The sequence below is a fragment of the Schistocerca cancellata genome, chromosome 4, assembly GCF_023864275.1.
Source record: "Schistocerca cancellata isolate TAMUIC-IGC-003103 chromosome 4, iqSchCanc2.1, whole genome shotgun sequence".
Taxonomy (NCBI): Eukaryota; Metazoa; Arthropoda; class Insecta; order Orthoptera; family Acrididae; genus Schistocerca; species Schistocerca cancellata.
The window spans coordinates 65113979-65258157 of record NC_064629.1 but is presented as its reverse complement, the minus strand read 5'-3'; the positions used below and the strand labels follow the sequence as shown (position 1 = coordinate 65258157).

At 42.5% G+C, this 144179-nt stretch overlaps 1 protein-coding gene across 1 annotated transcript; it reads left to right on the top strand.

Annotated features, from left to right (window-relative positions):
• The first annotated feature begins 29969 nt into the window (after nt 1-29969).
• Nucleotides 29970-139016, top strand: LOC126183878 (ras-related protein Rab-4B). Its single transcript, XM_049926177.1, has 6 exons — nt 29970-30213; nt 30832-30912; nt 54077-54191; nt 66749-66966; nt 104242-104337; nt 136907-139016. Exons 1-6 carry the CDS (start codon nt 30198-30200, stop codon nt 137017-137019), a joined length of 639 nt encoding a protein of 212 aa, XP_049782134.1. The 5' UTR covers nt 29970-30197; the 3' UTR covers nt 137020-139016.
• Nucleotides 139017-144179: the final 5163 nt, after the last annotated feature.

Sequence of the window (144179 nt, the reverse complement as noted above, 5' to 3'; positions counted from 1 at the left end):
AAATAAAAAGTTGCAAAAAAATGTTGTGAATTAACATTACAATTGAAAAAAAATCATCTTTAATAACTGAACTAAAATTTTGTAAAATCCCTGTGTTAAGTTGTAGCCCATATTCCAATAAATAATCTGTAAAAAGTTCAACTTCCTACCTCAAATACTTTGTGAGGAAAGATGTAATTTATAAGCGTTATTTTAACATTGCAAGTATAGGGCGTTCCGGAACCCCTTAAGTTTACATTTGTCCTGTGTCAACGTCAGCACGTGGATGTGTTCCATTACCCCGAGTACCTACACTAAACGCTGGGAGCGTCAACGTCAATATTTTGTTATGTAATTAATAACGTTGTGTTTCAGTGAATGGCACACTGTGATACATTTTTGAATAGGTCTTTAGGAGAGGAAACGAATTACCGAATAAAAAATACAAGGTACCATTTTAAAACGTCATACCGCTGTTCATATCTTTGTAAAAAAAAAAAAAAACTACAACGAAGGAAATCATGCTGATTGATGTCTCCCTGACGGCTAAAGAACATTTGCTTGAAACATATTGTAATTTGCATCTGAACACACAGTTATTTAGGGTGGTCAAGATAAATGGGACACCCTATATATCAACATTAATTAAAATCTGTCGCTGGTATCTCTGATATTCACTTAAATGTGGGATCGACGACGGTGTGCTTATTTGCCTTAGGCCCTTATGGATCTCAGTGCTTCATTTGTATTCTAGTCAAGTGAACATGTTGGTAGACGTTACTACTCAAGCTTAACCATTTCCGTAAACGGCAGTTTGTGTTTGTTTTGGTTGTTTACTGTGCGGGAATCGGCTTTCGTGTGCAGCTTAAACATGAACTCTATTGAACCTATTTTAAATGCTAACAGAAAAGTAAAGCTGAGAGTAGCAGTCCTGAGTCGTGCTTGGGTAGGTCAGTCGCTGGAGTACTAGCACGGTAAAGGTCCAGGGTTCGAGGCTAGGTCTGGCACACAGTTTTAATCTGGCAGGAAGTTTCAAGTCAGTGCACACTCCACTGCAAAGTGAAAATCTCCTTCTGGAAAACAGAAAAGTAAATTACCAGGAAAAATTAGCCGCAAAGGAAGTATGGCCTCCGAGACCAGATCCATTGGGTGAAAGAGTGACGAATTCAAATGAGCATGACTACAAACGAACATTTAATAAGGAAGTGTACAATCAGCATAAGTTGTTGTGTGAGTGCAACGTAAGAATATCTGATTTTCAGGCTGGGAGTGAATTCGTGGACTAATGCATCTGTTAGGGATCTTGTACATTCGTCTGGAAAAATGGAAATGCATGAAAACTCCCTCTTACACGGAAATGTGAAAAGGATGGTTGCAAAAGTTTGCACATTGTTTCAGTCTTGCTCTAAATTGTACTTAATTATGTACAAAACAACAGAACTCCACAAAAAATTCTTTCTTTTGTCAGATAAGTTATGCATATTATTATTATTACTATTATTATTATTGTTATTATTGGCAGTGACTGTAGTTGTGTAAAGTTGTTGATAAGTATAACTGTTATGCAACTGATGCTACTAGTTTCACACTCTAAAATTTATCTGAAATTGTGAACACCCAGAATGTATACTCACGAGCTGCCGCTGCGACACACAAACACACACACACACACACACACATACACACACACACACACACACACACACACACACACACACACACACACACACATCACTTGGCTGCAATGTTGCACGTCAGCAGTGAAGGGCAACATGAGCTCCTCATAGCAGTTGTACACCACTAACAGTTCTCCAAAGCGACCACTGTTCTCTTTTAAGGGGGATCACAAATACACTGCTGGACACCCAAAAGGAAACACCCTCAATGAACCAATCATGGCTCTGAACACTATGGGACTCAACATCTTAGGTCATAAGTCCCCTAGAACTTAGAACTACTTAAACCTAACTAACCTAAGGACATCACACACACCCATGCCCAAGGCAGGATTCGAACCTGTGACCGTAGCAGTCCCGCAGTTCTGGACTGCAGTGCCAGAACCGCTAGACCACCACGGCCAGCAAATGAACCTATCAAATGAAGTGAAATTTGCAACATGCATTTGCGGCGACGAGAGCTGCACATGAGCAGCATTTCAGCACAAAGGCACGTCATTGGCGTCAGTAGCGCCACCTGCAAGCTCTATGCGAAGGGAACAGGTGACCGTGTGGACGTACTGGAATTGTTCTTTTGTGCGGTTGTTCCGTGTAAGCAGCTTCAGTATGCCTCGTAGAAGACAGCAAGCATCTTTCGAGCACGTTTCGGAATTCGACCAAGGAAGAACTATAGGGATTGTGGATGTTTCTTCAAATAAATCGGTGATTGTGTCGGACGGAACTAAGCAACTGTGAAGTGGATCTGTGATTTTTGGATGCATGAGGGAATGATGGACCAACAGGACTGATTGCACCCACATCGTTGCACCACTACATGTGATGACAGACATATTGTCCGCATGGCAGTGATGGATCCCTCTGCAACGTCACCAGCCGTATCACAACAAAAGTAGTGGAACAAAGAGAGAGCGAGCACATTTTGTTAGTGTGGGTTGCCTACATTAGGGGCAGGTATACGCCAGAGTGCATACCTGCCCCTGATGTAGGCAGCCCACACTAACAAAATGCACTCGCTCTCTCTTTGTCCCACTACTAAAAAATTCAGTCTGTTGTGCAACAAGTAGTCACCGCGCATATCACTCGATATTGTTTGCTGCAGAGTAGACTGTCTGACAGGCGTCCATTGGTGTGATTACAACTGAGTCAACGCCACAGGTGTTTGCGCCGGCAATGGTATGATGAACAAAGGACATTGATAAGGGAATGGAGCGACATTGTTTTTACCAATGAATTCCGGTTCTGCTTGCACCAACACAATGGTCACATTAGAGTCTGGAGACAATACTGGTCCTGCCCCCATTATTATGATTTGAGGTGGTATTGGATCCTACTCCCATATCCCCCTAGTATGCACTGCCAGTGCACAACCAGCCACCTTACATCTCTGACATGTTGGAGCCTGTTGTCATCGCATAACTTTGGAGCTTGCCGATGGCCACATTGAAACAGGATAATGTGCAATGACACGTGGCATGCAATGTTCAAGTCTTCTTCGTTGCCTATCAGATTGCATTGCTGCCTTGGCCTTCCTGTTCTCCCATCTCTCGCCTATTGAAAACGTCTGGCCGATGATTGTGGAATGACTGACTGGGGATACACCACTCACTACTACACCAGATCACCTTTGGCTATATGTGGAAGCAGTATGGACATCCATAGCCTGTTTGATGGCTCTGAGCACTATGCGACTTAATGTCTGAGATCATCAGTCGCCTAGAACTTAGAACTAAGTAAATCTAACTAACCTAAGGACATCAGAAACATCCATGCCCGAGGCAGGATTCGAACCTCCGACTGTAGCGGCCGCTCGGTTCCAGACTGTAGAGCCTAGAACCGCACGGCCACTACGGCCAACTATAGCCTGTTTGACTCAACGCCATTTCGTGTAGCAGCGATTACAACCAGCAATGGCGGCAACACTCAGTACTGATTTCATCATCTTCCTCACTTCACATAATGCTGTACAATCGTGTGATCTTTGTGCAACATGTCATCTCCTAAACCTGTTGTGGATTGGCAAGAGAGCCAACCCACTATGAGAGGAAGCCGAAAGGCACGCGTTTTAGCTCACGCAGGCCAGCGTGAGGTCTGGAACAGGTCAAGGAAATTAGACTAGCAAAAAAGGACGTAGCTGTGGAATACTTAACTTTAATCCATAAATGGTGAACATCGCTCTTGACGGTACATGTTTTACAGCATCAATAGTAACTGGTAATGGCGCCTTGCTAGGTCGTAGCAAATGACGTAGCTGAAGGCTATGCTAACTATCGTCTCGGTAAATGAGAGCGTAATTTGTCAGTGAACCATCGCTAGCAAAGTCGGCTGTACAACTGGAGCGAGTGCTAGGAAGTCTCTCTAGACCTGCCGTGTGGCGGCGCTCGGTCTGCAATCACTGATAGTGGCGACACGCGGGTCCAACGCATACTAACGGACCGCGGCCGATTTAAAGGCTACCACCTAGCAAGTGTGGTGTCTGGCGGTGACACCACAAAACCCATTCAGCTGTGATTTCCCCGGTCCTTCTTGGTATTGCATTTTTGATGGTCAGCATTGAATCTGGTCCGGTGAGTTTAATGTCGTCTACATCTAACATTCATGCCTCTTGCAGCACTTGCAGTCAGCCTGTTCTCCACTTTGTCAATATGTGATAGTACTCAACTCTTCCCAATCTGTCTTATTTTGTGTCTAAGCTGCAGGAATTCCAGTTCCGGCTATGAGGGCCAGTGGCGTTTTAACGACAATAATTTTTAAAAGCTGTGTGGCTTATGTCAGAAAAATATCCAGGACTGATTTACAAAAGATTAGTTTGTTACACTCCAGCGAGAAAATATCCAAATTCTTAACATAAGTAACAATCAATATTTTTCACGAGAGAAAACTTCTCAGTTCCTTAAATCGAAACAAACAACAATAGAAAAGCAATAACTGGAAAGGTAACGCTTACTTGTGCTGGTGTTGTAGGTAACAAGTTACCTTGTCTTATACTTACAACTCCATAACGGAAACGAGTAGAGATAGATCATTGTAAGACTTGACAATAGGTACAAATTCAGCGCTTTAGTATGTGTGTGCGCATTGGGCAGCGCCCTGCTAGACCTATTTGCACAGGACTCCATATATCAGGGGAAAGTCACAAGAAAAGGAACCACATAGAGATATTGACATGGAATTAAAGCGCGCAATCGGTTTTCTGACTGGTTTGGTGCAGAGGGCAACCAACTCCTGTCCTGCCCCTACCTTTTCATTTCAGAGTAGCACTTGCGACCTACGGCTTTAATTATTTGCTGGCTGCATTCTAATCTCTGTCTTCCTCTACAGTTTTTATTCTCTACATCTCCTTCTAGCATCATCGAAGTTATTCCCTGATGTCTTAATAAATGTCTTATCATCCTGACGCTTCTTCTTGTCAGTGTTTTCAATATATTCCTATCGTCGCCGATTCTGCGGAGAACCTCCTCATTCCTTACCTTATCAGTACATATAATTTCAACGTTCTTCCATAACACCATATCTCAAATGCTTCGATTCTTTTCTGTTCCGGTTTTCCCACAGTCCATGTTTAACTACCATACACTACTGTGGTCCAAAAGCACGTTCTCAGAAATTTCTTCCTAAAAAAAAATGGTTCAAATGGCTCTGAGCACTATGGGACTTAACTTCTGAGGTCATCAGTCCCCCCTATAACTTAGAACTACTTAAACCTAACTAACCTAAGGACGTCACACACATCCATGCCCGATGCAGGATTCGAACCTGCGCCCGTAGCGGTCGCGCGATTCCAGACTGTAGCGCCTAGAACCGCTCGGTCACGCAGGCCGGCTTTCTTCCTCAAATTAGGGCCTATGATTAATACTAGCACACTTCTCTTGGACAGGAATGGTCTTTTTTTCCTGTACTACTTTGCTTTAATGCCGTCCTTGCTCCGTCCATGATGGGTTATTTTGCTGCCTAGGCAGCAGAATTAATTAACATCTTCTACTTCACGATCACCAAGTGTGATGTTAAGTTTCTCGCTTTCCTTATTTCTGCTACTTCTCTTTACTTTCGTCTTTCTTCGATTTATTCTCAGTCCATATTCCATACTCATTAGACTGTTCATTCCATTCAACAGATCGTGTAATTTTTCTTCGCTTTCACCAAGGATAGCAATCTAAACAGCAAATCTTTTCATTGATTTCCTTTTACCTTGAGTTTTAATCCCATTCTCGAACCTTTTTTTTTATTTCCGTCATTGCTTCTTCGATGTATAAATGTATGGTTGTAAGAATAGCCAATTAGGGCGAATAGCTTAAAAGCATCATTAACAAAAAGAACTGGATATAAGAGCTTGTAGACGGTTCAAACTCACACCTAGGAGAAAGGAGGATGAAAGTCAACGACCGTGCCGAGGTGGATAGACCGGTTCCCATCAGATCACCGTCAGGGGTCGCCATTGCTTGGAAGGGTGACCGTCTGGGTATGCAGCGAGCTGTTGACAATTTTCCCTTTCCCTTTGCCTTTACGGCAGAGGTGACAGGAGTGTTGGTGACGTACAATTTCTCATCACCAGTCTTTGCGCCGATGTCCTGAATTCAATTCCATACCTCTCCGCAGTGCCTTACGAAGAGAGGGCATACGATATTACTGATGGTGATCTGTCCGACGGATGGGAACGTTAAACTCGGCGGCCCCCTTGGTGCTATTCGAAAGGAATAGGCTATGTGCCAGCACTGGGTTTCACCCTCACTTTTCTCTCGTCATCTCTAATGCGAACACGACCCTGCACTACACACATACCCATTACAGTCACCTACACTTAACAGATACACTTACACACATAGGTCTCATACTTGGGGAAGAAAAGGTGCCTGCAGGCACGAAGGATATGGCAAATCTTTACAATCGGGACGCAGAAGCTGCCCTCCGGGATCCCCCCGCCATTTGTGCCATAGGATTTCACTTACGATAGAGGAGAAAATATTCGTCCCCTAGTATTGTCCATAGACTATGGTAACAATTTATTGCCACAGATTTGTCGTCCTGAAGGTTTAATAAAGGCGAGCCAAGGCTTCTTAAGACTTTTATCCACCGGTATGCACTCGAAGAAATCAGTGGCAGATACAGAAAAACCTCAAGGAGGGGTCGCTAAAGATATCTTGAGCTACCTTTACTTTTAATGCAATAAAAAGTAATAATGTCACATGCAAAGTTTAAGAAAGTTTTATTTAAACTGATTGTACACATATACAAGATAATGCCATCTTATGATATAAAAAAAAGTTACAGTTGTGGTCCTCTTCCTTAAACGATCAATTCTTTGCGCCTATCCTTCCTGACAATTAGGTTAATTACATCGTCAATAGGACAATCAATGTCAGGGTGAGTGTTCAACAGAGCTAAGCCATGAAGTCGATCCTCCTTCATTGCTGACCTCAGCCATGTCTTTGTATGCCACAATGTTGAAAAACATCTTTCTACTGTAGCAATAGATACAGGTTGACAAGCAAATATTTTGTACAGCGTGTGCAAATTAGGTTACTAGGATAGTCAGATCTAGGACAAACAGACAGTGCTTGCATAACAGAATCGCAATCATTAAGAGCGTTTATGCTCGTTTGCTTGTATTGAAGAATCTCTCCCATTAGCCTCTTTTTAATCAGAAACAGTGATTTTTCTTCAAAGAACGATAGTTCAGTCAAGCACTGATTTGTGCCAGATCGTTACCGTCATGTTGCAGTAGTTGTGAGGGCAAAAGTATGTTGAATTTTAAACGATAAATATGTACTTCAGCAAAACATTCTTCATGTCAGTCGTAACATGGTCTAGTGTTGGAATAAAAACAGTTCTTTTCCAATATGTCATAGCAACATCATTATGATTATAGTTTTCCCTGTGTCTTCGTCTGCCTGTAAGACGAGGAACACTCATCTCCACGACTAACTCTTCTATAACTGCCTTCGCCTCTTCAGCAATACGAGCAAAGTGGCTATCAACATTAGCTCTCATGCCGTCGTACACCTTGGGCGTCGAATCTAATTTTGCTTTTGCCATCGCGACGTCCAAGTTAGGGTCTAGTAAGATTGTGCTGACTGGATATATTATGCTCATAATGTCACTCAGTGTAAACAGAGTGATAATAAACTCGCAATTAGAGAGAGCTCGAAGGAGAATATTTGCTTTGGCAGCCGTTGTTCTGTCCCCTTCAACGCTGTATTTCTTTAATAACTTCGCAAATTGTTCCGAGATCAGCTGCGAATTGAATAACAGCATCATGTCGCTCAACCCATATTGTTTGACAATATGACTGCAGTGTTTTAGGTGACTCTTCAATGTTGTGAACCACTTGCTAGACGCTGCAAAGAATGATACTACTTCTTCAATAATACCAAGTGAGTTTTTCACATTTGTAACTTAACTGCAAGAAACAGCAAGGCTGAGCTGATGACTTCGACACAGTGCTATTTTCGCATTGATAGCTTCCTTTTTTATTGTAGCCACAGCTCCTTCAAATTCTGACATATTAACTGAGCAACCATCATAGCCTATATCCACACAGTTCTCCAGTGACAGTGAAAGGCTTTCCATTCTCCTCAGAATCATAGTAGCTAATACTTCACCCGTAACGCTAAGTAGTAGGATCTGGCCATTTGTAGCGCATTTTGTTACTGCGGGTTGCCTACATCAGGGGCAGGTATGCATTCAGGGGCAAACCTATTGTTCTCCTTTGATTGACAGGTACTTAACCTCTTGCTGTCCTTGACAGGTTCTTAACCATTGTTCTGCTAAAAGGATCCTTCCTTTAGATTGACAGGCACTTAACCTATTGTTCTCCCACCCCCCACCCCTCCCCATCAACAGCCCCCCACTCCCCACACTGATACAGGTACACTTTCAGGTCTGAGTTATTGGAGTAGCTCCTCTCACTCTTAACAATTTGATTGACTGCTTAATTAACCTCTCCTCCTCTGATAAATCCCCTTCCCCTCTCCTAGAAAATCGCAGGAAGATCTAATTCCATCAGGACAATGCAAAATACCATGGCTACCTCCACTAACCTAGGAAAATGGCGGGAAAAGGGCACTTGGGCTACCTTCACTAACCTAAGTCATCTGACCGCCACCTCTTCCTAGGAATTGGCAGGAAAAGGACTCAGCCTGTGCTGGACATAAGTCTTTATTTTCAGTCTTTATCTAAACGATTAGAGGCAGTACCACCATCAAGTGTGTTCGCCATGAGGACCAGAGTACAACTGACCTAGTACACAGTACTGCCAACAGAGGGCGCTGTCGGCCTTTCCGTGATGTGGTGGTGGAGAAGAAGGATCTCATAATAGAAAATTCAAGGATATATTGTTTATTTATAAAAAAATTCAGTTTGTGGAGGTTGGATTTCTCCTGCTCATCATTCTCTGCTGTTTGGATATATGTAGGTCTTGTAAGAAGTAATGACATGGGGAAAACATGTAGCATAACATAATGTTCGGCACTGTACCCTGGGTATCTTAACCTAATGTTTAGTCCTTTGTCGGCACTTAACCTATTGTTCTGTTAAGTGGTTTCCCGTGTCACCCCCATTTCCTCAAACTATTGTACCACCTTTGATACCAAATTAAGTAATTAGTTATGTCCTCCCACCATTTTCTGGTACACTTTTCGAATGTCACATGCTTTTGAACGCCATTTCAGGCGCATTCTTCTTTGTCACCTACCCCCTTGAACTATTGCACTGCGTTTTACATAAAAATTATGCAAATTAACCTAGTGTTCTGCACTTAACCTGCTGTTCTGCTCCATGTCATCCAATCACACACACCCTCCCCGTAACTATTGTACTGCTAACACCCCCTCGATATAAAATATTTATGCAAATTAATTAAATCGAGATTCTTCACAAGTATGGAGTAGTTTTTTTTAGTTTGCAGCATCCTATTGGTTGGTGAAATCGATGGAATATATTTTGAACAACAGATCACTAATAAAAAAACACATTCCAACACTCAACACTCAACACTCGATGCCAATGCCACCGACTCTGCACACGTCACCCAGGAGTCGGGATGCACCGGCAGTCCCCGCGAAGTGATGACCAGGTTGTCACCTGCCAAGTGACACGTAGGTGTCAGTTGGGCTCCTGCAAGGATGAGGTGGCGGCATCTCTTTCATACTTGACACCTGAGGAACTCCTGCTGCAATACATGTTCACCCAGGCACCATCGCTGGTGCAATGAGATATAGCTGTAGTGCGGGTCCATCACTGAGAGAGATGTTCCAGTGCTTCCCAGAATAGCACAGGGTGCATTTTTCCTAGCGATCCTAATGGTATAACCTGTTCATCACCGAATTTACCCATCAAACTGCTGCTGCTCCCAGTGTGGGAGCACCGCCCGCCATTGTTTTCTGCAGACGAGACTTTCAGCGGCAAAATTATTTTGTATAGGTCGCTCCATTCCACTGACAGTTAAACCCCGCAAAAGGTCTCTAGAGACCATCAAATACACGCAAGACTCACAAGAATATTGGGAGCCAGGAACATATTTACCAGTGTAACTGCCATTAAATATTACGATTGCTACTGCAGTCTAACACCGACCAATGTACAGGTAATGTCTCCTCTTGACGGCTATGGTTCTGGAACGAATCTCAGTATCTATTAAGCACATAATTTTCCACGTAAAAATCTCTCTCACGCCATCACAGTTATGTATGTGCCGAATCTATACATCCCTCACGATAGGACACACACTCATCTTCTCTGGTCATGCCATAACATAAGCCACAGTAACATTAGACTGCAAAATACACACATTTTACACAAACAGTGCAGTTATCTTTTATATCTGTACAGCACCCAAAAAAATTATGGTATGCCTACACTCACACCGGCTATATGTGTTGTGGACTGGCAAGACAGCCAGTCCACTATGGAGGAAGCCGAAAGGCACGCGTTTAAGCTCACGCAGGCTGGCGTGATGACTGGAACAGGACAAGGAATTTATAGAAGCAAAGAACGTACGTAGCTGCTGCAATACTTAACTTTTATCCATAATTGGTGAACATCGCTCTTGACGGTACATGTTCTCCAGCATCAATAGTAACTGGTAATGGCGCCTTGCTAGGTCGTAGCAAATGACGTAGCTGAAGGCTATGCTAACTATCGTCTCGGCAAATGAGAGCGTAATTTGTCAGTGAACCATCGCTAGCAAAGTCGGCTGTACAACTGGGGCGAGTGCTAGGAAGTCTCTCTAGACCTGCCGTGTGGCGGCGCTCGGTCTGCAATCACTGATAGTGGCGACACGCGGGTCCGACGTATACTAACGGACCGCGACCGATTTAAAGGCTACCACCTAGCAAGTGTGGTGTCTGGTTGTGACACCACAATATGTCTCGATTCTCCTCAGTCCTAGGAAATTATCTGGCAAAGTCTTCGAATCAGCGCTTCTGGAATGTTCTGCATCCTGCCAAGATTCTCTCAAAAACGTGTTATGACGGACAGGCGTCCGGCACTATGTGTGATAATTAATGCCGCACGCGCGGATGTAATGCTTGGAAAGACATCACCGATGCGGGTTGGTGTACTGTAATCAACATTACTATCGATAGAACAACAAGGAAAATGAGAGGGTACGCTTAGGAGTGCCAATGAGGGGATGTCCTACAAAGTGGCCTACAGATTGTCAATTATACTGCTGTGCCACTGAGGGCGGAAGCTTGAATATTCGGGTTTGAAACCAATCTCCAAACTGGCAATATACCACTGTGAATCGTGTCAATGTAGTAAACATTTAATTAATATCCTACACCATACAAAATCGTCCCTTTTACGTCATTCATATAGCTATCGACCGGCAGACACTAGTACATATACCACGAAGGCAGACAGCATACACCCATGCACTGTAGGTATACTCCTCGCTGCAGTAGATATTTCCCGTGATGTCATCCACTCCCAACGCGTAACCAGAGCCCTCTCAGTGGACCGAAGTAGCTCTCAGAACTGTTCCACAAATTCGGGGTCGCCACAAACGCGTTACTGTTTCTGGTCTGGATCTGCTTGCTTGCTTTTCTACACCCATCTACAGACTCTGGGATTGCAAGAACATATGTATTTTCGCATGGTTTGCCATAATATTATACCATTTACTCGATACATCTCGATATCAAGCACATAGCAGTAGCCTACCGATCGCACGTGCAACATAACTCTGAAGATATTGACTGGAAATTATTTCTCTGCAAACTCGAAACTTTAGTGAGGTGGAGCGTGCTGTAACCATTTAGTAACTAGAAACTTATTCCACTTGCGGAGAGCTTTACGTGAGAACTCGAAAAAATAGAGGAAACTGATATTTCCTCTCGCAAATACCGATGTCGGTGATTTAACAGATTCCAAATCACCCCCTATAATTTACAAAGTCAAATAAGGTCTTTTTCATATCTAGAGAACTGGCAAACGTGTCTTCCACCTGCTAGAGGCACACACCTCAATCGATGTTCCTCAAGTAAATGAAGGTGCAAAATGTGCAGAAGCAGTCAACCGGACTATTTACATGGGAGGGAATAATGGTCCAGCACAAACACATGTTCATATTGAATCTTCTCAAATTTCCACGCTATCACGATAGCTATCCAACACATACTAAGTATTAGTTCGCTATTCGGTCATCTAGGGATCAACACGATTAAGTCACATACGTTCCTACACTCCAACAGGTCTCTCCATTCGGACGACACCTACCGTTAACAGGAAACGTGAATCATTCCCGTCACAGGTGCATCTTCGTAATAAACTTGCCGAATTTTGAAAGTGATTCGGCTAAGGAGCGTGGAATGAAATCGGTATCTGCAAACTCCCTCACGCCGCCGCCACTAGATATTTCTCCAGTATTTGTAACGCTTTCTGTCTCGATGCCATGTCAGAGGTTCTGCAATATATCTACTGAATTATGGGCGATGATTGATTGAGAAGGATCACAAACAGTATTAGATGGTGTGATGATTGAGGACATAAGAAACGTACACTAGCTTCTCAGATATCTAGTGCTACGCTTTCGGTAGAAACGATGTCTATGATATGGAATCAAGTCTTTCCATTCAACCACATAGCTGCGTTGGATCCTACGGAGAAATCCTTTAATGATTACAGCCTCTAGTGAATCATATTTCTGGCACTCTCATATCTCGAAACGAGCCACCTTTCTCTAACCTATCTGCTACAGTAAAATTCCAACATGGTTTTAGGTAGCCCCTATGCATCTTGCCACTATCCCTCAGAAACTGCACTACCGTCCCTGCGGCTTTGCGCATGTGATTGTTCCAATGTTAAGTCGGAACTGAGTAGAAGTCGCAAAAAGCTATGTCTACCACCTTCTGCAACCAGTGTAGAAACAGGCGAAGCTGAGTTACTGCATCAGAATTGTGTTTTGACCATTCGACGGAAACGAAGCCTGCTGCTGCAACACGAGGTAGTATAAAAGACAGTATGGTGACTGGGGGAAGGACGTGGATTTTGCTACTGCATTGTGGTGCTTCTCAAAACTACGAGCAGGTACTACAGATCCACGTCCCTCAGGGCCCATTCACGCTATTACCCCAACATTCTGTCATCGTTATTCTGTACCATCCACCGGAGAAAAATTAAGAACTATAAAAGCTCCATTAACTTCATCCAATAGAGAACTCGGTAACATTTTTCCCGCATCTCTCTCGTCCCATATATCGCATACAAATACAGCATGCGCGCCGGCATCGAGCACATGTGAGGATTGTATTAAATATACAGGTATTGATCCACTGCACAGACCAGTTTAAAGTTTCATCACCTGTACTGTAGGGGCATCACCGTATCCCACAGACTATACTGTTAAGTCGCAAGAGACGCTCCCTGTGTCCGTGTGTCATTGTTTGAAACATTGTTTTTTTCTGCTGTAACAAGCTTTGCACACTGACATACATTTTGTTTTTCCGCCACGACTTCTATGTCTGTGCCAGGTTCTAAACTGACATTAACACATTGTGATCCATTACTCTCGCAGAGAACTAGACGTCGTAGGGTGTAAATCATGATGTTACTGCGGCTACCATAACATGCCACACACACTGGATGATTTTAAATAAAAGACAGTTACAACATAAGGAAACTGGAAGTGTTTGGCGACGTTGTGGAGAGTTTCCAAACTGCTGTCCGAAAGTGCTTGACGACCTCTACATTTAAACTCATCTGTCACAGTGACGGAAAATCTGATGGCTCTGCATTCCATTTCGACTGATTCCTCATATTGCAGTTATGTACGTGATCACTGTTTTGGCACTATCCATGCCCAGAAGGTGGAAATGGCTCTGAGCACTATGGGACTCAACATCTTAGGTCATAAGTCCCCTAGAACTTAGAACTACTTAAACCTAACTAACCTAAGGACATCACACACACCCATGCCCGAGGCAGGATTCGAACCTGCGACCGTAGCAGTCCCGCGGCTCCGGACTGCAGCGCCAGAACCGCTAGACCACCGCGGCCGGCCACCCAGAAGGTGTTGTCCCTCAACCAAAACACTTTCTCTAACTCAAACAAGTGATGTCATTCAGTCATTATGTGGTAACCAACAGTGTACTAGTGGACGGATGGGATGGGAAAGACAACATCGATGTACTCTAATAATAAGCATCACAGTTGATAGTGTGAATAATTTTAGCAATTTTAGAGTAATTTCAACACTGAGCAATGATGCATGATGCATGTTTCACAATTTCAGTATCATAGCTAAACCGCCCCCTCTCTACTTTGCTAGTATCATTGCCAATGTAGATAGATGACTGTGCAGTACGTCCATTCATTGTTAATCGTCGAACACATACGTCATCAAAGTATACCAGACAGCGCTCTACATACGAGGGTTGGAACTTTAATAGTGGCAACTATTTATTTACAGCTCGTACAAAATAGATACGTGTTCAAAGTTTTACTAACCTTCAAAGTAGTCACCAGCAATGTCTAGAACCCGTTGCCAGCGATGTGGAAGCCGTAGGATACTCTTAGCAGTGCCAGTTGTGTTGTCAGGTCGAGCGGCGCGGTCTATTGCCCGACGAATTGGTAGCCGTTCTTAAGCGTATGCCGTGAAGTGTTTGCTTCAGTTTAGAAATCGAATTGAACTCGCGAGGGCTTAAGTCAGGGGAGTGCAGTAGATGGTATAGCACTTAGCAGCCCCATCAGTCAAACAAATCAGTAACAGCTTTCACTGTATGTGCTTGAGCGTTGTCCTGCAAAATGATGGTCAGGTCCTGCAGAAAATGTCATCACTTCTGCCGCTATGCTGTTCATTTTTGGAACACAACCTACGATCAGCTTAGAGACAGAAGTGATGACACTTTCTGCAGAACCTAACCATCATTTTGCAGGAGAATGCTCAAGCACATACAGTGCAAGCTGTCACTCTAAATGGCTCAAATGGCTCAAATGGCTCCAACCACTGTGGGACTTAACATCTGAGGTCATCAGTCCCCTAGACTTAGAACTACTTAAACCTGACTAACCTAAGGACATCACACACATCCATGCACGAGGCAGGATTCGAACCTGCGACCGTAGCAGCCGCGTGGTTCCGGACTGAAGCACCTAGAACCGCTCGACGACAGTGCCCAGCCAAGCTGTTACTGATTTGTTTGATTGATGGGGCTGCTAAGTGCTATACCACCTACTGCACAGCCTTCATGAGTTCAACTCGATTTCTAAACTGAAGGAAATACTTCACGGCATTCGCTTCAGAACTGCTACAAATTCGTCGGGCAATAGACTGTGCCGCTCGAATGTCAACACAATTGGCACTGCTAGAGTATCCTACAACTTCCACATCGTTGGCAACGAGTTATACACAATACTGGTGACTACTTTGAAGGTGTAGTAAAACTTTGAAACACGTATCTATTTTGTACAAGCTGTAAATAAATAGTTGCCGCTATTAAAGTTCCAACCTCGTATTCCTAGCGCCTCTAACATAGTGCATAATTTACGATCTGTCTCTATGCGGATGGGAGTCACAGAGCATTCTCGCAGTCTTAGGATAAAATTAGAGACTGAAAGACCCTCCGCACTGTCTTTGATCGGACCGCCCTGCAACACCGTTACCGATTTAATCTGCAGCTGACCAGAAGTAGACCGCTACATTCCACGTCTCGTGAATGAATGGAACGAGGCGAGTCCTCACCCATCCAAGCACACAAGATTTCTCCAGATACTCCCATTTCCCCTTATCGGTGTATAGTAACAAATTTGAAAGTGTTGTGATATAATAGCAGACGGTTGAGAAGAACAAGAAACGGGTGATTTTTATGCATGATGGAGCTCGAGACTGATGCAGTTCGAACCATTTTACGCAAATCAACTACGCTATCAATTCTGAAGTATTGTCGTAGAGTCTAGGATCAGTACCTGGAACGTACTGGTAAGAGAGCACATAAACACACGCACTCCTACGGCTACAATGTTCCGCACTTAAAACAGGCTATAATGTTAGATCGCTTGAGTTCCCGACCTATCAGTTGTGTGGAATACAGCGCTGTTAATACTCCACTGTAAGAAATATATTTCCAGCACATGACAAACATCCATCTTGAAGGTTTCTCTACGATAAACTATGGTACTGAACAGTAAAACGAGAAAACTACTTCCTTAAAGCAGTGGCTTACTGTGACACATGCACAATAGAGGAAACAGATAAACGCATAGAAGCGGTATTCGATATGTGAAACTACAAGTCACGCCGCCACTAACTCTGTAAACAGGACAACTGTCAAGCAGATGTATACACAGGAGATTGCAGTGTCATTGCAGTGTCTCACAAACACCTATCGCTAACTTAGTTATGAAACCGAAATATCGATTTTACACTTAAGATGCGACAGGAGAATGGAATACATTGCATAAATCTTCGTTCGTTTGGAGGAATGTATCATGTTTCATCACATGTGAGATGGAAGTCCTCTGATGACCGAGAGGTTTGCTGTTAACGATCGCAAGTAAACACTGCTCTTAGACCCACGCAGAACAAGTGGTTGTATACGAGTCGAACGTAGGCCATGTCACCCAACTGATGCATCCTGACAGAACATCAGGAAAAAAATGGTCAAATGACCTGCAGCAACTTCTCCCCCCCCCCTCTCTCTCTCTATAATGCATCATCAGTCTACCATTAAATCGTACCTCGTTACAACTCCATCTCAACCGACCAATCCATCCACTCAATGTCATCCATTAACGCAGATGCAAGTAAGTTTAGAGGCAGATGGTTCTCTGTCTTCCTGAAAAGCGTAAAATACAATAGTCAACTCGCGTGTATCACTGTTACCTCAGTTACCCGCAGTAGAATGGTGCATCGACGGAAAAAAGTGACGGTTTCCCTGGTTCCCATCACTTCCATGTCGATGTTTTCTCGGATACCTCTTCCTGTCGCATGCTTCTTCCCATGTACAAATTGTTCTGCGCCAGGCATAAGACACGCAAGTACTTGCTCAATTTCCCCGCATTTCGGTGTATCTTCCATCAATATATACGTTATTTTCCGCAATTCGATCGATTTTTTATGTCAGTTCTACCCATGCGATCATGACATAACTTCTCGTTCCGTGTTCTAAAATTGCTTGTAAATGTAGTACAGCTGGATACAATCGAGTACAGTGCTATACTCTACCTCCCGATCAGAGCATTTGCGGTAGGTGTTGGCAGCTGTACTACATTGACTAAAATTGGGAAATATGCTGTCGCATCATTGCTCGGTGTTGAAATTACTCTAAAAATGCTAAAATTGTTCGCACTATCAACTGTGATGATTATTATCAGAGTACATCGATGGGGTCTTTTCCACCCTATCCTGGTACGCTGTTGGTTACCACATAATGATTGAATGACATCACTTGTTTGAGTTGGAGAAAGAGTTTTGGTGGAGGGACAACACCTTCTGGGTATGGATAGCACCGGAACAGTGACCACGTACATAACTACAATATGAGGAATCAGTCGAAATGGAATGCAGAGCCATCAGCTTTTCCGTCACTGTGACAGATGAGTTTAAATGTAGAGGTCGTCAAGCACTTTCGGACAGCATTTTGGAAACTCTCCACAACGTCGCCAAACACTTCCAGTTTCCTTATGTTGTAACTGTCTTTTATTTAAAATCATCCAGTGTGTGTGGCATGTTACGGTAGCCGCAGTAACATCATGATTTACACCCTACGACGTCTAGTTCTCTGCGAGAGCAATGGATCACAATGTGTTAATGTCAGTTTAGAACATGGCACAGACATCGAAGTCGTGGCGGAAAAACAAAATGTATGTCAGTGTGCAAAGCTTGTTACAGCAGAAAAAAACAATGTTTCAAACAATGACACACGGAAACAGGGAGCGTCTCTTGCGACTTAACAGTATAGTCTGTGGGATACGGTGATGCTCCTACAGTACAGGTGATGAAACTTTAAACTGGTCTGTGCAGTGGATCAATACCTGTATATTTAATACAATCCTCACATGTGCTCTATGCCGGCACGCATGCGGCATTTGCTTCCGATATATGGGACGAGAGAGATGCGGGAAAAATGTTATCGAGTTCTCTATTGGACGAAGTTACTGGAGGTTTTATAGTTCGTAATTTTTCTCCGGTGGATGGTACAGAATAACGATGATAGAATGTTGGGGTAATAGCGTGAATGGGCCCTGAGGAACGTGGATCTGTAATACCTGCTTGTAATTTTGAGAAGCACCACAATGCAGTAGCAAAATCCACGTCCTTCCCCCAGTTCCCGTACTGTCTTTTATACTACCTCGTGTTGCAGCAGCAGGCTTCGTTTCTGTCGAATGGTCAAAACACAGTTCTGACGCAGTAACTCAGCTTCGCCTGTTTCTACACTGGTTGCAGTAGGTGGTAGATATAGCTTTTTGCGACTTCTACTCAGTCCCAACTTACATTGGAACAATTACATTGCAAAGCTCCAGGGATGGTAGTGCTGTGTCTGAGGGGTAGTTGCAAGATGCATAGGGGCTACCTAAAACCACGTTGGAATTTTACTATAGCAGATAGGTTAGAGAAAGGTGGCTCGTTTCGAGATATGAGAGTGCCAGAAATATGATTCACTAGAGGCTGTAATCATTAAAGGATTTCTCCATAGGATCCAACGCAGCTATGTGGTTGAATGGAAAGACTTGATTCCATATCGTAGACATCATTTCTACCGAAAGCGTAGCACTAGATATCTGAAAAGCTAGTGTACGTTTCTTACGTCCTCAATCATCACACTATCTAATACTGTTTGTGATCCTTCTCAATCAATCATCGCCCATAACTCGGTAGATACATTGCAGAACCTCTGACATGGCATCGAGACACAATGCGTTACAGATACTGGAGAAAAATCTAGTGGCGGCGGCGTCAGGGAGTTTGCAGATACCGGTTTCATGCCACGCTCCTTAGCTGAATAACTTTCAAAATTCGGTAATTTTATTACGAAGGTGCACCATCGGCGACGTGTAACTGCACTGTTGGGCTGATACAATACACTCCGGCGATCACCGTCTATATTAGTGTCATGGTATTTGTCTGGAAAAACCACGTAATTCGTAGGTAATGCCATACGTGGATTTATAAAGCCGGTGTAGCTTTTAACATGGATATTTATGTACACCTGTAGAACCAAGACCGCTTGTGATGGTAATATTGTTATGTTTTTTTTAACATATTACGTTTGTAAGACGATTACGTCATAGTAGTAGGAGGTGTGTGATAGTTTCACTTCGAGCATCAGGCTCAGTATGTGTCTGTGTTATGACATGTGCAAAGAACATCACTATGTCTAGTCGTAAGGAGGGTATGGATTTGACGTGGAGTACTGTGATAGCAAAGGGAAGAGTATGTCAAGTCATAAGAATGGTATGGATATTTCTATTTCCAGAGCCACGGTCGTCAGCAGGGTGTACTTCCGATACTTCGCTCATTGTCGAATGCCATTCAGCTGAGACTGCAATTGTAACATTTAGTTGTAAGTACAGTGATAAAATATATATGAGGCCAGTTTCTTTCTTAGGACGATTCTGTCTACGTGTGCTTGACGTGCAGCGCCGGTGACCTGTGACGGGAATGATTCATGTTTCCTGTTAACGGTAGGAGCCATCCGAATGGAGAGACATGTTGGAGTGTAGGAATGTAGGTGACTTAACCGCGTTGTCCCCTAGATGGCCGAATAGCGAACTAATACTTAGTATGTGTTGGATAGCTATCGTGATCGCGTGGAAATTTGAGAAGATTCAATATGAACATGTGTTTGTGCTGGACCATTATTCCCTCCCATGTAAATTGTCCAGTTGACTGCTTCTGCACATTTTGCACCTTCATTTACTTGAGGAACATCGATTGTGGTGTGTGCCTCTAGCAGGTGGAAGACACGTTTGCCAGTTCTCTAGATATGAAAAAGACCTTATTTGACTTTGTAAATTATAGGGGGTGATTTGGAATCTGTTAAATCACCGACATCGGTATTTGCGAGAGGAAATATCAGTTTCCTCTATTTTTTCGAGTTCTCATGTAAAGCTCTCCGCAGGTGGAATAAGTTTCTAGTTACTAAATGGTTACAGCACGCTCCACCTCACTAAAGTTTCGGGTTTGTAGAGAAATAATTTCCAGTCTATATCTTCGGAGTTACGTTTCGCAAGCGATCGGTAGGATAGTGCTATGTGCTTGATATCAAGATGTATCGAGTAAATGGTATAATATTATGGCAAACCATGCGAAAATACATATGTTCTTGTAATCCCAGAGTCTGTAGATGGGTGTAGAAAAGCAAGCAAGCAGGTCCGGACCAGAAACAGTAACGCGTTTGTGCCAACCCCGAATTTGTGGAACAGTTCTGAGAGCTACTTCGGTCCACTGAGAGGCCTCTGGTTACGCGTTGGGAGTGGATGACATCGCAGGAAATATCTAGTGCAACGAGGAGTATACATACGGCGCATGTGCGTATGCTGTCTGTGTTTGCAGCATATGTATGAGTATCTGGCGGTCGATAGCTATATGAAGGATTTAAAATAGGCGATGTTGTAAGGTGTATGAGACGAATTATATATGTTTACTACAGTGACAAGGTATGTGGTGGTATATTGTCATGTTTCACGCTCTAATATTCAAACTCCTGCCCTCAGTGGCAGAGCGGTGTAGTTGAGTAAGAGTCCTTCCGTATTTGACGATCTGTAGGCCACTTTGCAGGATGTCCCCTCATCGGCACACCTAAGTGTACCCTCTCATTTTCCTTGTTGTTCTATTGATAGTGATGTTGATTACAGTACACCAACCCGCATCGGTGATGTCTTTCCAAGCATTACGTCTGCACATGTGGCATTCATTATCACACGTAGTGCCAGACGCCTGTCCATCATAACACGTTTTTGAGATAATCTTGTCAGGATGCAGAACATTCCAGAAGCGCTGATTCGGAGACTATGCTAGATAATTTCCTAGGACTGAGGAGAATTAAGACATATAGCTGGTGTGAGAGTAGGCATACCATACTTTTTTAGGTGCTATACAGATATAGAATATAACTGCACTTTTTGTGTAAAATGTGTATATATTGCAGTGTAATGTTACTGTGGCTTATTTTGTGGCATGACCAGAGAAGATGAGTGTGTGTCCTATTGTGAGGGATGTATAGGTTCAGCACATCAATAACTGTGAGGGTATGAGAGAGATTTTTACATGGAAATATATGTGCTTAATAGATACAGAGATTCATTCCAGAAACATAACCGTCAAGAGGAGACATTACCTGTACATTGGTTGGTGTCAGACTGGAGCAGCAATCGTAATATTTAATAGTAGTTACACTGGTAAATATGTTCCTGGCTCCTAATAGTCTTGTGAGCTTTGTACATACTTGATGATCTGTAGCGAGGCGTCATCGTGCCAGCAGTGGTGCCTAGGTAAACACGTGTTTCGACAGGAATTTCTCAGGTGTCAAGTATGAAAGAGATCCTGCCACCTCATCCTTGTGGGACCAAAACTGACACCTACACATTGCTTGGCAGGTGACAATCTCGTCATCACTTCGCGGGGACCACCGGTGCATCCCAACTCCTGGGGGACGTGTGTGGAGTCAGTGGCATCGGCGATGGGCGTTGAGTCGTGGGATGTGTTTTTTATTATTGTTCTTTAGTTTAAACTATATTCCATCGATTTCACCAACCAATACGGCGCTTGCAAATTAAAAAACACTACTCCATATTTGTGAAGAATCTCGATTTAATTAATTTGCATAAATTTTTTATCTCAAGGCGGTGTTAGCAGTACAATAGTTATGGGGAGGATGTGCGTGATTGGATGACATGGAGCAGAACAGCAGGTTACGTGCAGAACACTAGGTTAATTTGTATAATTTTTATGAAAAACGCAGTACAATAGTTCAAGGTGGTAGGTGACAAAGAAGAATGCGCCTGAAATGGCGTTCAAAAGCATGTGACATTCGAAAAGTGTACCAGAAAGTAGTGGGAGGACATAACTAATTACTTAATTTGGTATCAAAGGCGGTACAATAGTTTGAGGAAATGGAGGTGACATGGGAAACCACTTAACAGAACAACAGGTTAAGTGCCGACAAAGGGCTAAACATTAGGTTAAGATACCCAGGGTACAGTGCCGAACATTATGTTATGCTACATGTTTTCCCCATGTAATTACTTCCTACAAGACCTACATGTTTTCAAACGGCAGAGTATGATGAGCAGGAGAAATCCAACCTCCACAAACTGAATTTTTTTATAAATAAACAATATACCCTTGAATTTTCTATTATGAGATCCTTCTTCCCCACCACCACATCACGGAAGGGACGACAGCGGTCTCTGTTGGCAGTACGGTGTACTAGGTCAGCTGTACTCTGTACCTCTTGTCAAACACACTTGATGGTGGTACTGCCTCTAATTGTTTAGATAAAGACTGAAAATAAAGACTTATGTCCAGCACAGGCCAAGTCCATTTCCTGCCAATTCCTAGGAAGAGGTGGCGGTCAGATGACTTAGGTTAGTGAAGGTAGCCCAAGTGCCCTTTTTTCCCGCCTTTTCCTAGGTTAGTGGAGGTAGCCATGGTATGTTGCATTGTCCTGATGGAATTTGAACTTCCTGCCATTTTTGGGTGAGGGGGAGAGGATTTACCAGAGGGGTGAGATTAATTAAGTCGTCAATCAAACTGAAACAAGTGAGAGGGGCTGTTCCAATTACTCAGACCTGAAAGTGTACCTTAGCAGCGAGGGAAGACGGATGGGGTGGGAGAACAATAGGTTAAGTGCCTATTAGTCAAAAGGAAGGATCCTCTTAGCAGAACAATGGTTAAGGACCTGTCAATCAAAGGAGAACAATAGGTTAAGTACCCGTCAATCAAAGGAGAACAATAGGTTTGCCCCTGAATGCATACCTGCCCCTGATGTAGGTAACCTGCAGTAACAAAATGCTCTACAAACAGCCCGGCCCTACTGCTATGCTACACTTTTCATCTTGATTCTCTTGAGGTTCGCCATCAATGTTTCCACTACAATCATTTTCTTTGTGGATGTCAACGAAACCCAAAAATCTTTCGTGTAATTTGCTGTCACCATCAACATATCTTGTAGCTAAACTCAGTTGAGTGATGTGCACTATATCCATAGTCTCATCGAAGATTATGCTGTAATAACGAGAAACTTTTTTTTCCTCCAGTACTCTCGATGACATCACTGTTTCACAGCATGAAATATGTTCGTTCCACGTTGTTTTACTTTTGTAAGTGTCGTTCTCTTTAGTGGTCTCCAGGTGATGTTTTAGTTGCAGGTCTCCAGCATCAATTCTAAATCTTGGAAGGGCTCTAAAGCTTCCCTCATTACTCACTATACTTTCACGTTCATTTTCGTTTTCTAATAGACTCCCATCATCTCTATGCCCCTGTAGAGGAATATTTTGCTTTCCATGAAATATGATTGTTTTTATTATAAGTACAAGACGCTCTCTGTTTTCCTTAATACTTTCCATTCTCTGTCTTGACAATTGATTTATGACCTGAAGTTCGCGGTTGTCTCGTGTAGCCAAAAATAATTTTACATCTGTTGACGCTTCAACGTGGTGCTTGGGCTGAGAGTGGGTCTCAAGGTAAGTTTGGCAAACTTTGTTAGTGGGTCAGTCACAAGTTTCTTGGCGATGATGGATTTGTCTCCTCCAACCATTTTATTATTCACAAAAATTGAACAGTTAATGCAAAGAAGTCCCTTTTTAACATGTGAGGACACCAGCCACGGTTACTGTTCAAAGTGATTGTCGGGCACTTGTCTGTGTTCAATCCGTCCCCTCTTGTTGTGCTCAGAACTAGAAAAGATATAACCTTTTTCAAGTTTCCTTGGAGCTGTGAGAAGTTTGTGTTTTATAGCATCACTAATATTTCCTGACGCCAATATAGCCAAATAATTGCCAATATCTGTGGAATTAAAGGAACCAGTCGATGAACTTTGTTGTGGAAGTTTCGACGAAGTGCTGGGCTCTGCCTGTACATCTGGTGGTGTTTTTGCGGCTCAGTGGTGACCGGAATCTTCAGATGTTTCTACTTTTCTTTTTCTTATTGCATAACGATCCATTATATTATATTGTTACGCCGTAGGCAAATTAGATGCCAATTATTCAAGAATAAACACTTTATTCGCACTGAAAAATGCAACACTAGTACAATTTGCAGTAAAACACACACGGTCACACTCCGCACACTAAGCACATCAATGACTGACGTCCGTGGTAATAGCCAATAATCACAGTTCGAACAGTCCACGGGTCTATTGCCGGCCCATACTGTCCAACGGGCACCGTACACCCGTGGACTGTTCAAGCAAGAAATACGCCGGGAGAAACTGAAGAATCACATAAATAATCGCAGTTGTTCCCTTTTTATCACTTCCAAGTTATCGCGACGATTGTAGCTTTCAAACTGACTACCTGGCAGCGACTCTGCTTCTCTCACATATGTGGCTCGCTTGTTTCGAGAACATTCGTTGCCAGAATGTTCGCTTCCATACTTTTATGGAGTGTGAACAAATACCTACTGTGAAAGCGACAAGCCAATATGTAGCTTACAAAGTATAATATAAGGGCGAGTTTCCAATGATGACGTCATCCGGCAATTTTTGTGTGAGGAAATTTGATTGTCGATTCTGTTCCTTTCTGGTGCATTCGATAGAGGGCCTATATACACTCCTGGAAGTGGAAAAAAGAACACATTGACACCGGTGTGTCAGACCCACCATACTTGCTCCGGACACTGCGAGAGGGCTGTACAAGCAATGATCACACGCACGGCACAGTGGACACACCAGGAACCGCGGTGTTGGCCGTCGAATGGCGCTAGCTGCGCAGCATTTGTGCACCGCCGCCGTCAGTGTCAGCCAGTTTGCCGTGGCATACGGAGCTCCATCGCAGTCTTTAACACTGGTAGCATGCCGCGACAGCGTGGACGTGAACCGTATGTGCAGTTGACGGACTTTGAGCGAGGGCGTATAGTGGGCATGCGGGAGGCCGGGTGGACGTACCGCCGAATTGTTCAACACGTGGGGCGTGAGGTCTCCACAGTACATCGATGTTGTCGCCAGTGGTCGGCGGAAGGTGCACGTGCCCGTCGACCTGGGACCGGACCGCAGCGACGCACGGATGCACGCCAAGACCGTAGGATCCTACGCAGTGCCGTAGGGGACCGCACCGCCACTTCCCAGCAAATTAGGGACACTGTTGCTCCTGGGGTATCGGCGAGGACCATTCGCAACCGTCTCCATGAAGCTGGGCTACGGTCCCGCACACCGTTAGGCCGTCTTCCGCTCACGCCCCAACATCATGCAGCCCGCCTCCAGTGGTGTCGCGACAGGCGTGAATGGAGGGACGAATGGAGACGTGTCGTCTTCAGCGATGAGAGTCGCTTCTGCCTTGGTGCCAATGATGGTCGTATGCGTGTTTGGCGCCGTGCAGGTGAGCGCCACAATCAGGACTGCATACGACCGAGGCACACAGGGCCAACACCCGGCATCATGGTGTGGGGAGCGATCTCCTACACTGGCCGTACACCACTGGTGATCGTCGAGGGGACACTGAATAGTGCACGGTACATCCAAACCGTCATCGAACCCATCGTTCTACCATTCCTAGACCGGCAAGGGAACTTGCTGTTCCAACAGGACAATGCACGTCCGCATGTATCCCGTGCCACCCAACGTGCTCTAGAAGGTGTAAGTCAACTACCCTGGCCAGCAAGATCTCCGGATCTGTCCCCCATTGAGCATGTTTGGGACTGGATGAAGCGTCGTCTCACGCGGTCTGCACGTCCAGCACGAACGCTGGTCCAACTGAGGCGCCAGGTGGAAATGGCATGGCAAGCCGTTCCACAGGACTACATCCAGCATCTCTACGATCGTCTCCATGGGAGAATAGCAGCCTGCATTGCTGCGAAAGGTGGATATACACTGTACTAGTGCCGACATTGTGCATGCTCTGTTGCCTGTGTCTATGTGCCTGTGGTTCTGTCAGTGTGATCATGTGATGTATCTGACCCCAGGAATGTGTCAATAAAGTTTCCCCTTCCTGGGACAATGAATTCACGGTGTTCTTATTTCAATTTCCAGGAGTGTATATCCTCCCTACTTCGACCATTATCAGTTATTTTGCTCCCCTAATAGCAGAACTCCTTTAATACTTTAAGTGTCTCATTTCCTAATCTAATTCCCTCAGCATCGCCCGATTTAATTCGACTACATGCCATTATCCTCGTTTTGTTTTTGTTGATGTCATTGGCAAACCTCAAAGTTTTTATTTCTTCTCCATGGATTTTAATCCCTACTCAGAATTTTTCTGTTGTTTGCTTTACTGCTTGCTCAATATACAGATTGAATAACATCAGGTATAGGCTACAACCCTGTCTCACCCCCTTCCCAATCACTGCTTCCCTTTCGTGTCCTTCGACTCTTATAACTGCCATCTGGTTTCTGTACAAATTGTAAATAGCCTTTCACTCCCTGTCTTTTACCCCTGCCACCTTCAGAAATTGAATGAGAGTATTCCAGTCAACATTGTCAAAAGCTTTCTCTAAGTCTACAAATGCTAGAAATGTAGGTTTGCCTTTCCTTAATCTAGCTTCTAAGATAAGTCGTAAGGTCAGTATTGCCTCATGTGTTCCAGTATTTCTACGGAATCCAAACTGATCTTCCCCGAGGTCGGATTCTACTAGTTTTTCCATTTGTCTGTAAATAATTCGCGTTAGTATTTTGCAGCTGTGGCTTATTAAACTGATAGTTCGGTAATTTTCATGACTGTCAACACCTGCTTTCTTTGGGATTGGAATTATTATATTTTCCTTGAAGTCTGAGGGTATTATGTAGAATGAGGACATTTTGAGACTATCAAAAGAAGGTAGCATTTTCCACCTTTGCTATATTAATTTCATTTGTTCACAACTTTATTGTCGAGTCACATTAACGTGACCACCTGTCAAAAGCCTAAATAACTATCTTCTGCAGTGCGAACTGCTTCGAGACGTGCAGAAAGAGGGTAGTGAGGTTCTGGAAAGTACCGACAGGGATGTGCAGCCACGCCAACTTCAGTGCCATGGCCAGTTGCGCTAGGCTAGGTTTCTCGGCTGGGAATCCGTGGCACGGACAGCCCATTCGACACAAACTGCATGTAGGGGTGGACCTGCTCCCCAAGGATAGATGCATACCTGTGTTAATACTTTGTGCCTTCAGAATGGCGAGACACCCAATGAATGCCATGAAAATGTACCCCTGGCCAACACAACTCCCAGTCCCTAAGTGGAGAAAATCTCCGACACAGCCGGGAATCGAACCTGGGCCGTTAGGTATGACATTCCATTGCGCTGACCACTCAGCTACCAGAAACGGTCTTTCAGTGAATGGTACACCGTGATACATTTTTGAATAGGTCTTTAGGAGAGGAAATGAATTACCATATAAGAAATACAGGGTGCCATTTAAAAAAGTCATACCAATGTTCATATTGTTGTAAAAAACAAATTTACAACGAAGACAACCATGCTGATTGATGTCCCCCTGACGGCTAAAGAACATTTGTTTGAAACATTTTGTAATTTGCATCTGGACAAACAGTTATTTAGGGTGGTCAATATATATATATATTTGGCAGATATTTGCAATCTCGTTTTTGCAGTGTGTAGCTGGAATCAGTCCAAACAAATAACACTCATCACATATTTCATGCATTGCACAGTATCGACAGGTACCGCAGGTTCATTTCTACTGCAAACAAAATGATTTTTGAAGTGGAATTTTACTTTCCTCTTCGATAGAGTGGTCCCAAATTAGTCTAGTGTGATATTTGATTTATTGGAATGTACTAACAGTGACTGTAAAATATGGGCAGTTGTAGACAGCATGGACATTAGACAGAGGAAGTTCTTTATGTTTTCTGCTCCTTTTAATGCCGATCTCTAAAGTGAATATCTCACCAGACTAATTTGGAAGCACTCTATTGATTGTGCACACCAAATTGCACATTAAAAATCTTTTTGTTTGTAACGAGAAAAAAACCGAGTTGGTCTGTTGACACTGGGAAACGCTTCAAAGACATGATTAGCTGTATTTATTTAGGCTGACTCCAGCTACAGTTTGCAAAAACGACATTGAAAATATCAGCTGAAACATCCCTATATATGTATTTTCTAACTCTAGTTTCTAAATGTTTAGGATTCATGTTATCTATAGTATTTTAAAAATATTTTTTGTTGACTCGCATGCTCTATGTCAAGCTGAAGTCTTGTGTATATAAATTTCATTTTCTCAAACTAGGCTGTTCTTTCATTTTGTTGCCATCATTGCGCTTAACTTTATATTTCACCCATTACTTCAAAATTTTAATTCCTGCACATCTTGGTGTTCCCATACCAAGCGCACTGATTTCATAACAAAAACGACATCCTAGAAATTTTGTTTTTCACTTAAAGCCATGAATTTTACATTTGTGCTAATCTTTCTTGTAACAACTAGAAAAACCTGATGTTTCACAAGTCACCACATGTGGATCACTTTCATTATTGTTAGTCACGCCTACTGAACACTGATTTTCGATAACACATGCACTGTTTTCACCTGTTTCTTCTCTGGCTGGTGTTCTGTCCAGCCAGTTCATCAAACCCATGATGCAAAATAAAAACACAATATAAAAGTAAAGTTACTTATTCTTTAATCATCACATGTATCACTTTGCAAATGAAAGTATTAATGCCACTTCTGGCCGCCAATGAAAGTGGAATTAACACTTGTGCCGCTAGTGTCGCTTTAGTGTTTCTCTAATACCGATCGAATACCATTTGTGTGTCCAATGAAAATGGAGTTAACACTTGGGCTGCAAGTTTAGCTCCAGTGTAGCTGTAGGCTGCAGTCACTCGGAAACTCATGTTACCTTGCACTCAGCTAATTTCGTGATGGTTGATTGCAATTAAATTTGTATAGACATGGTTTGGGATGACTATTTCCAGTAAGTCGTTCCCACCTATTTCCATCTAACTAAAGCATTGGGAGTAATATTATGTTCAGAATGGGGAAACTTATAGTATCGAGTACCGCAGGACTTGACTTTTGGACCACTCACCTTTTTCCTTTACATTGATAACCTGCTACTGTCTTTAAATAATAAGGTAAAAAAAGTAACATTAGCTTTCGATACGAGTAACTTGATCAAGGGGTTTAGCTCCACCACCTGTTTACATCTGAAACAACAAATGTTCCGCACTAAATCAAAGATTTTGTTGGACTGAAACGATGCCTACCAATGCTGAAAACTTAATAGTAAGTAAATGCACGTTATAAGACCTGTTGAGCTGCAGGTTGTACGCAACTTTTGGACCTACACAATATCTTCCTCTAGTCTTATTTTTTACACAGTTGACTACGCCCAAAAGTGATATAAAATCTCCATCAATCAAAAGACTATAACTGCTGTTCATACTACAAATAAATAGAGAAAGCGAACGGTATCAGAACACCGATAATGAAACAAAACACTATGTTTTCATGTGTTCACCTTAAAAAAGGACTATTTTACGAATAGTTTTGAATCCGTCCATCGATCGAGATGATTCTAATTTATGTTTGTTCTAAATAATAAAATCTCGACACTATGCTGAGGCAGAAGCTACAAAAACGTTTAGATGTTTGGGTACAATGTCCTTCAATTTCTTTTTTTTTTTTTTTTTTGTAGTATTGATGAAAAATTTCTGATGTGAATAATGTAACCGAATGTAGCCACGATCAACGATGAAGTTCTATGGAAATTCGGGGAAGCTTCTGTTTTGTAGTATCTTTGTATTGTTTCCGTGTGTTTGTAATTATTGAAAGTTGTTGATTGGTGCTTAGTTTGAGTGTAGCGTGTGACGTATGCGAAGTGTTGTTGGAGGAGAAATCGAACGCAGTTCTGGAGAAATAAATGTGTCGGAGTAAATTTTGCGGCAAAGGCGTAATAAATATGTGATCTACAAAAGTTTGAAATTAAATGTAGTCACGTCAATGTTGAACGATGTCAGAGTCGTACGGTAATTATTACATTAATTATACTGTAACACAGAAATGTCATTACTTCGTGTGATTAGGCGATGTTTTTCATTTGTCATGACTCCGCATGGTTGGATAAGGGAAACAGATAGCGTTGTTTCTATGTTTACTGACAACATTTTACCTTTTTCATTTCTGTGTGAATGTTAATACGAAAAATAAAAATTACTTTCTTTTGTTAGATTCAGCACGCAATACTTATGGATTTTTTTTTAAAATTGTGTTATAAACGAACGTTGGCGGTGTTTACGTTTCAGCCTTAGAGTTAAGTAGCATCGGGCTTGCCTGTATGAGATAATGCACAACTGTCGCAATTTATTTGTTTGGTCATTATTGTATTTGTTTGATGAATGTTTATATTGTCTGAGGGGAAAACATTCGTCACGTAAAGTAAGACTGACAGCTGTATAACAATGCTAATGTTTTACACTTGCATATGTTTTGCCTGATACTAAGTTCTGGAAAAAATTTTACTGCCACTATGCTTTCAAAATGAATGAGACATTTTCACCTGTAGGTGATCTAGTATTTCAGTGTTGCATATTCCATTAATATACCCCTAAGCCCTCATTACTTATTAAAATTGATTTTTATTTCAGATTTCCTGTTTAAATTTTTAGTTATTGGCAGTGCTGGTTCAGGAAAATCGTGTTTATTGCACCAGTTCATAGAATGTAAATGTAAGTATTCATAAATAACTATACTAATGTGTGTGTGTTTTAGAGAAAATTTTACTGTCACATATCTTTTTTAAAATCATGTTTGTAGAAAACCTACTAGTCCACGTACAACTAAATTATAAGTAGCTCTATTTCTAAAGCACATTATTTTGTGTATATAATGGATAAAGTGACAAATGCAGACAATAAATATTCATTTCCCCAGTATAAAATTTCCATGTCGTGCTACTGATGAATCTTTTTCTTTTAAGTACATTGTCAGGATGCCTCTTACATTCTCCCAGGCCAACCATTTCGCTCGAATGAGTGTGTGTACCCCACCTCTCTCCTATAAATGTTGATTGTGATGACAGACTGATCTGTTGTGTAGCTGGAGATCTGGGTTAGAGTGGAATGTGGCAATTTCATTGAGAGCTAATGAAGTGAAATAATCTGAATATGAAATATAGGTTGTGGTAATAGATGGAGCTGCACCATGGTCAGAGGTGTATGTTTGTTCCCTAGAAAACAAATTTTCATCACAAGAATGTAACACTGCAATTCATAAAATTTGTGTTACATGGTAGGCAAATCTTCAGGTACTGTTTTGGTGCATATTGTGGGGGAGGGGAGGGGGACCTCACTATATAGGCCTAACTCTTACTCTTAATTTCTGTTCAATGTAGGATGTTTCATACAGCTAACACACAAACGCTGCCATCAAAATGACCGATACCTAGATATTATTTAGGATTAAAAAATGCTTGCAGGTTTTGTTAGAGAGTTGTCAGGCCTTCTAGTGTCTAGTCGTAAATGGATCTAATACACTGGTGTAGAAATATTTAATTATCTTAACAATTTGTTGATATTAATATGTCCTTTATAAATATCAATTTATATATCAGAAAGTATAGCATGAATATTATCATTGTAATGTTCACAGTTTTTCAATTAAAAAGTTTTTTTTCGGTGTGGTCATTGAAAACTTTTTTTAATAAATTGTCTTGTTTCCTTTAACATATAATATCATACGTCTGCTTTAAGTCATGGTCAAAAGGCAGACCACTCATCAGAATCCAATATGCACATAATATCCTCCACAGCACGAATTTTAGTTATTCTCATGACATCACATTTGTTGGCTTTGCCAACTTCTAATGAAAATGTCACTTTTCAGTGTAATCTACAACTCAAGTTGCACTACAGATCACACTGTCACAGCAAACTGCAGTGCAAAGAAATGATATAGAAGCAAAATAAATATGGTTAGTGGTATCTTCTGGCTATTTGTGCACGTTACCACATGCCACATTAACAAGGCAGTGCTTGGTATCAGTAGGTTCAACCCACACATTTTTACGTTGCATAACAAAACTGTCTTTTAAACCGATATGTAACCCACCAATGCTGTCTCTTATTTTCTGGTGTCAAGTAACTTCAAAGAGCCAGTCACCACCACTTGGCATTCTCCGTCCCCTCTGTGCCACCCTCCTCCATGTTTTCAGGTGCATAAAAGAACTTTTTTAAAGTATCTGCAAAAGCAACCAAATGAAAACAGTGGGGCATAGGATATATATCTGGGAGAAGTGAAATTCAAATGCCAATCTAATTTTAATATGAATTTTTGTTGTCACCAAAATAAACAAATTCCACGACAGTTCTTAATGCAGGACAGTATTCAGTTCAGTTGTTCATCTTCATTATTCAAAACAATTCCACTGGTCTTTATTCAACTCACCACTTTAAAAACATGTTGGTCACTTTGGACCAGCACAGATGGTGCAGTACTGGTACCAGGCAATTATTTAACCCACCACCCCAGACGTAAGTCATATCAGTGAAATGGTTTGTATGTGCCAGTCTGTTGTATGCAATCAGCTCTGTAAGGTGGAGACACGACATATCAGTAAAGAGGACTATCAAGTTTTCCCTGTAGGACTCAACATTGGTTCTGAAAACAACAGCTGTGTGAAACTCATCTCGCTCTGTTTGTCCACGAGACCCAGGAGGCAGTAGATACCAGCACCCAGGTGGATGCTTGACTTCTGTAAGGTATTGGATACAGTCCCGCACTGCCTAATGAACAAAATACAAGTGTACTGACTACCAGACCAAATATGTGATTGGACTGAAGAGTTTCTAGCAAACAGAACCCAGCATGCCATTCTCCAGGGAGAGGTGACTTCAGGCGTATCCCAGGGGGGGGGGGGGGGGGGTTTATAGGTCCATAATTTCCACAATAAAATATGTATGAGGCGACATCAGAAATTCCAGGAGGCTCTTCTCAGATGATGCTGTTATGTACAGAACAATGATAAGGCTAGAAAATTGTAGTAAAATTCAGGAAGACCCGCAGAGGAATGTAAGTTATTGCATATACATAGACAGTAAGACCTATTACTGTATGATAATGCAATTGCAGATCAATTGCTGGAAGCAGTTATGTATATAAAATGTCCAGGAGTATGCATATGGAGCGATTTAAAGTGGGACAACTACTTAAAAATTAAAACTTCCTGGCAGATTAAAACTGTGCTCATTCTGGGCACTTAAAAATTATTGAGGAAAGGCAGATGCCAGACTGAAACTCGTTGGAAGAATCTTCATGAAAATGTAGTCTACCAGCAAAGAAGGTAGTTTACAAAACCATCATTTAACCAGTACTTGAATAATACTCGTCAGTATTAGGATCCGTACCAAATAGGATTGATAGAGGAAATACAAAAGATCTGAAGAAGTACAGTGTGTCTCATGACAGATTAATTTAGTGAGCATGAAAGTACCATGAAGATGATCAACCAGCTCCAGTGGCAGATGCTAAGAGAGAGTCAATGTATGGTTTGCTAGTTCCAAGAGCATACATTCTTAAAAGAGCCAACAAATATAATGCTTCCTCTTACGTATATCTCGCAAAAAGACCATGAAAATAAGAGATTGGAGCCCAGATGAAGGCATACCAACAATCATTCTTCCAGCTAACCATTCTCGAATGGAACAAGAATGGGGGGGGGGGGGGGGGATGACAGTGGTATACAAAGTACCCTTGGCCACACACTGCAAGGTGGCTTACAGACTATAGATGTAGACATGACCTTGACACACCTTGAATGAAGTTGTCTTATTTGTTGGTTATTAGCCATAAATTCATTCATTCACACCTTGTGTTCTGTAATAATGGGATGTGAATGAATCGTGTTGTACATTGACAGAAGCAACCATGGCTGGCTACTTCTGTAAAGCATACTGACAACAAATTTTAAATAATGTACTCAAACTGATGATGCTGAATTCATCCTAAATTCATTGTTGTTATTAACCACAAACAACATTATAATATACGTGTGTTGGCATGTAAGTGTAAGAATCCTTGGGTAGCTCAGTTGGTGGAGCACTTGCCCACAAAAGGCAAAGGTCCCTAGTTCGAGTCTCGGTCCGGCACACAGTTTTAATCTGCCAGGAAGTTTCATATCAGCGGACACTCCACTGTAGAGTGAAAATTTCATTCTAGAATCCTTAGGTCCCTCAAGAGGCTTCTATCAATCTTAATCTGTTCACATTTTGACTGCTTGGTTTTGAAATGCATCATGTGAGTCTTAGATATGTTTAGTTCAACCCATTTAGCTGAAACAAAGTTTCTAAGGTACTGATCACAGATTTGAGAATTTTTTCCGAATCCTGATCCTCAACTAAGACGAAAACAGATAGTGGGAAAAGCAGACACCAGACTCGGATTCACTGGAAAAATCTTGAGGAAATGTAACTCGGCCATGAAAGAAGTTGCTTACAAGGCAATTGTTCACCCGATTTTTTAGTATTGTTCATCTACCTTGGATCCCTATCGAGTATGACTGAAAGAGGAGATAGAGAAGATCCAATGAAGAGTAGCGCGTTTCTTCACAGGATCATTTAGCTGGTGACAGAGCATTACAGAGATGCTAAACAAACTCCACTGGCAGACGTTACAAGAGAGGCATTGTGCATCACGGTGAGAGTTACTGTTGAAACTTTGGGACAGCACTTTTCAAGAGGAGACTGACAGCATATTGCTTCCCCCCATATACGTCTCGTGTATTGGTCACGAGGAGAAAATTCGAGAAATTAGAGCCAATACAGAGGCTTACCGACAATCATTCTTCCCACGCACTATTCACGAGTGGAACAGGGTTGGATAGATCAGATAGTCGTACCGAAAGTACCCTCCGCCACACACCATTAGGTGGCTTGCGGAGTATGATGTAGATGTAGATGTCTTGATTGGGCCAGACAGTACAAAAATTGGGAAGTTGCTGACTGGAGGAATATAATGGGATCCTACCAGTCACAATTTTGTGCCTTGTAAAATGCTGGAAGATTTTGAGTGCACTGACAGCCCAATGATACATTTAACCAGCGGTGCATGAATTGTGTTATGGTTATTCCTCAACTGATGACTAGGTTGGTGACAGTGTTGTGCTTTCTATAACATCTTCACAATGAGTATGCTGCAGATATTTCTGTCTTCCAAGATAACTACTAGGGCCACAGGGCTGCACAAATAGCTTCCTGGTTTGACAAACATTCAGGTACTGTGTTGTACCTCGACTGGCCCACTAAATCTTCCGATCCTAATCCTGTCGAAAATGTTTGGTACTATTTGGAACAACAAGTGAAACATAGAAACCAACATCCGTGCAATGTGGTAGCTCTGTGGGATGTAATCATCAATGACCGGATTCAGTTAGATATTCCATACTCGAGTATACTTGAGAACTCTTTTCTTCCCCAAATTAAGGCTAGAGGTGATGCTACATGGCATTAGTGTGATTTCTCTTGTGGGGTGACCAATTTTTGGTCTGGTTTGCTTATTTCATTAATGTCTAGCAGCGGGCTATTAAACTTTCAGAAAATTTTAAATACAGTAAACATGTGCAATTGAGCCCATATCTCCCACAAGTGCTGCAGACACATACTGTACTGAAAAGTGAGAAGTATGTTAAGATCAGTAAGAAAGTTCTGCACTTCCCATCTATTATTATTATTATTATTGTTATTCAAAATAATTCATTACTGTAAGCACTACTCATTAAATCTCTCACTTTTTGTTTGTTTCTTTCTTTTCCTTGTTTATACCTGCTTGCAGATAGGCACATGCATCACCACAAGACACTTCATGTGTCTGAAATTAGGTGCTTTCAGCTGATGACTCGTCACTCGTGAGATTTGGTTCGGAGAGGAGGGGAAGGGGGGAGCAGAGCATCAGGGAGAGTAGTCAAGAACTGTGAAGCTTATTGTTCCTAAATAAGTCGATACAAATGTTTGACAGAGGCTATGAGAGAACTATGTGTTGAAGCTGAATCTTTAGAAAATGTTAAGTGTCTCAGCATCTTGAAGCACGAATGTCTTTACTTGCCATTCTGTCAAAACTGGCTGTAATAGTCAGTGACATTTATTGATAACATTTTAACAAATTATGTATTTGAAGATGTTTATAAATTTTGCATAGATTTAGGCATGTGGGTTCACTCTGCATTATTCATTGAACTACCAAAAATTAGCAAAGAAATTTCATGTAACAAAAGCTGTCTGAAAAAGAACTTTGCTGAAAAAAATTCAGCTACATTTATTAATAAGTTAAGAGAGAATGAATTGCCTTACAACAGCTGTGTTTCAAGTTGTAATACCTTTGCAAATTTTTAAGTAGCTGTCTTGAAAGCTTTAATGATACTTACTTCTCCACTTAGAACTACATGTAACAAAATTAACTGGATAATTTAGGGTTTAATAATTTCTGTTACCAGGAAGAGGCAATTCCACAATGAACTAAAATATAATAAAAACAGACATTTTACGGAATATGTTTGACATTTTAATCCCATATTTTAAAAAAGTTATTAAGGTAGCCAAACAAATAGCAAACAGTAACTTCATTGTATAATATAAAAATAAGACAAAAGCAGTGTGGTCTGTTGTCAGATCTTAGTTAGGTGTAATGAAATATAAAGTATTAAAGCAGATGGTAGCCTTAGTGTAAACCCAGCTCAAATATCAGAGTGTGAATTCTTCGTAAAGGTGGCAAGTCAGAGGCTGATGCATCAGAGTAAAGTAAATCCCTTTGTACTCCACCAAGAAGCTAAGTATCTCACGGATTATTAAAAAAGTCACAATAAAGGACGTGAAAAATGTTATGTTATCATTAAAAAATAAAAACTCTTCTGGGTGGGCTGGAATACCCACTAAAGTGATTAAAACAGCGTATGACATACCAGCACCTCTTCAAACTAAAATAATCAATCTTTTTGAGCAGGGATGCTTTCCTGACTTGATGAAGTATGCCAAAGACAGACCTCTGTTCAAGAAAGGGTTGCGGGAAGACATGAGAAACTGTTACCCTATTTGTACTCTTCCAGTCCTATCGAACATGTTAAAGTAGTTGCAAACCAGATCAAAAATTTTACTGTAAAAAAATATAATTATAAGTAAGTAACTTGGATTTCAATCAGGAAAAAACACTATGGATGCAGTGAATAACTTTTCTGAAAAGTTATGCAAGTGATTGGATCGGGGGAGTAAAGTTGCTGGTATCTTATGTGATCTTACAAAAGTGTTTGACTCTGTGAACCATGCCATGCCTATATCCAAATTAGATAAATATGGGATTAAGGGCAACTTGCACAACAGAAAACTAAAGGTAGCTATCACTTCAAATGCAGTGAATTATTATTCTAAATTGTGTACAGTATCACAAAATGTGCCTCAATGCCCCATTTTGGGCAATCCTGTTCCTATTCTGTGTAAACATTTTATCCAAATAGGTAAATACCCCATCAGTTCTGTTTGAAGATAATATTTCTGTTTTAATTGATGACGACGGTGCAGAAAAAAGTTCTGAGCTGCATCGTAACCGCCCTGGATACATTAGGAAACTGGTTCCAGTTAAATGGGTTGAAACTGAACATTGCAAAAACCCATTTAGTACATTTCAAAACCAAACATTTGAATTGTGTCAAACTTAAAATGCGACATAACAATCATCTTGTGGAAGTAGTTGACACGATCAGATTTCTTGGACTAAATGTGGACAAGAACTTAAGCTGGAATACACATATTGACTTCCTCTCAAATAAATGAAGCAGTTTTGCATTTGCGATGCAAATACTAGTGAATTCCATTGACTTGAGTACACGAAAAATAGCATGTCATAGTTATTTTGAATCTGTCATTAGATATGGTATAATTTTCTGGAGAAGTTCAAATAGCATACCTCAAGTACTGAAACTGCAAAAGACAATTATCAGATACATGTGTACTGCACAACAAATAAAATCTTGTCGCCCACTATTTCGGAAACTACAAATCGTAACTGTTTCCATGGTATACATGTATGAAATTGTAATCTTCCTACACATCGGACAAAAATTATTGCGTACGTGGTGTGTGTTGTGGGATGCAACATTTCATAACACTTCTATCATTGTGCACAGGAGTGTCATTTAAACACTTTGTCTTAGCTTTTTTTCACTGTTTCTATGAGCCTTCATAATACACATTTTCCATTTGCTGGGTTGTCTGTCCTATGCTTCTCCTTCATATTTATTATGTTCTGCAAGAGCTAAAATAATACTTTTCTGATGTAGGTCTACAGCATGTGTGGTAATCATCAATAAGAGGAGGTAAATAGAAAACGTTACACTTTTCATTAGAGCCACACTGAAAAGTCACCATCACTGGTATTTGACTCGTGTGAACTTCTGTCAACAATCCATCATCTCACTCAATATGGTACATTGTGTCACTGCACATAACTGTAGGGTTGCTGTGCATGAGGGATATCATTAAGAATGATGATGCCCTTCACTTTCTCCACATAAACAACTGTGATATTCTGCGTGATTTGCCATTGCAGACTGCAAATGTTTATATGAGGGTAAGTCAATTATTGTCTGCAAAGTAGTTATAAAATTTTATTGTAATTAAATAGGAAACTTCCAAGAACATCATTTTTCGACATAGTCTCCTTGCATTTCAACGCACTTGGTCCATCATTGTACAAGCTTTCTGATGCCCCCATAAAAGAAGATTCTCGGTTGAGCTGCAAGCCAGGAATGCACCACTTCTTTCACTGCTTTGTCCGAGGCAAACTGACTGTACCTTAATGCCTCTTTGAGGGGACAAAACAAGTGATATTCAGAAGGAGCAAGATCAGGATTATATGGAGGATGATCCAGTATTTCAAATTTGAGTTTCTGGAGCGTTTCAGCAGTGTGGGCAGCAGTATGTGGACGGGCATTGTCATATAACAACACAACACCTTTTGACAGCAATCCTCGGCATTTGCTTTAATTGCAAGCTTTGCCTGGCAGTAAGCATCTCACTGTAATGTACACTGTTTATTGTTATGCCCCTTTCCCCATAACATTCCAGTACTGGACCTTGTGCATCCCAAAAAACCGTAAGAATCGGTTTTCCTGTGGATGATTGGATCTTGAACTTTTACTTGCATGGCAAATTTGGATGTTTCCATTCCATATTCTACCGTTTACTTTCCGGCTCGTAATGATGGATCCATGTTTCGTCACCAGTAATGATCCTGTCTAAGAAGTTGTCCCCTTCATTACCATAGTGATCCAAATGTTTTTTGCAGATGTCCAAGTGTGTTTGCTTATGCAACTGTGTGAGTTGTTTTGGGACCCATCTTGCACAAACTTTATGAAACCCAAGTCTGTTGGGAATGATTTCAAGGCAGAACTGTGACTAATTTGCAGACGATGTGCCACTTTGTCAATAGTTAATCATCTGTCTAAGAGAATCATTTCACGTGAACACTGGTTTCTTCATTTATGGTGGAAAATGGTCATCTGGCTCCTTCATTGTGCGTAACACTTGTGTGACCATTTCAGATTTTTTGAATCCATTTGTAGTCACTCCGTTGTGGCAAAACACTGTTCCTGTACTGTACCTAAAGTCTTAGATGAATTTAGGCCCCTGATACACCTTCCGACCACAAAAAGTGGATCACTGAACGTTGCTCTTCATTGGTGCAAATAGTCAGCGGAGCAGCCATGATTAACAGCACGACAGCAATAACGAAACTAACGTAGCTGCTCGAAAATTGCAAAGATATAACAACAAATAAACAAAGCATGTGTCATCAATGTAAAATGACAGTACTACCAAAATAAACAAAAATATAACTAAATTGTGGATAATAATTGACTTACCCTCGTATGTATAGTACATTTAGGGTAGCATGCAGCTCTCCATACAGTCTTCACTCTCCTAACAAAAAGACTACCTAAAAGTCCAAAAGGTGGCAATGTAGTGTCTGCTTTTCATTTGTGCTACAGTCGACCATGCTTCGTTTGCATATATTTCAACATTCAACAGAAATACACATTTTCTGATCCACAAAGTGTTCACATTATCATTGTTCAGGAGAAAAGTCTGTAATTTAATCATGAGTGCCATAAATAATGATTAACACATACATTACTTTCATTATTTACTATATCTGCAAACAAAGGATTCATATTTATAAACACGTTATATAAGTTTTATCTGAATGCTGTTTGTAGATTTTAAGCAGTTCTTTACATGCCATAGATGAAGTTGAGACAATGAATATTTTGCCAGTTCAATATTGTGTGTATTATTTCCGTCCTTTTATTATATGCTTGTTTGTCTTCTTCATGCCAGCATTTTATTTTTATGGTTATATTGTGGCACATGGTCATTAAACTGGACATCATTGAGGCATGGATAACTAATAACCGAGTAGATCTAAAAACAAAGATGATGAGACTTACCAAACAAAAGCACTGGCAGGTCGATAGACACACAAACAAACACAAACATACACACAAAATTCAAGCTTTCGCAACAAACTGTTGCTTCGTCAGGAAAGAGGGAACGAGAGGGAAAGACGAAAGGATGTGGGTTTTAAGGGAGAGGGTAAGGAGTCATTCCAATCCCGAGAGCGGAAAGACTTACCTTGGGGGGAAAAAAAGGACAGGTATACACTCGCGCGCACACACACATATCCATCCGCACATACACAGACACAAGCAGACATTTGTAAAGGCAAAAAACTCTTTGCCTTTACAAATGTCTGCTCGTGTCTGTGTATGTGCGGATGGATATGTGTGTGTGCGCGCGAGTGTATACCTGTCCTTTTTTTCCCCCCAAGGTAAGTCTTTCCGCTCTCGGGATTGGAATGACTCCTTACCCTCTCCCTTAAAACCCACATCCTTTCGTCTTTCCCTCTCGTTCCCTCTTTCCTGACAAAGCAACAGTTTGTTGCGAAAGCTTGAATTTTGTGTGTACGTTTGTGTTTGTTTGTTTGTGTGTCTATCGACCTGCCAGCGCTTTTGTTTGGTAAGTCTCATCATCTTTGTTTTTAGATATATTTTTCCCATGTGAGATGTTTCCCTCTATTATATTAATAACCAAGTAGGACATTTACATCAATGAGTATTTCGTAAATACACAAGATTATGATGAAAACAGCACAATTTGGACAGATCATCACTGTTCTTTCTCCGATCAGTACTGGTGCTGGAGCTGATAGAAATGTTCATCTCGTACATCTTCCAGCAATCCTTCGTGGATTGATGTTTTCTCAACCACCTTCTTAGTATGTTCACAGTTTGAGATGAGTCACGTGGGGTGACATTACCAATAGCTTCTTTTGTCAGCATTTCTGTTTCATTAAGAATAAACATTTTATTGTTCCTTGCCACTATTTTTCTCCTCAGCCCATTGAAGTTCAATTCAACTGAAATAGGCATGTTATGGATGAAGTCTGATTATGCTCCAAACTTTCATTGTATCTAGTTTCCATTTGCTTCATAAGTCATTTCAATTTTTTTTGAAAATGAATAAAAATTATTCAAGACCACATTAGCTGTGTATAGGTTCTTTTTTAGGCAACACAACCGGTTTTGCACCATTATTGGTGCAGCTTCAGGTGATAATCTGTACTGAATATATGGCCAAAAGTGTAGGGCAGAAAGACAGCATGAAACAAAGGATTCTGAATGTAGGAACTATGGGTAGCAGCTGGATATTTTCGGTGCCACAGGAATGTAATGGAAATCTGACATATAGACATCTTTACACAAAATGAAATAAACTCACAGAAAATATGTACATAGGTGAAATTTTTGGACTAACCAATGATCACAGTGAGAACATGAAAACTGTAATGCATCACATACACGTTTTGTACTTAGCTGACACACCCTATAACACTTCTTTAGAAATGAAAGCAATCATATGTCCATGTTTGATGTTTAATTATGTCCCAAAAAGGTTGAAGTAAATAAAAAATGAGTATGCTCGTGTACATGGACTTCCCACCACTCAATTAACATAAGTATGTCATAGCAAATGATCAGACTGACCACCATTTTCATACTGGCGCAGAGCCGTAAATATCCAGCTGTGACCCCTAGATCCTATACTCAAATTCCTCCACTTGATGCCGTCTTTCTGCCCTACACTTTGGGACAGTGTGTATACACACTGATAGAAAAAATCTCGGCACCAAAAAATAATGTAGAGTAATTTCAGAAATTAATTAGTGTAGGTAACAAATTTAAGTGATTAACATTGTAAGATCACAGGTTAATTTAAGTGCAAAGTAAGCCATTGCAAATGTGAAATGCTGTTACATTAATAACTGGTGAAACTGCCAGACTGTTGAATGCGAATGTGCATGCATTGTGCTGTATAGGTGCCGGATGTCAGTAGTTCGTGGGATAGAGTTCCATGCCTGTTGCATTTGGTTGGTCAATACAAGGATGGTTAGTGCCGTTCATGGATGATGCCGGAGATGTCATCTAATGATGTTCTATGTGTTCTTGACTGGAGACAGATCTGGTGATCAAGCAGGCTAAGGCAGCATGTCAACACTCTGTAGAGCATGTTAGGCTCCAACAGCAGCATGTGGGCAAGTGTTATCCTATTGGAAAGCACCCCTTGGAAAGCTGTTCATGAATGGCTCCATGACAGGTCGAATTACCAGATTGACGTACAGTTTTGCAGTTAGGGTGTTTGGGATAACCACAAGAGTGCTCCAGTTGTCATACAAAACCACACCACAGACGATAACTCCAAGTTTATGTCCAGTGTGTCTAGCATGCAGACAGGTTGGTTGCAGGCTCTCAAGTAGTCTCCCAGTTGTTAATGCAAAAATATAGTTGGATGCCAATCTGAAAAAATACTGTCAACATCCATATTTACTATAAAAATGGTTGGATGTATGTGTGTGTTCCACATATCCTCCTAAACCACAGGATCAGTTTCAACCCAACCCTTACTATCAGGCAACAATAGATGTTGGGGTAAGAACCACCAACCTAACATGGTTCAGGAGATATGACTTCGTAAACAATGAGATGTGTGGAAAACTGTTTCATCATGCTTAACGTTTAAATTTATTACTTCTTTGCTACTAACAATATTTGTAATATATTTCACAGACAGTATCCACACATGCCACTGAATGTACCTATATAAATATATTGTTGTACAACAGATAGTTCAAAAGATTTGACATCATAAACACTGAGATGCATGAAAAAATGCCTCATGGTGCATGAAGTTTTAATACATGTATTCTTTACTACCACGACACTCCCACAGTTTAGCCAGTTTAAGGAAATCCCAGAAACATGGCACCACTTTTGACAGCTTTCAACTGCAAAGTGCAAATGGCTTTAGGCAAAAATAATAGCTATCTATAGAGGTATGAAGAGGTGTTGCCATAGCGACATTTACAAAATTGTGTTGCAGACACATGAAACAGCTGCACCCAGCATACAGAAACTGTACACTACCAATACAGTTTCATTTTTTGTTTTCATTTCTTTTAGAAAATTGTCAAAATGAATTCCTGGGCAGTGCTGTTTGTCAGGCAGCATTTAAATAAATACAACAAACGTCCTATCCAATATACAACCTGCAATAGGTAGCATTTAATTTCTAATCGGTCACAGATATCTATTCCTACAAGTACCAGTGTGATTTCTCTCAATATCAAAAACATGTACTCTAACATTCTGACCAACCAAGTTTGCGAAATCATATCTAGTAATTTACAGACTTGTGGTAGATGCCCTCATGATGAAATACGAGGGTAATCCCAAAAGTAAGGTCTCCTATTTTTTTATAAGTACATAGACCTGTTTATTTCTACAATGGTGTACATCAGTTTACAGCTTGAAAATTTAGCGTTTTTTCGACATAATCACCATTTCTGTCGATGCATTTTTGTAGACGCTGTGGCAGTTTTGTATGCCCATGTCATACCAGCTTGCCGCCATGCTGTTCAGAAAGTTATGAACCTCTTCTTTCACCTCATCGTCGGAGCTGAGTTGCTTTCCAGCCAAATGTTCTTTTAACCTAGGGAACAGGTGATAGTCACTGGGCGCCAAGTCAGGACTATAGGATGGGTGGGTGATTGTTCCACTGAAACTGTTGCAGGAGAGCAACAGTGTGCTGAGTGATGTGTGGGCAAGCATTGTCATGGAGAATGTGTACGCCCTTGCTCAACATTCCTCTTCTCCGGTTCTGAATTGCCCATTTGAGTTTTTTCAGAGTCTCACAGTACCTATCAGCATTAATTGTGGCCCCAGTTGGCATAAAGTCGACCAACAATACCCCTTTCCGATCCCAAAAAATGGTTGTCATGACTTTACCACCAGACTGTGTTTGTTTGAATTCCCGTGGCTTTGGCGAAGAAGGATGCCGCTACTGGCATGATTGTTGCTTGGTCTCAGGTGTAAAGTGGTATGCCCAGGTTTCGTCACCCATGAAAACTGAGTCCAGAAAGTTGTCCTGTTCGGCTGCAAGGCGGTGAAGAAATGCGTGGGAAGCATCAACTCGTTGCCGCATGTGATCCTCAGTCAGCATATCAGGCACCCATCTTGTGCACACCTTCCAGTAGTTCAATGTTTCCGTTAAAATTCTGTGAGCAGTGCTTCGGGAAACCTCAGGAACTAGCATGCAGAGATCATCCAGGGATCTGCTGATATTCACGCATGCTTTGCTCAACCTTCAACACTGTCTCCTCAGAAATTGGTGTTCTCCCACTCCTTTGTTTGTTGTGAATTTCGGTCCGACCAGCTGCTAACTCTCTACACCACTTACAAACATTTTTGACATCCATGCACGACTCACCATACACTTCCATCAATTGGCAATGGATTTCAATCAGCGCAGTGCCCTTTGTGTTCAAAAACCAAATAACTGCACGCAATTCGCACTTGGCGGCAACATCCTATGAGAGCTCCATTCTTAACAGCTGCCAAGCCAAGACTGAGCACCTCAGCACGGTGTGGGCGTGTTTACACACAGCGCGTTCATAACAGTGTGACCAACTGCTACGCAAACAGAGTTCTGCACTTATAAAAAAATAGGAGACCTTACTTTTGGGATTACCCTCGTAGATGAGGTGTTACAACTGCCTGACCTAGTCTTAAAGCATAATTGTTTCAAATTTGGAAGTCCATCTTTTCTCCAAGAAAGGGATAAGGGACTCACTGTACACTTACCCCTGGCATACTGTCTTGATAATATTTATATGACTGACGTCAAATGTGGATATGTACAACAGTCCCCTCTGTGTACAGGAAAGATTATGGCATGGTACCGTTATGTAGGTGACTCTTTTATGTTGTATAATGGTTCATACGTGAATTGTGACACTTTTGTTAACCAGTTATGTTCCTATCAGGAAAATATCCAATTTACCGTTGCACATAATGTGGAGGGTACGCTCTCGTACCTCAGTTTACTCATTACCTTAAAGGACTTTCTTTTCGATACTGTCTGCAAACCATTCACTAACAACACACTACACCAGACATTTAATCATCTGGGGAAATATAAAAAGGCCGCATTTGGGTTGCTCTTGTACCAATTCAATAGCGTAGTGCTTTTGCAGGAAGCCTTTAAACGGGAATACCAATTAGTCAGAATAAGTTCCTAATTAATTTGTACCATTTCAAGTAACTAGTTTTGCTAAAGATCAGTTCAGTTAACGAACAGTAATTATTTCTTATTCTAGTTGCATTGTTTACATGTAAACAGATGTAATTACTATATTGCTAATAAAGTAAAACCCATAGAAATTATTAAAGTATTCATGTAGCTAATTTTCAAAACCTGGTAGGAACATCAGCACTTAATTGGTTTCTGGGTAATTAACACTTTTATGTATGGTACTGTTTATTTAGCTATTTTTGAAGTTTTTGTCATCAAAAAGGCTTATTTTGGTCGACACTCTTATTCTAACATGATGTTCAGACCAAAACCAGTTTCTCTGCAATATACAATTAATTTGAGATGTAAAATTCAGATTGTAAATTATCAAAATTATGTGTTTAACAATCTGAAACTTTGGTAGTCATTTTTGAAGCTATATAAGCACTGAGCCTGAAGGCATTTTAAAGTCAGTCTGTTCCAAGATTTAATGGTGCAATGATTTAGTTTTGTGAATAAGAAAATGGACTGTGAAGTAAGACAATTAACAATGATTGCTGATTAACTTTTTATTAAAGTGCCACATGTATCGTTTCATGTGTGTCAGACTGTTGTAGGTTAGTTATGCTATATTGCACAGTGACTATCATAATATAATTAGAAGGTGCAGAATGTGCATATCTAGCAAAGGAGACTTAATTACTTAATTAAGAGATGGACTGTTCATAACTAATTCAGTGAGGGGTGCCTGGCAGTTACAGAAATAAAACCTGTGACACCAAATGTATGTGTCAACCACATTATTGGAAGTAGATAGTGCTGTACCCACCCATATTTATGACCAATTTTTTGCCATGGCCGCTGGCACCCAGGAACTACAAGCTGATACACAACACGGTGTCACAGTTTGGCCAACTCCAAAGTCTGCCATCGCTTCGCATTTGCACAAAACAGGACACACAATTTCTGGTATGGAGAATAATTTAAAAGTTTTACATAAAGAGGATGTAAGATGAAAATCAACAAAAGCAAAATGACGATAATGAAATGTAGTTGAATTAAATTGGGTGGTGCCGAGGGAATTGGATGAGGAAATGGAGACACTTAAAGTAGCTGAAGAGTTTTTATATTTGGGAAGCAAAATAACTGATGATGGTCAAAGTAGGGAGGATATAAAATGTAGACCGGCAATGGCAAGAAAAGCATTTCTGGAGATGAGAAATTTGTTAACATTGAGTATAGTTTTAGATCTCAGGAAGTCCTTTCAGAAAGTATTTGTATTGAGTGTGAAACATACATGATGAATAGTTTAGACAAGAAGAGAAAAGAAGCTTTTGAAATGTGGTGCTACAGAAGAATGCTGAAGATTAGATGGGTAGATCACATAACAAATAAGAAGGAACTGAATAGAATTGGGGAGAAGAGAAATTTGTGGTTCAACGTGACTAAAAGAAGGGATCGGTTGGAAGGGCACATTTTGAGGCATCAAGGGATCACCAATTTAGTTCTGGATGGAAGTGTGGGGGGAGGGAGGTGGGGGGGGGGGGGGGTTAAAAATCATGCAGAGAGACCAAGAGATGAATGCAGTAAGCAGATTCAGAAGGATGTAGGTTGCAGTAGTCACTCGGAGATGCGGCTTTTACAGGATGTAGTAGCATGGGGAGCTGCACCAAAGCTGTCTTTGGACTGAAGATGCAACAACAACTACAACATTTAAAGAAAACAAAGGGAACACCTTAAACATTTTAGAAGTGCAGATTATGAGATCTTTGAAGCAGTCACCCACCCACACCTTGAAAAACCAAACTAAGTTGAAACACCATAGCATTTTGACTAATTTTGATTGCCCGAACCCCCATCGCTTGCCCATCTTCAGATCTTGCATATCAGATATGTATTGATGTTTTAAAGCCTGCTTAATATAGGAACATTAAATATTTTTCAAAATTAAAAAAAGAATGTTCATACTGTTTATACTTTCAAATTCATTCAATCACCACAGTGCTTTTGCTTTGTGTACTTATCATTTAATCCTGTAATATGATTCTCAGTTTTCAGTTATTCACAGAGTAAATGGCATTCTGTTCTCTGTGCCATGTCACGTCATGCTCGTGCTTAGTTTTACTTCACGTCATGCCTGCTCAGCCTGTGTTCAGTTCGTATTAGTGCCTCTCTGTGACCTCTTCTACCGCGGGACTGTCACAATAGCCCACTGTAATGGATACCATACTAGATGGACTCTCAATAGCCTGGTGCAAGAACCTATCATTAGATGACCACTTTAAACTTTCATAGCTCCTTCATCTCTGTCTTAAAGCTGTTGTCGCAGGGGATGAGGCAGCTAACGTTGACTTGCATGCAAACGCGATATCCAGTGTAATGAGACACAGTGCCATCGGCACAGGGAAGAAACTGGCTAACATGGTTTTGTGGTCTCCAGCAGCAGTTGTCGGCTTTATTTGGCTCACAAACTATGCAGTTTGTTCATGATAATCAATGTGTGTAGAATTCCAATGTTAGCTCTATTAAAACGCACATTTCCTTTCTTGACAACATGCTAGTTATGTTGTTCTGTCTGTAACATACATAAATAAAAACTTAAATATCTGTGAATAGACAAAAATAAAAGATATACCGGGTGATCAAAAAGTCAGTATAAATTTGAAAACTGAATAAATCATGGAATAATGTAGATAGAGAGGTACAAATTGACACACATGCTTGGAATGACATGGGGTTTTATTATAACAAAAAAAAAAAGAGAACAAAGTTCACAAAATGTCCGACAAATGGCGCTGGACAGCAAAACGTCAGTGGCTGCGCATGACAATCGCCACTTTCGTCATGCTTGGCCTCCCAGCTCCCCAGACCTCAGTTCGTGTGATTATTGGCTTTGGGGTTACCTGAAGTCGTAAGTGTATCGTGATCAACCGACGTCTCTAGGGATGCTGCAAGACAACATCCGGCGCCAGTCCCTCACCATAACTCCGGACATGCTTTACAGTGCTGTTCACAATATTATTCCTTGACTACAGCTATTGTTGAGGAATGATGGTGGACATATTGAGCATTTCCTGTAAAGAACATCATCTTTGCTTTGTCTGACTTTGTTATGCTAATTATTGCTATTCTGATCAGATGAAGCGCCATCTGTCGGACATTTTTTGAACTTTTGTATTTTTTTGGTTCTAATAAAACCCCATGTCATTCCAAGCATGTGTGTCAATTTACACCTCTCTATCTACATTTTTCCGTGATTTATTCAGTTTTCAAATTTATACTGACTTTTTGGTCACCCGGTATATCCATATCAGCCTATAAAAGTTCACCAAATCGAATGAACTCGTGCCTGACAGAGTGTGCACTTACATGTACATAACATCAAATATTACACAAATCATTTCTATTAATTTCATAGGAAAGTCCCACAACCTTTTAGAAAATGTGAAGAGGAGGGATTGTATGCAGGATGATGTGAACTGTTCCACCATCAGTTCCATGCCGTGATGCCTCAACCAACTACACTATGATGAAACTCAGCTTTCAGTGACCTCGAATTTTATAACTGTTTCCTACATGCTTTGTTCATTGAAATGTTATTGACATTTAATTATAACAAATCTTTAAAGAACAACAAATTTTCATGAGTCTTCAGTGGGTCATGATACACTAGTTACAAAGCGAAAATAACTAAATATGAAAGTCCTTTAACCATCAACATGACCTTTCCAGTCATTTTATTACAGCAAATTGTACAAATGGTGACTCATTCTAGTGACATTCAAAGTGCTGGTGGTTAGAAACAGCACATATTCATAGGGAGTAACATATAACGTAATACCGACCGAATATGGACATCTACTCAATATGGCACCTTGCTTTCTGCTTGTGGTGTTGGGAGCCATTCTTGCTTCCTGTTGGTTCTACTTTATGTTGGCGTACTATTGCAGAAATTTTGTGTTTCACATGACAAAATGGCTCCTCAACTAGAAATAGCAGGAAGTTACGTCATAAAATTTGTAGAGCGCCACATCGGTATTAGCTAACATGTTCCGTGTGCTGAGAGGTTTAGCACAGTTTAATTGGTAACTTTCTGAAAAGTTTTTTCTTATCAATTCTTCCTGGTTAATGTGTGTTTACTTGCTGCCCCATTTTCTTTCTGTTTGTGCTGGACTACAGTCGGTTAAAAAAAATTCCAGTTCATTTTTGTCTGTAGATCATCTATGTAAACTGTTTGTATCCACCTGGCAGAGATCTTGTATGTGCTAGCTGCAATCCTCTTTCACTAAGGCTACGTTTAATAATGAGTCAACTTTTTAGACCTTGAATCAGTGGTATCTTTCACTACACAGTGTCTGTTACCACTATTTCTCATTCCCTAAGCCTTTTATTGGAGCAGGAGTATCAATTACCACTGTTTCTGCCCTGTATATTCTAATTTGCAGGGATTTGCTCTTGTTTCCAAGGTATTGTATTTGAGCGTGGGTAGTGACACTTTCACCATTCGCCTTATGGTGTATAATTTCAGAGTTTAGCCATTCAGTGATCCACCTTTTAAGAGCTAATGCACTTAATCTGTTCACAACTCGAACATTGGGACATCGTACATTCTCTCTAGCCTTATGAAGCAAAAATTGGTGAGTAAAAACCTGTACCTATTTGTTGCTGTTATATACTATGTATTAACAGCCTTTCATTTAAAAGAAGTATTCAGTACAGATTCTCAAAAATGGTTCAAATGACTCTAAGTACTGTGGGACTTAACATCTGAGGTCATCAGTCCCCTAGACTTAGAACTACTTAAACCTAACTAACCTAAGGACATCACACACATCCATGCCCAAGGCAGGTTTCAAACCTGCGACCGTAGCAGCTGCGTGGTTCTGGACTGAAGCGCCTAGAACCACTCGGCCACTGCAGCTGGCGCAGATTCTCACCTGAATATGCTCTCATAATGGTGCATTGCCTAATAAAAGATCCCGTATACAACTAATGTGACCATGAATAAATTTCATTCGTTTTCACAATTTTTTTCAAACGATTTATTAAGATTATTTTGCAGAATTTTTGAAAATTTCTGTACAGTAATAATGTATAATCTAAACTTTGGTTGCCCTAACTACAAAATAGCCTTTCATTGATGCCGGAGGGGGGGGGGGGGATATTTTGGAACAGAAAATGAAAAAGCCAGTCTGTAAAAGACTGTGGTATTCATTTTCTCACAATACTCATTTCATTTCCCAGAACAGAACCCTAATAAACAGTTTGGAATGAAGCCATGAGCTGAGGTAGCGTAAAGCCCAATTATCATGCCATGCTTTCCTAACAGTGCTTTGGTTGTTGCTTTTGCTGTGCTTTCTGTCAAGTTACATGATGTCTTTGAACAAAATGCTCCTCACAGCATGCAGATACAGGTATCACCAGGCCTGTCTGTCAGTTTTCTTGATGGTACTCTTTTTATTCTAAGAACCAAGCCAGTGAACACATTTTTGAAGAGACAAGTTTAATTTCATTAAACAACTATGTTTCTTTTAGGCTAAAAAGAAGTTTGTTTAATGTAGGGTACTTCTTGCGATGATGATGATGATGATGATGATGATGATGATGATGATAATTATAAGTGTATGCATGTCTTCATGTTGCATCGTGCTGAATGTGTTCCTCTTGGTTACCCATCTGTTTTATCCTTTTTTTTCTTTTTCTGTGCTTCCAGGAGAGCCTTTTCCCGTGCTTCCAGGAGAGAATGGTCTGATGATGCTTCATCATTCTCGTCTTTCTTCCTTCCCTGATTATTTCCTCTTCTCAGCACTGTAGAGTTTTGAATGTTATGTGCAGTTACTGTTCTGTCCAGTACTCTTGTAACTTATAACACTGAACACCCCACTGTTGTATTCCAGTTGGCAGTGCTCAGTCTAAAAGCACACAAATTCACAGCCTTTTTTGTGGAAAGGGACTCCCCTCAATACCTGTAGAAGCTGGTGAATGTGTTCTCAGATAATCTTTTTTATGACAAAACTTGGTGTTGGGACTTGACAAAATTACTGTTAAAACAGTGCTAATATAAAAACACTAGGCCACAGCAACAGCTGATGAATTCACAATATGGTACGTTTCACGAGAGCTGAGGAGCACGAAAACGCCTGATACTCAACCCTACATACTACTGTTTAATAGTGGCATGCAATACACTGAGGTGAGATGACAAGTCATGGAACACTGATATGCACATATACAGATGATGATAGTATCGTGCACACAATGTATAAAAGGGGACCATGGACAGAGCTGTCATTTGCACTTGGGTGATTCATGTGAAAAGGTTTCTGACATGATTATGGCCACACAATGGGAACTGACAGACTTTGAACATGGAATGGTAGTTGGCGCTAGGCAATTGTTGGGAAATTTATATTCCAAGGTGTGCCGGGAATACCACATTTCAGGCATTACGTCTTACTGTGGATAACAAAGTGGTTGATGGCCTTCACTTAATAACCAAGGGCAGCAGTGTTTGTGTGGAGTCATCAGTGCTAACAGGAAAAAAAAAAGAAAATGCTGCGTAAAATAACCACAGAAATCAGTGTGTGGCATATGATGAACCTATCAGTTAGGGCAGTGTGGCAAAATTTGGCTTTAATAGGTTGTGGCAGCAGACGACCGATGCAAGTGCCTTTGTTAACAGCACTACATTGCCTGCAGCACCTCTCTTGGGCTTGTGACCATATCAGTTGGACACTAGATGACTGTAAAACTGTGAGCTGATCAGATGAGTCCCAATTTCAGTTGATAAGAGCTGACGGTAAGGGTCAGGTGTGGCACAGTCCCTACGAGGCCATGGACCCAAGTTGTCAACGAGGCACTGTGTAAGCAGTTTGTGGGTCTATAATGGTGTGGACTGTGTTTATATGGATTGGACTGTGGCCTCTGGTTCAAGTGAACCTATCATTGATCGGTAATGGTTATGTTTGGCTACTTAGAGACCATTTTCAGCCATTCAGGACTTTGTGTCCCCAAACAACAATGGAATTTTTAAGGATGAGAGTGCAGCATGTCAGAACATTCTGGACAATTCGAGTGAATGATTTGACCACCCAGACATAAACCCCATTGAACATTTATGACACATAATCAAGAGGTCAGTTCCTGCACAAAATCCTGCTCCAGCGGTACTTTTATGATTATGGATGGCTATAGAGACAGCATGGCTCAATATTTCTGCAGGGGTCTTCCAACAACTTGTGAGTAGATGCCATGTCGATTTGGTGCATTACGCCAGGCAAAAGGAAGTCAGGCAAGATGTTAGGAGATATCCCATGACTTTAATCACCCCAGTGTAGTGTGTGCATAACTTCCTGATTTGTCAGGTGGGGATGCTGGGTCATTGTTGGTGTTCTGTCAGCAATAACTTCCTGTCCTGTCCACCAGGCTGTAAAGTCAAAAGTTGCAAGTTGTTATAATTGCACTGTAGGGTCATTTTAAGTCCTTGTAGAACTAATAATTCCTACACCTACAGTGATGAATTTTATTTCAATAACAATTTGAGTAAAAGTAAATCCAGCAAGTTAGATATCTGTTTTGTTGTTGCTGCTGCTGCATGATAAGTGTTCACTACTGACATCATTTCCAGTGGAAGTGGGTAGTGATAATTGTACAAGTATTCTTGAAAAAGGAGATAGCAGTCTGTTCATGATTTCAATGGTGATTATTAATGGTAGCCAATTTCCTAGTTGAAGCACTGTTTGACTACTAAGAACAGAAAAAATAAACATTGAAACAGTGGTGTTTAATCTTTGGCCCAGAGCACCATGTACACTCGTTTTCATTATCGTTTTCTGTTGAAAAGTTGTGTCAGTCATGTTCCCAGAAAAGCATTAGAATTGAAAGTTATGTTGAATTTTTTCTATCATTCATGGCGCACTGTAATTTGTAAGAAGTTACAAAAATTTTGTGATTACCTATGCATACCACATTCTTTTTCCTCTTATGGTATTTCCTGCAAAAAGAAGTGTTTATTTCAGTTTTCTTATTTGGGGAAACTATGGAAATTGTTTCTGGTTGGACTGTCTAAATCGTATATTTCATGATCTCCCCTTTCAGAGTGTCTTTAAAAAAAATCAATAAACAAATACAAGTGTTACTATAGTGTGACTGCAATAAACATCACATACAGAAATGTTTGAGATTTAATTTCTGTTTCAGAATATAATTATAAAATTTGTTTCAGTTAAGGATGAAAGTAGTCACACGATCGGTGTTGAGTTTGGATCTAAAATAGTGAATGTTGGAGGAAAATCTGTGAAGCTACAAATATGGGACACTGCAGGTCAAGAAAGATTCAGGTGAAATAATTATCTGAATTTCTGCACAAACATAGCATTTAAGTATTATTTTTGTAACAGTTCTTCAGTTTTCTAGCTCTACTTGTCTAGTTTCTGTAAATCAGATATTATACAATACTCTAAGAATATTTCGGTAACACTAACTGTTTGCATAGTATGTATCCTCAACAGTAGAAATAAACATTATTCGTAATGTATTTTATTCCATTATTCATTATTTATGTATAAAAATGCCATAACATCGGAGCTACTCACTTTTTATGGCAGATAGTTTGTAACACAATCCAAAGTCAACAGGATTCTACATTAAAATACAACTTCAATACTATTCTACGAATGCATGGGAAATTGCTTGTCTCTCTCACGTTTCTACCCCCTTCCTCAGTGATCATATGCATGGAAAGTTGAACATGATTGAAACAAAAATTATTTTCAGTTTAATTTTTACACATGGGACTTTGTGAGACTATTGCTACTCTTTTGTAATTAAAATTAAATTATTTAACTGAAGAAGAAAAAAAAATTCATCACACAAGTGAAATATTACCTTTCATTGAACTATGCATAAAAATCTAAATCTAAATGTATAACTGATGATCTGGATGGTATGTCATCAAAAGAGAAGTATTTCTGAGGTTTCCCTAAACCAGTAATATGAGAACATAAAATCCAGGTGGTTTGAGGTAACAGAATATTGGCTAGAGAAGCACAGTGAAATGATGACAGTGTGCAAGACAGGAGGGGGGCAAGTGTCTTTACAGTTAGTTAATTCGCACACAAATCCCATCATGAAGCAAAGCCTTCAGGGTTGTGGAACAAGTAAACAATGACAAGTTACTTCCTCTTGCACTACTCACTTGGTGTTTCACTACTACTTCATGCAGACATTACTGATTACAGACAGTCTATATACTTGATAATTTAAAAATCTGTATAATACAAATGTTAGTATTAGCTGGAATTTGCAACCTCAGGTACAAATATACTAATAAGTCATACAAGTCATTAATAAGGTACTCTTTTACTCGACTTTGGTTTTCTGGTGATTTGTAATTTCCTGTCTACTTGCCACAGAATTTAAATGCCATTCTGAACATTACGGGTACACACAATCTAGTGGAAATTAATTTCACTTCTAGTATTGTGGCTGTGATTTTCATAGTTCATGATAAATTATCATGTTATTAACCACAAATACAGTTGACCATTGGGGAGTAAGTGCATTAACACATGAATGTAAGAATCCCAACAGCCTTCTGCAAGATGTTCGGTTATCAACTTTAAACAATATTCTAATTACACACTTCTGTAGCGTACATACTGCCTTTTTACTTTAGTTGCATTGCTTCAGGACATTGTACCATCACATAGTATTGCGTGAAAGTGTGCTAGGAAATCCCATCTGCGAGTCAACACGATCGGAGAGATTTCTAAGTGTAAAGCAGACATAACCAAGTTTCTTGGTTAACTTACCTACTTACTGGTGCTATTTCAGTTTCTTATCCATCTCGATGGATAGCATTTAATTTTATGTGTGCGCATTTACCTCTACCAATACTTCCTTATAAGCCATTTTCATTTGTTTGAATATTATTCTGAATGCTTCAGCAAATTAGTAATGCAAGTAACATTCAGCTGCAGTCTGTGCTGCAGTGTTTGGTGCAACATTGAGAGGTAACGGGTCACTCACACGCACTTGTTGTTACACATTCAACAGAACACGTCATCAAAATTTCAGCATCTCTCTCTCTCTCTCTCTCTCTCTCTCTCTCTCTCTCTGCTTCACATGAGAATGCAGAGCATTTTCAGTAATCTGCTTGACATCGTCCTCAGTTGTGTAGTTGAGGTTATGAACAAAACTGTTACTGCTGCTCCTCTCACCGTCCCCCCTCCCATGATTTTCTGTACCAAACTCTTTCCCCAGAGAGCCTAAAACACAGGGGAAATCACAGAGCCCTGCACTTGTCTTATAAATACTTGTTACATGCAGGGAGTCCTGTGCTGATTCTGGTATTCACTTCCCATGACTGTTTTATTGTGGAAGGATGACAGATAGGAAAAAAAAATTGAAGGGTGAAAGGAAAGGCAAAGAGGAAAACAAGAAAGAGAAAAATTGGGAGAGTAGAAAAGGGATAACAGTGTGTAGTACAGGATAAAACAGATCGTGATGACAGGTGGATTCCTTGAATTTAGGTGTTAGTGTAAGAACACAAAGTCAGTCAGTATTCTGCATGCTGACTCGCTGCTCTGTCGAGTGCAGTTATACGCTCCTACGGTTGTACACAGAGAAGGCTGGTTAGCCTGAGAGTCAAGGTGCAGCATTGCCATTATGAGTAGAAAGGTGCACATACTCGGGTAGCTCTGCAGTCTCTCTTACACAATTTTACAGCAACTATTTGGTAAAAAATAATTTTTATGTTATTTACAGCTTTATATGTTGGCTTCATGGTGAAGTGCCCGTCATTTCATTAATGGTCGTAGTTATTGTGATATTTCCCATTTAAGTAAGACACTGCATGAATTTCTAAAAGTTTACAATGAAAAATAGGGATTGCTATAATTTTGCACTTGGTGCATATTACATCATATGTTACTGCATATGAAATTTAGCTGACACATTGAAAATATTTCTTTAGACTTGGGATGAGGTGTCTGTCTCCAATATTGAGATAATTGATTTTGTCACGCACTCAGTTTAGAGTGCACATGCACATGCCAGTGATAAAGCCAGAATGAAATATTCATAATATCCCTTGTATCACATAATGTGTGAGGTATTGAAACAAAATTGTGGAAAATGATAGTATACAAAGAGGAGAGTATTTTTCTAAAATTTCGTTATCTGCCTCATTATTCAAATAACTATAGATTTTTTCAATTAAACAATGTTATTTTTAAGGGCTATTGATAGCTGGTGAAACAAAAATTGCTGTGGTGTGTGCAGTAACTTAAGTGAAGAAATGATATGTTTGGTTTTTTATGTAAAGAATGGGTTTTTTCATAAACTACTGACCTGTCTGCCCCCCTGTCACTTTTGTCCCAATTTCAAATACATTAGATTGCTAGTGTGATGAATATTTGTAAACACTGCTGTGTTTTGGCAAAATAAGAAAATTTTAACATGGCAGCAAGAAAAGAAAAATGTAGATGTTACTCAAAATTCACCACTAATGCCACTTCCCTCAAGTAAAAAAGGTTAACAAGTCACGCAAAAACAAATCACTGCTTTTGTTGCATTTTTAGAAGTTTGTAACCAGTGTGTTTTTAATAATGAACAGCTGGTACTGAAATTTACCAAGGTATTTTCTTTCTGCACATCTGTGCTCTGAGAAAAATGAAAAGAATTCACCGTACATGGTGCACAATCATTTTGTTCGTATCCCCATTGAAAGTGATTGCTGAGCTGTTTCATCTCAAATATCTTTTGATATGTTAAGGATATAATCTATTCTCATGTTGATGAGTAGTTGCACATGGCTCATAAAATAAATTAACCATGTTTTTATGAATATCACTATTCTCCTTTTGGCTCTGGAATAGTAGTTTTTGTTAATATAATACATTTATAACTCTGAAGTTGTGGTCACTCTGATGACCTGTAGAATCCTGTTCACTACTTGTCAAGCGGAAAATAGATTATCAGTATCTTTGATGAACTAAAAGATATTCGAGATGAATATGTTTAATCCTTTACTCTTAGGATCAAAACAGTTGTTGAATACTGCCTCCTTGTCGAATATGGGGTGTCCAGGAAACCTGCTTTCTCAGATCAAGACAACTTTCAAAAAAATTGTATTCATGAATTTTATTATCTGTTAAACAGATTTGTTGCAAGCAAAGGGCGACAAACAAAATAAGAAATCTCTTCAGTACAATAATTCCAAGTGTACGCTACATAAAATGTACGAGCAAAGTAATGAGCTTTGATGCTTCTGTCCTAGTTGCAAGCCTTGACGCTGCTGTAGAACTGGGTCGTGGCCAGTCAGGTGCGGTGCTTATGTTCTCTTCTCATAGAAGTCACTGCTGTCGCATTGTTGTCCTTCACAGCCCTTTCCGCTCTATTGTTCCCAACTGGTGAGCTGGCACTTGACTTTGCACCGTAACAACAATGGTGTGCTATTTGATGTGAATTTTGTTATTCTCTTATTTCTCAGATCATTGAAGTGCAGAAAGAAAATTCTTTGAGTTTCCGCACCAGCTATTCATTACAAAAAACACACCGGGCTACAGGATTCCACTGAAATTGCAACAGGAGTGGTTTAATTGCCCCAGACTTCTTACCAGTTTTCTCCTTCTGAGCGATGTCATCAGTAGTGAGTTTTGACTAAAAACCTACGTTTTTCTTGTTCGCATGTTAAAATTTACTTCTTGAGCCAAAATACAGTGGAGTTTACACACCACCACCTCACTGACATGCTAGTGCAGATGCAATTGTGACAGAATCCTGAAACAGCGGTTTATTAAGTGAGGAACTAAGGCCATACCTGGTCAACAGCTTATGAAAAAGCACATCCTTGGTATAAAAATAAACGTGTAATTTCTTCACTTATGTTTCACCAGTTATCGATGGTCCTTAAAAATTAAATTATTTCATTGAAAAAATCTATAGTTACTTCAGTACACCAACAGATAATGAACTCTCACATATTAACCATATGACATGCTCTCATTTCCATATCTCAGATCATTTGTGAGATATGAGGGATGTTATCAATATTTCATTCTGGTTTATCACTGGCGCATGTCGCCCTGCAGGTCCAGAGGTTAGAATAGGCCTGAGGTATTCCTATCTGTCGTAAGAGGTGACTAAAAGGAATCTCACGTTTTGGCCTTTATGTGATGGTCCCCTGGAGGGTTTGACCTCCATTTTTCAAAATTTTCCCGAAGAGCGAGCCAATTAGGGAAGGGCACCTTACATGTGCATCGTGTCAATCATGCACCGAGACTTTCTGCATCCTTCGTCCACGTGGGTCTGCATTTCTGCTCATTATCCAACTGTTGGATGAGGTCACCCTCCTGGGTGCGTATTTTTCCATCAAATGTGCAGAATCGTTTTCTACGCTAACGATGATAATGGACTTGTTTGCATAGTTGCACGTGATATCCAGCACAGTAGCCAGTCCGTTGTGGTGGGGCCGCCATGTAACCTTGTGTTGTAGCCCCCTGACAACGCAGCCTGCGCCATTAACTCATTACGTATGCCAAGGGGTAAATGCCCATCAATTCAACGCACAGAAGTAGGACTCAAAATCGTTCCCCTCCCTGGCCACACCATTGGAGGAACGTCAGGCTAAAGATGGCAGCAGCTCTTATTCGCCCCGGTACCTTGTATGTTCAAGAGCTGACGATGAAGCCTCAGTTTTTTATTTAACGTTTAGAGGACAAGTTTGGGGAGGTGGAGGGCTTGTCCAAAATTAGATCTGGGTCAGTTTCAATCAAAACAGCATGCTCTGCCCAGTCACAGGCATTCCTCACTTGTGACAAGCTGGGGGATGTTCCTGTAACCATCACGCCCCATAAGAGCTTAAACATGGTCCAGGGTATTAGATTTCACAGGGACCTTCTTTTGCAGTCGGACGATGAGCTGCGCGCCAATTTGGAGCGGCGAGGTGGAGATTCTGGCGTCCGCTGAGGACCTAAATCTCACCAGACCCTCAGACACAATGGATATAAACTGCTCAGGCAATAAGTTGGTGGCAGCAGGTAAACCTAAGGTGTAAACTGCCTCATTGAATGTTTCGTGCCTTCCCAGTCACACGATGACGTCACCCTCCAGCAGTTTTTTCCACCGCCTGGCTGAGGTACGGCAACTGTTAAGCTTTCCACCTGCTTTCTGCATTGCTCCAGGAAACCTGATTCCTGACAATGCGGACCTCTGCCCTCTGCGGCTATAAGGGATATTACAGGAACCATAGTGACTATAATCGAGTGCCAGGTGGAGTTTGCATTTATGTCCTAAACGCAGTCTGTAGTGAAACTGTGCCTCTTCAAACCCCTCTTGAAGCTGTGGCTGTCAGAATAAGAACGACACAGGAAATAACTGTCTGCAATGTATATCTTCCTCCAGATGGTGCAGTACCCCTGAATGTATTAGCTGCACTGAATGATCAACTCCCTAAACCTTTCCTACTTTTGGGAGATTTTAATGCCCATAACCCCTTGTGGGGTGGCACTGTGCTTACTGGCCGAGGCAGAGATGTCAGAACTTAACTGTCTAAGTTTGACCTCTGCCTCTTAAATACTGGGGCCGCTACACATTTGAGTGTGGCTCATGGTGGTTACTCGGCCATTGATTTATCAATTTGCAGCCCAGGACTTCTCCCATCTATCCACTGGAGAGCACATGACAACCTGTGTGGTAGTGACCACTTTCCCATCTTCCTGTCACTGCCCCTCAGGCCCATGGATGCCTGTCCAGATGGGCTTTAAACAAGGTGGACTGAGAAACTTCATTTCTGATGTCACCGTTGAATCTCCCCCATACGGCAACATGGATGTGATGGTTGAACAAGTGACTACAACAATCGTTTCTGTGACAGAAAACGCGATCCCTCACTCTTTAGGGTGCCCCCAGCGAAAGGCAGTCCCTTGATGGTTGCTGTAAGTTGCTGAAGCAATTAAGGGGTGTCAGTGAGCTTTACAGCAGTGTAAGTGGCACCCTTCCCTGGAGCACCTCATAACCTTTAAACGGTTCCATGCCCCCATTTGCCAACGTATCAAACAAGGAAGCAGGTGTGCTGGGAAAGATAAGTCTCGCCCGTTGGGTGCCTTACGTCACCTTCCCTAGTCTGGGCAAGGATCAAACGTGTTTTCGGGTACCAGACCTCAGTAGGTGTTTCTGGTTTTAATATAAATGGTGTATTATTTACCGACACCATTGCGATTGCCGAGCACTTTGCTGAGCACTATGCTCGAGCCTCTGCGTCGGAGAATTACCCTCCAGCCTTTCGCACTGTCAAACAGCAGCTGGAAGGGAAAGTCCTCTCGTTCACTACACGCCACAGTAAATCCTCTTAATTCCCCATTTACAGAGTGGGGGCTCCTCAGTGCCCTTGCACATAGCCCTGACACAGCTCGTGTCCCAGATCGGATCCACAGTCAGATGATGAAACATCTCACATATGACAACAAGCGACATCTCCTCGTCATCTTCAACCGGATCTGGTGCGATGGCATCTTTGCATCGCAATGGCGGGAGAGCACCATCATTTCGGTGCTCAATTCCGGTAAAACCATGCTTGATGTGGATACCTATTGGCCCATAAGCCTCACCATCATTTGTAAACTGCTGGAATGTATGGTGTGTCGGTGGTTGGGTTGGGTCCTGGAATCTCGTGGCCTACTGGCCCCATGTTGGGGCGGGTTCCTACAGGGTCGCTCTACCACTGATAATCTTGTGTCACTCAAGTCTGCCATTCAAACAGCCTTTTCCAGACGCCTACACCTGGATGCCATCTTTTTGATTTACAAAAAGCATATGACATGCTGTGGCGACATAATATCCTTGCCACATTATACGAGTAGGGTCTCCGAGGCCCGCTTCTGATTTGTATACAAAATTTCCTGTCGCTTCGTACCTTCTGTGTCCAAGTTGGTGCCTTCCATAGCCCCCCCCCCCCCCCCATATCCAGGAGAATGGGGTCCTGCAGGGCTATGGTGTATCTGTATTTTTAGTAGCCATTAATGTTGTAGCAGCAGCTGTAGGGCCGTCCGTCTCCCTTTCTCTCTATGCAGACAACTTCTGCATTTTGTACTGCTCTAGCAGTACTGATGTTACTGAGCAGGGCCTACAGGGAGCCATCCACAGTGGACAGTCGTGGGCTCTAGCCCATGGTTTCCAGTTTTCCCCACCAAGTTGTGTGTTATGCCCTTCTGTCGGCTTCATACCGTTCATCCGGAACCAGAACTTGATCTTAATGATGATCCACTCACTGTAGTGGAGACATATCGATTCTTAGCACTGGTTTTCGATGCCCGATTGGTTTGGCTTCCTCACACTTGTCAGCTTAAGTGGAAGTGCTGGCAGCACATCAATGCCGTCCGCTGCCTGAGCAACACCAACTGGGGTGCAGATCACTGTACGCTGCTGCAGCTCTACAGAACCCTTGTTTAATCCTGCCTTCACTATGGGAGTCTGGTTTATGGTTCAGCAGCATCCTCAGCATTGCGTTTACTTGACCAAGTGCACCACTGTGGCGTTCGCCTAGCGACAGGAGCTTTTAGGACGAGTCCGGTGACCAGCGTCCTGTTGGAGGCCAAGAGTCCCTCCATTGCAGCTTAGGCGTGCACAACTGTTGGCCAGTTACGTTGCACACGTTTGTAGTTCTCCTACGCATCCCAAATTACTGTCTCCTTCTCCCACCCATGGCGGTTCATCTGCTGCATCAGCGACACCTAGGTTGCGACCTTTCACTTGGCCCTAAGGACTCATTTAACCCTGCGGCTCTCCGCTGCCACTTCCTCTCGATTCTTAACATGTACAGAGGCCATGAAGTGGTTTACACTACACTGACGGCTCAATGACTTACAATCACATCAGCATCGCATATGTCCGTGGAGGACATATTGAACAGCATTTCTTCCCTGATGGCTGTAGTCTCGTGCTCTTGAGCACATCCGTTCATGTCCTGGGGAGTCGTTTCTTCTGTGTACTGATTCCTTGAGCACCCTACAACCTGTTGAGCAGTGCTACCCTTGTCATTCTTTGGTAGTGACTCTCCAGGAGTCCATCTATGCCCTGGAACAGTCCAGTCATTCAGTGGTGTTTGTCTGGACTCCAGGTCACAGCGGAATCCCGGGTAATGAACTTGACATCAGGGTAGCCAAACAGGCTACGTGGAAACCTCTTATGGAGATCAGATTCTCAGCAACTGACTTACATTCAGTACTACGCTGCAAGGTTTTGCAGCTCTGGGGAGACTACAAATGTGTGGAAGTCCTCCACACGGGCATCTCGCAGGGAGTCTGTGGTTCTCTGTCAGCTCTGCATTGGCCCCGCTTGGGTGACACATGGCTACTGAGGCCGGTGCGGCGCCCGGCCAACAGTGGCTCGTATCTTGTTGAGCTGTCCGTCTTTGTCTGCCCTGCGATGGACTCCTCAGTTACCGGACTCGTTGCCATTAATTTTAGCTGACAACGCCTCATCGGCTAATTTAGTTTTACGTTTTATAAGTTTTCACGCATGTCCTTTGTCCCTTTGTGTTGTCCACTCTAATGCTTTTAGGCTGGATGTTTTAATGTGTCACAGAGTGGCTGGCTTTTCCTTTTTATTCTAGTGGTTGGCCAGCCATGGTCATCTGCTCTCTTTTTTATCCCTTCTACCTGTTTCTTGCTTCTCTCTGTGGTTTTCTTTTCCTGTTTTGTCCATAGTAGTGTTGGTTGTCCTTCTGTTGTTCTTCTGGTTCTTCCATTCTCCTGTTATTGTGCTGCACGTCTCCATTCTTTTCTTCTTTCCCTTGTGTAATTATTTTACCAGGAACAAGGGACCGATGACCTCACAGTTTGATCCCTTCCCCCTCTCCTTTAAATCAACCAACCAACTGGTGCATGTGCTCGAGACTGAGTTTATTACATAAAACAAATTTTCTTGATATTGGAGATAGAAACCTCCTCCCAGTTCTAAATAAAAATTTGGTATGTTAGCTAAATTTTATACAAAACAATGTATGATGTAATATGCACCTAATGCAAAATCATTGTGACCTTTCGTTACAAGCTTTTAGAATTTGTGCATTGTTTTACTTAAATGTGAAAAATCACAATAACTATGATCATTAATGAAATAATGGATGCTTCACCATGAAGCTGACATACAAAGCTATAAGTAACATGAAAATTATTTGTTTACCCTGAATAGTTTCTGTAAAATTGTTTGAGAAATGTTGCAGGGTGCGCACCATGATTCTGTTAATGCAGAGCATCACCAACCTGTGACACCAAGAGCTGGCAAACCATGTCTCATACATTCTGGTTTGCCGGCAGGCACGGTTCTGCACCAGTTGGTGCTGCCACCTGGCTGCCATTGTGTGCTGCCTCATTAGATGAGAGAGACAAATTTTCCATGCTGCTTCAGGCTGCCTCACACTGCCCTCAGCGAGTCAGGTAACCTGCTCTCTTTCTGTGTCTACACTTAGACAGCCGTCCGATTGTCCGTCTTTATCTTCCGTCTCCATCGTGTGCGTTTCGAAGTAGCTATTTATCTGAAGAAGGATCAACAGTCTCTGTTAAGGAAATAGTCATCAGTATTGTATTCAGCAACATGTTCCATCACCTAGTGATTTACTTAGCTGCTATAAACTGTTTGATAGTAAACATTTATTCTACATTTACATATGTACTCTACAAGCCATCATAGGGGCATGGCAAGGGTACATTGTACAACTGCTAGCCATCTCCTTTCCTCTTCCACTCACAAATAGAACTGTTTATATGCTTCCACAGGAGTCCTGTGTTCTCTTATGTTGTCTTCATGATCCTTACATGAGATGTACATTGCTGGTATGAGAGTTGTTTTGCAGGCTGAGTCAATAGGGAATGAACTATAATTAAGATTCAGTTGTGTGAAATGGAATCAGTGAAAACATTTCAGAAATTTTATTCAATATGTGATGACACCCAAAAATTTGTGGCAGACCAGGACTCTGCCATTTATTTCAAGTGGTCGCTGTGCCGTTTATTTCAAGTGGTTGCTGTAACCATTTAGTTGTTCCAGGCACACCTATAATGCCATTTCGAATTTTCAGTGACACAGATGTTACTTTCTATTACTTCCAAATACTTCAAGCAGAAAAATGATTTGGAACATTGTTCCAGGAAAAACAGCGATCTCTATAATATTGTAACATGTTTCAGTTCACACATCCACGATCACATTTAAGTTGTTTATTCTTATTGTAGATGAAGGAATATAAGATCTGAAGACAATTTCTTAGAAATCGAAACGGTCGTCAAAAAATAAACAACTTCAATGTGACCATGACTATGTGTATTGAAGTAAACTATAAGAAGAGGTTCTCTCACAGGGTATGTGCAAATAGCGTCACTGGTTGAACAGATTTGTTTGAGGTGTTAATGTTCCTGAGATATTAACATTCCTGAGTCTGCTCTAAAGCCCATTCGCAGTGGTACAATTTCTGCATATCATGTGGGATAGTATCTAACTACAGTATTCAGAAGTAATAGGAAGGAATCATTAGAGGCATTCATCCTTTTTGGAATGGATTTCATGCCATTGCGTATTCATTAGTTTAATCTCCATTGGCTTCATTCATTCCATTTCAGTGATTTTAGTTCAGTTAGTATACATGGAAGGGTAAGCCACAGTCCTCCATATAATCCATTCCCTCGCTGGTGATATGCCCATAAAATACTTCAGAGAACTTGTGGTTGTAGTGTCAGAAAGTACAGTAAAACATTTTTTTCAACACTCCCATCTAAAACTCTTTCTCATGCATAATAATCGCTCACTTCTCTCACAAAAACTTCCATAAGAGAATAAATTATCTCCCATTAAATTAGTCCTCTCCTGCACAGGACTTTTTTCACCTTCATTGGTGGCACATGTCTGGGCTACTGTTAACAGCTAGCCACTGGAAGCATCCCTCCTAGCCACAATCCTGACATCCATGTGCAGATCACATTCCTCATGCATCATCCTTAATTTCATTCATATTAACTTCACTCATTGCATTTCAGCGGTTCTAATTCAATCTGTTATACAGGGTGTTATATAAAGGTACGGCCAAACTTTCAGGAAACATCCCTCACACACAAATAAAAAAAAAGACGTTATGTGGACATGTGTCCGGAAACACTTAATTTCCATGTTAGAGCTCATTTTAGTTTCGTCAGTATGTACTGTACTTCCTCGATTCACCGCCATGATTTCATATGGGATACTCTACCTGTGCTGCTAGAACATGTGCCTTTACAAGTACGACACAACATGTGGTTCATACACGATGGAGCTCCTGCACATTTCAGTCGAAGTGTTCGTACGTTTCTGAACAACAGATTCGGTGACCGATGGATTGGTAAAGGCGGACCAATTCCATGGCCTCCATGCTCTCCTGACCTCAACCCTCTTGACTTTCATTTATGGGGTCATTTGAAAGCTCTTGTCTACGCAACCCCGGTACCAAATGTAGAGACTCTTCGTGCTCGTATTATGGACGGCTGTGATACAATACACCATTCTCCAGGGCTGCATCAGCGCATCAGGGATTCCATGCGACGGAGGGTGGATGCATGTATCCTCGCTAACGGAGGACATTTTGAACATTTCCTGTAACAAAGTGTTTGAAGTCACGCTGGTACGTTCTGTTGCTGTGTGTTTCCATTCCATGATTAATGTGATTTGAAGAGAAGTAATAAAATGAGCTCTAACATGGAAAGTAAGCTTTTCCGGACACATGTCCATATAACATATTTTCTTTCTTTGTGCGTGAGGAATGTTTCCTGAAAGTTTGGCCATACCTTTTTGTAACACCCTGTATTTAAGTTAATCAGCTTCATTTTACTTTTGAAATATGAAACCAACAAGCTGTATTTCTTTCTAGATCAGTTACAAGGAGCTATTACCGTGGTGCTGCTGGTGCTCTTCTTGTATACGATATCACAAATCGTGATTCGTTCAATGCTTTGGCAGACTGGCTGTCAGATGCACGATCACTTGCCAGTCCAAACATAGTTATTTTGCTGGTTGGAAATAAGAAGGACCTTGATGCTGAAAGAGAAGTTACCTTCCTGGAAGCCAGCTGTTTTGCTCAGGAGAATGGTGAGTTTGGCATTTGCTCATGGCACTATAATAGTTCATGTGAACCTTAAAAATTAATGATGTGTGCTCCCTGCCGCCGTTGGATAAGCAGCTGCAGCAGCAAGTCGTATACTCCTAGCTCACTCATTTGTTACATAGTTTAATTCTTAATTTCTTTGCGTGTTTTTGGTACTTGCATTGTTTACTTCATAAATTTCTGGCGTATTATAGTATTTGACAGTTGTAGCATCGCGTTTTAGTACCTGAATAGTGTAAAATCGCGTAGTCTCCTTCTGCCGCCGAGCAGTGTGTCAGCAGTGCGCAAGTCGCAGCATTACTGCATTTACTAGGCAATCTTGTATTTTAATAACCGTTTAAATTTTGTGTCAAGTTGTTTGCACTCTCTGTAGATTAGTTCAGACGTTCTTTGCACAACAGTTTTTAGCATGGATAGGGACTGCAACTGCTGTGTTCGGATGCAGGCTGAGTTGGCATCCCTTCGCTCCCAGATTCAGGCAGTGTTGGCTTCGGTCACACAGCTTGAGGCTGTTGCCAATGGGCATCACTGTGGGGGTCCGGACGGGGATTTGTCGGGGATGGCCAGCTCGTCCCACGCATACCCCGATCGAACTAAGACTGTGGTTGCCCAGGATACTGCCCGCATTGAGGCTGATCCCTCACCTGTGGTAGAGTGGGAGGTCGTCTCAAGGTGTGGCAGGGGGCGAAAGACATTCCGGAGGGCTGAACGGAAGGCCTCTCCAGTTTGTCTGACGAACCAGTTTCAGGCTCTGTCTCAGGCTGATACTGATCTTCGGCCTGACATGGCTGCTTGTCCTGTTCCAGAGGTTGCCCCTCAGTCTGCAAGATCCGGGCGGTCGCAGAGGGTGGGCTTACTGGTAGTTGGGAGCTCCAACGTCAGGCGCGTAATGGGGCCCCTTAGGGATATGGCAGCAAGAGAGTGGAAGAAAACCAATGTGCACTCCGTGTGCATACCGGGGGGAGTCATTCCAGATGTGGAAAGGGTCCTTCCGGATGCCATGAAGGGTACAGGGTGCACCCATCTGCAGGTGGTCGCTCATGTCGGCACCAATGATGTGTGTCGCTATGGATTGAAGGTAATCCTCTCTGGCTTCCGGCGGCTATCTGATTTGGTGAAGACTGCCAGTCTCGCTAGCGGGATGAAAGCAGAGCTCACCATCTGCAGCATCGTCGACAGGACTGACTGCGGACCTTTGGTATAGAGCCGAGTGGAGGGTCTGAATCAGAGGCTGAGATGGTTCTGCGACCGTGTGGGCTGCAGATTCCTCGACTTGCGCCATAGGGTGGTGGGGTTTCGGGTTCCGCTGGATAGGTCAGGAGTCGACTACACGCAACAAGTGGCTACACGGGTAGCAGGGGTTGTGTGGCGTGGGCTGGGCGGTTTTTTAGGTTAGATGGCCTTGGGCAAGTACAGATAGGGCAGCAGCCTCAACGGGTGCAGGGCAAAGTCAGGACATGCGGGGACCAAGCAGCAATCGGTATTGTAATTGTAAACTGTCGAAGCTGCGTTGCTAAAGTACCGGAACTTCAAGTGCTGATAGAAAGCACCGTAGCTGAAATCGTTATAGGTACAGAAAGCTGGCTGAAGCCAGAGATAAATTCTGCCAAAATTTTTACAAAGGTACAGACGGTGTTTAGAAAGGATAGATTGCATGCAACCGGTGGTGGAGTATTCATCGCTGTTAGTAGTAGTTTATCCTGTAGTGAAGTAGAAGTGGATAGTTCCTGTGAATTATTATGGGTGGAGGTTACACTCAACAACCGAGCTAGGTTAATAATTGGCTCCTTTTACCGACCTCCCGACTCAGCAGCATTAGTGGCAGAACAACTGAGAGAAAATTTGGAATACATTTCACATAAATTTTCTCAGCATGTTATAGTCTTAGGTGGAGATTTCAATTTACCAGATATAGACTGGGACACTCAGATGTTTAGGACGGGTGGTAGGGACAGAGCATCGAGTGACATTATACTGAGTGCACTATCCGAAAATTACCTCGAGCAATTAAACAGAGAACCGACTCGTGGAGATAATATCTTGGACCTACTGATAACAAACAGACCCGAACTTTTCGACTCTGTATGTGCAGAACAGGGAATCAGTGATCATAAGGCCATTGTAGCATCCCTGAATATGGAAGTTAATAGGAATATAAAAAAAGGGAGGAAGGTTTATCTGTTTAGCAAGAGAAATAGAAGGCAGATTTCAGACTACCTAACAGATCAAAACGAAAATTTCTGTTCCGACACTGACAATGATGAGTGTTTATGGAAAAAGTTCAAGGCAATCGTAAAATGCGTTTTAGACAGGTACGTGCCGAGTAAAACTGTGAGGGACGGGAAAAACCCACCGTGGTACAACAACAAAGTTAGGAAACTACTGCGAAAGCAAAGAGAGCTTCACTCCAAGTTTAAACGCAGCCAAAACCTCTCAGACAAACAGAAGCTAAACGATGTCAAGTTAGCGTAAGGAGGGCTATGCGTGAAGCGTTCAGTGAATTCGAAAGTAAATTTCTATGTACCGACTTGACAGAAAATCCTAGGAAGTTCTGACTTATGTTAAATCAGTAAGTGGCTCAAAACAGCATATCCAGACACTCCGGGATGATGATGGCATTGAAACTGAGGATGACATGCGTAAAGCTGAAATACTAAACACCTTTTTCCAAAGCTGTTTCACAGAGGAAGACCGCGCTGCAGTTCCTTTTCTAAATCCTCGCACAAACGAAAAAATGGCTGACATCGAAATAAGTGTCCAAGGAATAGAAAAGCAACTGGAATCACTCAACAGAGGAAAGTCCACTGGACCTGACGGGATACCAATTCGACTCTAGACAGAGTACACGAAAGAACTTGCCCCCTTCTAACAGCTGTGTACCGCAAGTCTCTAGAGGAATGGAAGGTTCCAAATGATTGGAAAAGAGCACAGGTAGTCCCAGTCTTCAAGAAGGGTCGTCGAGCAGATGCGCAAAACTATAGACCTATATCTCTGACGTCTATCTGTTGTAAAATTTTAGAACATGTTTTTTGCTCGAGTATCATGTCGTTTTTGGAAACCCAGAATCTACTATGTCGGAATCATCATGGATTCCGGAAACAGCGATCGTGTGAGACCCAACTCGCTTTATTTGTTCATGAGACCCAGAAAATATTAGATACAGGCTCCCAGGTAGATGCTATTTTTCTTGACTTCCGGAAGGCGTTCGATACAGTACCGCACTGTCGCCTGATAAACAAAGTAAGAGCCTACGGAATATCAGACCAGCTGTGTGGCTGGATTGAGGAGTTTTTAGCAAACACAACACAGCATGTTGTTATCAATGGAGAGACATCTACAGACGTTAAAGTAACCTCTGGCGTGCCACAGGGGAGTGTTATGGGACCATTGCTTTTCACAATATATATAAATGACCTAGTAGATAGTGTTGGAAGTTCCATGCGGCTTTTCGCGGATGATGCTGTAGTATACAGAGAAGTTGCAGCATTAGAAGCGAAATGCAGGAAGATCTGCAGCGGATAGGCACTTGGTGCAGGGAGTGGCAACTGACCCTTAACATAGACAAATGTAATGTATTGCGAATACATAGAAAGAAGGATCCTTTATTGTATGATTATATGATAGCGGAACAAACACTGGTAGCAGTTACTCCTGTAAAATATCTGGGAGTATGCGTGTGGAACGATTTGAAGTGGAATGATCATATAAAATTAATTGTTGGTAAGGCGGGTACCAGGTTAAGATTCATTGGGAGAGTCCTTAGAAAATGTAGTCCATCAACAAAGGAGGTGGCTTACAAAACACTCGTTCGACCTATACTTGTGTATTGCTCATCAGTGTGGGATCCATACCAGATCGGGTTGACGGAGGAGATAGAGAAGATCCAAAGAAGAGCGGCGCGTTTCGTCACAGGGTTATTTGGTAACCGTGATAGCGTTACGGAGATGTTTAACAAACTCAAGTGGCAGACTCTGCAAGAGAGGCGCTCTGCATCGCGGTGTAGCTTGCTCGCCAGGTTTCGAGAGGGTGCGTTTCTGGATGAGGTATCGAATATATTGCTTCCCCCTACTTATACCTCCCGAGGAGATCACGAATGTAAAATTAGAGAGATTAGAGCGCGCACGGAGGCTTTCAGACAGTCGTTCTTCCCGTGAACCATACGCGACTGGAACAGGAAAGGGAGGTAATGACAGTGGCACGTGAAGTGCCCTCCGCCACACACCGTTGGGTGGCTTGCGGAGTATAAATGTAGATGTAGATGTCTCATAACATATCTGTTACAAAGTTTGTTGAAAATATATGTAACTACTTCATGACACTCCAAATTATATCAAATAACCATTTTCTGATAAGAACTTTCCTTTATCATTTAGACTTCATGAGAGAGAGTTGGTATTCGCCTTCTCAGAGTAAAAATTAGGTGAAAGAGTACATAAAATAAGGGAAACCCAACTACTCACTTAAAGCAGACTGATGTGTGGAGTGTAGAAACATGTAGTGGGAGACACTATTTGCACTGCCTTTCACCCTCTTGGTCTTTTTCTAGTAAAAGTACATGCATTCACATGCACAACCACACAGACACCCAAATACAAACTCCTGTGACCATGACAATGAAATGATATTAGATGAACTGAGGTTCATGAATTCGAAGTCTGAAATATAGTATAGTTTTCTATACAATGTCTAGTTACCTTTAGTCCCCCCCTCCCATCCCTAGCACCCCCAAATTTAAAACCACTAAACTCAGAGTAATGAAAGCCCTTTCTGTAATCACTGCTGGCAGTACAAAGCTGATGAATAGAACAGTGCTGTTGTCAGCACTTGACTGGTGCCAACTTGAGAAATATCAGAGAATGTAGGCTTTTCCAACATTCAGCATTTTAAGAAAAAGTTACACACACAGCACTTGTTCCTGTGAACATATTTCACCAAATATATACGTACACAGTCTACTTTACAGTCTACTTTAATCAGTCATGTTACTGAGCAGCTTCCTGTTCTATTTTAAACATAAATTACAGTTAAAACTTTCATCAGTCAGCGATACCACTCGTAGTGCCAACTTAACAGCATTGACACATAATCACAGATATTGCTGCCCAGGGGAATAACAGCCTCAGTGTACAACATTAATACATGCGTACATTTTCAGGGTGGTCAGAGACAGTCTGCGAGAAGCAGTTGTTAAGAAAAAATTGGTATGTTGTGCCATTTCTGAGTTAATTAGCATTGAAATTAGCCAGTCAAGCTGATATACGTGCAAATCCAAGCGGCCTATCAGATGCAGCCAGTCTCAATTGTTCTCATATTGTAGATGATAGTGCACAAGACTGCTAAGCCTTTGGCTCAGGTTTGATCCTTGCTAATTTCCCATGTCTAATTTTTGTATCGCTGCCTTGTTAGGTTTTAGAGAAACCAAATGAAGAACACATTTGGCAACACTGTCTCTGCCAGGCTGCATGAATTTGCACGCTTAACATCCTGCTTGACTAATTTCATGGCTAACTAACTCAGATATGGTGCAACATATCAAAATTTTTTCTTAAGTTATTTCTCACCACAAGCTACCCTTTAACACCCTTACAGACTTCTCAGACCACTTTGACGATCCTGTATAAATACATATTTGAAACAATAAGTTACAGTACTTACTGCCGTACAGTAATCTTAATTAACAAGCATCTAGAGATATGCTGGACATTTTGCACATAATATGCTTCTACGTGGTGTGTTTTGAAACACTCTGGCATACAGAGAACATCATCATAATTTGGACACCACAAAGACGTTTCTTTTCAGAACACTTATCCTTTGTGGTTCTTTCTTACATTGGCAGGTACATGTCTGGTGCTGCAGTTTTTCCACAATAGCTGGTGAGTTTTTGTGGCAAAATGCCTGCTACTAACTCATGCAGACCTAAGAAAGAAAAAACTTCTGTATCTTGATTGCGTTGCAACCCTGAGAATTTCCTAATTCTATATACAACTTGGAGAAGTTATATTTTTCATTTTTCCTTTTGTCAATGTTTTGCATCTCCTTATAAAAGATAAATGCATTTATGATGCTGTTTGAAAGCAAAGGAATGAAAAAGTTGTGCCACCATTTGAATTGCTTTTTCATGAAAGGTCTGTTTTATACACTCCTACTTCATGAATATTAGTCACTGACTTCCCTGCCCTGTCCTCCCCTTGCATAAGTAGAGTTATCTCCATATTGACATATCCCTTATGTCTGTCCATTTCAGCTACAGCACATATTCCCAAAAATCGTGTCCTTTTTTGTATTTTCAGCCTGACAACCATATATTAAGGGAGATTTTTTTCTGTCAGTCACAAAAGTACATAATGTCTTAGTCATGCATTACCATAAAGCATGAAACAAAGCAGATGATACATAACAGTGATCTGTGTATATGATATAACCACTGTCCTGTGTATATGATATAACCTCTGTCAAAATAGTTTTCCAGTAATCTAGTCAAAACTACCGTAACACCTGGCTGCTATGCCCCTTTCCCTACAAACACATCCATCCTAAGTATATACACAATCAAAGTGTCTTAAACAACACACATGCAAAATGATTTTTTTTTAACGTCCATCCTTGTGGCTGGAGGTCTGGATGTATCGCTATTGTAAAAAAATGAAACACTGAAACACCTACAGCTGTCATTTATTGTGTACGAGGTGCGACAATAAAGTAATGAGACTGATGTGAAAAAAAAAATGTTGCTTACTGTTTTAGTCAAATTTAGTGTTGTTTCCTTCAAAGTAGTTCCCTTCTGATTGCACACACTTTTTCCAGCACTTCTGTCATTGATGGTAACATTTCTGGAACTCATCTTCTGTAATATCCTCCTAGACGCTCATCACAGCTTTTTGGACATCTTGTGTTGTTTGAAAATGGTCTCTCTTGACCGCCATTTTGACTCTTGGAAATAAAAAAAAAAGTTGCATGGGGCGATATCTGGTGAATAAGGTGGCTGTGGTAGTACTAAAATTTGTTTTGAGGTTAAAAATTGCTGTACTGACTGAGCCGTATGGGATGGCACATTATCGTGATGCAGAATCCAATTATCAGCAATGTTGGCACGGACACGAAGAACTCTTTTATGAAGTCTTTCTAAAATTTCTTTGTAGTAATATTGGTTAACTGTTTGTCCAGGAGACACCCACTCTTTATGAACAATTCTCTTGGAATCAAAGAAGCACACAAGCATGCATTTCACTTTTGACTTTGACATATGAGCTATTTTTGGTCTGGGTGATCTCTTCGAGCACCATTGCAAACTTTGGCGTATTGTCTCTGGATCGTACTGAAAAAACCAACTTTCATCACCAGTGATAACACAGCTCAACAATTCTGGATTGAAATAGCGTACCATTGCGCAATATTATGCGGCTCCATTTCCATGACGAGAGACTTAAATATGTGTTAACTTATTGCAGCACAACTCACAACTGAGCAGTTGCATCGATGTGCCGCTTGGACTAGAAGCAGCTTATAGACCAAGGTCAAAGATATTGTGCCTATGCAAGCCTGCAGGGTTGTCACATCTTGTAAAGAAAATAAGTCTCATTACTTCATTGTCACACCTCGTAGCTACACAATAAATGACATCTTGTGGATGGCTGTAGGTATTTTGTTTTCTTACAAAATGAAAATATCCTCATAAACCACCAATATCTTAGTCAAATGTTGTACACTCATATGGGACAAGTGAAGAAAATGACGCAGAACTCCAGTAATAAAAAAGCAGGCTAATTTTGAAAAGAGGATCATGGTTAGACTTGTTACAGGGAATATATTTGCCATTGTTATTGAGGTGCAAGTTGGACAAAATTGCTTTGAACCTGTCATAGCTCATAATGGGCATATGAGAGTGAGTGTGAAAATTTGACACTTTTGACCTAAAATCACTGATTTTTGAATTCTTCGCAAAGCGCATGGAACTATTACTGCAGAATATGAGTATATATCCTTAGTTTTGCCATTGTCCATTTGCTCCGAACACTATTCAATTTCAGCTTTATTTATGTCTGCATTTGATTTTGTGTTTTTCTGAATACACATTGGCCAAAAATTCTGGTACAATGTAGAGACAATGATCAAGCGTGAATGCTTGCAGATTTTTGTGAAACAAGGACAGAAACTTAATGGTTAAAGGGTGAATTTTTGAAGACAGATGTTCACATTGTTTGAACATAGTTTTATTTTATGTCTTACACCATTATTGTAGACATTCACATTGTTGATAATTTAGTAATGTTACTTTTAATAATCTTACACATTTCCAATATGTAAACACTGGCAAGAAGTTATTTGGAGAGAAATCTGTGTGTTCCTGTTGGCTTCGTGTAATGCCTCACTCTCACAACTCTGTTCTGAGTGAGGAGAATGTCTGAGCTACATGGAGAGACTCCCCAGAATATGAGACTGTATTGCGTTACGCCATGAAACAGTGCAAACAGTCTCCAGGCTTCTGCTGTACAAGAGTGTGCCTTGGAATAACATGCTTCTTCAGCTCTCTACTTGTTTTTGCTGGTGTGTGCTTTCATTTTCAATTTCCCTGTATCCACAGGCTGAAAAATCTTGTTTCTATAGCCATGAATTTTCATCTTGGGCTCGATTTCCCTGCTTCTTAGATAACACTTCAGTAAGGCACTTTTCTTTATGTTGATTATCAGGTTATTTCTGCGAAACCAATCACCCAACTTGTTTGTACCTTCATTTGTGTCCTCTTGAAGCTCATGATCATGTTTGCTACCAAGGAGGAGAATACTATCATCTGTAAAGACTGTGCTGGTAATAGTACCTCAGTTTCGATAAAAAGAGCATCCCCTTCCCAGTCAAGAGTGCTGCTCACCTGTAACAAACTGGTGACATACTGGTGACTGTCACTCCCCATAATAGTTTAAATCTGGTTCAGAGCCTCATTTCCCACTGAGACCTTCTCTTGCAATCAGATGACAAACTACACTTCAACTTGGAGCGATGGGTTGTTCATTTTGTCCATTGTGTTGATAGAAGGCCAAAGGACGATAGTGTCGCTACCGGTGCCTTCATCTTAGCCTTTGAGGCAGATTCATTGCCTCAAAAGATCAAGGTGACGGTATTCTGATGCAATGCGAAATCATATGTTCCTACCCACCATGAGCTGCTTCAAGTGCTTGTAATTGGGGTTCATGTCTTCATGTTTCAATGCTAGCACCAGTTGTAGAGATTGTAGACAAAAGCTGCATACGAATGCTTCTTGTGCTCCTGCATCCGTCTGTGTTAAGTGTGGAAAGTACCTTTCTCCTAGCTCACCAGGTTACTACTGAAGAAGCTACAATGTGTCGGTTATGAAAGTGGCTAACATTGAAGCCGCCATCATAGTGGCTAATGTTGAAGCTGCTATCGAAGTGGGCTGCCACCAGTCGGGTGCGGCGCTTATGTCGTCTTCACCTAGGGGCCGCTGCTGTTGCATTGTTATCCTGGAGGGAGGTCGGTCAGTGTGCGATTGGCTGACCTCTTCTGAGCCTCCTCTTCTCTGTCGTTACCGACTGGCATGCCGGCACTGACTTTCCGCCACTTTCGGTAGCTGACCCCCTGTTAATTGGATCTGCCTCAACAGAAGACAGTACCTTGGTGGGCATCAGATATCTCAGAAGCCATTAGAGATTGTAAGCGGGCTGTCCAGTACCATTAGTGGCACCCATTGCTGGAGCATCTTATTGCTTTTAAATGGCTCTATTCCCAGGTCCATCACCTAATAAAACAACAGAAGCAAGAATGCTGGGAATTGTAGTTTCAACCATCGGACCATGTGTCTCCCATTCGCAGGTTTGGGCAAAGATCAGACATCTCTACAGATGCTAGAGCACAGCAGGTGCACCTGATACCTTGAATGGCACTGTCTGCACTGACCCAGATGCCATTGCTGAGCATTTTGCTCTGCGTTGTGCTCAAGCCTTTGCATATGAGAATTATCAACCTGTCTTTTTTGTCCTAAACGAGCGGGTGGAGCTAAAGCAGTTGTCTTCTACTATACCTCACCTGGAGCCATATAATGCTCCATTCAGTGAGTGGGAATTTGTCAATGTCCTAGCCCACTGTCCTGATGCCTGCAGCCTCAGGGCCAGACTGCATCCTTGACCAAATGATCAAGCACCAACCAGTGGATTGTCAGCCTTATATCTATGCCATTTTTAACTGCATCTGGAGCAAAGGTGAGTTCAGATTGCAATGATGAGAAAGAATTATCAGGGTCTTCTGGCTCCGTCCCAGGGTGGTTTCACCAAGGCTGTTCCAATACTGATAATCTGGTTTACAAGATCCTCCATGGTATCAAATGCGCCTTTGTCATGGGCAACAAACATTTCAGATACTGGCTTCTAGACCAGTGCTGAATTTTTACTGCAGAGCTTTCTGCCCTCTATCAGGCCACTGAGTACGTCCGATGACATAGGCTTCTCAATTGTGTATTATGTTCAAATTCACTTACTGCCCTCCAGAGCCTCTATGTGTCCTACACACATACCATCCCTTGGTACAACAAATATGCAAGTGCTTCCAGCCGCTTGCTGATTATGGAGCCAATGTAATTTTCACGTGTGTCCCTAGTCACGTTGGAGCGTCAGGGAATGAAGCTGCCGATGGTGCTACCAGAGCTGCAGTCTGATTACCTAGGCCTTTTAGCTATTCTGTCCCTTCAGATGATCTCTGTGTTGCTGCACGTAGGAACATTGTGTCCCTCTGGCATGAACACTGGTCTTCTCCATATGGGAACAATCTCTGGGAAATTAAACGCCTCCCAACAGCTTGGATGACTTCCTCTCGCCCCTTCTGTCATGAGGAAATACTTTCAGCTTGGCTGCGTATTCAGCATTATCATTTCAGTCACTGTCATTTGTTAAATGGAGATGCTGCACTACTCTGTGCTTACTGCAACCAACCATTGACAGTGTGCTATTTTCTGACCCAATGCCGATTTAATAACTGTTTATGTTTTAATATATGTTTGTCGTCTGAATTAAGATGTTTTAGCAGATACAGCATGAGCTGTCGATCACATTTTGCTTTTTATTTGTCAGAGTAATATGGTGAAGGAAATTTAATTTTCAACCATTTGAGCACCCTCCTCAAAGGGGAAGTGATTGTTTTAAGCTACCCCTCCACTCCCATTGATTAGGCTCTGAGTATTAGGCCTTGAGTATCAACTGCATCTGGTAATTTACTATTTATAGTTATATGACATGGGTACTTATGACCTCAGCTGTTTTGCATCCTAAAGTAACAACAGCAGCAGCAACTCTTATTGTGGATTCCAGAGATTTTGGTCCCTCAGAAACATATTGTGGGTATAAATAAATAGTGGCTGGTAAAAGTAGACTGTTATTGTTGTGGTCTTCAGTCCAGAGACTGGTTTGATGCAGCTCTTCGTGCTACTCTATCCTGTGCAAGCTTCCTTATCTCCCAGTACCTACTGCAATCTACATCCTTCTGAATCTGTTTAGTGTATTCTTCACTTGGTCTCACTCTATGATTTTTACCCTCCACGCTGCCCTCCGATACTAAATTGGTGATCCCTTGATGCCTCAGAATATGTCCTACCAAGCGATCCCTTCTTCTAGTCAAGTTGTGCCACAAATTTCTCTTCTCCCCAATTCTATTCAATACCTCCTCATTAGTTATGTGATATACCCATCCGATCTTCAGCATTCTTCTGTAGCACCACATTTCGAAAGCTTCTATTCTCTTCTTGTCTAAACTGTTTATTGTCCACGTTTCACTTCCATACATGGCTACACTCCATACAAATACATTCAGAAACAACTTCCTGACACTTAAATCTATACTCAATGTTAACAAATTTCTCTTCTTCAGAAATGCTTTCCTTGCCATTGCCAGTCTACATTTTATATCCTCTCTACTTCGACCATCACCAGTTATTTTGCTCCCCAGATAGCAAAACTCATTTACTAAATCTAATTCCCTCAGCATCACCCAATTTAATTCGACTACATTCCATTATCCTCATTTTTCTTTTGTTGATGTTCATCTTATACCCTCCTTTCAAGACACTGTCCATTCCGTTCAGCTGCTCTTCCAGGTCCTTTACTGTCTCTGACAGAATTACAATGTCATCGGCAAACCTTAAAGTTTTTATTTCTTCTCCGTGGATTTTAATTCCTACTCAGAATTTTTCTTTTGTTTGCTTTACTGCTTGCTCAATATACAGATTGAATAACATCGGGGATAGGCTACAACCCTGTCTCACCCCCTTCCCAACCCCAGCTTCCCTTTCATGCCCCTCACCTCTCGTAACTGCCATCTGGTTTATGTACAAATTGTAAATAGCCTTTCGCTCCCTGTATTTTACTCCTGCCACCTTCAGAATTTGAAGAGAGTATTCCAGTCAACATTGTCAAAAGCTTTCTCCTTTGCAGATGTGGCTTATTAAACTGATAGTTTGGTAATTTTCACATCTGCCAACACCTGCTTTCTTTGGGATTGGAATTATTATATTCTTCTTGAAGTCTGAGGGTATTTCGCCTGTCTCATACATCTTGCTCATCAGATGGTAGAGTTTTGTCAGGGCTGGCTCTCTCAAGGCTATTAGTAGTCCTAATGGAATGTTGTCTACTCCTGGGGCCTTGTTTCGACTTAGGTCTTTCAATGCTCTGTCAAACTCTTCATGCAGTATCATATCTCCCATTTCAATTTCATATACATCCTCTTCCATTTCCATAATATTGTCCTCAAGAACATCGCCCTTGTATAGACACTCCATATACTCCTTCCACCTTTCTGCTTTCCTTTCTGTACTTAGAACTGGGTTTCCATCTGAGCTCTTGATATGCTTGCAAGTGGTCCTCTTTTCTCCAAAGGTCTCTTTAATTTTTCTGTAGGCAGTATCTATCTTACCCCTAATGATATACGCCTCTACATACTTACATTTGCCCTCTAGCCATCCCTGCTTAGCCATTTTGCACTTCCTGTCGATCTCATTTTTGAGACGTTTGTATTCCTTTTTGCCTGCTTCATTAACTGCAGTTCTGTATTTTCTCCTTTCATCAATTAAATTCAATATATATTCTGTTACCCAAAGATTTCTTCTAGCCTTCGTCTTTTTACCTACTTGATCCTATGATGCCTTTACTATTTCATCTCTCAAAGCTACCCATTCTTCTTCTACGGTATTTCTTTCCCCCATTCTTGTCAATTGTTCCTGAAACTCTCTACAACCTCTGGTTCTGTCAGTTTATCCAGGCCCCATCTCCTTAAATTCCCACCTTTGTGCAGTTTCTTCAGTTTTAATGTACAGTTCATTACCAATAGATTGTGGTCAGAGTCCACTTCTGCCCCTGGAACTGTCTTACAATTTAAAACCTGGTTCCTAAATCTCTGTCTTTCCATTATATAATCTATCTGAAACCTTTTAGTATCTCCAGGCTTCTTCCATGTATACAACCTTCTTTCATGATTCTTGAACCAAGTGTTAGCTATGATTAAGTTATGTTCTGTGCAAAATTCTGTCAGGTGGCTTCCTCTTTCATTCCTAACCCCCATTCCATATTCACCTACTATGTTTCCTTCTCTTCCTTTTCCTACTATAGAATTCTAGTCACTTATGACTATTAAATTTTCATCTCCCATCACTATCTGAATAATTTCTTTTATGTCATCATACATTTCATCAATCTCTTCGTCATCTGAGGAGCTAATTGGCATATAAACTTGTACTACTGTGGTAGGCGTGGGCTTCGTATCTATCTTGGCCATAATAATGTGTTCACTATGCTGTTTGTAGTAGCTTACCCACATTCCTATTTTTTTATTCATTATTAAACCTACTCCTGCATTACCCCTATTTGATTTTTTATTTATAACCCTGTATTCACCAGACCAGAAGTCTTTTTCTTCCTGCCACCGAACTTCACTAATTCCCACTATATCTAACCTTAACCTATCCATTTCTCTTTTTAAATTTTCTAACCTACCTGCCCGATTAAGAGATCTGACATTCCACGCTCCGATCCGTAGAATGCCAGTTTTCTTTCTCCTGATAACAATGTCCTCCTGAGAAGTCCCCACCCACAGATTTGGATGGGGGACTATTTTACGTCCGAAATATTTTACCCAAGAGGACGCCACCATCATTTAACTGTACAGTAAAGCTGCATCCCTTGGGAAAAATTACGGCTGTAGTTTCCCCTTGCTTGCAGGCGTTCGCAGTACCAGCACAGCAAGGCTGTTTTGGTTAGTGTTACAAGGCCAGATCAGTCAATCATCCAGACTGTTGCTCCTGCAACTACTGAAAAGGCTTCTGCCCCTCTTCAGGAACTACATGTTTGTCTGGCATCTCAACAGATACCCCTCCGTTGTGGTTGCACCTACGCTATGGCTACCACGCAAGCCTCCCCACCAACGGCACGGTCCATGGTTCATGGAGGGGGAAAAGTAGACTAGTTTCATTAATTATTGTTCACATCTGTGAGACCTATAAAAAAAATATGGCTAATGGTGGATATTTACCGTATACAAAGGAGGATGGCATGATTGGTCACAGGTTTGTTTGACTCACAGGAGAAGACCAGAATCTGAATTGGCAGACTATTGAAGATATATGTACATCATTCCACAAAAGACTGCATACAAAATTTCAAGAACTAGTATTAAGATAAGAATCTAGAGGCATTCTTCTGCCCTGCCATGTATTATTCCCATAGATAATGTGAAGACAAATTTAAATTATAGCTTGCACAGATGCATTTAAGCAGTCATTCTTCCCGCACTCTGTACATGCTTAGAACGAGAAGAAACCCTGACATGTGATACCATGCAAAGTACCCTCTCAGGGGCTCAGCATTCATTTGCTGAGTACAGGCTTGGTGACACCAGGGTTCCTGAGCTGGGAGCTGGTAAGCACCGACAGTCCTCTGTCACTGTAAGCTCTTGTCACGCTTCAGTGCCCACCGTGGGGCGAACGGTGGAATGTTGTGTGTTTCGGAGAATGGGGGCCTTGGCTTCACTGCCTGGACCGCAAGGAAGGTACACACCTCTATAAAAAACCTCTCAACCTCAAGGTGTGCTAAGTGCTGACAAGGTGAATGGCTGTTGAGATAAAACAGTCTCTAACAGCAACCTCTGGGGCATCTGTCACCCTCCAGTTTTATAAGGCTTGCTGAAGCATGCAGGCTCTGCCTGGGTCGATGTTTGTTTCCCTAGTATCTCGTGGGATCCTTATGGAACAGTCTCGTCAAACTATTACTCCTGATGAGATGGCTGTACTGTCAGGTAGTACATACACCCACTCGTCAAAGAAAGCTCAGTTGGTGAGTCCTCCCATTAAGAAGTCTCAGAATCATAGTACGGGTATTGGTGTGCCATTAACACTTTCATTGTAATCAAGCGAACAGAGGAACCTTTGAAAAGGTCTCTGCTTTTTATATTCACAAGGTGTTGGAAGGTATTGCTGTCTCTCTAAAAAGTGTCAAATGACACTTCTAGTTGAAACTGCTAATTCAAATCAAATATCAAAGCTTCTGGGATGGAAGGCCTTAGGCGAATACACAGTTGAGGCTGAGTTGCATAACACCCCTACTAACGTTAAGGGTGTGGTTACCTGCTCCAATATAATGGAGGTGGACCCCACAGAGTTACGTGAAGAATGGAAAAATATTGGCGTCACGGAAGTGCAGGATTATATGAGGAGAGTCAATGGCAAATTGGAAAAATCGGCAACATTTATTCTAATGTTTAGTACTCTGGAATTATCAGAACATATCCTTGCAGACCATATCCATCCTAAGGATAACCCGTATGTTCCTAACCCAATGTGATGCTTCAGATGTCAAAGATTTGGTCATACCACTATGGGATGTAGTGGGAGGACAACAGGTGGCAATTGTGGAGGCTCTTCTCACAAAACAGGCAGTTCTTGTACATTTTCTGCTAAATGTGTAAACTGCTTGTGACAACATTCACCTTCTTTATTTCTTCATTTGTTGTCCTCAGTGTTGACATACTGCGTTGCTACACTGGCTGAAAAATGGGTTGTGGAAGTACTCCACTGACTACTTTAAATGATGTAGCCGACAGGTGCACATTTGCGTTTACAGTATTTTACTTTCACAGTTCACAATCCCCTAGTAATACACAGTTATATGGCCAGTGCACTATTGTTTAACTTTTGATAAGCCTTATTAATAGGTTGCAGGCGATCATCCACATATTGCTACAATAGTTTCCTGTTGAACATCTACGAGCAGTAAAAACCTAACCACAAAGTTCACAGTTCTTGAAGAATAGAAAGGTACATATGGATCACTGTCATTGTTTTAACACACGGCCTAATTGTGTAACACTTATTTCACAGTTAAGTTGAAGCATTGTTGTTGTTGTAACCAACACAGTTTTCTCTTCTGAAACTCAGTCGTGGAGTGACTGTCTCGGGACCAAAAATCCCTTATATATCCTCACAATAATAGGTGCTGAAACCACACATTGTTCGAAGTTTAATTTACAGAAATTACAATTAAAATTTAACTCATTAAATTAACTGAATACATCAAAAAATTAGTTCTTTTTAACAGTTTCTTGGACTACAAGGGTTAAGCCAAATTATTTGTTTAAATGATGAAATTAACAAATATCATTATGCAAACAATACTTTTGACAAAACTGTTAATTACTTTGTAATTAATTAAGGGCTGGCTTTGCAAACATGTTTTTGAATAAAGCCAAACAAATCCTTTGAGAATACTATTAGTTGTTCCTCCAAATGTTTATAATTAGTACAGAATTTATATTTGTTTATACGATAACAATAGAATTTAATTTACGAAACAGTTACTGATTTCACTGTATAATGAAAGGTCCTAACTAGGTATAGTCAAAATAAATTAGAAAATCAATTACATACATAAAACTAAGCAAAAAAGTAAATCTTGTGTTACATTCTTTAAAACTGAGGGCCAGCCTTCCTCTTTCACAAAAATGTAGATTACACTTGCGTATGTTAATGGTAATTAGTTAAAAGTGAAAAAAGAATTTAAGGAGGCTGATGGCAAAACAAGAGGGGAAGTAAAAATATCCCAGCTTGTTTCATCACATGCTCTGGGGATCATCCAGTGTGGAATAGAAGGTGTGAGGTTTACAATGAGAAAAGGAAAATTCAGGAGTTGAATGTCAAGAGATGCATACCCTACAGCAGGGCTTCACAACATACATGCTCGCGGAGCAAGCTGTGAGCAGCGCGAGCACGCTACCCCCACTACCGGACCAGAGCGGAGAGTGGGGAGAGTCATGTGAGGCACACAACAGCTGCCGCCAGTCAATGTAAATCCGCGGCCACCTGCAGGGATATCACTCATGAATTATACTGCAACAAATGAAACAAATAAAGGAGAATGTATACGTGCCAGATAATTTTATTAGCTTAGTGTATGCCTCTACATTCGTATTAATTTGTGAACTGTTACACAATAAAAGGTGTCACTGAAGTGTGGGATTCTCGGTTATCTTGTACTTTTTCCCCTTTACAATTGCGTTTATGTTCGGAGTAATTGTTCTTGTGCGTTGTAGGCGCAGCGTGCAGTTTAAATTTCGATCAGAAAATGCGTTTCTCAGGCGCGTCTTGTTACATTTCATTGCAGAGAACAGTTGTTCACAAACATACATGGAACCGAACATTGATATTATTGTAGCCCCCAGTTTGTGCAAACGAGGAAGTCTATGCTGAGGGAAGTGTCTGTAGAATTCCAAAATGTTTTTCTTGTTCTGAAATTTGTCTCCGTATTCTCTGTCACACTGCAGGTCAATAATTTCTAGTTGCAGCTCAGGACGAATCTCTTCAATATTCGCTGAATATGGAGAGGAGAACAGAACAAAATCACTGTCTAGTGCTGTCAGATCTTGAAAGCGTTGATCAAATTCTTCCTTAAAGGCAACTAAACTATGTGAATAACGTTCACAGTTTTTGTGAACATCTTGCATGGATGGTAATTTAGGAAAATGAGCTAGATTTCCTGTTTCCAGCTGACTCACCCAAAGTGTCAATTTCATTTTAAAAGCTCGTATTCGATCTATGAAATGAGTAATTAGCAGATCTTTACCTTGTAGTGAAATGTTCAAAGCATTCAGATGGCTGGTTTAATCTGCTAAGAACGCGAGATCACATTTCCATGAAGGCTCTTTCAATTCAGGAACACACATGTTATTTATTTCCATGAACATATTTATCTCATTTAATAGGCAAAAAAATCGATTTAATAATTCGCCACGACTAAGCCAGCGGACCTCGCTGTAATAAGGCAGGCTACCATACTGGTTTTCTACATCCTCAAGAAAGCTTTTAAATTGTCTGTGTTGTAGCCCATGCTTCCTTATATAATTGGTTGTACGAACAACAACACTCATCACATTTTTTAGAGTGATACTCTTTGCACATAAGTTTTCCTGGTGGATCTCACAGTGAATGCCGCTTATTTCATGCGGCACGGTCAGTTTTTGCATTTTCTCCTTCAACAACGCAACGAAACCTGATTTTTTCCCTGTCATGGCTCGTGCACCATCTGTAGACACTGAAACTAAAGAATTCCATGACAATCCTATATTTTCAACACTTTCTTCAGCACTACTTAAAATATCACATCCAGTTGCAGTGTTCTTCGTGACTACTACATAGAGGAGCTCCTCCCTCACCTGAAGATCTCTATTAACACCTCTAATAAATATGGCAAGCTGTCTGTTCCAGTGATATCAACACTTTCGTCCAGAGCTAGAGAATACACCATAAAATCTTTACAGATATTTGCAAGCTGGCTCTGGATGTTGTCTGCCATGTCCTGTATGCGACGCATAATGGCACAATCAGAAACTGTTCAACTTGAGATGGACACAGATGTTCCGCTGCAGCTACCAAACATTCTTTTATTAAATCACCATCAGTGAAGGGGCGCAGGGATTTTGCTAAAAGCAAAGCAATTTTGTAACTCACTCTGAGAGCTGCCTCAGTTGATTTTTCTTCGTCGTCCAGATCATCTTCGGATAGCTTCCTTTTAAGTTTAATAACTTCCTGTGCACGATCTGGTCCATCACATTTTCCACTTCCGTAGTCTTTCGCATGGTACGACATATAATGTCACTGCAAATTAAATTTCCTAAAAGAATTCAGCGTTTTGTGACATACTAAACATTTTTCAACTCCATCTTTTTCTGTAAACAGATACAATTCCTCCCAATGGGGGTTGAACTGCGAAAGCATGGTTGGGGTTACACAACGGCATCTTGACATGATTCTTAACCAGCGAAGTGACTGTTAGAGCTGATAGTAGTACTTTAAATGTTACACAGTCTGTGCGAATTCAATAGGCATGCTGCGGCCCTATTCAAACGTGCGCGCGCATTTCCCCTCCCTCCTCTCCTTCCCTACTCCGCGACCTTGCACCTGCTCGCGAGCATGTGCCTGAGCAGACGCGAGTACTCGCGCTCAAAACTGACCAGTTGTTAAGCCCTGCCCTACAGTGAAGCTAAGAAAGCTTTCAAAGCTATACAACCTCCGGTTTTTGCTACTTCTTTTGCATCTGCCCTTAAGACGCCAGTCCTCAAGTGTGATGCCCCCACACAAACTCAGACCGCAGATCCAAGTACGAGCACATGCACTTGTCGGTGTACCTGTGGGGGAAATGCTTCACTTCAAATAGAAGTCATTCAGAAGCCATTGGCAATGGGCTTACCACCTGAGCCACACATCATTGCCCACCATCAGCAGCCAACTAAGCCATCCCCACAACTCAAGTAACAACCTCATCCAATAAATAAACAAAAACATCCTTTAAAAAGTAGTTCCAAGTCCAAGAAAATGGTACTTAAACCTTTGAATCGGCTAGCTCATTCCCTCTCTGATGGGGACTATGCTCTTTACCTCCCTGCGCGTCCGGGGCTTAGGCCGGTATTACACTATCAAATTTCTTTGTCCAATATCTTTGTCAAAGATATTTGATAGTGTAATAGGGACTTTGTCAAATGTCGTCCAATATTTGATCAAATCTAGGGCCTCGCTGTATATTTGATCAAAGAAACCGCTTGTCTTCTGTTCACTGTAATGTGACATGTTACCATATGGAGCGCTAGCATCGCTGCAGCGTTCTGTCGTCTGTAGTGTTTTTATAACCATTGCCGGTAAATACAATTGGTGTGTGCCGACAACTACAAAATTAATAAAGATGTCTGAACCTGATGAGGCGCTTTACAACGTGAGGCACCCTGAATACAAAAATAGATTAAGAAGATTGGAGACCTGACCTGACCTGACCTGACCTGACCTGACCTAACCTAACCTAACATAACATAACATAACCCTCTCCTGTAGCAAGGAATCGGAGTGTTACAGCGAGCCTGTCTTCTGAAGATGTAGCAGTTCTTAAGTGAATATTGTGCTTTGTGATATGAGGATACACTTCATTGAGCACATACAGAAATGTATGCTCATCCATTCTTAAGTAAATGATGTACGACTTGACGTCTTCCACTGTAAGCTCACGTAACAAGTTTTGTTGAATGCTTTTATCGTGTCATCGTAAAACCCACGGCTTCACCCAGATTAGATTAGTTTTTCGTTCCATAGATCCGTGCTGAGGAGATCCTCGTGGATGTGGAACATGTCGATTTTTTTTTAAGCTGAAATAACAATACTAATAGTATGAATAAATACAATACACCATTTGTTTCTATTAAAAATTTCGCCAATGGTGTAGAAGGAGTTGGTTAGTAGTAAGTTTTTCAGGCTCCTTTTAAACTGATCTTTATTTCTAACATAAATTTTTTATGTTTCCTGGCAAATTATTGAAGATGAGTGTTCGTGAGTAGTGGACCCCTTTTTGAACTATAGTAAGTGCTTTTAAGTCCTTGTGCAGATCATGTTTGAACTGCGTTGTTTGTTGGAAAAAGAGATATATTATTTACGACAAATTTCATTAAGAAGTAAATATGCTGAGAGGCAGTAGTTAGTATATCCAGTTCTTTGAAGAGGTTTATGTAGGACTTCCGTGAATTTACTCCATAAATAATACGTATTACACGCTTTTGGACTGCGAAAACTTTTGTTTGACTTGAAGATTTACCCCAAAATAATATCCCATATGACATTATGGAATGAAAGTAGGCAAAGTATGCAAGCTTTTTCATTTTTATGTTGCCTATGTCTGCTAACACTCGAATTGCAAATACAGATTTGTTTAGGCCTTTCTGCAGTTCTGTGGTGTGCTCCTCCCAACTGAATTTATTATCAAGTTGTAATCCCAGGACTTTAAGACTGTCAACCTCGTATGTATGGTTCCATTTTTCCCCCACTTCTTTTCCACATGTGCACACAATGCAATTGGGGTACGAACAACTGCTGCGGTTAATAACAAGTTGTTGTCAGCCATCTTGAACTTAAACGAAAAATTTGATGACAGTGTAATACCCCTTCTAGTGCTACGTCAAAGATCTTTGTCAAATATATTGGACGGAATATTGGATCACATCTTTGATCAAATCTTTGACAAAGAAATTTGATAGTGTAATACCAGCCTTAGAATAGGCCCGAGGTATTCCTGCCTGTTGTAAGAGGCGACTAAAGAGTGTCTCACACTTTCGGCCTTTGTGATGGTCCCCTATAGGGTCTGAACTCAATTTTTTTCAAAATTTTCCTGAAGAGCGAGCCAATTTGGGAAAGGCGCCTTACATGGTACATCGTGTCCATCATGCACTGAGGCCTTTTGCATCCTTCAACGATGTGGATCTGCACTTCTGCTCATTATCCAACTGTTGGATGAGGTCACCCTCCTGGGTGTGTATTTTTCTATCAACTATGCAGTATTGTTTTCTATGCTGACGATGATAATGGACTTGTTTGCTTGGTTGCACCTGATATCCAGCACAGTAGCCAGTCCCTTGTGGTGGGGCCACCGTGTGCCCTGTTGGTTGTAGCCCCCTGACAACACAGGGATTGCTCTGCTGATGCCTGTGCCATTAACTCCCCACATAAACCGAGGGGTAGATGCCCATCCCCCTGGGGCATCCGGACTCCTGGCAATGGTCATCCTGCCAGGTGGCCTTTGCTGCGGATGGGTGGCGCCTGTGGGGAGAGCTCCTGGTCAGAGTGGGTGGCATCAGGGTAGATGACAAGCGATGAATCGTAGTACATCATCTCTTGCTGGTGGTCCAACACCAACAGTCTCTAAATGTTCACGGGCTCAATTCAGTGCACAGAAGTATGGACACAAATTGTTCCCCTCCCTGGCCACACCTTAGAACATCAGGCTAAGGATGGCAGCAGCTCTTACTTGGCCCCGTACCTTGTATGTTGGAGAGCTGATGGGGAATCTTTTATGACGATGAAGCCTCAGTATTTTGTTGAGCATATAGAGGACAAGTTTCTGTAACCGTCATGCCCCATAAGAGCTCAAATATGGTCCAGGGTATCATATTTCACAGATACCTTCTTTTGCAGACCGACGATGAGCTGTGTGCAAATTTAGAACAGCAAGATGTACATTTCGTTTGGCATGTCTACCGGGGTCTGAGGGATAATCAGGTTGCCACTGGTGCCTTTATCTTGGCCTTAGAGGATGATACATTACCCGAGAAGGTCAAGGTGATGGTCTAATGCTGTAATGTAAAACCCTATATCCCTCCCCCACTGCGGTGATTTAAATGTTGGAAGTTCGGTCATATGTCATCCCGCTGTACTTCCAGCATCACATATCGAGATTGCGGACACCCATGACATCGCTATACTCCATGTGCCCCGCCTCCCATCTGTGTCAACTGTGTAGAGCACCATTTGCCTTCCTCGCCAGACTGCAGGATTCTCCAGAGGGAAAGAAAAATTATGGAGTACAAAACCCTGAACCAACTGACCTACTCTGAGGCTAAGAGGAAATTTGAATGCCTACATCCTGTACACATGACATCGCCTTACGGCGCTGCTACAACAGTTCTAGCCCCATCAACTTCGCCAACCGCCGTCACCTCTCAGAGTCAGAAGACCACACCCGCCCTCTTGATAGCGGGGGGGCACTTCCCTCCCTGTTGCTCCCGCACCACCAACTTCAGGAATAACACCCCCTCAACCATTAGGGATGTCTGTCCCCACTTCTAAGGCAGAGAAGTGTACAACTTCTTTGGCTGCTCTTGCTAGGAAGGAGTCCCTTGGGTTACACCCTTCCCAGGTTTCTGCTAGTGGGAAAGATGACACCTGCCAGTGACTGAAAAGCCCAAAAGCAGCTGGTTGCAGGGCTTCACGTTCATCCTCAGTCCTGGAGACTGAACCAGTGAAGTCCTCCCAGCCAGGGAAACACAAGGAACAGCGAGAGAAATCCAAAAAGAAGTTCCCCAAGACCAAGGGAATTGTGGTGGCACCCATACCACCGCTACCTACAAGCTCGGCGTCTGCAGATGAGGTGGAGATTCTGGCATCTGCTGAGGACTTAGATCTCGCCGGACCCTCAGACACAATGGATATAGACTGCTCAGGCAATAAGTTGGTGGCAGCAGGTGACACTGAGGCGTAAACTGCCTCATTGAATGTTCCCTGCCTTCCCAGTCTCATGATGATGTCATCCTCCAGCGAAATTGCGGCAGTTTTTTCCACCGCCTGGCTGAGGTACGGCAACTGTTAAGCTTTCCACCTGCTTTCTGCATTGCCCTCTAGGAAACCTGATTCCTGGCAATGCGGACCCCCTGCCCTTTGCGGCTATAAGGGATATTACAGGAACCGTGCCAACTATAATCAAGTGTCAGGTGGAGTTTGCATTTATGTCCTAAACTCAGTCTGTAGTGAAACTGTGCCCCTTCAAATCCCTCTTGAAGTTGTGGCTGTCAGAATAAGAACGACACAGGAAATAACTGTGTGCAATGTATATCCTCCTCCAGATGGTGCAGTACCCCTGAATGTGTTAGCTGCACTGATTGATCAACTCCCTAAACCTTTCCTACTTTTGGGAGATTTTAACGCCCATAACCCCTTTTGGGGTAGCACTGTGCTTGCTGGCCGAGGCAGAGATGTTGAAACTTTACTGTCTTAGTTCGACCTCTGCCTCTTAAATACTGGGGCTGCCACACATTTCAGTGTGGCTCGTGGTAGTCACTTGGCCATTGATTTATCAATTTGCAGCCCAGGACTTCTCCTATCTATCCACTGGAGAGCACATGATGATCTGTGTGGTAGTGACCATTTCCCCATCTTCCTTTCATTGCCCTGTCGTCAGGCCTATGGACGCCTGCCCAGATGGGCTTTAAAAAAGGTGGACTGGGAAACTTTCACCTCTGCTGTCACCATTGAATCTTCCCACACGGGAACATCGATGTGATTGTTAAGCAGGTGACAACAACAGGTGTTACTCTATAGGGTGCCCCCTATGAAAGGCAGTCCCTCGGTTGTCGCCGGAAGTCTCTGAATCAATTACGTAGCATCGGTGAGCTCTACAATGGCGTAAGTGGCACCCTTCCCTGGAGCGCCTCATAACCTTTAAATGGCTCCATACTCGCATTTACCAAGTTATCAAACTACGGAAGCAGAAGTGATGGGAAAGACGTGTGTGAACCATTGGGTGCCACACGTCACTTGCACCACAGGGTTTTTTGGCTTTGGGAGATAGAATTGCATAACAGTATGCAGAACAAACTGCGTGTCAGTAAAGCGACTACAAATGTGTAAAAGTCTTCCATGCGGGCCTCTCGCAGGGAATCAGTTGTCCTCTGCCAGCTCCGCATTTCCACGCTTGGGCGACCCACGGTTACCTCCTGCTCCTTGAAGACCCACCTCAGTGTTGGTGCGGCACCCTGTTGACAGTGGCCCATATTCTGGTGCCCTGTCCCACTTTGACTGACCAGCGACGAAATCTTGGGTTACCGGACTCGTCGCCACTCATTTTATCTGACAATGCCTCATTGGCTGATGTAGGCTTACATTTTATTTGTGAGGGTGGGTTTTATCATTTGATCTAAGTTTTAGCACGTGTCCTTTGTCCCTCTGTGTCCTCCACCCTTGTGCTTTTGGGGTGAAGGTTTTAATGTGTTGCAGTGTGGCTGGCTTCTCCTTTTTATTCTCATGGTTGGCCAGCCACTGTAATCTGCTTTCATTTTTACTCTCTTCTGTTTCTAGCATCTCTCTATTGTTTTCTTGTCCTCTTTTGTTCCTTTTAGTGTTCATTGCCTTTCCTGCCTTCTTGTGGTTTTTCCTTTCTTTCCGTTTTGTGTTATATGTCTCATCTGTTTTATTCTCACACTTGTGGCATTGTTTTGTTAGGAACAAGGGATCGATGACCTCATAGTTTGATCCCTTCCCCTCTCGTTTAAACCAACCAACCGACATATGCTCTTTAGGGTATGAACTTCCAGTCGGAGTAATTGGAGGGCCAGGAACTAGCTAACATTCCCCTTGACCTCCCCGGTATGTCAACACCTCCAAGGAAGAAAGACACAAACAGCCCTCACTAAACAGTGGTTTCCACAAGGACTTTTGTGTTTCAGTGGAATTTAAATGAATATCTCTCACATTTGGAAGAATTACAGCTCCTGGTCCAGGAGAAACTGTTCTGCATCTTCTTACAAGAAACGCATCTTAAAGTCACCAACACATCTGCATTGCGGGGTTACCACCCAGACAGGAAGGACGATATTACTGGAGACAGAGCTAAAGATGGAGTGACTGTTTTCATTGATGACAGATGCTCTCCTCTCCTGTCCCTATTACCACAACCATACAAAAAATTTCTGTGAAAGTTCTAGTACCCTTTAACATAACAGTGTGTTCTTTGTATCTTCCACCTAATGATGCTTTGGATGCAGAAGCACCGACAGAACTCTTCTTCTAGGCACTCCTGTGCCCGTTCCTCCTTGTGGTGGACTTCAATGCACACAATGTGCTGTGGGAGTCAAAGTTTTAACCCGCCAGTGCTCACAATGTGGGACAATAGTTTACGTTTTCAAGAAACTGTGCACTTTTTGGGTTTATTATTTGACTTGAAATTAACTTGGCTCCCATACCTGAATGATATATGAACAAATGGCTTCCAGTCATTGGATATTTTGTAGTGCCTTAGCGGAGGGTCCCACCTCTTGCAGTTGTGTAGGGCATTTGTTTGATCACATTTAGCTTATGGCAGTGTGGTCTACGGATCAGCCCATACTTCCTACCTCAAGATGCTAGATGCTGTCCACTATGAGGGTATTTGGATATCGACTGGAGCCTCCCGGACCAGCCCAGTTCAGAGTCTGTGTGCAGAGGCTGGTGAATCACCACTCTGGATTCGGCGCTGTGTCCTTTTGGCTTGACTGGCACTGAAAATCTCAGCGTCACCTCAGTCATTGGCATTTAGTGCAGTGGTCCAACCCACCTTTGAATGGTTGTTCAGGAATTGGCCCCTTGCAACCAAGCCATTTGGAATATGTGCTACAGATTGTCTCAAGGATTTGGATCTATCAGGCATCAAAATACACAGCCAGTGACGAAACAACATTGCTGCCTTGGTGTCTTCAAAGGCTCAAAGTGGTTTTAAACTTTACACACTACAAAAAAACTTGTACTCCAGATTATGTTTTTATAGCTTTGTTTTTGTCCATTTTATGTACGTACCACAGTTTATCATTGTTTAGACAAAGGGATCCCAGCAAGAGAATGTCCTCAGATGTTCTGCTGTTTTCCCTGATTGGGTTTTTAAAGTGTGTCTTCCTGGACAATTTACAAATTATAATGCAGAATTATATGACATTCTGATGACACTGGAAAGGGTTCACAGACATCACCATACAAGATTTCTTGTCTGTTCCAACTCACTTAGTTCACTACAAGCACTGCGCCAACTGTATCCAGTAGACCAGCTGATTAAGCTCATCCATGACTCCTTACAGTGGCTCCAACACCATGGCAAGGAGGTGAACTTTTGCTGGGTACCTTGCCACATCAGGATACAGGGAAATGACATGGCCAGCAAAGCCACCAAGGGAGCATGTCGGGATGGGGCTGTCCGTCACTATCTCATTCCTTTGCATGCCATCATCTCATTTTCTGACAGACACATTATGTGTCAGTGGGAGACTGAATGGTTGCAGATGACAGAAAACAAACTGCAGTCACTCAAATTGACTGCAAAGGCATGGCAGAATTCATGTCAGCCTCACCACTGGAAGGAGATTCTGCTTACCAGACTGCGCATCGGACGTATCCCTTTAACACATGGCTTCCACCATTGTGTGAAGTTTGTGGCATGCCACTTTCAGTTCAGCATATTTTGGCCACGTGTGTCCTATGTACTGATATTAGGGCAGCCCTGAGTCTTGATGGAGATCTGCCCACCATCCATGCAGATACTGTTTTCAGTGTTACAAAAGTTGTGAAATTTTGTGAACTGTCAGGCCTTATCCCTAAATTGGTGGGGAAGGGAGGCATACTTTAATATATTATAACCTGCTGTACATGTGGGGACAGCCTTCGTCCCCACTCATGAGATTGGCATGCTGACTTTTCGTCAGGGCGCTGGTGCCCACGATGTTGAGCGCCCCTGATGTAGATTTAGATGCCCTCCACATACCACATTAGCCAATCACTTTACAGAGCATACATTAGTGCTCATAAACATAATGGAATCTGTAATTTTGTATGTAATTGAAGGAGTTTATGCCTTATTGACACTTGGCAGAAAGCACACGTCTTATAAAAAGACTCAAGAAAATCTTCTCGGTGACATTCCTTGCATTTCAAATGTAGAAAAGGAACATGAAGTTGTGAGGTGAAGTCAAGGGCAGATCAATAATAAGAAATACCTCAATATTGCAGTACTTAGTATATGGACTTCACAGTTTGATGATATAGTCAACAGGCCGATAAACAACTGCTCAGTAGCAGGATTTGGATTGAACCCCACTTTCGGCATTTATTTTTTTTTGTTTTATTTGATTAATTTGTTTAATGTATAGAAAATACAAAATTGATGGAAAAACAGTTCAAGGTTCTTAATAAGATTGTTTTGGCCCTCAAAAGGACTCAGCATGTGGTTTCTTCTTCACTTAATTTGCAGTCCAGAAGCCTTCCACTTAAATGACCATTGCATTCCACCAGGACAAAAAGTATGCAGGGTGAGTCATAAAACTCTCATTTTCTGCCACCTCCTCCCAGGCAGCTAGGGCAACATCCCAAAGGTTCTTGATGTAGGGTCAGACCAGTTTTCTCATGTGGTCAGGTTTGTCCCCCACACATATGATTTAAATAGGGCAGAGGTCTAGTGTGGGATGAGATGAGAAATCTCATACTGTTCTTCAGATCACTCCTGCACTGTAGCTAACAACCGCATGGGAGACTGACCATGCTAGAAAGATATTAATCGCTTGCCCTGATGGGATCATGATAGGTATTTCCCCATCAAACACTAATTGGTAGAATTGATGATCATCACAGAGTTTCCCCTTGACAGCCACACACTTGCTTTGCAGACCATCCTTTGAAAGCCAGCATAAGTGTGATAAGTAGTAGGTTTCTATTGCACCACAATTAATCAAGGATTTTGCCATGATGTGTTTACAAGTTCATTATCCTGGACTTGAGTTGTTAAACATGAACATAGAGTTCCAACATGCCTCGTAGATTCTCCAGAGGGGCCAGAGATAGCAGTCATGTGTTCATGAGGTGTGCTTGCTTATGTGACTGTGGAATAGCTGATAATGACTAATCATTGTCACCAACAGACTACCCTGTCTGATGGCTTCCTCCCACATTTGCTCCAACCACATTCTCTGTGCACATAGCCCGCTTATGCTTCTCCACTATTTCTCTCTTACACATGCATGCTCTCTCTCTCTCTCTCTCTCTCTCTCTCTCTCTCTCTCTCTCTCTCTCTCTCACACACACACACACACACACACACACACACACACACACACCACTTGAGTAACAAATCCATCAGGGACATTTCAGCCCATCTAAACCTGCTCAAGTTTGACTGTCGTTGATGTGTTTGTGAAGTATAAACACAAAGGAACAACCACAACTGAACAAAGCCCAGGCAGGGACCATAAAGAATTGAAGAGTATGGTTATAAAAATCACATGAAATCAGCAGGAGTCACTCGTGAGTTCCAAAGTGCTACCAGCAAACCAGCTGTCACAATGACTGCGCGTCGGTAGTTAAAAAGAATAGTGTACAGTAGAAGGGTTTGGGTTTGGCGTATGTCTGGAGAATGTTACCTGCCAATAGTGAAGTAGAGAGTAGGTGGTGTTACAGTATGGGGTTATCTTTCTTGGTTAGGATGTGGTTCCCATATTGCAACGAAGGGAACACATTTTACAGCTTTGTGAACTGTGTACAGTAGAGGAACGATTTGTAGATCATGAATGTTTATATCAGCATGATACTGCACCGTGTCATAACGCAGCATCTGGGAGGTAATGGTTTGTGGACAATAACATCTTGTTAGGGACTTGCCTGCCCAGAGTCTCAATCCGAACCCAATGGAACACTTCAGGGATGAGTTATGTAATATATTTCGCTCAAGAGCCCAGCATGCAGTACCACTACATTTTCTGCTAGTATAATGTGTTGCGTGAATTCCTAAGGGACCAAACTGCTGAAGTCATCAGTCCCTAGACTTACACACTACTTAAACTAACAACAACGTACATACCCATGTCTGAAGGAGGACTCAAACCTCTGGCGGAAGGGGCCGCACGATCCGTGGTGTGACACATCAAACTGTGCAGCACCTTCTCTGGTTTCAGCTGTTGAGGAAGAATAGGCTGCTATTCCTCTGTGGACATTTAGACACCTCATTGAAAGGGTTCCCCAACAGAGCTAAAGGCAAAAGATGGATACATGCCATATTAATGTCTACTGGATACTTTTGATCGTGTGGTGTATATACAGTTATAAACCCCAATACTAGTTTATTGGTTGACTTAGGAACAGAAATGTGTATGAAAACCAAATTTGAAGTGAAATTTTGGTATTTCCACAGTGATAATTTTACTTACACACTTTTGTAATTCTAGTACTTTCTGATGAAACTCCTCAGGAACATCAATCAAAGACCAATCCAGAGATGAGGTATTAAATGTTGAACATATTGCACAGTATTAATGTACTAATTTGTATCAGGTTGTGAATAACTTTCTGTTTTACTAACACCATTTTACACAATCACAGATGACCAAACCTCCAGCTGTGTACAGTTGTGGTTAAAGAAAACATGTTGTGCATATGTGAACAATTGAATTAAATTTGCTATTTGAAAAGCCTGGATTTGTTTGGTTTGTGCGTCAACAGTGTTACTGTGTCAAATATTTAGTTTTCTCAGTCAAAGGCCAATTTTCCGTATGCAAAAAGTATCGTGCGTTATGTAATAGCTATTGTGGTATAACAGTAGATTTGTAACAAACAGTAAATCATACAAGGCTGAAAAACGTGATGGTGGTTGATAACGGATATGTTCTATTTGACTGTAGAGAGACTGAAAAGTTCTGTGCATGCTTTACTGGCAATTATGGTACTGATGTATGTATGTATGTATGTATGTATGTACAGAGCAGTTTTGAAGTGTCCAAGTGAGTTATATAGCTTGTCTGTATTTCTAATAATAATGGAATGAAACAGAAATTTGTTAGCTAGTGAATTTTTTCGAAAAGTGTCTGCCTTTATCGTTGTTTTGAATTCGTGTGATTTTAAATTATGGGGACTTCAGCATATTTTGAGTAATAGTCTGTACACAGGGTTGTAGTAAGTATCCTTATTGGTCGTGTGTTACAGTGTATCATTCAAAGATATACTTAAGAATCTTTTACCATCAGCCGGCCGGAGTGGCTGTGCAGTTCTAGGCGCTACAGTCTGGAACCGAACGACTGGTACGGTCACAGGTTCGAATCCTGCCTCGGGCATGGATGTGTGTGATGTGCTTAGGTTAGTTAGGTTTAATTAGTCCTAAGTTCTAGGCGACTGATGACCTCAGAAGTTAAGTCACATAGTGCTCAGAGCCATTTGAACCTTTTACCATCAGATTTTCCCCTCTTCTTGTTATAGTCAATATATTTTCTCATTGATTAGGGCCTTACTTTAGGACTCCCGATGCCCCTGATCAAAAATCTCTGTTGTCCTCTCCCCCCCACCCCACCCCCTCAAAAAAATTAAAAAAACACCTGAAATACAGATATTTATAAAAGTTTGTCTAACATGTGGGGATGTTTTTTATGTGTGTAATACTTAACAATGAGTTGCAAACCTGAAACCATGCTTTTATAAAAAAAAAAAAAAAAAAAAAAAAAAAAACATTGTGGCCTCAGCAGCCAAAGACTGTGGTCATGTGTGTGTGATTGCGTGTGTGGGTGTGCGTGTGGGTGTAGGCATGCGCTATCTCCAACAAAGTCCTTCTTGGCCAAAAGCTCAATTTTTGGCAGTGTTTTTGTTGTACCCCTACGTGACTCAGCATCTCCATTATATGGAAGTAGCAACTATCCTTTCCATAATTTTGTTAAAACTTAATAAAGTGTCACACAGTAAATGTAAATGCAAACACTATAATTGCCCTTTCATTAAAATTAAATAGAAGCAGTGCAAACAATTTACATTGCACTTGGAGAGATACCACAGGCAAAACACTGATCAGTGAAATAACAAAGTGTTTTTTCTTGCCCTGTCATTTCCAGACAAGCATATGATTTCCTCACAGTCCAGTTTGGTTGTCAGGTCTGGTTCAGTTGCAAGGACACAAAGATAACTGACAGTCCTCTTTTTGTGATGTTAAATAATTATTTACATGTTTTACAGCAGAAAATGATCTTTCTGTGAGAAACTAGAAGCAGGCGTATTTAAGTATATTTGAAGAGCTATGTTCAAATTTGGGTAAACATTCTCTAAGTTGCTACCTTTTAGCATCTTGCATCATTCTGGAAGAGAGTATGACTCATATTTTATTGTTTACATCAGAGATGTATCTTTTGGAGTGTAAACTGAGTCTTCAGGAACTGAATTTTAGACTTGCTGGAGGCTGGATGACACTTTCCAGATTTCAGGTGGACTTAGCTTACTCATGTTTGACAAAAATGTAAATGGTTCATTGAAGTCCTGATAAGAAGAAACTCTCTTGTTCAGTTGTTCAATCAGTTTATCCAAAATCAAAAGAAAGGATATCGTCATCTCATCAGATTCATTAATTTCTTCAGTGTCTGAATCAGATCCATAAAAGAATTTTTTGTTTTCCTATTACATTTCTTATTCACTTGTCATTTGATTTAATGAACTAAAGCAAACTGTATTTAGTCATCCATATGAAAATCATAAAGAGTACATCTGCTACTTGCTGCTGTTATACATGCATGTGCGATGTAAGAAAGTTAAAAAAAATTACGATAAGTTATTTCATTTGACTCAAAAAAGTTAAAAATATCTGTTTATAAAACTGCCTGGAAAGTTTCAAAAATACATTGTTTTATTTATGAACGGGGAAAAAAGTATCAATATCTTTTGTTTAGAGTTTATTAACCCTCTAACTAGAACATCTTTTATTCAGCAGTTAGGCGGAACATCAGTATCCTAGACCGCTAGAACTTATAAACTACATTTTTCTCCCCGTTTTTGAATTTTTCGCTATTCCAAATCGTTTTTATCAAACCTTAAGGCATAAATAAACATAATACTAAGTTTTTAAACCATAAAATTTGTTATGTTACCAACAAATACAAAATTATTACTGGGAAGAACTTTGTCTGCAGTATTTGGTTGTTTACATTTTACTTGTTTGGAAACTTTTTGTGTTTAACATTATGACAATTACTTGTAAAGAAACTGAATACTCACAAGTAATGCAACAACAAAATTTAACATTCATTTTTCATCGCACAAGTTTTGCACACTTTTCATGAACACTCCAAGCACAGTGGCTCTTCACTACAAATACATTTGTATGCAGTTTTCCTCTTTTTTTGATATGGACAAAATCGACAAGTTTTTCTTTTCTCAAACATGTCCGTTGGACATGAAGTGTTGTCAACTCAAACTAAAAATGTATTGCATTGGCTAACAATTTGTTTTTCTTTTGCTGCATCTTCCTCTACAGATGAAATAATATTTCGTAGCTCTTGAGGCGGGTTGGAGGTTGCCAGTCAGGATTTCACGAAATTGTGGACCAAATATAGCAGACTCTTTTCAGGAAATCAAAACGTGATATGGTTTTTGTTTCTTCAAAAAGTCCATAAAGAATACTTGCGTTTGATCTGGCCAAGGCCACTATGTGATAAAAAATTGCCAACGGCCACCTTCTTGTTTTACGATTAGCAGAATCAAAACTGCACTCCATATCTAGTGTGTCTGTTCCACTTTTTGTACCATTATAAAAAGATGATTTCAAGTTTACCATTTGCAACGTCAGTGTAATTGGAATGGAATGATGCATTGTCAATAGAAGTAGGACTGCCTTATTTTTTGGGGGGACATAAGAAAGCAGGGTCATGTCTTTTGTAAAGCCGTAATTCACAAGCGCTTGTTGCTTGAAATTCGGCTGGTATCTGGGGTTTGTTCCTTTGTAGTGTCCCAACTAATGTCAAATTGTGAGCTAGTGGCTCCTGAGCAAGTTCTGAAGAACAAACCAGTCGTCGCCACTAATATTTCTGTTTGTGCCGTACAGCCCTTTAGATGGACGGATTACAGATTGAGTGAGGATGCTAAATTTTTTTTCTAATACAGAAAGTGTGGCTCCATCACATCCTTTGCTGCAGTAGATGTGAGCATTTTAACTATATGCATTATGTACATCTGCCAGACCCATGACTTTCATGCTGTTTTGTGGGTGTTTTGGGCATATATACACTATGTGGTCAAAACTATCTGGACACCTAGGTGAAAATGACTTAAAAGTTCGTGAAGCCCTCCATCGGTAATGCTGGAATTCAATTTGGTGTTGGCCCACCCTTAGCCTTGATGATAACCTCTACTCTCGCAGGCATACGTTCAGTCAGGTGCTGGAAGGTTTCTTGGGGAATGGCAGCCCATTCTTCACTGAGTGCTGCTGCTCTGAGCAGAGGTATCGATGTTGGTTGTGAGTCCTAGCATGAAGTCGGCGTTCCAAAACATCCCAAAGGTATTCTGTACAATTCAGATCAGGACTCTGTGCAGGTCAGTCCATTACAGGGATTTTATTATCGCGTAACCACTCCGCCTCAGGCCGTACATTATGAACAGTGCTTTACTGTGTTGAAAGATGCAGTCACCGTCCCTGAATTGCTCTTCAACAGTGGGAAGGAAGAAGGTACTTAAAACATCAGTGTAGGCCTGTGCTGTCATAGTGCCATGCAAAACAACAAGGAGTGCAAGGCCCCTCCATAGAAAACGTCACCACACCATAACACCACCGTCGCCGAATTTTACTGTTGGCACTAAACACACTGGCAGTTGATGTTCACCGGCCATTCGCCATACCCACAGTCTGCCATCGGATCGCCACATTGTGTACTGTGATTCGTCACTCCACATAACATTTTTCCACTGTTCAATGGTCCAATGTTTACGCTCCTTGCACCAAGCGAGGCATCATTTGGCATTTACCGGTATGATGTGTGGCTTATGAGCAGCCGCTCGACCATGAAATCCAAGTTTTGTCACCTCCTGCCTAACTGTCATAGTACTAGCAGTGGATTCTGATGCAGTTTGGAATTCCTGTGTGATGGTCTGGATAGATGTTTGCCTATTACATATTACAACTCTCTTCAACTGTCAGCGGTCTCTGTCGGCCAACATACAAGGTCAGCGTGTACGCTTTTGTGCTGTACGTATCCCTCCACGTTTCCACTTCACTATCACATCAGAAGCAGTGGACCTAGGGATGTTTAGAGTGTGGAAACCTCGCGTACAGACGTAGGACACAAGTGACACCCAATCACCTGACCACGTTCAATGTCCGTGAGTTCCGCAGTGTGCCCCATTCTGCTCTCTCACGATGTCTAATGACTACTGAGGTCACTGATATCGAGTACCTGGTAGTAGGTGGCAGCACAATGCACCTAATATGAAAAATGTATGTTTTTGAGGATGTCTGGATACTTTTGATCACATAGTGTATATACAGAATTTAACCCGCCCTCTGACAGGCACTTTGGTTTCATTAACTGTCAAATGTGCTCCAGGGATATAAATTTGCTGACAGTTCCGAATCAACTTGTTAAATGTTTCTGTAATAGCAGCAGCTGGATCATTTTTCTCCCTCTGTTTCTTCGTGCCCGATTCATCAAATTGAAATGCTCTAAGCAATACTCTTAATCACTTTTCTGTTATAATTGGTCGAAAAATTGGCCTGCCCAAGACTCAAGTGGAAAACAGCAAGTTCATAGGCTCCCTTGCTGATCTGAATATGGTGCAAAGAACTGAGAGTCCAACCACAGCATTCACTTCAATTAGTGTCTTTGTATGCTATACTTTCCTTTAGTTCAATAGCAGAACACATTTTCGCCAACTTTTCATTTGTATGAATTACAGTCGTCTGTCATGTTGTTGGTAAAGAAAAGGTGCCATACTTACCTGGCATTGGTTTTTTTTTCCCACAGCGAGGGCAGGGCCTTGTGTATTGGATAGCCGTACTTTTCTGATGTTGGATGCTGCTGTTCATGTCCTAGAATGTACAGGAACTGATGACCATGTGAAACATTTATTTCTGCCATAGTAAGAAACTGGAAGACAATTCTCATCTTGATTGTCATGGTCTGAACACATAGATGAGCTGGAAACATCAGTAGGCAGCTGTGGAGTGATAAGTGTGCTTCCGCTAGAACTTGTGTCAGGCTGTCATTGTTCTCCGATTTCTTCGCGGGATGGTGTATTTTCTACTTCAAGTATTTCTCAAATAGTTTCATCACCATGATCATCATCATTGGGAGAGTCATCATCATTATCTGTTTCATTATGAGGATCTAGGATAGTAAGGTCCTCATTCGGAATGTATGACTCATCTGAATCTACTTCCGAGTCAGATTCTTCAAAGTAATCTTGAGAGAGTGCAAAGGCTACAATTTTTTTTCAACCAATTTGAAACATATTTCAGACCTTCCATTGTAAAACTGTATGGAAAACAGGAAAAATTTATTTTAATGAATTTTAATGGAGATATTTCTATTCCTGTAACAAGTTTCCATAGTAAATTGGATTACGTGTGCGAATAACGGAATACTTAAATTTAAAACGTAAAATGGGAGTTGTTACAGTTTTTTGTCCCGCTATGAATACAGAAATATTAACTGTAGTGTAGAAGCAAAACTTCCAATCAAATTGATGAAATGTTGCAACAAAGAAAACAAAACTCTTGGAAGAGGGGAACACTGGTCAAAAAGACCAACAAATACATGACACCTTTGGGAACATGCAGTCAAAGAGACTGGCAAAAACTTGACACTTTTAGGATCACCCAATCTGTCAGACTGGGAAGAGAATGCACATTTTCGGAACACGGTCTCACGGACCAACAATAACAAAAAATCTACTTACTGGAAAACAATGAATGCGCCAACAATGAGCTGTTGACCAGCTGCCGTTCGGGACCCAACTGTGGATTACTCAGCTTCTTCATTGTTGACGTCAACTATGGCGGTATCTCAGACTGATGTTCCGTTCAGATGAAGTTAACAAATTAACACTGGTGTGGGTGTACCTTAACTCCATTTAACCACAGTTTAACATAATTATCAATCAAAAATGAAACATACGAGAACATTCGCTCATAAGTTATTAAAATAAGTAATTAACATAACTATATCAAACTATTTCCTACCTTTGCTACTAATATCGAGAATAAATGACACTATGTAACACTCTTCTGCATGTGTATGTCAACTAATATTCCCTGGTGAGTAGGAGATTTAAATTTTAGGAATATGCACATGGCATGGAAACCAATCAGCACTGTTAATGTGTGTCAGTTAATTTACCCATGTGAGTGGGAGATTTAAAGTATAGGAACTTGTATAATGTCCATGGTTTTCAAACAATTTTGTCCAAATATTGCTGCCCCCTAAAAAAACCTGCAGCCCTGGGCAATTGCCCAGTTTGCCAAGCCCCCCCCCCCCCCCCCCTCCACCTTCAGTACATCTGTGATTCTAGTTGTTAATGAAGTTCAATAGTTTTCAGTAGTTATCATGCCAGTGATAATGCTTTATTATTATTATTATTATTATTATTATTATTATTATTACTTGTTAAAGGAAAAAGTCAGAAATTTTCTGCTTTGCAAATAAAATACAATGGCTTTGAAATGTTTCAGAGCTGATGTTTCTTGAAACAAGTGCCAGAACAGGAGAAAATGTTGAAGAAGCATTTCTTAAATGCTCAAAATCCATATTGGCAAAAATTGAGACTGGTATGTATTCATATAATGTTGTCATAGCATTTTAAACTGTCTATATGGATCACCTGAATTTTATTGTATTCCCTCATACATAAAAGCACATGATAAAAAAATTCAACAAAATTAGCATGGGAACCACATTTTTAATGTTGCTTGTTTGCTTCAGATGGTAGAGGTTATTAGTGATAGGGATCAGAATTTGTATGTTTCCAGAAGTAAAACTAATGGGTTGTGAGGTTGGTGAGGTTAGTAAGTTTCAAGATTTATTAACAGTGACAGTCTTCCATTTCATTATAAGTGTATATGTGTTAATAAAGTTTGCAGTACCGGTATTGTATGACACAGAACTACTTCTCTACAAAGAAATTGAGCAAATGTGTCACGACCGAATCTTGCAGATGTGAACAGGTATTTACAAAAGCCTGTTCCATGGAATCTTCTTATTGCAGACATGAATGGGTATTTACAAAAGCCTGTTACATGGAATCATTTCTATTCAAAATAAGAAATGTGCCATTATTCCACTAGCTGCTTATTCATCTTAACTACTGGCAGATTAAGAGTGCACCATAAACTTTTAGAAACCAATGTTTGAAGAAGATTGGAACATACAGAATGAATGGCCCAAGTGAATCCAAACTTGAGAGATGGATGGAACTATGCACCAATAATAAGTAATTTAGATTGCAGAGAGATGACATTTATAAATGTGGGCCCCACCTGTTCTCTCTCTTTTGTGGCCAGAAAGACCATTGCTATACCAGGCTTAGTCTGCAAAGAACTGCTAAACAAAGTGAAAGAATGAAAGCAAGGTTCAGTATGGTCCATTGAAATCAAAAGGCACAGTATGTGCATTTGACCCTGACATTTGACCAAAACATAGGATGATGGTTTGCTTTTTTATATGCCTGTAATGAACCATCCACTGAAGTATTGCAACTACGACATCATCTTCTGTAGATTCGACTGGTGGCATGCTTCCCAGTGCATGAGATTCCATTGTTCAGAAACTACAGATGCTTCATTTGGTGAATGAACATCTTTTATGTCATGCTTAGGTGGCAAAATGTGTTTTGGACAAGCCCTGCTTTAACCTGTGGTAGTGACGACAGTCTGTTGCTATAATGGTGACTGCAGTCTTGTAGCCTGCATTGTTGAGTGGCATAGCAGATGAAAACAAAGTGTTATTGCTTGGTGTTGAGATTGGATATAACATATGATTTTGAATCTTACATATTGAGAGCAATCTGTATAAAAACCACAGCAATATGCAGGTTTTATAATTCAGAATAGTGTGCCCCCTTCAGCAAATTCCATATACATTTCTCCAGGGCGATGCCCTTCCACATGTAGCTGGTAATTTGCAGGCACACATCGTGCACCATTGCTGTTGTGGTGTGCATATTCACTTGTTATACCAACCAACAAACATGGGTGGGATATGGTTTATTGGTAACATGTTTGTCACAGTCCCCCAGCAGCCACTGTTGATGGTTTGAGGGCTCGCATACAAACCATACGCGAGTGTCTTAAGATTGTCAATGTATTCTATATTTGGTGTGACCTCTAGAGGCTCTGTGATTACTTCACACCACACTGGGCCCCTCAACATTGGAGATCATATATCATGGTGTAATTCTAATAATTTGTCTGAGCCTACCAATGGTTACAACTTTTGCACACGCTAAATGTAAGTTGTCTGAACTTACTATTGGGAAAGATTGGTGCCTGTAACTTACCATTGACTGTTTATTTCTTATATCACAGTGTGTGTTTTAAGCAGACACAGGGAACTAGGCCAGTGTCTACATTGATAAGAAAGAGGGAAGATCTACAACAAGTCAAAGAATGTACTGTGCCAGACCTCTAATGCAGATGTTAGCTTACTTCTTTACCTGTACAGTTTAAGTCACATGCATATTGTATAATATTAAAAAAGTTAGGTGACATACATGAGAGGTTTCTAATAAGTCTTTGGCGATTCCCATTTAATTTTCTTTCAGAAGGTTTTTTTTTCCTTTTTTTTTCAATTTACATGGATTTAACATGTTTCATACTCATCAAGTGCTACCAATTTTATTTCCAGTTTTATTTATTGCTTCCTTTGTTGTTGGTTGCACTAGCTTTTGATCTTTCTGTTTGTATTCTTCATTGTCTGAACATTTGTAATGATTTAAGCTCTCAAAGTTGTTGAATGTTTTAGCAAATACAAAATTCAAAAAGATGGAGTGTTCTAACATGTACGAGGGTGTGGTTTGAAAAGTTCTCGGAATCACCACGAGAGGTCAGCGCTAGTACGACGAGTTGTTCTCGTGATATTCATTGGACTGTTGCCTGTAAACACATGCCACATCAGTGCTCTTGGAAGAGAGCGGTGGCGGTGATGTGGCTCTGTTGTTATTCCCATGTAGCGATTTGTGAAGATGGCAAAAATTGAGATTTGAGCAGTGATTAAGTACTTCATAAAGAAAGGTATGATAGGAAGGAACATTCATGCTGATTTCCATAATACACTGGGGGACTCTGCTCCTTCATAGGCAACTGTTGCCAAGTGGACAAGTGAATTTAAATTTAGTCGGGAGAGCTTAGATGATGATCCACGCATGGTCAGCCCAGATGTCTCTACTCCAGAAATCATTGCAAATGATGAACAAAATGGTCATGGAGGATCGCTGATTGAAAGCGCGTGAAATTGATCATGCTTGCTAGTTGTCATCTGAAAGGGTATATCACATTTTAACTGAAGAATTAGAAATGAAAAAATTATCTGCCGCAGCTCTTGACGCTGGATCAAAAAATGCATGCGATCGCCAGGCAAAATTACATGAACTAAGGAATGAAGTGTTGCCACCCCCACCTTATTCACCTGATATGGCTCTGTCAGACCTCCATCTCTTCCCAAACCTGAAAATTTTTCTTGGTGGTGAAGATTCACTTCAAACAAAGAATTGATAGCTGGAGTTAACAACTATTTTGCAGGCCTGGAGGAAACATGTTTTTCAGATGGGGTCAAGACACTGGAACATCGTTGGACCAAGTGCATTAATCTACAAAGAGACTACATTGAAAAACAAAAAAAAGTTTCAGTGATGTTAGTACTTTTTTTTCTATTTTGTTGCAAGAACTTTTCAAACCACCCTCGTACCTGCGTACCATGCAGGGATTACACTGTTGGCGCCTGAGGTGAAAGCTCCCCATATATGCCAAGGAGTACGTACCTATTGTGGGGGCACAGGGACTCCAAGCAATGGATTACTGGCCAGCAGCCATTACTAAGGCTGAGTAGCACCCAAGGGGGGAGGCCCCGTTTGGAGGGGGTGGGACCATTGCAAATGAAATTCAAATGAAGCAGATGAAGTTATCTCCTGCTGGTGGCTATACTGCCCCACAGTCCTCTTTTAATGCAGAGAGATCCGGTTCTAAAAAGTTCCTACACCATGGGAGGAATGTAGGGTTCAGTGGCAAGCAGAGAAATACCCCCCCCCCCCCCCCTAATATTTGGTCTGATGAGTATTTGCTCTTGGCCACATAGCCCTTAGCCAGCCGGAGTGGCCGAGCAGTTCTAGGTGCTTCAGTCTGAAACTGCGCAACAGCTACAGTCGCAGGTTCGAATCCTGCCTCGGGCATGGATGTGTGTGATGTCCTTAGGTTGGTTAGGTGTAAGTAGTTCTACGGGACTGATGACCTCAGATGTTAAGTCCCATAGTGCTCAGAGCCATTTGTACCACATAGCCCTTATTCTTTATGGGGAACATAGAAGACAAGTTTGGGAAAGTGGCCGCCATCTCTAAAAGCAAAAGTGAGTCAATTTTGATAAAAATAGAATCCCCTTCCCAGTTGGGCACTGCTCTTCTATAATAAGCTGGGGACATATAGGTGTCTGTCACTCCCCATAATAGTCTAAATATGGTTCAGGGCCTCATTTCCCACTGACACCTGCTTCAGCAATCTGATGATGAGCTATGTGCCAACTTGGAGTGACGGGGTGTGCAGTTTGTCCACTGTGTTCACAGAGGACCAAGGGTCAATGGGGTTCCTACTGTTGCCTTCATCCTGGCCTTCGAAGGTGATTCATTGCCTGAAAAGGTCAAGCTGATGATATACTGATGCGATATGAAACTGTACGTTCCCAAGCTCCCTTGTCCACCCCCCACCCCCGAACCAGCCCCCACCACCACCTCCGAACCAGCCCCCACCACCACCTCCATGTGATGCTTCAAGTGCTTGAAATTTGTGCATGTCTTTGCATTGCAACGCTAGCCCCATCTGTAGAGGTTGTGTATGACCATTGCATGTGAATGCTCCTTGGGCTCCTCCCTCCATCTGTGTCAGCTGTGGAAAGCACCATTCTCCCTGCTTACCAGATTGCGCTGTTTTACATAGAGAGAAGAAAATTCAAGAATATAAGACTCTGGACAAACTAAATTATCAAGACACCTGGAGGAAGGATGAGCAGTTGCACCCAGCGTGTATAAGTGTCATACGTTACAGCTATGTCGCTGTTGCCGCCTTTGGCAATGATACTCCTGCCTGTTAAAACTTCTATAATGGCCGCCTCAGAGTCGGTCAACCATGCCTGCCCACCTGATGGTTGGGGGCTCACCTCTTGCTGGTTCCCTCACACCAACTTTGGGGTCGATGGCTTTCCACCCACCAGGGACATTAGTCCCCTCCTTCCAGCCAGACACGAACCACCTTCCTCTGGCTTCTTCTCTAATCATGAAGGGGTCCCTGAGGACACTTACTTTCAAGGTTTTTGCCAGTCTGCAACTGGACAGTAGTCAGTGGCTGAAGGAGCCACAGGCTGCTGGTCACAGCATAGCACTTTGTGGTCATCATCTTTACTTGAAATAGATTCAGAGAAGCCCTTGCAATCAACAAAATCCTCTAAGTAGAGGAAAGACAAGAAAAAGCCCTCCAACAAGAAGGACATTCTGGTGGCCCTCGCCACCTCCAAGCCCATGTTCTGTGTACAGCATATCGAGGATATCTTCGGAGAAATCGAGGCTCTTAGTAAAATGCGTTCAGGGTCCATTCTCATAAAGACCACCTCCGCTACACATTTGGTGGTGCTCCAGGCATGCGACCGACTAGGGGACATCCCAGTGTCAATTATCCCACATCTGTTGCTCAATAGGACGCAGGATTATTTTCCATCAAGACCTCCTGCTGCAATCTGATGAGGAGCTCAGGGCCTACCTGGAGCGCCATGGCGTGCGTTTCGTCCGGCGAGTCCATCGCGGCCCCAAAGATCGTTGCGTTGACACTGGGGCCTTTATCCTCGCCTTCTAGGGGGATGTTCTCCCGGAGAAGGTAAAGGTGATGTGCTACCGGTGCGACATGCGACCTTACGTCCCGCCTCCTATACAATGCTTTCGATGTTTGCGCTTCGGGCACATGTCGTCATGGTGTGAAGCTGATCCCCTTTGTGGCGATTGTGGACGTCCTCTTCGTGAGGGACATACATGCACCCCACCACCTCGGTGCGTCAATTGTCGTGGCCTCCACTCGCCTAGATCCTTCGACTGCCCCTCATATCAGAAGGAGAAGAAGATACAAGAATTGAAAACCTTGGACCGTCTGTCTTATTCTGAGGCCAGGAAGAAATATGACCGCCTCCATCCTGTGATGTTGACAATGTCGTTTGCTTCGGTCGTGTCCACTCCTTCCACAGTATCCTCACCCATATTCTGTCCCCCCTCCCCTCCTCACCCCATCTGGGGTCTATGCCTCCACCTCCCAAATCCCTCCCTTCCAAATCCTCCTCCCTCGCAGCCCCTGCCCCCTCTGCCCCAGGGGCCACCCTTCCTCCTCCTCCTCCTCCTCCTCCTCCTCCTCCTCCTCCGCCTGAGAAGCGATCCCCTTCTCAGGTGTCCATCGGGGAAACGTTACGGACCCCGGCTTCAGAGGTCCGGCGTTCAAAAAAGGACCCCGAGCGTGAGGACTTTCTTCGGGTCCAGCCCCCAAAGCCCACCATCCCTGTGACTCATCGGTCTTCCAAGAAGGCCTCAAAGAAGAAGTCTTTATCCCCCTCTCCACCCCGGCGCATTTCGTCTGATGCTCCATCTGACAGTCGCTGCTCCCGGCCGTCCTCAGTTTCGCCGGGACGCTCCGCTGCCAGGCGCTCAGCTGACCTGTCATCGGCGGACGATGCTGCCCCTCCTGCGCAACTCAGGAATGTGGCCGCAGCTGGCAACGACTCAATGGAACAGGATCCGCCCCCCGATGGTTGTAGCGATGTTTCCTCGAAACCTGGCTCTCCACGGCCGTCGAGGTGACCAGCTCTTCACCCGTTTTGTTCCCCCTTTCTCTGATTCACGATGGCTCTGTTACATTGGAACATAAGAGGTATTCGATCTAATCAGGAGGAATTGCAACTACTTCTCCACCTGCACTGTCCGCTCGTCATTGGTCTCCAGGAAACGAAGTTACACCCAACTGACCGTATTGCTTTTACCCACTATACCTCCAAGCGATCTGACCTAACCCCTGTGGACGGTATTCCAGCTCATGATGGGGTCGTGTTTCTCGTTCGGGACGATGTCTATTACCATCCCATCCCATTGACCACCCCACTCCAAGCATTAGCTGTCTGTATTACTCTTTCTGCCTTTACTTTTTCTGTTTGTACTGTCTACCCTGCATCGTCATCCGCAGTTAGTCGGGCTGACATGATGCACCTGATTGCTCAGCTTCCTCCGCCGTTTTTATTGTTTGGCAGCTTCAACGCCCATCATCACCTTTGGGGTCCTCCTGCATCCTGTCAGAGAGGCTCCCTCTTGGTGGCTGTTTTCAACCATCTCAATCTTGTCTGCCTCAATACTGGCGCCCCGACTTTCCTCTCGGACTCTACTCATACCTACTCCCACTTGGACCTCTCGATCTGTTCTACCACTCTTGCCCGTCGGTTCGAGTGGTATGTCCTTTCTGACACCTATTCGAGCGACCATTTCCGTTGTGTCGTTTGTCTCCTGCACCACATCCCATCCCCACGTCCCTCAAGCTGGAACATACCGAAAGCTGACTCGGGACTTTACTCTTCCCTGGCGACCTTTCCGGACCAAGATTTTTTCAGCTGTGACAGTCAGGTCGACTACCTCACGGCTGTTATCATCAATGCTGCCAAACGTTCCATTCCTCTACTACCTCTTCTTCACATCGCGTTTCAGTCCCCTGGTGGAATGAGGCTTGCAGAGACGCTATTCGTGCTCGACAATGTGCTTTACGCACCTTTCGCCGCCATCCTACGCTGGCGAATTGCATTGATTACAACAACTCCGAGCGCAATGTCGTCGAGTCATCAGAGACAGCAAAAAAGCTTCTTGGGCCTCTTTCACAAGCTCGTTTAACAGTTTCACTCCCTCTTCTGTCGTCTGTGGTGGCCTGCACCGGCTGTCGGGCATTAAGGCCCACTCCTCGATACCTGGCCTGACTTCAGGTAATGAGGTACTTGTGGACCCTACGGATGTCTCCAACGCCTTCGGCCGCTTTTTCGCGGAGGTTTCAAGCTCCGCCCATTACCACCTTGCCTTCCTTCCCAGAAAAAAGGCAGAAGAGGCTCGGCGATCTTCCTTCCACTCGCTGAATCTGGAAGATTATAATGCCCCCTTTACCATGCGGGAACTCGAACATGCACTTGCACTGTCCCGGTCCTCTGCTCCGGGGCCAGATGCCATTCACGTTTAGATGCTGACACACCTTTCTCTGGCAGGCAAATGCTTTCTTCTTCGTACCTATAATCGCATCTGGACCGAAGGTCAGGTCCCCATGAGTTGTCGTGAGGCCGTCGTTGTTCCCATACCCAAACCAGGGAAGGATAGACACCTTCCTTCTAGTTACCGCCCCATTTCTCTTACAAGCTGTGTCTGTAAGGTGATGGAGTGCATGGTTAACACTCGGTTGGTTTGGATTCTTGAATCTCGACGGCTACTTACCAATGTTCAATGTGGCTTTCGTCGACACCGCTCCGCTGTTGACCACCTTGTGACCTTGTCGACGTTCATCATGAACAACTTTTTGCGAAAGCGCCAAATGGTAGCTATGTTCTTCGATTTGGAGAAGACTTAAGATACCTGTTGGAGAGGAGGTATCCTCCACACTATGCACAGGTGGGGCCTACGTGGTCGCCTTCCCCTTTTTATTGATTCATTTTTAAGAGATCGAATGTTTAGGGTACGTGTGGGTTCCGTATTGTCCGACGCCTTCCTCCAGGAGAATGGAGTGCCTCAGGGCTCCGTTTTGAGCGTAGCCCTTTTTGCCATAGCGATCAATCCAATTATGGATTGCATTCCACCTAACATCTCAGTCTCTCTTTTCGTTGATGACTTCGCGATCTACTGCAGTGCCCAGAGAACATGCCTCCTGGAGCGCTGCCTTCAGCGTTGTCTTGACAACCTATACTCATGGAAAGTGGCTATTGGCTTCCAGTTCTCTGAACAGAAGACGGTTTGCATCAACTTTTGGCGATATAAAGCATTCCTTCCACCATCCTTACATCTCGGTCCCGTTGTTCTCCCATTCGTGGAGACAACGAAGTTTCTAGGGCTCACACTGGACAGGAAACTTTGTTGGTCTCCACATGTCTCTTATTTGGCCGCCCATTGTACACGTTCCCTTAATGTCCTCCGTGTTCTTAGTGGTTCATCTTGGGGAGCGGATCGCACTGTCCTGCTTCGCTTATATCGGTCCATAGTCCGATCGAAGCTGGATTATGGGAGCCTCATCTACTTGTCTGCTTGGCCATCCCTCTTACGCCGTCTCAACTCCATCCATCATCGGGGGTTACGTCTTGCGACCGGAGCATTCTACACTAGTCCCGTCGAGATTCTTTATGCTGAAGCTGCCGAATTACCATTGACCTACCAGCGCGACGTACTGCTTTGTCGGTATGCCTGCCGGCTGTTGTCAATGCCCGACCAACCCGTTTATCAGTCCTCCTTCAACGATTCTCTCGACCGTCAGTATGGGTTGTATGTGTCTGCCCTGCTGCCCCCTGAAGTCCACTTTCGTCGCCTGCTTCGACAGTTGGATTGTGCCCTCCCTACCACCTTCAGAGAGGGTGAGAGCCCTACACCACCTTGGCTCCAGGCTCCGGTTCACATTCATCTTGACCTCAGCTTGCTCCCGAAGGTGGGTACTCCAGATGCAGTGTATTGCTCACGGTTTGTCGAACTTCGTGCGCGACTCGCCGAAACTGACGATGGTGCTGGCTATGCCTTTGTCGTCGGGGACGTCACCTTTAAATACCGGCTCCTTGACCAGTGTTCCAGCTTTACGGCCGGGCTTTTTGCTCTCTCTCAGGCCGTTCAGTATGTCCGCCACCACCACCATTCTCCGTATGTACTCTGCTCTGATACACTCAGTGCTCTTCAGAGCCTTGGAGCTCCATATCTGGTCCATCCCTTGGTGCAACGGATCCAGCAATCCCTCCATTCTTTTGCTGATGATGGCTCTCCTGTTAGCTTTATGTGGGTTCCAGGCCATGTAGGAATGCCTGGGAATGAGGCTGCTGATGCAGCGGCCAAGGCTGCAGTCCTCCTGCCTCGGCCAGCCTCCCTTTGTGTCCCATCGTCTGACATTAGTGGGGTTGTTTGTAAGAGGCTTGTGTCATTATGGTGGGATACTTGGTCGTCACTTCAAGAAAATGTGCTCCGGGCCATAAAACCGTTCCCAACAGCTTGGACAACCTCCTCCAGACCATCTTGGCGAGAGGAGGTCATTTTGGCCAGGTTGCGGATTGGGCATTGTCGGTTTAGCCACCGCTACCTGCTATCCGGTGACCCCGCCCCGCAGTGCCGTTGTGGTCATGCATTGACAGTGCGCCGTGTTTTATTGTCGTGTCCCTGTTTTAATCAATCTCGTGTTGTCCTGTCTCTGCCACCTACCTTACAGGAAATTTTAGCCGATGACGCTCGAGCAGCTGCTCGTGTTCTTCATTTTATTACTTTGACGGACTTGTCCTAAGACATCTAACTCTTTTAATTATTTTATCTGCGTCTTTGTAAGAACTTTCTGGTGTTCCCCCTCCTTGAGTTTTACCAGATTATATGTGCACTTACATTTGTGACTGGGTGCTAATGACCTTAGTAGTTGAGTGCCCTAAAAACCCACAAAAAAAAAAAAAAAAAAACAGATCCCGCCTGTTCCACTGCTGTGGCTGAGGTGGAGATTCTGGTGGCCCTTGAGGCCTTGATTTGCACCACACAATGGAATCAGGATCCTCTGTACATTGAGGCCATAACCCCTCAAATAGTGACAGCAGGTAACACTAGGGTATAACCTGCCTCCTTGGTCCCTTCATGGCCTCACAGTACATTGACAACATTATTCTCCAGTGGAACTGTTGCGGTTTCTTCCACCACATGGCTGAGCTATGACATCTATTGAGCACTTCTCCTGCCTTGTGCATTTCCCTTCAGGAGACTTGGTTTCCAGCAGTGCAGACCCCAGCCCTTTGTGGATACTGGGGATATTATAAAAATTGTGCTAACTATGGCAGTGTGTCGGGTGATGTTTGTACGTATGTTCTGGACACTCTATATAGCGAACTTGTGCCTCTGAGTACACCTTTGGAGGCTATGGCTGTTGGGGTAAGGGCATTTCAGGATATTACCATCTGCAATGTTTACCTCCCTCCCAATGGTGAAGTGTTTCAGAACATATTGTTTGCATTGGTTTCTCAGCTCCCCCTCACCTTTCCTAACCTTGGGTGATTTCAATGCCCATAACCCTTTATGGGGTGGAACAATTAACACTAGCCAAAAACTTACTGGCATAACGTGGCCTTTGCCTCTTGAATACTGGTGCCCACACACACGTCAGTGTGGCGCACGGAACTTTCTTGGCCTTTAACCTTTCCATCTGCAGCCCTTGTCTTCTCCCATCCATCCACTGGAGAGTCGACAATGACCTGTACGGTAGTGATCACATCACAATCTTCATGTCCACCCCCTGCGGGTTCGGGGATTAGAATAGGCCCAAGGTATTCCTGCCTGTCGTAAGAGGCGACTAAAAGGAGTCTCACATGTTTCAGCCTTTATGTGATGGTCCCCTGTATGGTTTGAACTCCATTTTTCAAAATTTTCCCAAAGAGAAGCCAATTGGAGGAGGGCGCCTTACATGTGCATAGTGTCCATCATGCCTTGAGATCTATAGCCCACCCTCTCATTGTTGCACTGCAGTCCAGCTCATTCTCCATCTCTTGGGCAAACATGCCTTCCTGGGTGTGTTTTCCACCATGCACTATGCAGTGTCGCTTTTTGCGCCAACGATGACAATGGACTTATTTGTACCTGATATCCAGCATGGTAGCCAGTACGTTGTGGTGTAACTGCCATGTACCCTGTTGATTGTAGCCTCCTGACAACACAGGGATCACTCTGCTGATGCCTGCGCCTTTAACTCCCAACATATGCCAAGGAGTAGATGCCTGTCACCTTGGGGCATCAGGACTCCCAGCAGTGGCCATCCTGCCAGTTGGCCTTGTGACATCAGAGCAGATGACGCACGATGAAGCGTATCACATAGTCACTTGCTGGTGATCAAACACCAGCAGTCTCTGAGTGTTCTAAGTCTCAGTACAATGCAAGAAAGTACAACCCTTAATCATTCCCCTCCCTAGCCACACCATGGGAGGAACGCCAGACTAAGGATGGCAGCGAACTTTATTCACCCCGGAACCTCATATGTATGAGAACTGATGGGGACTTGTCCAAAATGCGATCTGAGTCAGTCTTGATAAAAACACCATCCTCTGCCCAGTCACAGACTTTACTCGCTTGTAACAAGTTGGGGGATGTTTCTGTTACCAACACGCCACAGAAGAGCTTAAATATGGTCCAAGATATTTTATTCCAAAGGACCTTCTTTTTCAGTCTGACGATGAGCTGTGCGCCTGTTTAGAGCGGCGAGGTGTTCATTTGGTGCGCCGCACCAATCGGGGTCCGAGGAATAATCAGGTGGCCACCAGTGCCTTCATCTTGGCCTTCGAGGGTGACACCTTACCCAAGAAGATCAAGGTGATGGTCTACCTCTGTGATTTCAAGCCATATATCCCTCCCCCGACGCGGTGCTTTAAGTGCTGGAAGTGCGGCCATGTGTCTTCCCGCTGTACATCCAGCATCACATGTCGAGATTGTGGACATCCATCGCATCCCAATAATCCATGTGCCCCGCCTCCCATCTCTGTCAACTGCAGAGAGCATCATTTACCTTGCTCGCCAGACTGCAGGATTTTACAGGAAGTGAGGAAAAGCATGGAATACGAGACTAGACCGATTGACCTACACTGAGGCTAAGAGAAAATATGAGCGCCTATATCCTGTGGCTCTGACCTCCTTATACACCCTCAGTGTTGCGTTTACTCGACCCAGTGCACCACTGTGGCATTCGCCTAGCAACAGGAGCTTTTAGGACAAGTCCGGTGACCAGCGTTCTGGTGGAGGCCGGAGTCCCTCCATTGCAAGTTAGGCATGTGGAATTGCTCTCCAGTTTCGTTGCACTCATTTGTAGTTCTCCTGCTCATTCGAATTACCGTCTCCTTTTCCCGCCCACAGTGGTTCATCCCCCTCATCGACGGTCAATAGTCAGGGCTTACAACTGCAGTTTGTGTGCGATCCCTTCTCTCCAAACTGGAGTCCTTGCCTTTACCACCTGTACTTGCAGTTCATTCACAAACACCTCCATGGTGCACACATAGGCCTCGGCTTCGCCTCAACCTTTCACTTGGCCCTAAGGACTCCTTTAACCCTGCGGCTCTCTGCTGTCACTTCCTCTCGATTCTTGACGTGTTCCGAGGCTCTGAAGTGGTTTACACCAATGGCTCGATGGCTGATGGTCATGTAGGCTTTGCCTACATTCACGGTGGGCATATTGAACAGCATTTCTTACCTGATGGCTGCATTGTATTCACTACAGAGCTTGTGACCATTTCTTGTGCACTTCAGTATCTCCGTTCATGCTCCTGGGAGTCTTTTCTTTTATGTACTGACTCCTCGAGCAACCTGAACACTATCAACCAGTGCTACCCTCGTCATCCTTTGGTAGCACCTATCCAGGAGACCATCTATGCTCTGGAACAGTCCAGTCATCCAGTGGTGTTTGTCTGGACCCCTGGTCATGTCGGAATCCCAACAAATGAACTTGCTGACAGACTGGCCAAATGGACTACGTGGAAGCCACTTACGGAGATAGGATTCTCTGAAATTGACGTACATTCAGTATTACACCGCAATGTTTGGCGGTTTTGGGAGACAGAATGGCATAACCCCAGTACGCACGAGCTGCATGCCATTAAGGAAACTACGAATGTGTGGAAGACCTCAGGGCGTGCCTCTCACAGGGGCTCTGTAGATCTCTGTCGGCTCCGCATTGGCCATACGTGGCTGACACATGGGTACCTCCTCCATCAAAAGGTCCCACCTTGGTGTCGCTGTGGCTCACAAATGATGGTCGTCCATCTATTGCTGGACTGCCCACTTTTTGCTGCTCTGCGGCAGACTTTTAACTTTCCCAGCACCCTACCTTCAGTGTTGGGCGACAATGCCTCAGCAGCATCTTTAGTTTTACATTTTATTCGTGAGGGTGAGTTTTATCATTTGCTCTAAGTTTTGGCACATGCCCTTTGTCTCTGTGTGTCCTCCACCCTAGTGCTTTCAGAGTGGAGGTTTTAATGTGTTGCAGAATGGCTGGCTTTTCCTTTTTATCCTCATGGTCAGCCAGCCATGGTAACCTGTTTTCTTGTTTTAACCTCTTCTACCTGTTTCTTGCGTCTTTGTGTTTTTCTTGTCCCCTTTTGTCCATTTACGTTTATGTTGCCCTTCAGTCATTGTTGTGGTTTTTCCTTTCATTATGTTTTGTGTTGTAAGTCACATTCTCTCATTCTCAACCTTGTGGCATTGTTTCCTTTGAAACAAGGGCCCAATGACCTCGTTGCTTGGTCCCTTCCCCCCTCTTTTAAACCAGCCAACCAACCAATCTTCCTGTCCCTCCATCAGCGTTACTCTCCTGGACACCTGCTCAGACAGGCTCAACAGTGTTAACTGGGGTGCTTTCGCCTCTGCTGTCCCCCTTGGCTCCCCATGACATGGAGATACCAGTGGGGCAGTCCAGAATACAACTACAGCCATTCTTTCGGCAGCTGATTTAGCGACCACTCCAACAGAAGACAGTCCCCCATGGTGGTGATCAGAAATCACAAAGGCCATTAGAGATCATAGGCAGGCTCTAAAACATCATAAGCAGCATCCATCGATGGAGCACCTCTGTGCCCAGGTCTGACACCTAATAAAACAACAGAAGCGAGACTGCTGGGAATAGTATGTTTCAACCATCGGACTAGGTACCTCTCCTTCGCAGGTTTTGCCAAAGGTCAGATGTCTCTACGTATAGCAGACCCTGCAAGTGTACCTGTTGCCAATGGGCATCACTGTGGAGGTGTGGATGGGGGTTTGTCGGGGACGGCCAGCTCGTCCCACGCATCCCCCGATCGGACTACGGCTGTGGCTGCCCGGGATACTGTCCACATTGAGCCCGACCCCTCACCCGTGGTAGAGTGGGAGGTCGTCTCGAGGTGTGGCAGGGGGCGAAAGACATTCCAGAGGGCTGAACGGAAGGCCTCTCCAGTTTGTCTGACGAACCGGTTTCAGGCTCTGTCTCCGGCTGATACTGATCTTCGGCCGGACATGGCTGCTTGTCCTGTTCCAGAGGTTGCCCTTCAGTCTGAAAGATCCGGGGTTGTGTGGTGTGGACTGGGCGGTTTTTTAGGTTAGATGGCCTCGGGCAAGTACAGAAAGGGCAACAGCCTCAAAGGGTGCAGGGAAAAGTCAGGACATGCAGGTACCAAGCAGCAATCAGTATTGTAACTGTAAACTGTCGAAGCTGCATTGGTAAAGTACCGGAACTTCAAGCGCTGATAGCATGCACCGAATCTGAAATCATTATAGGTACGGAAAGCTGGCTGAAGCCAGATATAAATTCTACTGAAATTTTTACAAAGGCACAGACGGTGTTTAGAAAGGATAGATTGCATGCAACCGAAGGTGGCGTGTTTGTCGCTGTTAGTAGTAGTTTATCCTGTAGTGAAGGAGAAGGGGATAGTTCCTGTGAATTATTATGGGTGGAGGTTACACTCAACAACTGAGCTAGGTTAATAATTGGCTCTTTTTACCGACCTCCCGACTCAGCAGCATTAGTGGCAGAACAACTGAGAGAAAGTCTGGAATACATTTTGTTGTGACTTGGCAAGACAGCCAAGCCACTATGATTGATAGCCGAAAAGCACGCATTAAGTTCACGCAGGCTGGCGTGAGGTCTGGAACAGTTAAAGGAGTTGAGTCTAGTAAAAAAAGAACAGAGCTTCTGGAATACTTAACTTTAATCCACAATGGGTGAACATCTCTCTTGACGGTACATGCATCACAAGATAAATAGCAATTGATAAAGGCGCCTTGCTAGGTCATGGCAAATGACGTAGCTGAAGGCTGTGCTAACTATCGTCTCAGCAAATGAGAGCGTAATTTGTCAGTGAACCATTGCTAGCAATGTCGGCTGTACAACTGGGGCGAGTGCTAGGAAGTGTCTCTAGACCTGCTGTGTGGTGGCGCTCGGTCTGCAATCACTGACAGTGGCGACACGCGGGTCCGTCGTATACTAACGGACCGCAGCCGATTTAAAGGCTACCACCTAGCAAGTGTGGTGTCTGGCGGTGACACCACACATTTCACATAAATTTCCTCAGCATGTTATAGTCTTAGGTGGAGATTTCAATTTACCAGATATAGACTGGGACACTCAGATGTTTAGGACAGGTGTAGGGACAGAGCATCGAGTGACATTATACTGAGTGCACTATCCGAAAATTACCTCGAGCAATTAAACACAGAACCAACTCGTGGAGATAATATCTTGGACCTACTGATAACAAACAGACCCGAACTTTTTGACTCTGTAAGCGCAGAACAGGGAATCAGTGATCATAAGGCCGTTGCAGTGCAGCATCCCTGAATATGGAACTTAATAGGAATATAAAAAAACGGAGGAAGGTTTATCTGTTTAGCAAGAGTAATAGAAGGCAGATTTCAGACTACCTAACAGATCAAAATGAAAATTTCTGTTCCGACACTGACAATGTTGAGAGTTTATGGAAGAAGTTCAAGGCAATCGTAAAATGCGCTTTAGACAGGTACGTGGCGAGTAAAACTGTGAGGGACAGGGAAAAACCCACCGTGGTTCAACAACAAAGTTAGGAAACTACTGCGAAAGCAAAGAGATCTTCACTGCAAGTTTAAATGCAGCCAAAACCTCTCAGACAAACAGAAGCTAAACGATGTCAAGTTAGCGTAAGGAGGGCTATGCGTGAAGCGTTCAGTGAATTCGAAAGTAAAATTCTATGTACCGACTTGACAGAAAATCCTAGGCAGTTCTGGTCTTACGTTAAATCAGTAAGTGGCTCGAAACAGCATATCCAGACACTCCGGGATGATGATGGCATTGAAACTGAGGATGACACGCGTAAAGCTGAAATACTAAACAGCTTTTCCCAAAGCTGTTTCACAGAGGAAGACCGCGCTGCAGTTCCTTTTCTAAATCCTCGCACAAACGAAAAAATGGCTGACATCGAAATAAGTGTCCAAGGAATAGAAAAGCAACTGAAATCACTCAACAGAGGAAGGTCCACTGGACCTGACGGGATACCAATTCGATTCTACATAGAGTACGTGAAAGAACTTGCCCCCCTTCTAACAGCCATGTACCGCAAGTCTCTAGAGGAACAGAAGGTTCCAAATGATTGGAAAAGAGCACAGGTAGTCCCAGTCTTCAAGAAGGGTCGTCGAGCAGATGCGCAAAACTATAGACCTATATCTCTGACGTCGATCTGTTGTAGAATTTTAGAACATGTTTTTTGCTCGCATATCATGTTGTTTCTGGAAACCCAGAATCTACTCTGTAGGAATCTACATGGATTCCGGAAACAGCGATTGTGTGAGACCCAACTCGCTTTGTTTGTTCATGAGAACCAGAAAATATTAGATACAGGCTCCCAGGTAGATGCCATTTTCCTTGACTTCCGCAAGGCGTTCGATACAGTTCCGCACTGTCGCCTGATAAACAAAGTAAGAGCCTACGGAATATCAGACCAGTTGTGTGGCTGGATTGAAGAGTTTTTAGCGAACAGAACACAGCATGTTGTTCTCAATGGAGAGGCATCTACATACATTAAAGTAACCTCTGGCGTGTCACAGGGGAGTGTTATGGGACCATTGCTTTTCACAATATATATAAATGACCTAGTAGGTAGTGTCGGAAGTTCCATGCGGCTTTTCGCGGATGATGCTGTAGTATACAAAGAAGTTGCAGCATTAGAAAATTGCAGCGAAATTCAGGAAGATCTGCAGCTGATAGGCACTTGGTGCAGGGAGTGGCAACTGACCCTTAACATAGACAAATATAATGTATTGCGAATACATAGAAAGAAGGATCCTTTATTGTATGATTGTGGAACAAACACTGGTAGCAGTTACTTCTGTAAAATATCTGGGAGTGTGTGTGCGGAACGACTTGAAGTGGAATGATCATATAAAATTAATTGTTGGTAAGGCAGGTACCAGGTTGAGATTCATTGGGAGAGTTCTTAGAAAATGTAGTCCATCAACAAAGGAGGTGGCTTACAAAACACTCGTTCGACCTATACTTGTGTATTGCTCATCAGTGTGGGATCCGTACCAGGTCGGGTTGACGGAGGAGATAGAGAAGATCCAAAGAAGAGCAGCGTGATAGCGTTACGGAGATGTTTAGCAAACTCTAGTGGCACGACTCTCCAAGAGAAGTGCTCTGCATCCCGGTGTAGCTTGCTGTCCAGGTTTCGAGAGGGTGCGTTTCTGGATGAGGTATCGTATATATTGTTTCCCCCTACTTATACCTCCCGAGGAGATCACGAATGTAAAATTAGAGAGATTCGAGCGCACACGGAGGCTTTCCGGCAGTTGTTCTTCCCGCGAACCATACACGACTGGAACAGGAAAGGGAGGTAATGACAGTGGCACGTAAAGTGCTCTCCGCCACACACCGTTGGGTGGCATGCGGAGTATAAATGTAGATGTAGATGTATTACATTCAATGGGACTGTTTGCACTGTCCCAGATGCTGTCACCAAACATTTTGCTCTGTGTTATGCTCAAGCCTCTGCATCTGAGAATTATCGATTTGCCTTCCGTGTCCTAAAACAGTAGGTGGAGTGAAAGTAGTTATCTTTTACTACACGCCATCTGGAATCCTATAATGCTTCATTCAGCAAATTGGAATTTGTCAGTGTCCTAGCCCAATCCCCTGATACTGCCTCAGGGCCAGACTGCATCCATAACTAAATGTTCAAACACCTATTGGTGGATTGTAAGTATCATATCCTTGTCATTCTTAATTGCATCTGGAGCGAGGGTGAGTTAACATAGCAGTGCCAAGAAAGTATCATGGTCCCAGTACTAGAATTGGGTAAGCACCTTCTAGAGTTGGACAGTTATTGCCCAATTCATCTCACCATTGTTCTCTGTATGTGCCTTGAAAGAGTGGTGAGCTAGTAGCTCCTTGAGTCTCTGGGTCTACTGGCTGCATCCCAGGGTGGATTTTGCCCAGACTGTTCCACTACTGAACATCTTGTCTCATCATATTTTCCATGTTGAAGTTGATGCCACCCACAGTTCTCGCCATATCCAAGAGAATGTGGGTCCCATAGGGCTTTGTACAGAGTGTCCCCCGCTATGTACCAGCCATCAATGGTCTAGCAGCAGCTGTGGGGTCCTCAGTATCATGCTCCTTGTATGCTGAAGACTTTTGCCTCTACTACTGCTCCTCTAGTGGGGATGTCACTGAATGTGAACTGCAAGGCACCATATGAAAGGCATGAACATGGGGACTTGCCCATAGCTTTCGGTTTTCAGCTGCCAAGACTCGCATCATGCACTTCTGTCAATGTTGTGCCTTTCACCCACAACCATAACTGTACCTTAATAACCAAATAAACATAGCCAAAGCCTTGCAGACAAACAAAAATTACGCGAAGCGAAATGTAGTGTGAGGAGGGCTATGCGAGAGGCATTCAATGAATTCGAAAGTAAAGTTCTATGTACTGACTTGGCAGAAAATCCTAAGAAATTTTGGTCTTATGTCAAAGCGGTAGGTGGATCAAAACAAAATGTCCAGACACTCTGTGACCAAAATGGTACTGAAACAGAGAATGACAGACTAAAGGCCGAAATACTAAATGTCTTTTTCCAAAGCTGTTTCACAGAGGAATACTGCACTGTAGTTCCTTCTCTAGATTGTCGCATAGATGACAAAATGGTAGATATCGAAATAGACGACAGAGGGATAGAGAAACAATTAAAATCCCTCAAAAGAGGAAAGGCCGTTGGACCTGATGGGATACCAGTTCGATTTTACACAGAGTACGCGGAGGAACTTGCCCCCCTTCTTGCAGCAGTGTACCGTAGGTCTCTAGAAGAGCGTAGCGTTCCAAAGGATTGGAAAAGGGCACAGGTCATCCCAGTTTTCAAGAAGGGACATCGAACAGATGTGCAGAACTATAGACCTATATCTCTAATGTTGATCAGTTGTAGAATTTTGGAACACGTATTATGTTAGAGTATAATGACTTTTCTGGAGACTAGAAATCTACTCTGTAGGAATCAGCATGGGTTGTAGAAAAGACGATCGTGTGAAACCCAGCTCGCGTTATTCGTCCGCGAGACTCAGAGGGCCATAGACACGGGTTCCCAGGTAGATGCCATGTTTCTTAACTTCCGCAAGGTGTTCGATACAGTTCCCCACAGTCGTTTAATAAACAAAGTAAGAACATATGGACTATCAGACCAATTGTGTGATTGGATTGAAGAGTCCCCAGGTAACAGAACACAGCATGTCATTCTCAATGGAGAGAAGTATTCCGAAGTAAGAGTGATTTCAGGTGTGCCACAGGGGAGTGTCGTATGACCGTTGCTATTCACAATATACATAAATGACCTTGGGGATAACATCAGAAGTTCACTGAGGCTTTTTGCGGATGATGCTGTGGTATATCAAGAGGTTGTAACAATGGAAAATTGTACTGAAATGCAGGAGGATCTGCAGCAAATTGACGCATGGTGCAGGGAATGGAAATTGAATCTCAATGTAGACAAGTGTAACGTGCTGCGAATACATAGAAAGAAAGATCCCTTATCATTTAGCTACAATATAGCAGGTCAGCAACTGGAAGCAGTTAATTCCATAAATTATCTGGGAGTACACATTAGGAGTGATTTAAAATAGAATGATCATTTAAAGTTGATCATCGGTAAAGCAGATGCCAGACTGAGATTCATTGGAAGAATCCTAAGGAAATGCAATCCAAAAACAAAGGAAGTAGGTTACAGTACGCTTGTTTGCCCACTGCTTGAATACTGCTCAGCAGTGTGGGATCCGTACCAGATAGGGTTGATAGAAGACATAGAGAAGATCCAACGGAGTGCAGCGCGCTTCGTTACAGGATCATTTAGTAATCGTGAAAGTGTTACGGAGATGATAGATAAACTCCAGTGGAAGACTCTGCAGGAGAGACACTCAGTAGCTCGGTACAGCCTTTTGTTGAAGTTTCTAGAACATACCTTCACCTAGGAGTCAGGCAGTATATTGCTCCCTCGTACGTATATCTCACGAAGAGACCATGAGGATAAAATCAGAGAGATTAGAGCCCACACAGAGGCATACCGACAATCCTTCTTTCCACTAACAATACGAGACTGGAATAGAAGGGAGAACTGATAGAGGTCCTCAAGGTACCCTCCGCTACACACCGTCAGGTGGCTTGCGGAGTATGGATGTATATGTAGATGTAGAGTAGATGTGAAGGAGACTTACTGATTTTGAGGACTGGTCTTCAATGCTCATCTGATGTGGATTCCCCAGCTTCACCAGCTTAAGCAAAAGTGCTATCTGCACTTTAATATACTTCACTGCCTGGGTAACAGCAGCTGGGGCACAGATCACACTATCCTTCTACAGCATTACAAAGCCCTGATTCAACCCTTTCTTGATTATGGAAGGCTGGCATGTGGTTCGACATTGTCCTCAGCGTTGTGGATACTGGCTCGATACACCACTGCAGGGTTGACTCACAACAGGAGCCTTTTGAACTAGCCCTGTGAACAGCTTACTCATGAAGGCTTGGGTCTCTCCATTGTGGATCAGGTACCAACAACAGCTAGTCAATTATGCTACTCATGTCTGTAGCTCCCCTAAGCATCCAAACTAAAGCCATCTCTTTCCAAAGATTGAAATAAATCTCACGCAACAGCGGCCCAGTTTGGGGCTTATGATCGCAATCTGCATCCGATCCCTCCTCTCTGAACTCCAGTTGTTTCCTTTACCTCTCCTCTGGGCCCACTCACATATGTCTTTGTGGTTCATCCCTTGGCCACGGTTTCATCAGGACTTATCACAAGCTGAAAGACTTGATTCATCCCGAATGCTCATGTGGGACATACTGAACTGCACTACTTGCCGGATGGCTATGTTTTCAATGCAGTCTTGGTAGCCATCTCTCTTGCTCTCAAGCATATGGTCATGGCTATCCAGGATTCCCTGTATGCCCTTGAACAATGTGGACTCTGACATTCGTCAGGATCCTGGGCCACGTTGGGATTCCGGGGAATGAAGTTGCTGATTAGCCAAGCCAAACTGGCTACCAGTAGGCCGACTCTTGAGATCGATATTATGCCATCAAGTTTTAGCGATTTGTAATATGGAATGGCTCACTCTGAATTCACCAAACAACTATGGAGAGTAAAGGAGTCTACGAATTTATAGAGGCCCTCCATGAAGGTCTCTCGCAAGGACTCTACTGTCCTTTGCCAACTCTGCATCAGCCATACTTGGCTGACTCATGGTCATCTCCTCCATCGTGAGGACCCATCCCACTGTCATTATGGTTCCTGTTTGACGGTGGTCCACATTTTACTGGACTGTGTCAACCTAGCCACCCTGCAACACACTCTTATAAACTCCCTGACTCACTACCCCCAGTGTTAGGAGACGATATCTCCAGCTCACTTAGTTTTACATTTTATTCGTGAAGGGGTTTCTAACTCTCTCTTTAAGGGAAGGCCACCTAATCGTATCGGCCCAGTGAGAGGTTGGCAGAACACTCTGTTGCCGCTTCTGCCCAGACCGGGCTGCAGCTGGTCCTACCTGATCCTCATCCTACCTACTCTTCCCCCTCTCACATCATCTGAAGACTTGTTCACGTTTTGTCTCTTTGTGCTTCTCTTGCCCTGTCTGTGTTGATAGTCTTTCCAAGGCAATTTGTGAGTGGTGTACCTCTTTATGTGTCGGGGGCTGGGAATGGTTTATGTCCCTTCATTGCTCTATGCTTTCGAGGGCCTTCCTGCTGCTCCGTAGATGGGCACCTCACCTGCTTTTCTTCCTATGTCTCCCTTCTTCCCTGTCCCTTACCTAGGCATTGTTCAGATTTGATAGAACTTACTTTTCTTCTCCTGGATTTTTGACAGTAGCCATCTGTAATGCCCCCCTGCGGGTCCGGGGGTAAGAATAGGCAGGAGGTATTCCTGCCTGTCATAAGAGGCAACTAAAAGGAATGTCACATGTTTCGGCCTTTATGTGATAGTCCCTCTAGGGTTTGACCTCCATTTTTCAAAATTGTCCCGAAGAGCGAGCCAATTGGGGAATGGCCCCTTACATGATGCATTGTGTCCATCATGCATTGAGATCTTTGGCCCACTTTCTCATCGTCAAATTGAAGTCCCACCCATTCTCCATCTCTTGGGGGAGGACACATTCCTGGGTACATTTTCCACCATGGACTATGCAGTGTCGCCTTCTGCGTCAACGATGACCACGGACTTTTTTGCACCAGATATCCAGCACAGTAGCCAGTCCGTTGTGGTGGGGCTACCAGGTACCCTATTGGTTGTAGCCCCCTAATCACACAGGGATCACTCTACTGATGCCTGCACCATTAACTCCCCATGTATGCCAAGGGGTAGATGCCCATCCCCCTGGGGTATCGGGACTCCTGGCAATGGCCATCATGCCAGGTGGCCTTTGCTGTGGCTGGGTGGCGCTCATGGGGAGGGCCCCAGGTCAGAGTGGGTGGCAGCAGGGCAAATAACAATCGATGATGTGTAGTCCATCATCTCTTGATTGTGGTGAAACACCGACAGTCTCTAAGCGTTCACGAACTCAATTCAACACACAGAAGCATGACCCCAAATCGTTCCCCTCCTTGGCAACACCATGGGAGGAACGTCGGGCTAAGGATGGCAGCGGATCTTATTTGCCCTGTTACCTTGTATGTTCAAGAGCTGATGGGGAATCTTTCATGACGATGAAGCCTCAGCTTTTTGTTGAGCATTTAGAGGACAAGTTAGGGAGGTGAAGGGCTTGTCCAAAATGAGATCTGGGTCAATCTTGATCAAAACAGCATCCTCTGTCTAGTCACAGGAGCTGCTTGTGACAACCTGGGGGATGTTTCTGTAACCATCAGGCCCCATAAGAGCTTAAATATGGTCCAGGGTATCATATTTGACAGGGACATCTTTTACAGTCTGATGATGAGCTGCGCGCCAGTTTAGAGTGGCGAGGTGTACATTTTGTCCACCAGGGTCCGAGGGATAATCAGGTTGCCACCAGTGCCTTCATCTTGGCCTTCGAGGGTGATACATTGCCCAAGAAAGTCAGGGTGATGGTGTACCGCTGTGATGTAAAACCCTACACCCCTCCCCCGATGCGGTGCTTTAAGTGCAGGAAGTTCGGCCATATGTCTTCCCGCTGTGCTTAGAGCGTCACATGTCAAGATTGCGGACCCCCCCCCCCCCCCCCCATCACATCCCAATACTCCATGTGCCCCACCTACCATCTGTGTCAGCTGCGGAGAGCACCAAACATCTTGATCGCCAGACTGCAGGATTCTCCAGAAAGAAAGGAAAATCAGGGAGTACAAAACCCTGGACCGACTGACCTACACTGAGGCTAAGAGAAAATTTGAACCCCTGCATCCTGTGCGTATGACATCATCTGCGCCACCTACTTTGGTAGCAACACTCCCAACCCCCCACCCCCCACCCCAACCATCATGGACGTCTGTCCCCACTTCTAAACTGGAGAAGGATAGGCCTTCTTTGGCTTCTCTCACTAGAAAGGGGTCCCTTGGGTCACTCCCTTCCCAGGTTTCTGCTAGTGAGGAAACGACACCCGCCAGTGGCTGTTGTTGTTGTTGTTGTTGTTGTTGTTGTGGTCTTCAGTCCTGAGACTGGTTTGATGCAGCTCTCCATGCTACTCTATCCTGTGCAAGCTTCTTCATCTCCCAGTACCTACTGCAACCTACATCCTTCTGAATCTGCTTAGTGTATTCATCTCTTGGTCTCCCCCTACGATTTTTACCCTCCACGCTGCCCTCCAATACTAAATTGGTGATGCCTTGATGCCTCAGAACATGTCCTACCAACCGATCCCTTCTTCTGGTCAAGTTGTACCACAAACTTCTCTTCTCCCCAATCCTATTCAATACTTCCTCATTAGTTATGTGATCTACCCATCTAATCTTCAGCATTTTTCTGTAGCACCACATTTCGAAAGCTTCTATTCTCTTCTCGTCCAAACTATTTATTGTCCATGTTTCACTTCCATACATGGCTACACTCCATACAAATACTTTCAGAAATGACTTCCTGACACTTAAATCTATACTCGATGTTAACAAATTTCTCTTCTTCAGAAACACTTTCCTTGCCATTGCCAGTCTACATTTTATATCCTCTCTACTTCGACCATCATCAGTTATTTTGATCCCCAAATAGCAAAAGTCCTTTACTACTTTAAGTGTCTCATTTCCTAATCTAATTCCCTCAGCATCACCCGACTTAATTCGACTACATTCCATTATCCTCGTTTTGCTTTTGTTGATGTTCATCTTATATCCTCCCTTCAAGACACCATCCATTCTGTTCAACTGCTCTTCCAAGTCCTTTGCTGTCTCTGACAGAATTACAATGTCATCGGCGAACCTCAAAGTTTTTATTTCTTCTCCATGGATTTTAATACCTACTCCGAATTTTTCTTTTGTCTCCTTCACTGCTTGCTCAATATACAGATTGAATAACATCGGGGAGAGGTTACAACCCTGTCTTACTCCCTTCCCAACCACTGCTTCCCTTTCATGCTCCTCGACTCTTATAATTGCCATCTGGTTTCTATACAAATTGTAAATAGCCTTTCGCTCCCTGTATTTTACCCCTGCCACCTTTAGAATTTGAAAGAGAGTATTCCAGTCAACATTGTCAAAAGCTTTCTCTAAGTCTACAAATGCTAGAAATGTAGGTTTGCCTTTCCTTAATCTTTCTTCTAAGGTAAGTCGTAAGGTCAGTATTGCCTCACGTGTTCCAGTATTTCTACGGAATCCAAACTGATCTTCCCCGAGGTCGGCTTCTACTAGTTTTTCCATTCGTCTGTAAAGAATTCGTCTTAGTATTTTGCAGCTGTGGCTCATTAAACTGATTGTTCGGTAATTTTCACATCTGTCCACACCTGCTTTCTTTGGGATTGGAATTATTATATTCTTCTTGAAGTCTGAGGGTATTTCGCCTGTTTCATACATCTTGCTCACCAGATGGCAGAGTTTTGTCAGGACTGGCTCTCCCAAAGCCGCCAGTAGTTCCAATGGAATGTTGTCTACTCCGGGGGCCTTGTTTCGACTCAGGTCTTTCAGTGCTCTGTCAAACTCTTCACGCAGTATCATATCTCCCATTTCATCTTCATCTACATCCTCTTCCATTTCCATAATATTTTCCTCAAGTGCATCGCCCTTGTATAGACCCTCTATATACTCCTTCCACCTTTCAGCTTTCCCTTCTTTGCTTAGAACTGGGTTTCCATCTGAGCTCTTGATGTTCATACAAGTGGTTCTCTTATCTCCAAAGGTCTCTTTAATTTTCCTGTAGGCAGTATCTATCTTACCCCTAGTGAGATAAGCCTCTACATCCTTACATTTCTAGCCATGCGTGCTTAGCCATTTAGCACTTCCTGTCAATCTCATTTTTGAGACGTTTGTATTCCTTTTTGCCTGCTTCACTTACTGCATTTTTGTATTTTCTCCTTTCATCAATTAAATTCAATATTTCTTCTGTTACCCAAGGATTTCTACTAGCCCTCTTCTTTTTACCTACTTGATCCTCTGCTGCCTTCACTACTTCATCCCTCAAAGCTACCCATTCTTCTTCTACTGATTTCTTTCCCCCATTCCTGTCAATTGTTCCCTTATGCTCTCCCTGAAACTCTGTACAGCTACTGGTTTAGTCAGTTTATCCAGGTCCCATCTCCTTAAATTCCCACCTTTTTGCAGTTTCTTCTGTTTTAATCTACAGGTCATAACCAATAGATTGTGGTCAGAGTCCACATCTGCCCCTGGAAATGTCTTACAATTTAAAACTTGGTTCCTAAATCTCTGTCTTACCATTATATAATGTATCTGATACTAAAAGGTATCTCCAGGGTTCTTCCATGTATACAACCTTCTATCATGATTCTTAAACCAAGTGTTAGCTATGATTAAGTTGTGCTCTGTGCAAAATTCTACCAGGCGGCTTCCTCTTTCATTTCTTAGCCTCAATCCATATTCACCTACTACGTTTCCTTCTCTCCCTTTTCCTACACTCGAATTCCAGTCACCCATGACTATTAAATTTTCGTCTCCCTTCACTATCTGAATAATTTCTTTTATTTCATCATACATTTCTTCAATTTCTTCATCATCTGCAGAGCTAGTTGGCATATAAACTTGTACTACTGTAGTAGGTGTGGGCTTCGTATCTATCTTGGCCACAATAATGCGTTCACTATGCTGTTTGTAGTAGCTTACCTGCATTCCTATTTTCCTATTCATTATTAAATCTTCTCCTGCATTACCCCTATTTGACTTTGTGTTTATAACCCTGTAGTCACCTGACCAGAAGTCTTGTTCCTCCTGCCACCGAACTTCACTAATTCCCACTATATCTAACTTTAACCTATCCATTTCCCTTTTTAAATTTTCTAACCTACCTGCCCGATTAAGGGATCTGACATTCCACGCTCCGATCCGTAGAACGCCAGTTTTCTTTCTCCTGATAATGACATCCTCTTGAGTAGTCCCCGCCCGGAGATCCGAATGGGGGACTATTTTACCTCCGGAATATTTTACCCAAGAGGACGTCATCATCATTTAACCATACAGTAAAGCTGCATGCCCTCGGGAAAAATTACGGCTGTAGTTTCCCCTTGCTTTCAGCCGTTCGCAGTACCAGCACAGCAAGGCCGTTTTGGTTATTGTTACAAGGCCAGATCAGTCAATCATCCAGACTGTTGCCCTTGCAACTACTGAAAAGGCTGCTGCCCCTCTTCAGGAACCACACGTTTCTCTGGCCTCTCAACAGATACCCCTCCGTTGTCGTTGTACCTACGGTACGGCTACCTGTATCGCTGAGGCACGCAAGCCTCCCCACCAACGGCAAGGTCCATGGTTCATGGGGGGGCTATAGAGCCCAAAAGCAGCTGGTCGTAGGGCTTCACGCTCATCTTCAGTCCCGGAGACTGAATCAGTGAAGTCCTCCCAGCCAGGGAAACCCAAGGACAGTGAGGGAAATCCAAAAAGAAAACCCGGAAGACCAAGGAAGTTGTGGTGGCACCCACACCACCGCTACCCACAAGCTCTGTGTCTGAGGATGGGGTTGAGATTTTGGCATCCGCTGAGGACCTAGATCTCGCCAGTCCCTCAGACACAATGGATATAGACTGCTCAGGCAATAAGTCGGTGGCAGCAGGTGACTGAGGCATAACCTACCTCATTGAATGTTCCATGCCTCCCTAGTCTCTCGATGATGTCAACCTCCAGTGGAATTGCGGCAGTTTTTTTTTCCACAGCCTGGCTAAGCTATGGCAGCTGTTAAGCTTTACACACGCTATCTGCATTGCCCTCCAGGTAACCTGGTTCCCAGCAATGCAGACCCCTGCCATCTGTTGGCTATAAGGGATATTACAGGAACCATACCAACTATAATCGAGTGTCGGGTGGAGTTTGCGTTTATTTCCTAAACTCAGTCCGTAGTGAAACTGTGCCCCTTCAACCATTCTTGGACCTGTGGCTGTCAGAACAAGGACGACGCAGGATATAACAGTCTGCAATGTATATCTTTCCGCAGAAGGTGCAATACCCCTGAATGTATTAGCTGCACTGATTGATCAACTCCCGAAAGCTTTCCTACTTTTGGGAGATTTTAATGCCCATAACCCCTTGTGGGGTGGCACCATGCTTACTGGCGGAGGCAGAGATGCCAGAATTTACTGCCTCAATTTGACCTCTGCCTCTTAAATACTGAGGCTGCCACACATTTCAGTGTGGCTCATGGTAGTTACTCGGCCATTGATTTATCACTTTGCAGCCCAGGTCTTCTCCCATCTATCCACTGGAGAGCACATGATGACCTGTGTGATAGTGACCACTTCCCTGTCTTCCTGTCACTGACCCAGCGTCAGGCTCACGGACGCCTGCCCAGATGGGCTTTAAACAAGGCGGACTCGGAAACTTTCACCTCTGCTGTCACCGTTGAATCTCCCCCACATGGTAACATCAGTGTGATGGTTGAGCAGGTGACTACAACAATTGTTTCTGCAGCAGAAAACACGATCCTTCGCTCATTAGGGTGCCCCTGGCGTAACGCCGTCCCTTGGTGGTCGCCGGAAGTCGCTGAAGCATATCATTGAGTGCCATACGTCACATTCCCAAGTCTTGGCAAAGTTCAAATGTCTTTTTGGGTTCCAGACCCCAAAAGGTGTTCCTGGTGTGACCATAAATAGTGTGTTATCTACTGACGTGTTTGCAATTGCCGAGTCTTTGCTCAAGCCTCTGCGTCGGAGAATTACCCTCCAGCCTTTCACACTCTCAAACGGTGACTGGAAGGGAATGTTCTCTTATTCACTACACACCACAGTGAATCCTATAACTCCATATTTACAAAGTGGGAGCTCTTCAGTGCCCTTGCATAATCCCCGACACAGCTCCTGGGCCTGATCAGATCCACAGCCAGATGATTAAACTTCTCTCATCTGACTACAAGCCACATCTCGTCATCTTCAACCGGATCTAGTGTGATGGCGTCTTTCCATCGCAATGGCAGGAGAGCACCATCATTCCGGTGCTCAAACCTAGTAAAAACACACTTGATGTGGATAGCTATCGACCCATCACCCTCACCAACGTTCTTCATAAGCTGCTGGAACGTATTGTGTGTCGGCGGTTGGGTTGGGTCGGGTCCTGGAGTCATGTGGCCTACTGGCTCTATGTCAGGGCTGCTTCCGCTACGGTCGCTCTACCACTGATAATCATGTGTCCCTCAAGTCTGCCATCCGAACGTCCTTTTTCAGATGCCAACACGTGGTTGCTGTCTTTTTTTATTTATAAAAAGCATATGACACGACCTGGCGACTTCATGTCCTTGCCACATTGTATGAGTGGGGTCTTTGGGGCCCACTCCCAATTTTTATCCGAAACTTCCTGTTGCTCAGTACTTTCCATGCCCAATTTGGTGCCTCCCATTGTTCCATCCATATCCAGGAAAATGGAGTCCCGCAGGGCTCTGTATTGAGTATGTGTCTATTTTGTAGTGGCCATTAACGGTCTAGCAGCAGCTGTCAGGCCATCCATCTCACCTTCTCTGTATGCAGACGTCTTGCACTTCTGTCGGCGGCGTACAATTCATCCGGACCCAGAACTTTACCTTCATGACGATCCACTCATTGTAGTGTAGTGGAGACATATCGATCCTTAGGACTGGTTTTCGACTCTTGGTTGACTTGGCTTCCTCATCTTCTTCAGCTCAAGCAGAAGTGCTGGCAGCACCTCAATGCCCTCCATTGCCTGAGCAACAACAATTGGGGTGCAGATTGCTCTACGCTGCTGCGGCTCTACAGAGCCCTCGTCCAGTCCCGAATTGACTGTGGGAGAGTGGTTTATGGTTCGGCAGTGCCCTCAGCATTGCATTTACTCGACCCTGTGCACCACTGCAGGGTTCGACTAACGACAGGAGCTGTAGGAGGAGTCTGGTGACCAGCGTACCGGTGGAGGCTGGGGTCCGTCCATTGCAGATCAGACGTGTGCAACTGCTCGCCAGTTACGCAGCACACATTTGTAGTTCTCCTGAGCATACGAATTACTGTCTGCTTTTCCTGCCTGCGGCAGTCCATCTCCCACATCGGTGGCCCAGGTCGGGGCTAATGATTGTGGTTTGTGTGCGGTCCCTTCTCTTCAAACTGCAGTCCTTCACTTTACCACCTCTACTTGCGATCCTTTCACGTATGTCTCCACGGTGTATGCCTTGGCCGCATCTTTGTCTAGACCTGTCACGTGGCCATAAGGACTCCGTTAACTCTGCGGCTCTCCGCTGTTACTTCCTCTCGATTCTTGACGTCTTCCGGGGCTCTGAAGTGGTTTACACTGATGGCTCAATGACTGACGGTCGTGTAGGCTTTGCCTACGTTGACGGCGGCCATATTGAACAGCATTCCTTACCTGATGGCTGCAGTGTATGTAGCCATTTCTTGTGCACTTCAGTATCTCTGTTAATGCCCTGGGGAGTCTCTTCTTTTATGTACTGACTCCTCGAGCAGCCTGAAAACTATCGAGCAGTGCTACCCTCGTCATCCTTCGGTAGCGTCCTTCCAGGAGTCCATCTATGCCCTGGAACGGTCCAGTCGTTCAGTGGTGTTCGTCTGGACCCCTGGTCACGTCGGAATCCCAGGAAATGAACTTGCTGACAGGCTGGCCAAACAGGCTACACGGAAACCACTTCTGGAGGTGGGCATCCCCGCAACTGACCTGCGTTCGTTATTACGCTGCAAGGTTTTTCAGCTTTGGGAAATGGAATGACAAAATATCATTATACAGAACAAACTTAAGAGCCATTAATGGGACCACAAATGTGTGGAAGTCCTCGATGAGGGCCTATCGCAGGGACCTCCTGCGCTGTGAAGACCCACCTCAGTGTCGGTGTGGCACCCTGTTAACAGTGGCCCATATTCTTCTGCTCTGTCCTTCTTTGGCTGCCCTGAGACTTCACCTTCAGTTGCCAGACTCGTTATCATTGATTTTAGCAGACAACGCCTCATCATCTTATTTGGTTTTGCATTCCATCCTTGAGGGTGGGTTTTATCATTTGATCAGAGTTTTAACGCATGTCCTTTGTCCCTCTGTGTCCTCCACCCTATAGGTTTTAGGGTGGAGGTTTTAATGTGTTGCAGAGTGGCTGGCTTTTCCTTCTTATTTCTGTGGTTGGCCAGCCACTGGAATCTGCTTTCTTGTTTTACTCTCTTCTAACTGTTTCTTGCATCTCTCTGTTGTTTTCTTTTCCTGTTTTGTTACTTTCAGTATTCGTTTCTTTCTTTCTTTCCATTTTGTTCTATGTCTCACCTGTTTTATTCTCACACTTGTGGCATTGTTTTATTAGGAACAAGCGACCGATGACCGCGTAGTTAGGTCCCTGTCCCCCTCTTTTAAACCAACCAACCATCTCTAATGTACTGTCACATAGACTAGTCTGTCCGACGATGGAGGGACTGATGACCTAGTAGTTTGGTCCCCAACCAACCACTTATTATCCAGTCATATGATTTTTCCAATCCCATGCTACTGGATATTCAGGCATTCTGATCCAGACAATTAAGTTTGCTATTTTAAGTAAATGCCTATTCATGAGTGTGGATGAAGAACCGAACTAAAAGCTCCTTATTGGCACTCAGTAAAAAGCAAATATCAGAACAACAACAGTGAGGACAGGAGACAATGAGTGCTGTAGTCAACAATGATTTCACGGTGGTAAAACAGTCAAATATTTCAACTTCGAATTGAATGTGTTGGGGACCAGGAGACTTCCATTGTTGCTCCCAGCTGTCCAGAGGGGTGCAAATGTGGTTGCAGACTGTTTACAGTGATGGCTCAAGATAGGCTTAACTGTGAGACTTAAGCACCAATGTGTGAATGTGAATAATACTTCATGTCTGTGAAATACTATACCTGCTATTTTTCAAAGGCTGTCAAATGTAAACAGGTTTGTGTGCATGGGTATGATTTGTATGCAAATAAAAAGTAATATAATTTTCTGCACAATATATTTACCTTCTACACAAATAGGCGGCTCAATAAGTGTTTAAAGTCTAGATTCAAATTATTTTTAATTAATGGACATCCTCACACCTTTTCAGTGAAACAGAATGCAGACAGTTGGAAAAATGTCAGTATTTCTTTCTTCTTCACATACCACTTTCATACTCAGCTTTGTACCCCCAGTGATGCATCATGTTAACTGCATTAATGACTTAATCCACAGCAACATATTAATCAGTTTTAAATCATGAAAAGGAGAATGTATATTCAGTGCATAATTAAATGAATATGTATATTGCATATTTTAAGTTTGTCATACCCGTTGAGATATCTTCACGTATGCCCAGGTGTGTGTGTGTGTGTGTGAATTTTGGCAGATAGCATATTGAATTAACACTTTTTCAGGGGAAGTGGATCCAGAAAGAATTGGCTCAGGAATACAGTTTGGAGACAGTACCACTCGCCGACTCCACAGAGAGAGCAACAGGCGACCACCCGATTGTATTTGCCGCATGTGAACAGAATGTGTCTGTTTTGTGATAAATATTTTTCATTGAGAATTCAGTGAATTGTTGTGTTTTAAAATGTGAATCATAATGCATGCTGAGGTTTGATTTATGTTTATAATAAAAGCTATATATTGCATATATAGAATACTATAGAATATTTGTAACAAATATAAAATTAATAGATTACACTAATGCCATAAACAAAGTTTGCTGTATTAGTCACTGGCCAAATGACTTAAGAGAAAGTATCATGTGGCACAAGAATCTCAAAATAACATATAATGGAAATAATTTCCTGTAATCTAAAATAAGTGATGAATGTAGTTGTACTTAAAAAAATTGTATGACAATGCCTTATGGTACTTAAAGGTTTAATTCACAGAAAACATTTTATAAAATGCTAAAGTTATGTTCATTCAAAACTCTATGCTACTGAAATTACATTTTATTCCAAATACAAGCTAAATGGTAAGATATTCTTCCATTACTTTTTCTCACCTTGTGTTTACTATAAGGATCTAATGATTTAAACATAACTTCTGCTGACATTGCATTGTGTACAACTAAGTTGAAAAATATCTATTTTAGTAAATATACTACTACATAGTAAATTAAATCAGACATCAAAACTATTCTCATTTATACTTGTTTATTAAAAAGTACAGATACTAATGACATACGTCGACCCATACTTGTATGGTCAGATATCCATTTATTACACTGCAGAGTCACTATTGTCATTAACTGACATTTAAATCATTTTGTCCATACATAAAAATATGACTTCTACAAATCATATATGTAGTAAAATGAAACTTGGAGCTGTTAACACATCGTTGCCTCTGAAGAACAGTTAAAACTGTTGAATTTGGTTGTTAGTTCCAATGTTACGTGTGTAGGACAAGGCAATGAGCAGTGAATGAATTTTGGATACATAACAGGTCAAAATACACGTTTAAGTGAGATGTCTTAAACGTAGCACCAGAACTTGGCTGCAATTAGACTTTTAGGACATAACTACATTTATATAGCCGAAAAAAGTGTATATAGAATCAGCAAGTGACCTCCTCTTGGAAACACCAATTATCATCTAAGAAAATGTATGGTGTTATTTCAAATGTATGTTCAAATAGACAACTATTGTAGAATACTAACAACAAAATAAGAGCTGTGCACTAAGTAATGTAGGCAGCCAGCTTGCTTAACCATTCCTTAAAATTACTAGATAAGTTACATATCATGTAAAATATTTAATGTACTCAATTCCTGTATTTCAGTTGTCACAAATTCACATTTCAATCCTCTTTGATTATTGTGGTCTCTGAAAGCCTGGTGACAACTATTACTAGTTAAACAGGATGTATATCGTTATGAAAGAAAAAATTCTCATTCAAATTCACAACCTGTTTTAAAACAGGAATTATCAGTTGAAATCTGTTGACTTTTCCTGCACGTGTATGGAATTATAGTGGTGCTACATGCATTTTATTACAAGCTGAACATTTTGAATTTAAACCAGTAAAAATAAAATAAAAACTCTAATTTCTTAAGACTATAAGACCAAATGAATAAAATCACGGCTTCCGATTATCTTTAAAAATATTTATATTGTGCATTAATTTATTGATTTCAAATTTGAAAAAACTGACACTCTTCAATTTGTAAAGCAATTTTACATATAATAAAAAGCTGTTAGTTGAAATAAAACATTTATTGGGAACCAGCCACTGCTGTCAGATTAATGTGCCTGTCTGTGAAGCTATCCCTGAAAATGTAAATGTGCATTTTAATCATCGTGGTCCTGTTAAAGACATTATAGTGTCCCTGTTACTGGCTCCAGCTAAAGTCCACTTTTTGGCAAGAAACATGGAGGGTTGTTAGTCATGGAATCCAAGTCACACTGTGATTTGGCAATTTATTTTTAATTAATTGTACCAGGTGTGAACATATTGTAACAAAACTGCCATAAACGCATGCAACTCACCAATGTGAATAAACTCAAATTTGAGACATACTGATAGTAATTTTTTACGTACAAGTGGTGTGTGTGTGTGTGTGTGTGTGTGTGTTTGTTAGAGAGAGAGAGAGAGAGAGAGAGAGAGAATATCCTAAATTTAGAAGTTGGATCACTTGTACTGCATTTACATACATCTAATTTGGTCTTTCATTTGTGCACAGCCTCATTCGAGTGATAACAGATTTGCAGTTTTGGGACTTAGAAACTTATTTCTGCAGATTTTTTCCAGGCGAAATTTTAACTTGCCAACTTCAAAATTCAACAGAGGAGGAAAATAATAATAAATGTATTTGAATGTGCTTTGTGATTGGAATTAGTTATGTATTAGCATTTCCTTTGTTATATGCACTATGAAGTCTCAATGCTTAAAGTATGCCAATATTTTTGCATTTGTTTATTGTACACAATCATTAGCATACTGACCACTATTGTCCAGTATTTCCTACGCAACCCAATTACAAGGATGACAGCTGCTTCAAAGCAAGTAAATGTTTTCCTGTGGACTGGGAGATTAATTACAGGCAGATTGGATAAACATAGCTGACTGGGTATCACGTTTGGCAATAATGAATTTGTGAACTAGGTTCTTTCTTAACTATGTTGGATAACAGTAAACTTATCACCTGAAAGAGGTTGTATTGCATTACATTACCATGAGACATGCTCAGCAACACCACTAAATCGACTATCAACATTACTGAAGATTTCATGTTGTAAAGATGGAAGAAAATAAACAGAAAAAATTCTCTAGAGCTGAAAACATCTACGTAGACATCTGTAAAGTAAACAAAAAAGAACAATATAATTCACTACCTTAAAGTTTTCAACTCTGAACACTGCCCATCAGTGGCACAGAACCCTAATAAAACAGCAAGTGGTGTATTCTGCAGTTTGATTTCAAAATGTTATCTTTAGACCCCATACCATAGAGAATACGTTGGTCAATAGCTTGTTGTAGCCATTAGGTGGGTCAACCAATTGGACATAAAGTGGAGCGAACCTTGGTGTTGCTTCTCGTGGAGTTTCAGCAGTTTCTGATCACAAAGCATTAATACATATTACAGGTTGTTGGGCACGGATTTAGATGCCTTCATATATGGAAGAATCTTAGTAGATTCTAAAGCCATTGGTATTCAGTGCTAAAGAAGCTATCAATATAGTGGCACAGGTATACATTTGCACTGTCTGCTTAGCTAGAGCTGTTGTTGACTCTGAAGGTTCATTTGAACCCGACAGTGATTTACTATGCATAGTGCTCTGTAGGAGGTATGCCCTTGACTTGCTCAGGTCTTTGAGTAGACTTACCTATACAGATATACACTTAAGGTGACAAGTCATTGGATACCTCCTAATATCATGTGTGACATCCTTTTGCCCAGCATAGTGCTGCAACTCAATGTGGCGTGGACTCAACAAGACAATGGAAGTCCCGAAGTCCCCTGCAGAAATGTTGAGCCGCGCTGCCTCTATAGCTTAACCACAATTGTGAAAATGTTGCTAGTGCAGGATTTTGTACACAGACTGATCTCTCGATTATGTCCCATAAGTGTTCAATGGGATTGACGTCAGGTGATCTGGACGGCCAGATCATTCACTTGAATTGTCCAGAATGTTCTTCAAAAAAGTTGCAAACAATTGTGGCCCAGTGACATGGTGCATCATTGTTTGGGAACATTCAGTCCATGAATGGCTGCAAATGGTCTCCAAGTAGCCAAACAACCATTTCCCATCAACAACTGGTTCAGCTGGACCAGAGGACCGAGTCCATTCCGTGTAGACAGAGCCACCACCAGCTTGCACTGTGCCTCGCTGACAACCTGGGTCCATAGCTTTGTGGGGTCTGTGCCACACTCAAACGCTACCAACAGTACTTACTAGCCAAAATTGGGACTCATCGCCAGCTGCAGTGGCCGAGCGGTTCTAGGTGCTTCAGTCTGGAACTGCACAACCGCTACAGTTGCAGGTTCAAATCCTGCCTCGGGCACGGATGTGTGTGATGTCCTTAGGTTCGTTAGGTTTAAGTAGTTCTAAGTTCTAGGGGACTAATGACCTCAGATGTTAAGTCCCATAGTGCTCAGAGCCAGTTTTGGGACTCATCTGACCAGCCCACAGTTTTCCAGTCATCTATAGAGTCCAACCAATATGATAACAAGCCCAGGAGAGGGGCTGCAGGCGATGTCATGCTGTTAGCAAAGGCACTTGCATCTATTGACTGCTGCCATAGCCCGTTAATGCCAAATTTTGCCGCACTTCATCATACAACCCACATTGATTTCTGTGGTTATTTCGTGCAGTGTTGCTTGGCTGTTAGCACTGTCAACTCTGTGCAAACGCCACAGCTTTCAGTCATGAAGTGCAGCCCATTGGCCACTGCGTCATCCGTGGTGAGAGGTAATGCCTGAAATTTAATATTGGCTCAAAATGGCTCGGAGCACTATGGGACTTAACATCTGAGGTCATCATTCCCCCCGAACTTAGAATTACTTAAACCTAACTAACCTAATGACATCACTCACATCCATGCCCGAGGCAGGATTCGAACCTGCGACCGTAGCGGTCATGTGGTTCCAGACGGTAGCACCTAGAACTGCTCGATTTGATATTCTCAGCAGTCCTGATGCTATGGATCTCTGAATACTGAATTCCCTAATGATTTCTGAAATGGAATGTCCCATGCGTATAGCTCCAACTAGCATTCTGTGTTCAAAGGTTGTTAATTGCACTCGTGCAGCCATGATCACCCGAGTACAAATAGCAGCTCCACAGATGCACCAACATTTTGTACCTCATGCATGTGATACAACCAGCATCTCTGTATGTGCATATCACTATCCCATGACTTTAGTCACCTCAGTGTATGGGGCATATAATTTAATGTGGACTCCAAACCATGGTGCAACTCAGCATTTTACACATTGACAATCATTGCCAGAAACGAAGAAAAAAAAACTAGGAATGACCTGGGATTGAACCCAGGGCCTGTGAATCTGCAGCCAGGCATGTAGCCACAGAGATAAAACTTCATAGCATTATTGATTGATAAACATGACTTTACTGATTTATCCACATGAACAGTCTTAGACATAAAAAATCAGCCGCTCACTACAAGTCAGACGCTGTCTGTAGCCGCCCCTCGGGTACAGCCGCTACTTGTACTCTTTTTGTATCCAAAGACAAAACGTGCCTCTTCCGCCAGCTTCCCATTCCGGAAGACTCTTTCTCCGCTGTCGCTGCTGTTGAGGTCTTATACATATAACAGGAAATGGTGAGGACAGGTTTGGGATAGGAAAGTGGGAGTGATAGGCCATTGTGGGACACACTTTGTCTGGCTCCTCCCCTTTGGCCTGTCCGGCTTGTGTTGTAACCACAACCAGAACGGTCGCGGGGTTGCCGAGAATGAAAGTGTGGTGGGACCAAACAGGAGCAGCCCACGAACAAACAAAACAAACGGGGAAGGACGGACATGAACAACAATGGACAACTGAACAAGACCTAACGAACAACCACAAGCAAATAACAGGGTCACAAGCGAAACTCACGAATCCACAACATCCACTCATACAAGGAAACCAAGTAAACACACTGTGTGTAGGCGAGATGTCGATAGACTAACCCAAATATCAGACTGCCTGCTGAGCAAGAGGCAGGCACTTAAATACCTGTTAGAGTACGTTGCTATTGGCCACTGGGACCACGTGCTCCACTATGGTGCCCTCACATTATACGCGGGCCAGGAGCGCGCGCGCAGCTACGGCTTATGGCGCAACAGCTGGAGAGACCTCTAATGGTAATCGAGGTCCATGCCATCTGGTGCGCATTCAAAACCTGCGGTGCTCTGTACCAGAGCTTGGGTGACCCTTCTGGTAGCTAAGCTATCACCAGCATAGCCCTCCAGATCCTCGCCCACACGGACAGTGCTACATTAAGACGGTGTCCCCTGAGGAGGATTGTGTTCAATAAACTAATGGAAAAAACACAAAATATTCATTGTATTAATACAAATTAAATTCAACTTACTATAGAAACATCATAACGGCAGTCTATCTTAATAAAGCATTAAGTGTCTGTAAGACAATTGTGCCTATTTTAACATGAATTAGTAGGATATTACCAACATTCGACTTCAAGAAGGTCTGTATTTACTTCATGTCCTGTATCATACTCAAGTATTATGAAAATGTCACAGTTCATAGATAAAATTATGTATTCACAACAACAAAAAATATGTCAGCAGAAAAAAGTGGCATTATGAATTTTGCAGTACCATACGGTTTTCACTCTGACACTAAGGGGTACTGAAAGTAGTAAGACAAATTTTGCTCAAGCGTTGTCTTACAATTCCCTTATTGAGTTCCTACCTGTCTGCTTGTAGCTCTGCTACAAGAAATTAAAAACCTGGCATTCAGCGAGTCTCGAAAGGCGAACGAAAGCACTGTTTTATTCAGACCAAAACCTCAAAAGCGTATTCAGCAGACGCAATTCACAATTTTGGAGCTTCTCCAGTGGCTGATGTGGCAATGTATCTTTGTTATACAATATTGTTATTGAGATCATTGTCGACACACTTGCCAGAAGACAGGCGTGACCTGGCTTCTTCTTGTCAGCTTTTCTGACGGATATTCTGCCATTGCTCAAAACGTGAAGACTTACGGTGAATTCGAATATTCCATATGGCAAAGACCTGATGTTTCTATTCTTCCAGCTCTAACATTCATTCAAAAAATAGTTACAATAAATGGCAGAAAAGTGCCTGTGAACCAACAATTAATAATGCAGTCATAATTAGTGGAATCTGACAAACTCCATCTGTCATCTGATAATTGTGAAAAACTACTTTTTTTGTCTGCACAGCGCCACAGTATTTTCAGTGTGGATTTCAGGTAGAAAATTTGTTCGGTGCCAAATAATTAGGGTTTTGACTTGTTCTTGTGCATGTTGTAAGAGGCATGTGGAGATGATTGTATGAAGGACTGGAAGGAGGGAAATTCCTCTGTAGTTACATCAGGTTTGTGACCTTTTTCATGGAGTGGTTGGATCAGTGCACATTTCCTGCCGTCTGGAAGTATTTCACTTCGAAAGTTGGTAATATCCTACTAATTCGTGTTAAAATAGGCACAATCGTCTTACAGACACTTAATGCTTCATTAAGATA

Bases quoted from the DNA above. Each gene is read 5' to 3' on its own strand.
- LOC126183878 (XM_049926177.1), top strand. The intron at 30,913-54,076 runs GTAAGTATTCAT...AATTTGTTTCAG, and splicing joins CCAGTTCATAGAATGTAAAT to TTAAGGATGAAAGTAGTCAC. The intron at 66,967-104,241 runs GTGAGTTTGGCA...GAAATGTTTCAG, and splicing joins CTGTTTTGCTCAGGAGAATG to AGCTGATGTTTCTTGAAACA.